The sequence below is a fragment of the Rana temporaria genome, chromosome 1 (genome assembly GCF_905171775.1).
Source record: "Rana temporaria chromosome 1, aRanTem1.1, whole genome shotgun sequence".
In the NCBI taxonomy this organism is placed as follows: domain Eukaryota; kingdom Metazoa; phylum Chordata; class Amphibia; order Anura; family Ranidae; genus Rana; species Rana temporaria.
In genome coordinates this window covers 459,874,763-460,018,941 of record NC_053489.1, presented here as the reverse complement: position 1 = coordinate 460,018,941, position 144,179 = coordinate 459,874,763, and the positions used below count along the sequence as shown (strand labels likewise).

The window sequence follows — 144,179 nt, the reverse complement described above, 5'->3', positions numbered from 1 at the left end:
TCCATACACATGCATGTTGTTATGGTGTAAACCTGATAAGTGTGTACCCACGCTACTGTGGTATCCAAAGTGACTGTGCCTAATACATGGACTGCTGCTAGGATAAAGGTGTGATTACCCCTTTAAACTGTTTATATGCAATTTCCATAGCTGTCCTTACAAAACATGCAATTACTATATCAACAATCCTTATAAATAGGAAAACATATGCAAATGTGATATTTGATATAGTCCAAACGTAAATATATCATGTCCTGGAAACAAAGTGCAAATAGTGCCCTCTGAAGACGCCCTGTGAGAGAGGCGAAACACCTTATGTGGGAACTTCCGGTAATGTTATGTCCTGTCTTTGGAACGCACGCTGCTGTGCTGGTTCCAAACCGGAATTACATGCCTTTTAACACAGCTTGATTGTGAGTGTAAATTTTATATATGCTTTTATCTTTCCTTAAAAAAAATGGAACTACACTATGGAGAGCTTTTAATTCCTCTTTAAACGAGAACACCATCTCAACCTGCCATTTCATCGAGAGGAGCCAGAGAAACAGCAAAACCAATAGGCACAATTTAGCCTTAAAGTTGGTGAGTGAGCATAGATTTATCACTGATAACATTCGTTTAACCACAAATATTTTACAAGATGCCAACCTCAATTCTAGGAAATTATTCATGTTAAGTCTAGATATAAATAAGGCCTTTGACTGTGTTTCTTGGAACTATGTCTCTCTTTTACTACAACGTTTCGGCTTCAAAGGGGAATTTCTTAATGTGTTTAGAGCCCTTTATTCCAACCCCTGCACTAGAATTAGGATTCCCGGGTGCAATTCCGAATTCTTCCAGCTTGGTAGAGGTACAAGACAGGGGTGTCCACTTTCCCCTTTAATCTTTGCCCTGGCAATTGAGCCATTAGCTGTTGCAATATTGAGTCACCCTTTGATTTCTGGTTACACCAAGGCAGGTTCGGAATATAAACTCTGTATGTATGCAGACGATGTGCTGCTTTTCTTGACCAACCCTGAAGTAACACTGCCGAACCTTCTGGAGACCCTCTCTATTTTTGCGGGCATCTCAGGTCTTACAGTTAACGTTTCCAAGTCATTGGCCCTCCCGGTGGGTTTCTTCCAGGCGGAATTGACTCCTATTAAACAATCGTTCCCTTTCTCTTGGGCCGGTCCTGCCCTCCCCTACCTCGGAATAAAGCTCTGGAGATTATAGTGAATTGTTCAACCTTAACTATCCCCCTCTGATTACCTCCCTTAAAAAATTGCTGAAATCCTGGTCCCTTTATAATATCTCCTTTATGGGTAAAATTACGGCTGTCAAAATGACCATCCTCCCCAAGCTATTATACCTATTCCGTGCCCTTCCCTCTCCGGTCCCTAAAATATTTATCCTTAAGTTTCAATCCTGTATCAACAGATTTATCTGGGGTGACAAACCGGCTAGGTTCTCAAGGGAGGTTCTTTATAGATCTGGTAAACTCGGGGGTTTGGGAGTCCCACAGCTGTGGCTTTACTATTTGGCAGGTAGGTTCTCCCAGCAAGCACAATGGTCCATTAGAAGACCTAGAGTCCCTTGGGTCAGGTTCGAACATGACTCTATCCATCCCTTATACTTACCGGGCCTTTTGTGGTTTTCGGGCCCGCGGCCTCCGGAGTTGGCGGATCGCAATCTTTTGGTGGCTCAGGGTTTTAATCTTTGGAGACGGTATTGCTCCTCTCTTTCTTTGGCCTCAGCTGCTCCCCCGGGATCTTCCTTTCTAGGGGACCGCAGACTGCCTTCTGCTTTTTTGAACCCTGAGTCATTTGATTGGTGGATTTCCTCCGGCCTGACAACTCTGGAGGATTTTCAACATAATGATGCATTCATCTCTTTTACTCACCTGCAAGCTACTAAGGGGGCCCCAGTTAGTGAGTTCTATAGGTTTATGCAGACTAGACACTTCTTTTTGACTCATTATTCGCTGACCCTCTCTCCCTCTTGCTCATCCTTTGAGTCGATTTGCAGGTCTGGTCCTAGACAGAGGGGTCTGATCTCCCTACTGTATAATGTTCTGTCCGGTGATCGTAACCGGGACAAATTGAAGTATATGACCAAATGGGAATCTGATTTGGGCTTGGAATATGAGCTGGAGGATTGGGAGAGGAACTGGCTGAATCTTTGTCAAAGTACAGTTTCACTATCATTTAGGGAGACAGCGCTTAAATTCTACACTCGCTGGTATTATACACCCCAACGCCTACACCAGATTTTCCCCCAGACATCACCAAATTGTTTCAGGGGTTGCCCTACCCTCGGCTCTTTTTTTCATATTTTTTGGGATTGTGGGCAGGTCTCCCAGGTCTGGAAGGGGGTCTTTGATCTCATAGACAAGTTGGGGGGTGGTCCGATAGTCTTGTCATATAGACATTGCCTGCTCTTTGAAAAGATCCCAGACATTCCTAGACCTTTTAGACGCCTGATATACACCTTCTGCATGGCAGTCCTTTGGGTGGTGGCTCTCAACTGGAAGTCCCCTGCTGTCCCCTTTTCTCAGGTTCTGTCCAGGATGGATCAGATTATGCTTTCTGAACGGATATTTCATAAATTACATGACTCAATGCCTATATTTGATGCTTAGTGGAACCCATGGTGGTTGTTTCGTATTCAATCCCAAGTTGCAAATGACCTGCCTTGATTTGTAATAACATTACTTGACAAATTTTCTTTTTTTTTGTTATGATTATTATTTATTTCTTCTGCTGTCACAGCTTATTAGGCTGTGTCTCTTTTATTCTCTCTTCTCTGTTCCTTTCCTTCTTTTCTTTACTTTTTAACCTTGTATATCCTGTTCTTTGGGTTTGCATTGCAATTCTCCTCCCAAATTATTTGCTTACATTGATACGGATAGTCTTACGAGCTTGTCCCACTGCATGGTATTGGATTTGTTTTATTTTATTTTTTTCCTTTCTTGTTGATGGTTCTACATGTCTCAGGCCCTGTTTGGTCAATTGGTGTTTATCGAATCTATATGCCATGCACTATTTTATGTACAAGTATGGGTAGTGCTTTGTTCTAGACGCAATGTAACCCTCTGTATTTTTCACTATTTTGCAAATAAAAATCTTGAAAGTAAAAAAAAAAAAAGTTGGTGAGTGAGGGCACTATTTGCACTTTGTTTCCAGGACATAGTGACCCAGATTCTCAAAGGACTTACGACAGCGTATCGCCACGTACGCCGTCGTAAGTCCGAATGAGAGCCATCGTATCTATGCACCTGATTCTTAGAATCAGTTACGCATAAATTTGGCTTAGATACGAGCGGCGTAAGTCTCTTACGCCGTCGTATCTTAGTTGCATATTTACGCTGGCCGCTAGGTGGCGCTTCTGTAGATTTCCGCGTCAAATATGCAAATTAGCTAGATACGCCGATTCACGAACGTACGTGCGCCCGGCATATCAAGATACGTCGTTTACGTAAGACATACGCCGGTGTAAAGTTACCCCTCATAAAGCAGGGGTAAGTCATGTTAGGTATGGACGTCGGAAACGTACGAACAGCGTCGTATTTTACGTCGTTTGCGTAAGTCGTCCGTGAATTGGGCTGGACGTAAGTTATGTTCACGTCGAAAGCATTGACTATTTGCGGCGTAATTTTGAGAATGCGCACTGGGATACGTTCACAGACGGCGCATGCGCCATTCGTTAAAAGCGTCAATCACGTCAGGTCACTATTCATTACCATAAAACACACCCACACCAGCCTACTTTGAATTACGCGGGCTTACGCCGGCACAGTTACACTACGCCGCCGTAACTTTGGGCGCAAGTTCTTTGTGAATACGGGACCTGCCTCACTAAGTTACGGCGGCGTAGTGTATCTGAGATATGCTACGCCCACCTATAGATAGGCGCGTCTACGAGAATCTGGGCCAGAATATTTAAGTTTGGACTATATGAAATATTACATTTGCATAAGTTTTATTATTTATAAGGATTGTTGATATATGAATTGCAGATTTTGTTAGGTGCAGCACTGGAAATTTGCACATATACATGGTACAGCCATTTACCGTATACACTTGAGTATAAGCCGACCGGAGTATAAGCAGAGGACCTAATTTTACCACAAAAAAACTGGGTAAACATATTGACTCGAGTATAAGCCGAGGGTGACAATGCAGCAGCTACTGTAAGCGGAAAAGAGGGTCTACAAAACCCATTTGCATGCCTCACTGTGCCCATTGCAACCTCACTGTGCCCTACCTCACTGTGTCCATTGCAGTCTCACTGTGCCATACCTCACTGTGCCCATTGCAGTCTCACTGTGCCATACCTCACTGTGCCCATTGCAGTCTCACTGTACCATACCTCACTGTGCCCATTGCAGTCTCACTGTGCCATACCTCACTGTGCCCATTGCAGTCTCACTGTGCCATACCTCTCTGTGCCCGAGTACCTGCAATCTTGACAGGCATCCATTTTTTAAAAGTCACGTCTTCCACTTGGTGTTTCGTTCCGTGATAGGCATTTAAGCCTGTGTTCCGCCTATCACAGAGGTTCGCTCATCCTCGGACTCAGTTTCCCAGCAGACACTGTGTTCAGTGTTCCGCCAATCACGGACATTCTTTCATCCTCGAACAAGAGGACGTCCGCGATTGGCGAAACACTGAACACAGTGTCTGCTGGGAAACCATTTCGAGGATGAGAGGACCTCCGTAATAGGCGGAACACAGTGTCAAATGCCTATCACGGAACGGAACACCAGGAGGAAGCCGCGACTTTTAAAAAAAGGGACGTCTGGCAAGAATTCAGGTACCGAGTATAAGCCGAGGGGGGTATTTTCAGCCCAAAAAAAAAGGACTGAAAAACTTGGCTTATACTCGAGTATATACGGTATTTCTATAAGCGGCTGGAAGTAGCATCTGTGAGTCTTTGGCAGAAAAATATGTCAGAATTTTAAATTGTATGGCTACTGTCACCAAGACAAAAGGTGGGGGGAAATCCAACATGTTGAGCTTTCACCAAATCAGAAAAAGAGGAAAAATCTTCCAATCAGGACAATTGTTCAGATGAGGCAATTTTCCCTTTTTTATGTCTCGTTCACCTGGGGTGATTACATGTTCTGTGCAGGGCCATGTTTTACCAGCATATGGATTCACAGGTGTAGGTCTTTTAAACAGTGCAACATTTTTAAATATCAAGCTGTTTTTGTAATCCTTATTTAAGCAGGATTAAAAACATTATTTGATTATCATTTGATTATTGCTGCATATGTATGCAAATACCTCCGTGTATAAATTTATTAGACAGACAGGAATAACTGTGATCTTTATTTCAAAATAACACCAGAGAATGTAAACACTGCACACAGCCACACAGTTGTACAGACACTAAGGGCCAGATTCACAGAAAACTCTGGCGTCGTAACGTATCGTGTTTACGTTACACCGCCGCAAGTTTTCAGCGCAAGTGCCTGATTCACCAAGCACTTGCGTGTAAACTTATGGCGGTGTATCGTAAAGACGTCCGGCACAAGCCCGCCTAATTCAAATGGGGCGTGTACCATTTAAATTAGGCGCGCTCCCGCGCCGGACGTACTGCGCATGCTCCGTTTTGAAATTCCCGCCGTGCTTTGCGCGAAGTGACGTAATTTTTTTGAACGGCGACGTGTGTAACGTACTTCCGTATTCCCGGACATCTTACTCCAAAAAAAAAATTTGAAATTCGACCCGGGAACGACGGCCATACTTTAACATGGCTCATCTAAAGTTAAGCCATGTTAAAGCAGCCGTAACTTTGCAACGGGAAAAAATTACTAGCGAGGACGTAACGAACGTGAAAACCGTCGTGGATCGCCGTAAAAGCTCATTTGCATACCCGACGCAGGAAAACGACGCGAACTCCACCCAGCGGCGGCCGAAGTATTGCAGCCTAAGATCCGAAGGCGTACGAAGCAGTACGCCTGTCGGATCTTAGCCAAAAGCCGTCGTATCTTGTTTGTGAATCACAAATTAAGATACGACGCGGCAAATTTGAAAATACGCCGGAGTATCAGTAGATAAGAGAATAGGTAGCAGGTAGCAAAGTTATTAATAGAAGAAAGATAAAAAAAAAAATGTAAATTGAGTTTTAAGTGCATATTTGAAATGTATTTTCTATAATAAAAAATATAGAAATTCTGATATCTTTTAAATAAACATCATATCATGAACATCATCTTGATTTTAAAAACATAAGATTGATCTCAAAGGAGATATTGCATTTGAATTTTTCTTCAATATAAGCTATTTTTCTTTCTGAGCATATATATATATATATATTTTTTTATGGTATAGGGAGGAATTTGTTTTATATGGGATTGGTTTGTTCAACAATGACATCATTTTCACTTTGCTGAGTGCTTGCTCACTTAGCTAAGGTGTAATATATTACATTTTTACTCACCTCAATTCTCCAATCGAGTGCAAGCAAAAGCATTGCTTTCCTTTTTTTTTCCTTGTCAAAAGATTTTATTAAATACACAGCAATTAACAGGTTTGTCAATTACACTTAGAAATAAAGATAATTAAGCTCTTTGGTATACAATGTTATGCAAACATTAGCAATTAAATAAAATATCTTTCAAGTGGTATGTATCTAAATACAACCTGAGGAGTTGGTGAGAAGTCATGTGACAATATAGTCAATCCTATAATACGTAGCTTTTTTGTCCCCTATGTCCACTTTCTACCATTGATTGCAGTGTTGCATGAATTTTTGGATGTTATACAGCTTTGGATTTTATCCTTTGTTCATTTTGTTTCAATAAATCGCCTATCAGAGTGCGTCAGTCCAGGAACATTTCTTTTTTCCACCAACAGTAATTACTTACTAATTAATTTTGAGGGTACAGGTCATATCCATTTAAAGAGTGAGCTGTAAAATTAAGGTAAGAGGGGAGAAAAAGTAGAAGAGAAGGAGGGTAGAAAGTTGGAGAAGTCCACAAGGTCGACTCAAGCACCAGTGCAAGAAATAGTTTGGTTGATTGAATGAACGAATGAATGAAACAGCTACCATGGTAGGAGGACCGATTCATAAAAGGTTGGCGGTAGGTAATATTTTATCCATGGGTACCATATCTTTTCAAATTTGGGGATTTGGTCTTGTTCGATAGCCATCATTTTGGCATGGGACATGGTGGCATTCATTCTATGCTTCGCCTCAGCTAACACCAATACAGGGGAATTCCATGCCTTTGCCATTGTTTGTTTTGGAGAACTTTCCTTCTTTTTTTTCTTTTTTAATTGCCTTATATATGCATGTACGTATATATAAAGTGAGATTATCTTCACCACATTGGCAGAACTATCACAATAGCAGCTTACCCGGCTGCTTTGGAGCCCAGGACAAAGGGTAGCCCAGTCAGAACCTGTACACGTAAGCTACCCATTCGGTCCAGTACACCAGGCCACCCAAAGCAACAGACATCTGTTAGTTTGGAACCCTCAACTCTCCAGCTGCAGTCTGTCATCTATGATCACCATGCTGGCACAGAACGTTTTTAACAAATTAATTCTTATGTGCCTCTGTGAATGAGATCAATCAAAAAAAAAGTGTATATCCAGGGCACTCCAAGCATTTGAATCCTGACAGATAAAGTCTGTGTTGGAGAAGGTAGCAAATCTTCACACACTTTAGGCATCACATAGGGAGACAAGCAATCTCTAATGGAAACAGAAAAACAAACAAGGCGCCTCTAAGTGCAGAAGTATAAAACTTTCAATATCCCCTAGAGGGTTAAAAACACTTACAAGATAGTGGATGAAACAGGCATGTAGCAGGTAAGTGCGTCCAGGAGATGTTCCAGTGGCAGGGCAGTCCCAGTCTGTGATGGTAAAGTCTACCCATCACATGCCAAATCAATCTGAGGTTTACCCTATCCCAGCCAGTTCCCTGTGTAATGACAATATGACTCATGATGATCATGTCTGCTTAGCTCTTTTAGAAGACCTTTATTGTCATAATACTGAACCTGACTATGAGCATTCTGCCAGGGCCTCTTTGTTTGATAGTTCAGTGAATGACCAAATACAGTATACCCAGCATCTTATGACCTCACCACCAATTCAGAATACTAAATTCAGACCTGTCTCCGTCTTTTACCTCACGAAGTCTAAAGGTCTTTCTGTTTAATGAGATTCCATCAGCCTCTCTCAAATAATAAGAAGCGCCTATGATATGACAGAGGCAGAACACTATCATACACAGCCCTGCATAGGAATTAAAAGTGTAAGACTTCTGGCATAGTAATAGCAGCTGACAGCTTGGAGATGGTAATAAATGGGTTCTACACTGATAGGGGTCTGCATTGGGCAGCCTGGTGTAGAGGGAGTGCTGACTGGGCCCTGGTTAACACCTGAGCAATCTGAAGTGCTTTCCTAGAAGGGCTTGTAGGAAGGTCTGTTTTCTCCACAGCAGGTGGTGCTCACGGCAGATGAAGTCAGGAGCAAGAAGGTGCCTCTATGGTTTCCTGGGTCACTGGGGGCACTATCCCATCAAGCAGCCATCTTTGCTCAGGCAGAGACTATTTTAGGCCTGGCTTCCAGGCTTGGCATGCGTTCTGCAAGTGGACAGGTTAGGGACAGGTACCCTGTCTGTTAGGGTAGCTCAAAGGGAAAGGTTCTTCTGGAATCTGCTCTTGTCACGCTACTGGATCAGTGAGTGTGCTCGGCTGGGTGGCTTTCCCAATGGGTTTGTTGTGAACTATTAATGCATTACTTCAATACAAGTTTCCCATACAACTGCCTGTGTGAGTTACCACGCTGCACCCCACCTACAAGCTTCAATGCGCAACATGAGGCTTCCCATTATATTCTATGGTAACTGAGCAATGTGTCACTTGATGCTTATCTCTTAAAAAGGTACATGAGCTTCTTTGGGTCAGAGTCATACATTTTTGGTCCTCATAGGCTTTAGTGGGTGTGCCTGAAAAATGACTGAAAATGCACGTTTTGAGTGATTTCTTGCCTCTCCTAGAAACTAGCTGTCCATTAGCTACAACAAATTGTTCAAGCTTGTAAACACCTGTACAAAAAAAGCTACAAAAATGTTTGAAAAAGAAGCACAAGCTCAGTTCTGAACCTAAATTGACTTGAAGCTCTGAGTGAGAAAAGCAGGTGCATCTACAGTAAAGTGGGTCAGTACAGTGTGCTTATCCTCGGGCTTGTGATGTATCCATACATACATTGTAGTGTCCCCCTCTGTGTGTGCTTTATAAAAAGAATTACTGTAAATACCTAATTTCACTGCCAAGATTGCGATCACATGACTGACTGGCCAGCTTTCTCCTTTTCTCCTCTGAGGCCCCGTACACACGACCGAGGAACTCGACGTGCCAAACACATCGAGTTCCTCGTCGAGTTCAGTGTGGAAGCCGCCGAGGAACTCAGTGGGCCGACTTTTCCCATTGACTAACGAGAAAATAGAGAACATGTTCTCTTTTCGGCCCGACGAGTTCCTCGTCGGCTTCCTCGCTGAAAAGTGTACACACGACCGAGTTTTTCTCGCCAGAATCCAGCTCCGACCGAATTTCTGGCTGAATTCTGCCGAGAAACTCGGTCGTGTGTACGGGGCCTGAGAGATGCAGCGGGCAGGGCTGAGATTCCTCTGCTGATGTCAGTCTGGAGGGTAGGAGGAAGGTAGGAGAGAGCTGGCTGGTCATGTGATCACAATCTTAAATTAGGTATTTACAGCATTTATATTTTTAAATCATTCACAGAGTGGGTCACTGCAATAGGAGGCAGTGCTGATGGTGTATTGTAATGGCTCTGGTGAACGGGAGTGAACCACAACTGTTGATAGCAAGGATTTATGTGAGATTTCAGTATTGGACCCCAGGCGTCACTCCACACAAACAGGAGTTTGGGGGTTCTCTACATCATCTCTCTCTCACAAAAAGAAAGGCGTTGAGCTACTAAGGATGGACGCATTACAACATGCGACCAGAGCTTAGCGTTTAAAATTATAGTATACACTTTAAAGATTCCAATGCACCTCTATATGATGCAAGTGATTATCAGTACGGGAACCCAGGTGTCACTCCTCGCAACAGGCGTCTTGGGGTTCTCTACATCATATCACATAAGCATATAGAGATGTATTAGGCCACTAAGGGAGTTGGTATGAAAAACCATCAACCCTTAGCATAGAAAAATTAGAGCGAACATGTTCAACAAGTTAGGGCAAGGCCCATAAGCAATTTAAACTTATGTTGAGCACTTAGTAAATAGGAGTTGTTAAGACAACTAATAGATGCATATGACAGGCAATATAGCTCGTAGTAAATAGGAGTTGTAGAGACAACTAATAGTTGCATATGACAGGCAATATAGCTCATAGTAAATAGGTGTTGTAGAGACAACTAATAGTTGCATATGAGAGGCAATATAGCTAGTAGTAAATGGGAGTTGTAGAGACAACTAATAGTTGCATATGACAGGCAATATAGCTCAGGTAACAATACTTGCATATGAGATGCAAATATAGTTCAGGTAATTTGTGAGTAGATGTCCCTTTAAGATATTCCTTAGCAAACAGTCATAGGCACAACAGTCTATCCCAAGTGGTATGTTAATAGCCACAAGCCATAATAAATATCAGCAATTGTTTTAGGTGGAAAGTTTGCAGCAGATGTTTCTATAGAACTACAAGCTCCCATCATGCTCCGGTAGGTACCCACGTGGTGGGTGCACGTGGGTAGGCACCCACCACGTGGGTACCTCCCGGAGCATGATGGGACGGTGATGCCTATATAAATGGGATGCAAGGCGCGCTTCCATCATTGCAGTGAGAAGAGGCGACGTGTCAACATCGGAAGAAGGGAGAAGAAGAACATGACGTCACAGAAGACCGCGCTGGCTGCCTGCTAGTAATTGAGCTAACACACGAAGATAGCAGGCAGTAGACATGTGCACAGCAAAAATTTTCGTTTATTTCTGTTTCGTTTCTGTTCGTTTATCGTGATTCGTAACGAGTCGTAATTTCGTAAGACGTTAGTTATCGTATTCGTACTCTTTAGTATTTTCGTAACACTCTTTTTTCCGTTTCCGTTTTTTTTTGTTAGTTTATTTTTCGTTGAATCGAGATTCGTATTTTCGTTATGTTTTGTATTCTGCTTCGTTCGTATTTTTTGAATGAATTTATTTGTTTATTCGTTTTTACGTTGGTATATTTTTCGTTTTTTTAGATTCGTATTTACATTATATTTACCATCGTGCCGCATTCGTATTTTCGTAGGAAATAGATCTTCGTTGTTTTATCATCATTCGTATTTTCGTGTCTTGTTTCATTCGATTGTAAAAACGTGCTTTAGTAGATCTTAGTGCATTCGTAATTCAGTTAAAATACATTTTACGTTGATTCAACACACTACTCATTGTAATTTTGTAAATCTAACTTGGCTGCGATAGACTACTTGACGGTCTTACTGATACTGACTGATTATTACTTTCGTAAGATTGTTTGAGTAAATTTGTAATCGGGCCTTAATTCGTTATTTTACGCAATGTGTCAGAATTGCTCCGCTAACGCTGCTAATGTGTGTTGTAAATCATTCGTACTTTCGTAAGTACATCGCAGCAAATCTTAACCATTCGAAAATGTCATACTTTACTTTCGTTTTCGATGCGCGGCTTATAGCCTCCGCCCCTGGACTCCATTTTGAGACGGTGTATGAGTGCGTGGTTTGGCGAGGGAGGAACAGAGAGCAGGGCAGAGGTGGGCTTGTCGAATTTCGACTTGTTTTTGTGTGGTGGTTTCACTGGTTTGCTATCTTTTGGGCAATTAAAATCATGTATAGGAGTGAGAATGGACATGTGAGTGTTGAGACTGAGAGTGAGAATGTTGGTGTTAGTCAGTGTGTTGATGTGAGACTTGTTGGTGTGACTGAGAGTGAAGTGGAGGAGAGGTGTGGAGCAGATGAGATGAGTGTGGTGGAGGAGAGGCATGGAGGGGAGAAGAGGCATGGAGGGAAGAGGAGGCGTGGAGGGGAAGAGAGGAGTGGAGTGGAGGACAGGTGTGGAGGAGAGGAGAGGAGTAGAGTCGAGGAGAGGCATGGAGGGGAGAGTAGGCATGGAGGGAAGAGGAGGCATGGAGAGAAGAGGAGGCATGGAGAGAAGAGGAGGCATGGAGGGGAAGAGAGGAGTGGCGTGGAGGAGAGTAGTGGAGTGGAGGAGAGGAGCGTAGTGGAGGAAAGGCGTGGAGGAGAGAGGAGGCGTGAAAGGGAGGAGAGGAGGGTAGTGGAGGAAAGGCGTGGAGGAGAGAAGAGGCGTGAAAGGGAGGAGAGGAGGGTAGTGGAGGAAAGGCATGGAGGGGAGAGGAGGCGGGGAGGGGAGGATTGGTGTGGAGTGAAGCCGAGGCATGGAAGGGAATGTGGAGGTGTAGTGGAGCGGGAGCATGGCAAAGAAAGGAGACATGTGGCCCCTCCTATGTCAGATAGTGCGGACTCAGATGTGCAGCAGAACAAGCGAACCAAGAGACAGAAATCAAGGGGACCCATATATACCAAAGAGGAGAATGCTGCATTGGTTGCTGCAGTATCAAAAGAAAAAGTGACACTCTTCTGCCAATCCGTGCCAGCATCTGAGAAGTCAGCAGCCTGGGAACGAGTCCGGGACTCCGTGAATGCGGTCTCCAAGTTTCACAGGCCCACCAATGGCGTCAGACACAGGTAATTAATATTAAAATATTCTTTCACTCTTGTGTAAAAAATACACAGTTTTGTAGTCAATAACAAAAAAGTAACAGTTCAACGTAACCAAAAAATTTATTTGTCACAGCCACATGCTGAACAGTATACATATAACCATCACAATGTGAAAAGAAATGTGGTTTTCAAAAAACATTAATCTAAGTATTTGTTTTTTTATTAATGTAATTGTAATGTTTATGTACATTTGCAGGTTCTATGATTGTCGGGCAACGGTTACAAAGAAGATGCAGAGGCTTCGACTAGGACAAAACCGAGGAAAGCCTATCAAGTTGCGAGAGTGGGAGGCGGAGCTAAGAGATGTCCTTCTGGCAGAGGATGTCCCTGGATTCAGCAGCAGGGGTCAAAATCATAGAGCTGGTGGTGAGGAAAATTAAATATATCATTATAATTTATATATATTGCAGTTATAATATATTTGTAAAGCTATCTTATTGTTTATGATGACTACACATGTATGACTTTTATTTTTATTTTTTTACATTCATGTTTTCCAGATCAAGAAACATCATCCTTGGAAGGATCAGCTCCAACTCCAAGTACATCCTATCAACAACATTCTGGTGGTGAGTACCCAACACAAAGGATATCTAATGAACTGCTATTTACTACTTGGACCAAGTCACTGTGCCATGCAGACCGTCACAGTTGAGACAATTAGGTGCCGTTTCTGTCTCCCTGGCTACTCAGCTTTCACTATCACAGTCGAGAGCAGAAGGCTCGTTATGCACAGTGAGCCGAAAAAATAGCAATGCAAAATAGTGGGCAGCAATAGAGCAGCTGAAGAGAACTTTTTAAAATTAACCAGCAGGTGATTGGTTGGTTGCTATGCGGCCCTAACAAACAACATTATGCTGGATAACTTCAGCAACTTCTGCTCCACCCACTATAGTATTTATTGTGTCTACGGTTCTGTGTGCCCAAGCAAGGTAGCAAGGTCAGAGCTGTGGATGCTGAATTGTGACGGGGGCAGAGCTGCGTGGGGCTGTTAGGTGAAGGTGGGTCAAGTTGCAGGGTGGGACAGAGAACACAGCTGTTCACATGTGCTGTGAAGGTGGGTGAAATTTACCACTGTGAAGGGGGTTCAGATCAGAACATAATTGTGAAGGGGAAACTGTCATGTGAAGGTTCTGATCAGGTTCTGAAGGTTCTGAAGGTTACATCAGCTTCTGAGGAAGCTGATGTAAGAAATGTGATTTTTAAATCAAAAGGTGGGTATAGTAGTAGTATGTATGCACCCTTCCAAATTCAAACTTGCCTGCTTTCATTTTGTGACTAGATTTTGAGGGATGCCGAGAAAGGGGTGAGAGCTCCGCCAACAGCATAGTTTGAAAGGGAGTCCTTCTCTCATCGATCACAGGGGGGGAAGAGAGAGGAGAACACATCGATAACAGCTTTGATTTGACATTGCCGTGTTCCCCGCCGCTTGCTGCCACATACATCCCCTCCTCCGGGACTTTTATCCTGTCCAATCCCAGGACGGGCGATCTGTAAATTAAAGTTTCCTGGCCATGGGGCAGGGCTGTTTAGTAGCGGGAAAACATCAATTGAAATGAAAGCGTTTATCGCTCTTTACCTGCAGCACATGTCGGCTGCATGTTGGGCACAGGGTGCATTGGTGGGCACAGGCTACATAGGTGGGCACAGGCAGGCTTCATTGGTGGTTTTGGATAAAGTTGGTGTTAATATTTTTTTTTAATATTTTATTCTGCATAAAACAATTTTGTGTCATTTAATGAGATAATTTATGAGGGCGTGTTTAGGGGTTGAATTAGGGGTGGGGCAAGCTAAGGGTTGGGTGTGGCAACTAACTGTTGGCTAGTAACCCTTGAGGCCTGGCTAGTAGCTAATTTAGCCCTGGTACTATGTATATGGGGGTTGTAGTAAATGATATGTAGATACTTGATAGCATATTTTACATATATTTTGTTAATCTTAAAAATTGCCAGAAATGTAACATCTGTTTTAACACATCAGCAACTTCTGATTATATTTTACATTTCCTCAGTCCATTTTTGGTTGAATATTTGATTTCATAGTAGAAAATATTGTAGTTATACGACATATCTCAGGCAAAAATTGTAAATACAGCTGTTGACTTTTTCATGAACATTACCTTGACTCTTCACTCTTTCTTCCGTCTTTAACAGAAAGCTGCATTCAAGACCCTCCAGCATCGGCTTCTGGCAGGACCATTGCTCCTCCTCAGGGTAAGTGCATGATCTGGGAAGAAACAGGACACAGCACTAACTCCATTATCATCATGTACCCTATTTACACATAGGCATTTTCATGTAATACACCTAAAAGTTCAATTTAAAAATTCGTACAAAAATGACACCTCATACCTTTAGAACGTGAAAGTGAAAGGGACACTGTGATTTGAAGGGGGATTGATATATCAAGGAGGACTGCGCAAACTGTGGAAATAAATGAGAGTGGCTGTGATGTCAGAGATTCATTCCTATCACAAAGATTTTTTGCTGAACTCCACCGTGTTGAAATTTTTTTTCTGCCTTTGGTTCTTTTAATGATTTTGAATTTAGTAGCCCTTATTGAAAGGTGTTCAACAGCTCTTTTGCGCTTTTTTTTTAAACTACCGTTAAGCCTATAATATCTATACATAATATCTCTATAACCTGTATGGTTTAGAAGATATTCGCCCTGCAAACCTAGCACGGCACACTAAATTACTTACAAGGTTATTAGCTCATAATGAGCTAGTATGCTGTGCATACTAGCTCATTATGCCTTTGCTTTACAGGTATTTTTTTATCTTTTAGTGGGTATAAAAGCGCTACAAAGGTTTTTGCAGTAGGATATCAAAAATACTACGATAATAAATTTAGAAGACATATGCCCTTTTTACCTGCAACCTACTGGGACCCTTTAAGAACTTTATCTTCAACATTATCTTCACTCTTTCTTCCGTCTTTAACAGAAAGCTGCATTCAAGACCCTCCAGCATCGGCTTCTGGCAGGACCATTGCTCCTCCTCAGGGTAAGTGCATGATCTGGGAAGAAACAGGACACAGCACTAACTCCATTATCATCATGTACCCTATTTACACATAGGCATTTTCATGTAATACACCTAAAAGTTCAATTTAAAAATTCGTACAAAAATGACACCTCATACCTTTAGAACGTGACTGTGAAAGGGACACTGTGATTTGAAGGGGGATTGATATATCAAGGAGGACTGCGCAAACTGTGGAAATAAATGAGAGTGGCTGTGATGTCAGAGATTCATTCCTATCACAAAGATTTTTTGCTGAACTCCACCGTGTTGAAATTTTTTTTCTGCCTTTGGTTCTTTTAATGATTTTGAATTTAGTAGCCCTTATTGAAAGGTGTTCAACAGCTCTTTTGCGCTTTTTTTTTAAACTACCGTTAAGCCTATAATATCTATACATAATATCTCTATAACCTGTATGGTTTAGAAGATATTCGCCCTGCAAACCTAGCACGGCACACTAAATTACTTACAAGGTTATTAGCTCATAATGAGCTAGTATGCTGTGCATACTAGCTCATTATGCCTTTGCTTTACAGGTATTTTTTTATCTTTTAGTGGGTATAAAAGCGCTACAAAGGTTTTTGCAGTAGGATATCAAAAATACTACGATAATAAATTTAGAAGACATATGCCCTTTTTACCTGCAACCTACTGGGACCCTTTAAGAACTTTATCTTCAACATTATCTTCACTCTTTCTTCCGTCTTTAACAGAAAGCTTTTCAGGAGTTAAATGTGCGTGTCATATGCTGATAAATATGTTATCTAATAAAGAAAAAAGATTTTCTGTTTAAGGCATTTTCTGTTTCTGCAATTTTTATATTGTATTTATTTACTTCTATAAAGGTTATTTTATTAAATAACCTTTTAAATTTTTTTAACTTTAGGATATAAATGCAATGTGTAGATTTACCTAAATAAGTTTAAATTGATTTTTTGTTTTCTCTCAATCATTAATACAACTTATCCCCCCTCCCCAACTCAATCTTTCATTTGCTCCATTATTCAATATTACTACTACATAAAAGTCTAATCTGAATAAATTCATTACTATGAACGCTTTCATCATTCATCAAACTTTGCCTATCTTATCTATTTCAGATCAGCAATACCACCCTGAGAGGAGAGTACAGTGCAGCCCGCACTCTCCTGTTCTTCTTTTGGAGAGGCTGGAGATTCAGCCAGAGATTACCCCTATCATTCCCCAGACTCCTGATTTCTCCCCCGGCCCAGAGGAGGAGCACAGAGGACAAGGTTCATTCATTCAGCCACCCCATGCCCTGATGCCACCTACTGCTGTACCGCCTTTCCCAACTGTGCAGGAGATCATTCTGAGGGAGCTTATAGAATTAAGGTGTGACAACCGAAAACTACAACGAAAGGTCAAAAGGCTTACCCGGCTTACCCATCAGTTGAGCAGGCAGCAAACTGAGAGTTTTGAAATAATTTTGGCCCGGGCAAGCCAACAACACAATTAGGCATTGGACAGAGTATATTTTGTTTACTTGAAGATATTTCCAGACACATTGCTCCAATGCCTGGGAGCTACGATGAACATATAACCAACAAAGACGTTTTGAAAAATGAAGGCTAGACCTTCCTCTGCCCATCTCATCGCAAATTATTATGCAGAATCGATCTTTTTACTGTTCCTTGATTTTGGTAGAAACGTTTTCTTATGCTGCCAAGTTACACCTACCCAGCATGTGTGTTTGTAATTTCTATGAAAATATTTTTTTTTTTGTGAATATAAAACTATTTTTGGTCTAATATTATTATTATTATTATTATTTATTTATATACATCATCACATTATCTGCTAAATTATTATGTATTCATTTCCCACACACAATAGTATTTTATTCCGAACTTCAAACTCTAAGGGCCAGATTCACAGAGTAGATACGACGGCGTATCTGCTGATTCGCCGTTGTATCTGTTGTTCTATCTATGCTATAGATAGCCATAAGATCCGACAGCTGTAATTGTTTTACACTGTCGGATCTTAAGATGCAATACCGCGGCCGCCGCTGGGGGGGAGTTTGCGTCGTAAACCAGCGCCGGGTATGCAAATTAGGAGTTACGGCGATCGACGGCGGTTTTTCGCGTTACATAGTTACATAGTTACATAGTTAGTCAGGTTGAAAAAAGACACAAGTCCATCCAGTTCAACCACAAAAAATAAAAAAACAAAAATAAAAAACACAGTAAAATCCTATACACCCAACTCCATTCCCACAGTTTCACGTCGCAAAGTTAGTCTTTTTTTTTTGGTGCCCTAACTTTAGTCAGCAAGCGTATTGCTGTCTAAAAGTATGGCCGTCGTTCCCGAGTTGAAATTTTAAAAATAACGTCGTTTGCGTAAGCCGTCCAGTAATACGGAATTACGCTACGCGCGTCGCCGTTCGAAAAAATTACGTCACGGCGCGCAATGCACGACGGGAGTTCGGAAACGGAGCATGCGCGGTAGGTCCGGCGCGGGAGCGCGCCTAATTTAAATGGCACACGCCCATTTAAATTGTCCCGCCTTGCGCCGGAGGCCGCCGGCGTAGGTTTGCATCGCAAGTGCAAGTACTTGCGATGAAAAATTGCGGCGGTGTAACGTATCTATGATACGTTACGCCGCCGCTCTTCTATGTGAATCTGGCCCACACAGTCTACCTTAAACTATTCATTTATATTTTAATGTTTCCCCACTGTTAGTGGACACTGGACAGTAAAACAACACAGGAAGCAGGGGGGGGGGGATACTAACAGCAGTGGGAGTGTGGATACTGGAATAAGATAGCCAGGGTGAAAAATTATAGACCGAGGGGCTAGGGAGGTAGCGGAGGACAATATAAGTAGACATTAGGGAAAAACATGTATCCCACTATCACATCTTGTAAAGACACGTGGAGGCATTTTGCAATTTTGTATCTTCAAATGGTATGCAGCAGAGCTGAGTTAGGCAGAGAATGTACCCGATCGGCAGGGATGGACTGGGACAAAAATTTGGCCCTGGACTTCATCCAGACTGGCCCACTTTGACAGGACAACTCCCGCAACCCCCCCACCCCTGGCCACCCAAGCCCCCTCTCCCCCTTCACTAGCCCCTAGCCGTTCTACTTTATTAGGCAGTACCACTGGGGAAGCTAGACATTATTTCACCCGGGGCAAAGAATCAGTTTGGTGCCCCCCCCCTTATGGGACAAGATTAGGCAGAAGTGAGAAACTCCCAGGCCATAGCTGTTAAATCAGCTGTCCGTCCCCTCCCCCATGCTCCTCTGTCGTCCCCCCTTGCTCCTCTGGTCCTCCCTCTGCTTCTTTGTTCCCCCCCAGGTGAGCGCTGTGGGTAGGGAGAGACAGAGGAGCTGAGGGGGGCGGCGGTCTGCTGTCACTGAAGCCGGCCCACTGAGCCATCGGTCCACCGGGAAACTCCCTGTAGTCCCAATGGCCAGTCCATCCCTGCCGATCGGTAAACTAATGAGAAAATATCTGCTTTCGCTGCAATGGAATTTTAATCACTATTCCAAAAGATAATACAGTTCCCAGTCTCCCTGTTCTTACCTTGCATGGAGCTGAGCAGCATTCAGATCCCTGGTGGTCAGAATGGAATCAAAATACCAGGGCCAAGATAAAGCATGAGTTTAGATTTGTAGCTCTGGGAAGTGTGGAGGTGATACACTGACAATGGCATAGAAGAAATTATTTCGATGTCAAAAAACCTAAAATAAGTAACACAACTGTATTCCATATATACATCAAAATAACATTTTTGCACATTATGCATTCCATGACACACACCAATATACTTACTCACACCCACTTAAAATATACATATACACAGTGACACACACTGACCCATAAAGACGACACACACTTTAACTGACAGACACACTGGCCAATAAATGAAGTGCCTTGTAAACAAAGCCAGACTGACCCAGACACTTAATCACAGAAAAACACAGACATACTCACATTGACCCTTAAACACACAGACTAACCCCATACTCACTCACACACAATGACAAATAAATGTGATTTATTTAAAAAAAAAAGTCATACAAGTATATCATTATAACATCCTAAGTGGGGTTTACTCTTAGTCTTAATACTTACTATGAAGTGCTGAAAAAACCTCATGTGTTTTTCTATTTGCTTCCTCCTCATCCACATCCAGGTCCAATGTTAGGCATGCATGTGAGACATGACGTCAGTAAATTGCAACTGCAAAAAAAGAGAGAGGGATATAAATTAGAAGAAATAATTAATGGAATGATGGAAGGTGAGTAGGGGAAAATTGATAAGCCACTCACGTGTTTAAGGGTGCCACAGGCAACATACTTAACCAGGATTAAATCCATAGTGTGGTGAGATGTCTTCCAAACGTGAACTGTAATATTTCTTCTTTGAGGGCAGGTGGCAGCAGTCTGCACTGCAGCAAGAGCACAGTAGGAGGAGAGCCCCAGTGTTTGTGGGAGTATTGCGAGCCGTGGAATTGTGGAGTAGGTTTCTTTATGGAATGGTAGCTTTTTTTTTTTGTGGCTTAATTTCAGAGCCAAGGAGTCAAAACATTACTCCAAAAACGAATGAAAAATAAACAAACTAACCCCAGCTTGGGTTGATAACATTCTTGCAAACGGTGGTAGTAGATATTGGATTTGTGAATGTAAACAAAAACTATTATTATTTATTAATTATTATTATTATTATTATTATTATTATTATTATTATTATTATTACCCTTATGCATAGATCTACTTCAATTCAAACGTTTGCAAGTTGTAAGATGTGATGGGAAATAATAAAATCAACAAAAACAAACATAGTGCATGTCAGGATTCAAAATAGATATATCAACAGAAATGAATAAATATATAGTACTTTTAGCTACCTGGAAGACTATATTAATGCTTACCTGTATGTAGGTGCTTGAAATACCTCCATTCATGGTTTAGGGGATAATTTAGAACGATCGTGCATTTTCTTAAGGTGGTCATGCCAGGACTGGCAGACCTGCGTGCATAGCATAGAAGCTGATTATGTAATACTCACCTGCGATCAAAGCCCCCGCTGCAGTGGCCGACACATCATCGGGCAGCAGCATGTAGGCCCGGAGTTACTTCCGGGTTTTGCGCTGTGATTGCCCAGAGACGCTAAACCTGCACGTTTAACAGCGGGATTACATGTCGCCAGCCGTTGTGTCGGCCACCGCAGCGAGGTTTTCGCCGATCAGTGGTATTACATAATGAGCTAGTATGCTATGCATACTAGCTCATTATGATATAGTATGCAGGTATTTGCCTTTGTCTTGCACGTATTTTATTTTTGTATTTTATTTAAAGTGGGCTTGCAACCACATTATTAAATATTTGTATTTCAAAAGCTAAAATCTCAAAGTTAGAGATTGAGAGCCTAACAAGCTAGGATCACCCTTACAGTATAAACTCTTTTTTCATGTTTACAACCTCTGAATTATTTGGGGGGGGGCCTGGGGTCAGGAAATTATAAAAAAAAATAGTAAATAAAATGTTGAGGTAATCAATGTTGCCCACCCAACAAAAAATAAATCTTTGAATTATATAGACTGTGGCTGATCACAGCTTCTCATGCTTGCTGTATCTACATTGTGATTGATACTTTATCGTATATTGTATTCATGTAACATTACTTTTGGTACATACAGTATATCATGACATGCACTATATTTGGTTTTGTTGTATTTATTTTTTGGCATCGCCATCTATACTTGGAACAGGTAAATTATTAACAATATCTTTATCGATTTGATAAACATAAGAACTTAAGAAGTAGTATAATTAGAATTATTCTGTTGTAAAGCTTAGTTCTGGGTAGCCCAGCTTTGGAAGATTGACTTTCAGAAATGCCATCTGCTCCATCAGCTGTGGGGCCAGCTGGGACCTCTGTGGGCACAGAATATTTCCTGTGATAGAAAATACACGCTCACTTTGCACAGAGGTCGGGGGGCAAGAAAGTAGCTCTTGTGCCACCACAGAAAGAGCAGGCCAAATACCCCTTTTCTCATCCCAATACTCTAATGGATCTGTAGTGGAGGCCAAATGGGGTTCAGACAAGTATAATTTAACATGATCTGACACAATGCTTCTTTTCATGGTGGGCATTTTTGTGGGTCCAACTAAAGTATGTAATGCCAAACTCCAAACGTCAGGTCTTCTAGTGGAATGCTCAGCAGTGGTTGTACTAATAACAGTAGGTGATGGTGGCACAATGTCACTATCAGGCTCCTCCTGATCTTCTTCCTCTTCACCCTCTGCCGGCCTAAACAATTTTCGGTGACTGTCAAAAACCCTCTGAATTAATAGATCCCTATAGGTGGTAAGGGAACTCTGAATTATTGCCATTTTTCCTTTAATGCGTGGATCGCACATAGAGGCAAGCATTAGCTCAGGGCATGCCTCTATGAGCTCGTTCATCCTTCTATTCAATTGTCCCCTCAGTCTCTTTATAATTGCAGCTACATCTTGAACTATGCCGCCAGGCAAGGGCTCGCTTTTGTTTAGAAAGCCATCCATCTTAGTGATAAGATAGATGTAGAGAGGGATTACTTGAGCCAGACTTGCATTCTCTAGGCTCAATTTTTCTGTTACATCTCGGAAGTGGCTAAGCACAGCCACCACCTGACTAATTATTTTCCACTCCTCCCTGCTTATTGGCCTTGCTACACCAATAACATGTTCATTTGACATGGCGTGTATTGGCTTTTGCTGTTCCATGATACGTTCGAGCATCTCCAAAGTGGAGTTCCAACGGGTGGCTACATCTACCTTCAAGCGGTGCTGTGGAACGCAAGCCTTACTCTGCTCAAGTCTGAGTATGTGACTGTCTTTCACACTACGATGAAAATGGGCTGCTATTTTTCTACAACTGTCTAAGATAGCAGACAATTTTGATGTTTCACTTTCATCGTCCAAAGCAGACTTCACAACGAGATGCAGGGCGTGTGCAGAGCAACGAATGCCAACAAATCTGCCATCTCGCACTGCCTTGAGCATGTTTGCTGCAGCATCAGTGACTATAAAGCCCATCTTTGCCCGTGTGCCTGACTCCTCCCCAAGCCACTGCGCCACCATTTTCTGAAGTGCACGTAAAATATTTACAGCAGTGTGCTGGTCGTCCATGACTTCAGCATGCAACAAGAATGTGCGTTGCCCATGCTCAGGAGGTTCTGCTGCCTTAGCACCTGTGCTTCTCATTCCTGCTTTTGGTTTGTTTGGTTGTGACTCCTTGGGCTGCCACCAGTGAGCCGTCAATGACAAAAAGGCATGTTGCCCACTGGGAGCGCTCCACAAGTCTGTAGTAAAATGGACAGACTGGCCAGCTGCTCTGCCCAGCTCCTCTTTCAGTAATCCAACACAGGAATTATATAAAGAGGGTACAATTTTCCTACTAAAGGTAGTACGGCAGGGGAGAACATAGTGAGGTGCAACCACCTTCATGAGGTTTTTAAATGTATGTCCTTCAACTATATTAAAGGGTGCTCCCCCAACTGCTATAAGTTCCCCTATCAGACGGGTGATTTTAAGGGACTGTTGACGAGACATACCCCTTGATTGGAAACTGGGAAATTGTTGCAGCGTGGGCTGCTGTAAAGGAATGGGGCGACATGTGTCAACTACACAAGAAGTCCCTTCATCTTCCTGCCCCTTGTTGAGCCTTTTGGGGTTAATGGCAGCAGTAGTGTTGCTGCTTCCTCTCTTTTTACTAGGTGGAGCTGCAACTCCACTTTCTTCTCTCAGCAGCACCGGTGTATGGTGTGCACGGAAATGGTAATTCATCCCGGCATTGGTTAAATGGGCTATGTCTCTCCCACGGCTCACTTCCCTGCCACATAATTTGCATTTCACCATGCGCCCGTCACCAACAGTAACAAAATGTTCCCATATTTTTGATCTGCGGTTCCCAGTGGCCGGTGAGGATTGTTTTACAATTGCCTCTGGCTGATGGGTATGTGCAGCTTCCGTGTCTTTGGAGGAATTTGGTGGACTAACAATGGTGGCAGTTGCACTACTTGGATATGAAAGACATTTAGGCAAAACAACTAAGCCTGAAGAGGTTTGTAATGGTGCAGGCAATTTTTTTTTTGAAGGTGAGGAGTCGGGAAATAACAGAGGGGACTCAGGGGCAGAGGAGTAAGGACTCATAGATATAATATCCTCATGAATTTGGTTTACAAGTTGTGCATTATCCTCTATATTAAAATCTAAATCAATTCCTTCAAGGTCAAGGCCTTCAAGGGTCAGACTCTCAGGTAATTCTACTTTAGCAGCATCCTGTTCTGCCAGGTGCCTACTTGGATTAGGATTAGATACTGAACTATGAGAATGAAAAAAGATGCTGCTATTATCTGTTTCCAATATATTGTGTGCTGTTTTTACATCTGGAGGCTGAGCAATTTGCTCCTCCTCAAGCTGTAAAATTTCAAGTTTTGGCTGCCTAAAATTATGGACACTAGCAACAACCTTTGCAGGAACTGCCCGTGACCGGCATGTCTTGTAAAAAACATCTGGGGTTACAGTTGGCCTATATTCAGAAGTTGTTGTTGCTGTGTCACACTCAACTTTTTCCTCTGTTGCTTTCCTCATGGTGAGAATGTGAGAATAAGTGGGAAAAGTACAAAAATTTTTTATATTAGAAATATTATTATTGTGTTTTTTTTCAGAAAAAAATACAAATGATAATGTATTCTGAAAAATAAAGGTATTGAGGACGGAGTATGATTGTTGATTTATCAGGCCTTACACAATTGGTCAGGATTAAAATGCAACAAAGCTCTACTAATCAACTTCTACCACCACCATTTATATCTTAGTAGAGTACTGGCTGCTGCCTGGGCTGGCCTAGTACTAGACTATAATGGCACTGGTGGCTATGCTAAAGTAAAAAAAATATATAGGCAAGATAATAAAACACAGTCCTACACTGTCTCACAAAAGGGGAAAAAATAACTGCAGAAAATATGAGAAAAAATTAATAGTAATCAGTGAGCACTGCATAATAAGTATAAATGTATAATTTCTAAGTGTCACCAATGAGTGAGTCACTGAGTCACAAATCCAACACCACACACACCCTGTCTAGAATGCAGTCTGACGTAGGAGAAAACTAAAATATGTCAGAGATATTTACAATTACAAATCTAGGAATGAGAATCTAGAGTATGCTTAAGAAGTTCTCTATAACAACTACAAATTAGCTCTAAGATCCACAAAACCGGTGCAACCTACCCAAAGACACCCTATCTGGACTCTGGATGGAATGAAATGCAGTCTAGCCTAGAAAAAGACACAAGGTCAAGGAGCCACTAGATAATGAGAAAGAAGCTCATTGGGGGAAGGAACAAACCTCTTCAGGGGAAGGGACAGGGCTTAGTGGCTATTGGTCAATGTCCAGAAGTATTTTAGGAGAAACGAAACTGAAATTACCTTATTTATTAAAATTCGTTGTTTTCATTTACGTTTTACGAAGATTCGTAAGTTATTTTTCGTTAGATTCGATTTTCGTATTTTATTCTTTGTTCGGCATTTTAGTTGTTTTCATTTCGTTATTCGACTATTAGTAATAGTAAGTTTGCATTTTCGTTTATTTTTTCGTAATTATGATTTTATGGGGGGTGTTCGGTGTTTTCGTTAATTCTGTGTTTTCGTTCATTTTTTCTTTCGTTGTTTCTGCTTTTTTACATTTAACAGTTTCGTATATTCGTTGTTTTCCATATTCGTTAACTAGGGAAATATCGTTATTCGTTATAATTTTAGCTAAGCCGTTCGTTCATTCGTTGGTTACCGAATCAACGAAAATAACGAAAAATAACGGAAAACGTATTCGTAACTTAAAAAACTGCACATGTCTAGCAGGCAGCCAGCGCTGAAGAAGAAGGCACCGGACAGCTGCAGAAGAACCGGGGTGCGCCGAGTCAACAGCGGAGAGCGGCAACGATAGAAGAAGACCCCCGGAGAGCGGAGAAGACCCCCCCCGGAGAGCGGAAGAAGAAACCCCCCCCGGAGAGCGGAGAAGACCCCCGGAGAGTGGAAGAAGAAGCCCCCCTGGTATTAGAGCTAATAAAGAAGACAGGGGGGCCTCCGGAGCAGACTAATAAATTATTTTAAAAACCCTTGTGTTGTGTGTTTAATAACTTTAACTTTTTGCCTCCAGGTGAATGGGTAGGGGTACGATGTACCCCATATCCATTCACTTAGGGTGGGGGGCCGGTATTTGGGGGCCCCCTTATTTGAGGGGACTCCCAGATTCCGATAAGCCCCCGCCCGCAGACCCCGACAACCAACGGCAAGGGTTGTCGGGAAGAGGTCCTGTCCTCATCAACATGGGGACAGGGTGCTCTGGGGTGGGGGGGCCCGCAGTGCGCCCCCCTGCCCCAGAGCACCCAACCCCCCCATGTTGAGGGCATGCGGCCTGGCACGGCTCAGGAGGGGGGGGCGCTCGCTCGTCCCCACTCCCATTCCTGACTGGCCGGGTAGCGTGCTTTGGATACGGGTCTGGTATGGATTGTAGGGGGACCCCCTACGTCGATTTTTCGGCGTAGGGGGGGTCTCCTTACAACCCATACCAGACCTAAGGGCCTGGTATGCTCCTGGGGGGGGGGAACCCATGCCGGTTTTTTCTTTGAAAATTGGCATGGAGTTCTCCCTCTCAGGAATGCATGCCGAGCGACGCTGTAAATTTTTTTTATAATTATTTGTTTTCCCGGCGCGTATATTTTTTTTCACCCGTCGCAATACACAAAGCCCGGCGTAAATTACGTTCGCGCGCTGCACGTCGGGAAAATTACGTCACACGCATGCGCAGTACGGCCGGCGCGGGAGCGCGCCTCATTTAAATTTTAAACGCCCCCCGGAGAGGAGGACCGCCTTGCGACGGAGGCACTTAAGTTACACGGCGTGTAATTTCTAGGTAAGTGCTTTGTGGATCAGGCACTTAGGTAGAAATTTTAAGTCAGTGTAACTTAACTGCTGAAAGTTAAGTTAGGCAGCTTTTTTGAGAATTTGGCCCAATGCCTTTATAGGCAGGTAACAGCTGTAGTGCATCAGCACTGAATTCAAGAAAACCGCAGATTCAAGGCGCACTTCCACATTCCAAGGATAGGTGGAGCTAGGCACCACATCCTAAATAATTAGAAGCAAATAGAAATGTGAAGGGAGGGACTTTAAATGTGCCAATAAACTGGAAATGATTTAATTTAATACAACAAATGTAAAAAGATAAAACAATCACAATTTAAATGAAAAAAGAGCATAATGATGAGAGTATAACTACTGTACGCAAACAGTCTCGACATGTTTCGCTAGATTATATAGCTTCTTCAGGAGTGAAACCAAGATTGCAGCCATCTATGCCTTGCAACCCACTCTATACAGAAGGATGTCAGCTGTCCTTGGCTCTGGAGGTTCTCATTAGACTAAAGGATGCCTGGGACCTGGCTACATACACACATACTGTACAGGTATACAGTATAATTATTTATTTATTTTTGTTTACATGTGTGTCCTCATTTTTAGCTTAACATTTTTATCAGTAAATCATAGTGCTAGAAATGATTTCCAGAATGAAAACAAAATACTGTATGTCATACAAAGTAACTAGAACTCAGTTTTCTTTTATAGGCTGACTCCATGTTGTTGACTATGTTACATGTTAAACTCATATGTAACATGGTGCCACTCAGACACCCCCAAACCGACCCCCAAAATGCCTCACCCTCCTTTGACGGTTTCATCTCCCCAGCAGCAGCTGTGGCTTTTGAATCTTTCCCAGCTGTGCAGGTGGTGCTCATCATCCATTCACAGACTTCTGTGGATGAAAAACGTCATGTTTAGTCTGCCACCATGGAAGACAGACTTGTGGGGCCAGATCCACAAAAACCTGGCGTAACTTAAAAAATCCCATTTAAGTTACACTGCCTTAAAATTTCTACCTAAGTGCCCGATCCACAAAGCACTTATCTAGAAATTTCAGGCTGTGTAACTAAAATTCCGCCGGCGCAAGGCGTTCCTATTCAAATGGGGCGAGTCTGGGTCTGGTATGGATTGTAGGGGGACCCCTACGTCGATTTTTCGGCGTAGGGGGGTCTCCTTACAACCCATACCAGACCTAAGGGCCTGGTATGCTCCTGGGGGGGAACCCATGCCGGTTTTGTTTTTACAAATTGCCGTGGAGTTCTCCCTCGGGAATGCATACCAAATGCCGTCGCTGGAATGGGCTTTTACATGGTGTGACTAGTTTACACTTTGTAACACCAGCCCTAGTTTTACACTTGCAAACTAAAACTTACGGCGAAAAAACGAAGCTGGAAAGCTTTGTGGATCGCCTTAAGTGCTAATTTGCATACTAGAAACGGCATTTCGACTCGAAATGCCCCCAGCGGCGGATGCGGTACTGCATCCTAAGATTCGGCAGTGTAATTCAATTACACATGCCGGATCTTCTGCCTAACTTTGGAAAACTGCTTCTGTGGATCAGTTCCAAAGTTAGGACAAGGGATACGATGGAGTAACAGCAGTTACTCCGCCGTATCTCTTTTGAGGATCTGGCCCGTAGTTCCCAATGGAACATAAGTGCAGTGAATATTGGTGGAAGAGTCTGCAGGAGCCTGTGCATTGTACCCATGATCCACTGATCACTGTTGGAGTGAATTGCAAATTTATTTGCAGAAAAAGAAAATGTCCTTTTTTTGTTTGCTGCAAATACACATGAATTTATTTTTCCTTACAAAAGGTGGACTTTGCCTTTAAAACAACATTTATAGCTCATAATAATAATTAAGATTAACTATAACTACTGTAAGATAACATAATTATTTTATTACCGTTGATGTTGCCATATTACATGTTTTTTTATTTCATGTCATTTAAAATATTATTATTTCAGCATAAATTTTCTTTTAGTCTAACTATCATATATATAGCTGAAAATGTGTTGGATTGGAGATTATATATTTTTAATATCATGTTTATTGAAGGTTCTACAAACCACTATTGATTTATTTTTTCAGCGTTTGCGCGTTTTCACCAGTTGCTTTTGGTTGTAATTGATTATGTCTCATTTAATAAACATCATTGTAACTGTAGGTCAATCATTTATTCAGCGTGAAGACATCAGAAAAGGTCATATGCTATATATAGACTTTTTAAATACATTAAATTGATGCTCGGAGTAGTGCATGCAGATATTATGTGACTGTATCATTGAATGTTTGTGATCTAAAAGTGTGTTTTGCTAAGGGCAATGGGGTAAATTATAATTTATTTGGTTAGTTGGCAGCCTGAGTACCATCAACATCTGGGACAAAGGCAGACAATGAAAACAAAATTTCTCTAGATAGAAGTGCATCATGAATGTCAGCTTTACAGACTCACCCGTTTTTGAAGATGTAGACAAATTGTTTCTTGAAAACTGTTGTTAGTGACTTAATTCTGATAATACAGTAAAACTACAGTTTGTGGGCTTCATTCTGTAAGGTGATCTCATAGTCTCCAATCAGATTAAAGTTTCTGATCCCTCAGTTTCCTTTTTAACTAGGTACCACTGGAAACATAATTATTTAAAAAAAATAAGAACACACCAACAACATACCAAATGAAATTACAGTTAGGTACCACTGGACTAGGTGCCACTGGAACTAGGTACCACAGGACTAGGTACCACTGGAACTAGGTACCACTGGAACTAAGTATCAATGGGCTAGGTTCCACTGGAACTAGGTACCACTGGAAACATAACCATTTGAAAAAAATGGAAGAACTTTTGCCAACACAACACACCAAATGAAATTACAGTTAGGTACCACTGGAACTAGGTACCACTGGAACTAGGTACCACTGGAACTAGGTACCACTGGAACTAAGTATTAATGGACTAGGTACCACTGGAACTAGGTACCACTGGAACTAGGTACCACTGGAACTAGGTACCACTGGAAAAATAACCATTTGAAAAAAAATGGAAGAACTTTTGCCAACACAACACACCAAATGAAATTACATCTTCAAGTCTTCAGTGTTTTTTTTTATTAAGGAAATAAATACCAGGGATCTAAAGAGGCTAAATATTAATATGCTCACAGGTATTGCTATGCTGGCGCAGTAAGCTTTCGGTTTATGATTAAGAATATTCACATTTTTGAAAGGTTTAATAGAAAATATACTTTTACTAAATACACAGGTAGTAAAGGTGGCCCCTACAAGTAAAATATCAGTTTATTCTAGCAGTGAGACTAGAAAGTCTGTGATTTGTTGCTGTATGGCCGGTTTCTTTAGCTCGCCACACTGGACCCAGTTGTCAAGTCTCTGGTGTGAGGCCGAATTGCTAAGAGGGCGCCCCTTGCGGCTAAGTGCACCGCACCCCTGGGAATGAGACAGGGAGTGCGGGGCCCAAAGGTGCACGGATTGCCAGTACTGCTGCTGACTAGGTAGATGCAGGCAAGGTAGCTGGGGTGTGCTGGAAGAGCGGACTCAGTAGTCGTGCAGGAAAGGGTTCAAGTGCAGTGCCATAAGTAAACCAAGAACGAAGTCTGGAGCCAGGCCAAGGGTCATACACAAGAATCAGTACAAAGGAATTTACAAGAACAAGCCAGGTCATACACAGGAGCAGAACATATAGAGTAGTCAGCCAAGCCAGGGTCAGATGTGAGGAGATAAGCAGAGTCACAGGTTCAGACGTAAGCCAAGGGTCAAGCCAGAGATTCAGGATACACAGGATACAGGAGACACAGGAAACCGATGACAATCCAGCAATTTGGGTCAGACAGTGGCAGCCTTTTATAGGCCAGCAGGGGGATCCACCTGTCACATGATGTGCCTCTGGCGGCCATTTCTTCTACTGGCAAGATTGCCAGTACTTCCACGGCCATTTCCCTGACACAGCTTTTGGCCATTTCTTCTACTGGCAAGATTGCCAGTACTTCCACTTGGGTGACTTGGGTGATAGGTGAAATGATGGAAGAAAAGTTCCTGATAAATCGTCTATAGAAATTTGCAAAGCCTACAAATCTCTGTACCCCCTTCTTGTCTGATGGAGTCGGCCAATCCAGGATCGCTTGTACCTTTTGCGGGTCCATAGCTACTTCTCCAGTGGATATGATCAGCCCAAGAAACTGTATCGATTCTTTTTCGAAATCACACTTTTCCGCTTTTACGTAAAGTCTATATTTTCTTAGTGTGAGTAACACTGCCTTCACATGTGTCCGATGGAGTTCCAGAGTAGCCGAGAATATGAGAATGTCATCCAAGTAGATGATGACGAAGCAATCCAGATATTCCCGGAAAATATCAATAACGAAGTGTTGGAATGTTGCTGGGGCATTACAGAGACCAAAAGGCATCACAAGATATTCAAAATGTCCGAACCGCGTTCTAAAAGCCATCTTCCACTTGTCACCCTCACGGATACAAACAAGGTTGTAGGCCCCCCGTAGATCAAGTTTGGTGAATATTTTAGCGGTGCGGAATCTCTGAAAGAGCTCGGGGAGGAGTGGAAGAGGATAGCGGTTCTTAATGGTAATCCTATTAAGGTCCCTGTAATCAACACATGGTCTCAAAGCCTTATTTTTTTTTTCTACAAAGAAAATGCCGGCACCGGCTGGAGAGGAGGAAGGACGGATGAACCCCTTTGTCAAGTTGTCATCTACGTATTGTCGTAGAGTTCCTAATTCTGTCTCAGAGAAAGGGAAGATACGTCTGAACAGGATTTCGGCCCCAGGGAGCAATTCTATAGAACAGTCGTATGACCGATGTGGGGGTAGGGTATCCGCTTTTCTCTTATCAAAGACGTCCAAGAACTCTTGATAGGCTGGTGGTATTTTCTGGTTATTGGCAGATGTGGGCTGGACTGTCAGGCAGCTGGTGATACTTCCGGATTCAGGGACCAAGCAGTGCTGCTGGCAATAGGGCGAGGTAAACAAAACTTCCTTGGTACTCCAGAGGATCTGAGGGTTGTGTGCTTGGAGCCAGGGGATCCCCAAGATGACTGGAAACATAGGTGAACGCAAAGCGTCAAAGCAAAGAAATTCCCGATGGCCATCAGGAGTAGTGACAAGAAGAGGAGCAGTCTCTAGGGCAGTGGTCTCAAAGTACCGGCCCGCGGGCCATTTGCGGCCCGCGGACCAGTTATAAATGACCCGCAGGCAGGGTGGAAGTGAGGGGAGCAAAAAAAATTTTTTTTAGAGCTGGCGCCATCTGGTGGTGAGCCGTTGATATTACAAGTTATTACCACCAGATGTGAGCTGGCGCCATCTGGTGGTGGCCGTTGGTATTACAAGTTAAGCATTACAAGTTAAACAGCAATTCTAATGTCATTTTACACTATTTTCACTGCCATATTCTTCCCTCTAATTAGAACCCCCAAACAATATATACATTTTTTATCTTAACACCCTAGAGAATAAAATAGCGATCGCTGCAATACTTTCTGTTACGCCGTATTTGCGCAGCGGTCTTATAAGCGCACTTTTTTGGGAAAAAATTACACTTTTTTTAATTAAGACAACAGTAAAGTTATCCCCATTTTTTTTAATATTATGAAAGATAATGTTATGCTGAGTAAATTCATACCCAACATGTCACGCTTCAAAATTGTGTCCGCTTGTGGAATGCCGACAAACTTTTTTACCCTTTAAAATCTTCATAGGCGACGTTTAAAAAAATCTACAGGTTGCATGTTTTAAGTTACAGGGGAGCTAGAACTATTGCTCTCACTCTACCAATCGCGGCGATACCTCACATGTGTGGTTTGAACACCGTTTACATATGCGGGCGCTGCTCACGTATGTGTTCGCTTCTGCGCGCAAGCTCGTCGGGACGGGGTGCGTTTTCTGGCTCCTAACTTTTTTAGCTGGCTCCTAGATTCCAAGCAAATTTGTCAAACCCTGGCTGACACCAGTGCTGGTGGTAATAATGCGCTCGCTGACACCAGTGCTGGGGGTTAATAATGTGTTCGCTGACACCAGTACTGTTGTTTTTGAAGTTTGAAAGTTTGCATGCGGCCTCCCATGGCATATGAAAACTTGTCTTGTGGCCCTCAGGTAATTTGAGTTTGAGACCCCTGCTCTAGGGTAACAGGACTGGAACTAGCCATTGTGCCATCTGCCCGGCGAATCTCCAGCCCCCGTTTCTTGTGAAGAAGGGGCAAGTCAAGGTTCTTTGCTAGGTTTAAGTCCACAAAGCAGCTACATGCCCCAGAGTCGATTATGGCACGGAGCTGCACTTCCTCTTTCCCTAACTGCAGCGTAATAGGAAGAACAATATGGGAAGAAGAAGTTACAGAAACCTGAAAGTACACAGGGGTGTAAGACAATGGCTTCTTGGGCCTTATGGGGCAGTTGCATAGGAGGTGACCGTTTCCTCCACAATAGAGGCAAAGGTTGGCTTGGCGGCGACAACGTCTCTCGTCAGGGGTCAGTGCCGATCGTACCAGGCCTACTTGCGGAGGTGCAGAAGGAATAAGAACTTCAGACCTGGGGGTCCGAGACCGTTCAGACTGTCGCTCCCGCAGGCGTCGGTCAAGCTGAATGGCCAATTGAATGAGGCCCTCAAGAGTAGTGGGGATTAGGGATGAGCTTTGTATTCGAGTCGAACCCATGTTCGACTCGAACATCGTATGTTCGATCGTTCGTCGAATTACGAACGTTTTGGGCCGTTCGCGCCATATTCGAGTTACGTTTCACAGACCATAATTCACTGCGGCATCGCTGGCTGATGATTGACCAAGCATGCACTATGACCCGCATGCTTGGCCAATCAAAGCTTGCAAAAAACGGAGAGCCATAATTGGCCAAAGCCAGGGTGGCTTTGGCCAATTATGGCTCAGGGGGTTTAGTACACGCCCCACACTATAAAAGGCCGCCTGCAGGTTGGCCTTGTGTAGTGTGATGCAGTGGTTAAGAAAGGACAGAGAGAGTGTAATGTGTTGCAGGTAGATAGAGCAGGCAGGCAGGCTAGTCAGTTAATGTTACAGTGTGTAGAGGATATATATAGATCCCAGGTGTTGTACATATATTTATACACTGTATAGTTTAGCTAGATCAGTTCTTCCTAATTTACTGGCAGGCAGGTGTTTGTGCTAGCTGCAGTATTCTTACATGGTTTATTGCCTGTGTCCTCTGTAGTTTGCACCTAAAGCTACTTGGTGTGTACTGGCCGTGTGCTCTGTAGTTTGCACCTAAAGCTACTTGGTGTGTACTGGCCGTGTGCTCTGTAGTTTGCATCTAAAGCTACGTGGTGTGTGTACTGTCTGTGTCTGTGCTATTTTTCTTGATGATTTTCATCCATATTGCAGGGACCAGACATTACATTAAAACCGCAAGCAGTTTTAAATTACTTTTTTCTTATAGTAATCTCATTTTGTGCAGGGACAGTTCTAAACACATGCCACTTCACAGGCACCCAGCAGGTACAATATTTAAAGGAATTTTTCATTATTTTTTTTATTTTATTTAAGCACCATTAAAATCACTGCTCCTGAAAAAAAAAGTCAGTTTTTAAAACTTTTTTTCCATTGATACATATTCCCTGGGGCAAGACACGGGTTCTCAAAGACGTTTTCACAGGCATACTATAGACACCCAGCAGGTACAATATTTAAAGGAATTTTTCATTTTTTTTTTATTTAAGCATCATTAAAATCACTGCTCCTGAAAAAACTACCGTTTTTAAAACTTTTTTTCCATTGATACATGTTCCCTGGGGCAAGACCCGGGTTCTCAAAGACGTTTTACGACAATAACTTGCATATTATGCCCCGTACACACGATCACTTTTTGTCGTGAAAAAAAATCAAATTTTTCATCATGAAAAAAAACGACATTTTTCCAAAAACACCATCGTTTTTGAAAAATTATGAACAAAGCGACGGCACTCTAAAGGGTAGGTTCTATTCGCCTTGAGGCTGCTTTTTGTCTGTTACAGCGTGATGAATGTGCTTACTCCATTATGAATGGTAGTTTTACCTCCCGTCTCATAACTTGCTTCTGGGCATGTGTGGGTTTTGCCCACACACGATCATTTTTTATGACACAAAAAATTACATTTTAAAAAATGACATAAAAAATGTAAGCATGTTCTAATTTTTTTTTGGTTGTTTTTCAGAAGACAAAAAACAATGTTTTGCCCACACACGATCATTTTAAATGACATTTTTAAAAATGTCATTTTATTTAATCACAAAAAGTGATCGTGTTTACAGGGCATTATGTACAGACGGTCGTTTTTTGTGATGAAATAAAACTTAAATTTTTAAAAACGACGTTGCCTACACACCATCGTTTTTTCAAAAAGCTCTAGCAAAGCGCGGTTACGTTTAGCACTCTTTTCCATTGAAGCTCGCTTCATACCTTGCTTCTGAGCATGCGCGGGTTTAAAAACGTTGTTTTAAACGTCGTTTTGAAAAACAACACAAAAAATTGAATTTATTTTTTTGTCGTTTTTCAGAAGACATAAAACAACGTTTTCCCCACACACGGTCATTTTAAATTACGTTTTTAAAAACAAAGTTTTTTTTCATCACATAAAGCGACCGTGTGTACGCGGCATTAGGCTTTAAAATGAGCACTTTTGAATTCGAACGTTCGAGTCCCATAGACTTCAATGGGGTTCTAAATGTTCGCGCGAACGTTCGGTCTGTTCGAAGGATCTGGTGCAAACCGAATGGGGGGGTGTTCGGCTCATTCCTAGTGGGGATACCGACTCTGGCTAATTCATCCTTGAGGGACTCAGAAAGACCCAGATGGAACTGGTGATTTAGAGTCGCTTGATTCCAGTCAGTGTTTGCAGACCATCGACAGAAGTCCACGGTATAGTCCTCCACTGGCCCAATCCCCTGTTGTAGCGAGTGCAGATTGGCCTCGGCAGTGGCCGTTCGCTGGGGGTCTTCGTAGAGCAGTGACATGGCTGAGAAGAAGGAGTCCTTCGTGCTAATAACCAGGCTTTTCTGTTCCCATAGGTTGTGGGCCCAGGTCTGGGGGTCACCGGACAACAGAGAAATGAGGAACCCGACCTTAACAGTCTCTAGAGCAAAAGTCCAGGGTTGCAAAGCCAGGTGTAGTAAACAGGCATTTTTGAAGGACCTGAACTTCCTTCAATCTCCAAAAAATCGTTCAGGGATTGGGACTCAGGGTTCTGGAGGAGGAGCCACCATCGTCAGGGTCGCTGGGGTTGGTCCTTGGACGGATGCTGGGGAGAAGGTAGAAGATGGTGCTGGTTCCATAGGAGCAGGCTTGCTCTGTCATGTGTTGGAAACAACCTTCAAGCTGAAGATGTGCTTCCTGCAGTTTCTGGACTTCATGGGCTAAAGCTGCTGCTTGTTGGCACAGAGCCTCTAATGGGGACGCACCTCTGCCGACCTCAGACATGGCTGGATTGTACTGTCAAGTCTCTGGTGTGAGGTCGGATTGCTGAGAAGGCGCCCCTTGCGGCTAAGTGCACCGCACCCCTGGGAATGAGACAGGGAGTGCGGGGCCCAAAGGTGCACGGATTGCCAGTACTGCTGCTGACTAGGTAGATGCAGGCAAGATAGCTGGGGTGTGTTGGAAGAGCGGACTCAGTAGCCGTGCAGGGAAGGGTTCAGGTGCGGTACCGTAGGTAAACCAAGAACGAAGTCTGGAGCCAGGCCAAGGGTCATACACAGGAATCAGTCCAAAGGAATTTTACAAGAACAAGGAGCACAGGAATTTACAAGAACACAGGAGCAGAAGATATAGAGTAGTCAGCCAATCCGGGGTCAGATGCGAGGAGATAAGCAGAGTCACAGGTTCAGACGTAAGCCAAGAGTCAAGCCAGAGATTCAGGATACACAGGATACAGGAGACACAAGAGACACATGAAACTGATGACAATCCAGCAATTTGGGTCAGACAGTGGCAGCATTTTATAGGCCAGCAGGGGGATCCACCTGTCACATCATGTGTCTCTGGCGGCCATTTCTTCTACTGGCAAGATTGCCAGTACTTTCACAGCCATTTCCCTGACACAGCCTTCGACCATTTCTTCTACTGGCAAGATTGCCAGTACTTCCACGGCCATTTCCCTGACACCAGTGTTCAGTTTCTGAGTGGCTGGGACTTGTAGCCGGAGGCTACGCATGAGCTGGAGGAGTCTCTTGAGTGACCAGTAGGCCAAAGACGGGGCTAAGGGAGCTTCTGTCAATGGTTTAGTTTGCCTGTTGTATACAGGGGCTCAGGGTTTCTGCTACCACTGTCATTGTGAGAGACATCACCTGGAGTCCCAGGACACGACTACAGACTTGCTGCTGGGAGACGAGGGAGACACAAATGCGCTACTGTGACTGTTGCGGAGAATCACCTGCTGCTACATGTTAAGCCTTTTACACAGATTATTGGACAAATTTCCATCAGTTTTTTGTTGGATGCTAGTCTCAAACCAAAAGTGAAGGGTACTCACCATCAGAAATTTTTCTGACAGCAGAATTCAACGCCAGAAGTGACGTAATGTGTTGAATTGTTTTGTATGTGTTTTTTCATATCTGAGCATGCCTAGTCTTGCTCTTCAGATTTTTTTTGGGCAGAAAACCATACTAATGAAAAGAAAATCAGATTTTTCAATATTCAAGCCTGCACATCCAGTTTTTGTCTGACGAAAATTTGCAATTGGCTGTCAAAAGCAGCATACTAACGATCAGAAATTCGGCAAATCGTTAGATTGACAAAATTTAACTTCAGTTTTTCTGACTGTGTGTATGGGCCTTTACTTTCACACCCAGCCCTTCTAAACAACGAACATTGGAGGCTGAAAGCAGATCAGGGTTCAGAGTATGTTGTCAGCTGCTGTTCAGGTATTCAGCTGTTCCAGTTTTCTGCTGTTCCAGTGTCGTGCTGCCATGTGAGACAAAGAGTGCCACAGATTCTTTGTGCAACTTGGAGAAGTTGGCCCAAGGCATGATGAGCTGCCTTTCACCTGACTCCATTCAGGAGGGTATAGTCATCATACATAGACACATTCTCAACAATGGGGTAGACTGATATACCAGTGACCGTCAAAGAGGACAGGAGGAGAATTACAAGTGGCTCTATGGGCAGTGCAAATAGGGCTGGGGAGAGGGAGCAACCTTGCTTGGAGCACCAGTGGAGCAGGAAAGGTGGCAGAGAGAAGGCCATTCGTCCGAACCCTAGCAGTTGGGTCAGAGTATAGCATCCAAAGCCATGATATAAAGGTTGGACCCAGGCCAAATCTTTGAAGTACATTCCACAAGTAGTCCCACTCCACTGAGTCAAAGGCTTTTTCGGCATCCAACGATTCTATCACCTGCTCTCCCCCCTCCCCAGCCAACCGATCGATCACCGCAAACAGCCTCCTCAGATTAATATCGGTACCTTTGCCTGGCAAGAAGCCTGTCTGATCCCCATGTATCAAGGAAAGTATCACTGCATTGAGACGATTAGCAAGCACTTTAGTCAGACTAAAATTGGATTTTTAAAGTTAAATAAAAGGGTACCTACATCCTAGATTAGCCATTTCCTGTCTGCCGGCCGTCATATGTCGTCCTTGACTTTGAGTGGGGATATCTGAATGAGGCATCATTAAGATATCATCTTTTAGAGCCGGCAATTCCCTACACCATAAGAACAATCATAGCGGCTGTTTAGCCGCTTGATCGTTCTTACGGGTGGTGAGAGGGGACGACCCTACCTCCCACTGCCCTCCGGGTGCTTCAACTGACTTGTCCCTGCCATCGGCGAGTCGGAAAAAGGATCCGTCAGCCCTGGATGTTGATCATAGAGAATTCTGGTGAGCCAGATGGACACGTGTCTCTATGATCGTTCGAGGACGATGTTATGACGTCACGCCTGGCCTCTGCATTTGAAAAAAAACGGCACCACCTTGGCTGGGAAGCTGAGATCGTTTTTTTTTGTTTTTTTTCTTGGTGACCCCATATCTCACTGTAAAGAGGACCTGTCATGCTTATTCCTACTACAATGGATGTGTACATTCCTTGTAATAAGAATAAAAGTGATTAAAAAAGTGTCAAACTAGAAAAAAAAAAGTAAAATTAACAATAAAAAAAAAAGTAAAGTGCCCCTGTCCCTTTATGCTCGCATGCAGAAGCGAACGCATACGTAACATATGTAAACGGTGTTCAAATCACACATGTGAGGTATCGCAGCGAACATTAGAGCAAGAGCAATAATTCTAGCCTTAGACCTCCTCTGTAACTCAAAACATTTAACCAGTAGACATATTTAAAACGTTGCCTATGGGGATTTTTAAGTGCCGAAGTTTGGCACCATTCCACGAACGAGCGTGTGCAATTTTGAAGCATAACATGTTAGGTATCTATTTACTCAGCGTAACATCATCTTTTACATTATGCAAAAAAATCGGGCTACCTTTACTTTTTCTTTTTAAAGCATGAAACTTTTGAAAGCATTAGATAAAAACGTCCACCATCTTATTCGCTGCTAAAAAAAAAAACACGGGGGTTCTATGTAATCTTCTAGCAAAAAAAATATGATTTTTACATGTAGGAGAGAAATGTCAGAATTGGCCTGGGTGGCAAGTGGTTACAGTTTAACAACTTTTTTAAATTTGGAGCTTTCATTTAACCTCTTCAATACTGGGCATTTCACCCCCTTCCTGCCCAAGCCCATTTTCAGCTTTCAGTTCTGTTGCGCTATCAAACGAGGGGGAAGGGGGGCAGAAGGATTTTTCCTAGTACATGCAAAAATACATGCAAAAAGCCCCCCCCCTCCCCCTCATTTGTTCTTTGGTTTAGAATATATTAATCTAACATGTTATCTATTATAAAATATTTTAATGATTGGGTTTCAATCATTCAGTCATTGGGGATCAATCACTGAAGATATTTTACTTGGAGTTTTTTTTTGTCAATAACAAAAATCTACGGAATACAGCATATTGTTATAGGAAAGGAATCTTTTTCGGGCCTCTTATTTGGGGCTCACTGTGAGCATTCCATAACACACGCCTCATTGTCTCATGGGTAAGAAGATATGCATTTTTACCTCCAGGGGGCAGCGTGAACTAAGCAGCCATATGTGGGTGGATAGCATCAAAATTCACAGAGAAGCTCCAACTGCTTTGTGACAAGGACACGCAAACGTGCAGCAGCTGCAACAAGTTCTCAAGACTTTGGACTGCTGAGGTAATGTTAAAATGATTGTCACATACTTTTCTGAATATATGAAATGATTGGCTGCTTAGATTAGATAGTAAGTCTAAATGAAGTTCTGATGTATATCCGCAAATGTTAAATATTTGCTTAAAAATTATCAAGTTTTTTTTTTTTTTTTTTTTTTAAGAAAAATTATCAAGTTGATACCAAACCAAAAAGTCACAACTGTAAGCCGTATATTGGCTGGTGCATTTTTCTAACAAATGTCACCGGTGTATTATTAACACCTTAAATTCAGTAACTGTTTAATGATTACAGTTATGCCCAGCATACATCTTACAATCTATGTACATTCTCCTTTTAGATCTACCAACAGGTATGTAGTGCAAGGGCCTGTCTGATTGGATACAGATTGGATAGCTTAGGTAGTTCCTTATATTACATTGTTTTGGCAAAGTTGATTGCAACGTGTATGGTGAGCCTTAGATATGTTTTTTTTTTTATATAGCCTGTATATAATTTATATTGCCTTTGTGTATGTTTGGGCCAATATTAGATTTTAGAAAAGCTTCAAGTAAAGGCCACACAAGAGGTTTCCTCATTGGCAAATGTGTTATTTGCAGCCCATTGAAAGTAATAACATCAGCCAAGACCCTAATCTCAAGCTATTAAGTGATTGAAAGTGTGTAATGAAGTGCACATGTTTAGGAAACTGTCAGCAGTTTTCATTGGTGTGGTGCATTGCACCATAAACTGCTGTACAACGAATGTGATAAGACCATCTCTGATGCTGTTCTGTTATAAACCGTTTTAACCGCTTAAGGACCGAGCCTCTTTTTCAGATGTGTTGTTTACAAGTTAAAAACAAGTTTTTTTGCTAGAAAATTACTTACTGTAGAACCCCCAAACATTATAAAAAAACAATTCTAACACCCTAGAGAATAAAATGGCAGTCATTGCAATACTTTATGTCACACCGTATTTGCGCAGCGGTCTTACAAGCGCACTTTTTTTTTGAAAAAAATACACATTTTTTAATTAAAGGTGTTGTAAAGGAAAAAATGTTTTTTCCTAAATAGCTTCCTTTACCTTAGTGCAGTCCTCCTTCACTTACCTCATCCTTCGATTTTGCTTTTAAATGTCCTTATTTCTTCTGAGAAATCCTCACTTCCTGTTCTTCTGTCTGTAACTGCACACCGTAATGCAAGGCTTTCTCCCTGGTGTGGAGAAAGCCTCTTGAGGGGGCGAGCAGGAGTGTCAGGATGCCCACTAACACACAGCTTCTTTCTCTATCTGCAAAGTAGAGAGCGTCCTGACTTGCCTGCTCGCCCCCTCCTCCCTCAAGAGGCTTTCTCCACACCAAGGAGAAAGCCTTGCATTACGGTGTGTAGTTACAGACAGAAGAACAGGAAGTGAGGATTTCTCAGAAGAAATAAGGACATTTAAAAGCAAAATGCAAGGTTGAGGTAAGTGAAGGAGGATTGCACTAAGGTAAAGGAAGCTATTTAGGGGAAAAAAATCCTTTACAACCCCTTAAAACAATAAGACAACAGTAAAGTTAGCCCAAATTTTTTTTGTTTATCATGAAAATAAAGTTACGCTGAGTAAATTGATACCCAACATGTCACGCTTCAAAATTGCGCCCACTCGTGGAATGGCGATACACTTTTACCCTTAAAAATCTCCATAGGCGAGGTTTAAAAAATTCTACAGGTTGCATGTTTTGAGTTACAGAGGAGGTCTGGGCCTAGAATTATTGTTCTCTCTCTAACGATCGTGGCGATTTGCACTCATCGAAGGCCCCCTACTGCCTTTTAGCGTTCGAGTGCAGAGTTTTTTTTTCCAGGTTTGGTGGTGTAGCGGGGGATGTGATCGACAATGGATCTACATCGGGGGATATTATTTTTGATTAAAGGGGGGGGCAGGATCTGGGAACGCCCTTCCAGGTTCTGATAAGTCCTCCACCTGCAGACCCCCACAACCACAGCCCAGGGTTGTGGGGAAGAGGCCCCTTTTCTCATCTACATGGGGGATAAGGTGCTTTGGGGTGGAGGGGCAGAGCCCCCCTGCCCCAAAGCACCCCCCATGCAGCCTGGTATGGTTCAGGACAGGGGGGGGGCACTCGCTCATCCCCCTTCTTTCCTGACTTCCCGGGCTGCATGCTTTGATAAGGGCCTGGTAGGAATTTGGGTGAGACCCCACACCGTTTTTTTTTTCCACATTTTTTTAAGCAGGTAATTCTTTTTTTTTTTTACATTCAGCTGTTAGCAGGGGACCCCGCTGACAGCTGATGACTAATCAATTGTTAAGAACACGGCAGCTGGCTTCCTGACCCGTTCCTTAGCAACCAGCTATATACAGTGTTTTTAAAGAAAAAAATATGAAAAATGCATACAAAAACGCATCAAAAATGCGGGTTTAAAAATGCAAAACGCACTGCATAGCATGTCTGAAACCGCATAGATGTTAACCTGCATGCTGGGGGAGGGTATTTATGAGGCAGAATCCATTTTCCTGGGTCTTCTCCTTGTGTGGCGCCCACCTTTAGGGTAGCCACTCCACATCGCCCCGGCAAATGGCCTTCCTGGTCGGGGTGCGCGTGCAACTCAGAGATCCTGGCTCCAGGACCACTTTGGCCCGGAGCAATTGATCTGCCGCTTGGGGACTCAGTAGTCGACTGGGTCCCACCTAAGAAGGTCCTGGGCTATCCGTCCTGTTGGAGGAAGCTGTACGTTGGAGAGTCTGCCTGAGGAGTAGCAAGAGAGGCTGGTGTTCCGATAGGGGCCTGACCATCCATCGTGGACCAGGGGAACCGGACACTGAGAGGCTGGATGTTGGCCGCCTGTCAGTCGGTACCCTAATTCAAAACTACCTAAAGGAGATCCAGGTGTTAAGTCCACTAAGGAGGATTGTCTCCGCTGTTTCAACCATAGGAAAGGGTCTGTGGCAGAGACTTATTTTCCCAAGTTCTGAGTGGCATTTTGGCTGCCAGGCTTGTGAGAGAGGCCTGTCCAGGTGCACTATACCCACTCAGGCTGGAGTGGTAAAAAATAAAGTATTGTTGGAAGCAGTTTCCCTATTGTTCACACCTGAATCTGCTATCTCCACTTTCGCTAAACCTCTATTCTTCACCAAGTTTTATTGTTTTTACCCGGCTGGGTAATAAAGAGCACAGAAAAAGACATTCCGTTACTACAACTTTCACCGAATACCCTAGACAGCAGAGGAACACGAGGTAACATGCCACCCAAAACAAACCAGCAGCTCCTCCGGGGGTAGTGGTACATATATTTTTAGGGAACCATTATTTTTTGGTTGGCATGCATTGGAAATGCGTTTGGAAACTCACCCCAGTGCATCTGGTGTAATGGAACCCCTAAAGAAAATATTTGATGTAATCACAGTTCCAGGGCAGAATAAAACAATACTGAATTATTTTTTTTAACTTATACGGCTGTTGCTTCGTAGCCAGCAGTGAGATACCATTCTTTTTCAAGTACAGTAAAACCTTAGATTGATAGTAACTTGGTTTGAGAGCGTTTTGCAAGACCAGGACATTTTTTTTTTTTTATAAATTTGGACTTGATATACAAGCGATGTCTTAATATACAAGTAGCTTCATGTCACAACTGAGTATAAAAAAGAAGAGAGGCGCCTCTTAGTGTAGCAATATGGTTACATTTAATGAAGGTAAAACATTTAGCAACTCACATGGTTGATGATTAAAATGGGCACATCTAATTAGGCATCCTGGGTAAAGCTGTCCACATAGACTGTCCTCCTCACCGCCATCAACATCATCCCTTCCGCGCTGCACTCCACGAGCGCCTGAAGCCTCACTTTCAGATCGCTCTACAGCAGGTTAGTCTTCCCGGTCACGATTGCAGACTGACAGCGGTGGTAGCTGGCGGTGCGGGGGAAGGTCTATGTGGACAGCTTTTCCCCCAGATGCCTGCATACTTAGATGTGCCTCCTTTAACTGCTTGCCAACCAGCCAGTGTCATTATACTGTCATTATACTGCGGCAGGTCGGCACAATCCCGCAAACCATTATAGCTGCAAATAGGATAGCAGGCGCCCACGATCGCGGGCACAAGAGGCAGAACAGGGATGTGTGTGTGTGTGTGTGTGCGCAAACACGCACATCCCAGTTCTGTGAGGAGAGGAGAGATCGATCATGAGTTTCTATGAACCATGATCTCTCATTTCCTATAGTCAGTCCCATCCCCCACTGTTAGAACACACACTAGGGAACACAGTTAAGTCCTTCATAGTGTTAACCCCTTCTCTGCCAGTGACATTTACACAGTAATCAGTGCATTTTTATAGCACTAATCGCTGTATAAATGCCAATGGTCCCAAAAATGTGTCAAAAGTGTCCGATATGTCCACCATAATGTCATAGTCCTGATAAAAATTGCTGATCACCTCCAATACTAGTAAAAAAAGAAAAAAGAAAAAAATTCCATAAATCTATCTCCTATTTTGTAGACGCTATAACTTTTGCGCAAACCAATCAATATACGCTTTTTGCATTTTTTTTTTTTATTACCAAAAATATGTAGAATAATAAATATCAGCCTAAACTGAGGAAAAATTTCACTTTAAAAAAAAAAATGGGGCTATTTATTACAGCAAAAAGTACAAAATATTGTGTTTATTTTTTTTTTTTCAAAATTTACGCTCTATTTATGTTTATAGTGCAAAAAATAAAAACTGCAGAGATGATCAAAGACCACCAAAAGAAAGCTTTTTTTGTGGGGGGGGGGACGTCTATTTTGTTTGGGTACAGTGTCGCACAACTGCGCAATTGTCAGTTAAAGCGACGCAGTGCTGTATCGCAAAAAAAATACCCGGTCATTGAGCAGTCAATTCTTCCGGGGCTGAAGTGGTTAATCATCAACCATGTGAGTTGCTAAATGTTGTACCTTCATTAAATGTAACCATATTGCTACACTTAAGGCCCGTACACACGGTCTGACTTTTTGCCAACAAATTTCAAAATCTGCAAGTTTTCAAATTTGTCCGATTGTGTGTACGCTCCATCGGACCAACTTTTTCGGGTTTCATCGGACAAAAGTTCGGTCTGCAAATGGACAAACTTTTCGGCAACAAAACGTTTTGTACAACTTTTGTACAAAGTGCAAATACGCATGCTCAGAACCAATGTTAAAATCAACCAACAATAGCAGAAATTAACCAAAGGGTGGCGGTAAAGAGCAGAAAAGAGCAGAAAAACCATGTGATGTTGGGAAAGTTTTAGAAAAGTTTGCAGAAAAGTCAGAGCGTGTGTATGCTATGGGTGTGACTGGACAACTTCCTTCGGACAAAAATCCAAGGGAAAGTTTGTTTGATGTCCGACCGTGTGTGTACGAGGCTTTAGAGGTGCCTCTCTTTTATACTCTGTAGCTCCTGCTGGATTTTGCTTCTAATCCCCTTGTGGAGGCTTCCATTTGTGGATGGACATTTCATGATTACACAACCTATCACATTTCTAGAATCTTTTTATATGGACTATAAACTGAAGGACTTAGGCCCCTTTCACACTGCCGGACCATTCAGGTCCGCCTGTCAGTTTTTTTTTGGCGGACCTGAACGGCCGATCCATGCTTGTCTATGGAGCGTCGGATGTCAGCGGTGACATGTCCGCTAACATCCGATCCAATCCGATCCACTAAAATCAGACGGATGGCGGTACGTCGCAATCCGTCCTGGCGAATCGGATCGGGTGAAATCTGTTGAAAACGGGCATGCTGTCTGTTTTCGTCCGATCTCTCCATACGGGGAAATTTGCTTTGATAAATGAGTGCTTTGGATTACAAGCATGTTTCCAGAACGAATTATGCTTGCAATCCAAGGTTCTACTGTATATCTAAACCCAAGAAAAAATAAATATATATATTGCTATTCATTAGTAATTGGATGTGGTGGTTGCATTAGTTTTCCTTTTCTTTTTCTTTTTTTCTGTCCAATGGTGACAATGCTCACTTACTGTACAGTGTTTATTGAAAAGCAGTGTTTCATACACGTTAAATCAATATGGCAGAAAACTATAGCGAGCCAAGAACCTATAACACAGCATATCATTTAATAAGGATAGGCCCTCACCTCGTTTATTATGAAATGGTAACTAATCTGGGCACTGACAGGCTCAGAAGAAATGTGTTTGTAAATGAGTGAACTTCTATGCATTTGTGTTATTTTCTTGGTGACAGAGACCCTTTGAGAACACTATACATAGACTCCAGGTATTATATATGCTCAGTTCATTTGGTTTTTCTGCATGACTTGGGATCATTCAGGGGCTTTGACAAATAGAATGTTTGCTGCTATAGATGACTTGTAGTAAACTTTCAAACATATGACCTCTCTGATCAATGCTACATTGTGCCTAACAGTCCTGTGGGGATTTCACACTTCCTGTGCAGACTCCTAGTACACAAAGATACAAAGATCCCTTCAATGCTGCAGCAGCAATAGTAATGTATATAACAAGCATTACATTGTAAGTTTTCTCCATAAGGTTAGCCTGGTTGTAGTTTTATAAATGCCCCTATGGGGTTTAATTTACTAAAGCTGAAGAGTGCAAAATCTGGTGCAGCGCTGCATAGAAACCAATCAGCTTCCAAGTTTTATTGCCAAAGCTTTATTGAACAAGCTGAAGTAAGAAGCTGATTGGCCACCATGCACAGCTGCAGCATATTTTTCCCTCTGCAGTTTTAGTAAATCAACCCCATTATGTCTGCTGCAAACAATGTAGGGCTAGATTCAGGTAAGGGCGCGCATTGTTACGGCGGCGCAGCGTAGCGTATTTACGCTACGCCGCCGTAAGTCAGAGAGGCAAGTGCTGTATTCACAAAGTACTTGCCTCCTAAGTTACAGTGGTGTAGTGTAAATGGGGCCGGCGTAAGCGCGCGTAATTCAAATGAGGATGAGGGGGCGTGTTTTATGCTAATTCTTGGTGACCCGACGTGATTGACGTTTTTCCCGAACGGCGCATCCGCCATCCGTGGAATTTCCAGTGTGCATTGCTGCAAAGTACGCCGCAAGGACGTAATTGGTTTTGACGTGAACGTAAATTAAGTCCAGCCCTATGCGAGAATGACTTACGCAAACGACGTAAAAAATAAAAAATTTGACGCGGGAACGACGTCCATACTTAACATTGCATACGCCTCATAATAGCAGGAGCAACCTTACGCCGAAAAAGCCTAACGTAAACGACGTAAAAAAATAGCGCCGGGCGTACGTAAATTTGTGAAGCAGCGTATCTAGGTTATTTTTCATATTCTACGCCGAAAACAACGGAAGCGCCACCTAGCAGCCAGCGTAAATATGCACCCTAAGATACGACGGCGTAAGAGACTTAGGCCAGTCGGATCTTAGGCTAATGTCGGCGTATCTTGCTTTCTGAATACAGAAAGAAGATACGCCGGCGCAGCTATGAATTTACGCAGCGTATCTATAGATCCGCCGGCGTAAATCAATGCTGAATCTAGCCCGTAGTGATTAAAGTGATACTAAACACACAGTTTAATCTGCATTATCCCTTCTTTTTGTGTACTGTATATGGGTGATGGCCTGTATTTCAATAATCAATATACAGCTGTTATGTGACCCAGCTCTTTCCCAGCCCATCTGCAGGGAAACGTCTGCGGGAGGAGCTTCTAGTCTAGGGTTGCCACCTGTTCAGGATTATTTCTTTAAGTTTCATACAAACTTAAATGCGTGCGCATGTATGACTGCATATGAAATCAACAATTGCACAGGTTACATATATTGCTGCATTTGTTGGAGTGACAGCAATAATTCTAAGGTCATTACTCGCAGCTAATTCTAAACTGATGACTTGTAAAGGCCTTTAAAGTGTTGCTTTTGGACAATTTTTTTTTGTGCCATTTCACTGGCTTGTGCAATTTTAAGACTTGACATGTTAGGCATCTATTCATTCAATGCAATCTCATCAAAACCTTGGTAATATATTGTGTTTGTGTGGCATAAAATGAACTTTTTATTTTTACTAAAATATGCTGTAATATTTCCTATTGCTTTCGCAATAGGAAATATCTTACATTCCTACTAAGAAATAACAATGAAAACGATTTCCTGGAATCATTGTTGTGCTTATATATCCTTGATGTAGGGTTGACATGAGTAGGAATCCAGTAACCCCCCCCCCCCCCCCCCCCAGTGAACTGAAAGCTTGTTCTTCTTTGCCAGCAACAGTCTACTGTTATGTTATCTACTTGGAAGTTGACATGCCTTCTTGCTCAGCTTGTGAATCATGACAAATCATAAATTAAGCCGGCCATACATGGATCAAAATTTGGCTGGTTCAGCAGGGACTGGCTGAATTTTGATCCATGTATGGCAGGGGTAACCAACCTTTTGAAGAGCGAGGGCCACTTAAGCAACTTGTTAACCAGTCGTGGGCAACAATGAGCAGAGCGGGCAGGTGACAGGTCACGGCTACTCTATAGGCCCTCCGATCCACCCTGATGGAAGAGGACGAATTCCCTTCTGTTTTTCAGATTGGTGGTAGGGGGGCGTAAACGGATACCTGTCGCTCTATAGAGATGAATTGAGGGTCCCATTTGATTGGAGGTAATCGTTTGAAAAGGGCCTAAGACTGCTTTCACACTGATGTGCTGTGGTTTACCCACACAGCGGGCGCAGCGTAGTGCACCTGTGTCTATCCTGCGGGTTAACTGAAATCTGCCATAGACTCCGCCTGTGACCAAAGCCAGCACTGTAGAGGAAGCACTGGCTTATGGGGCTCTGCTCCGCAACCACTTTCTTCCTCTACGACTAGCTTTATTCACAACACAGATGCTCTGGGATGGTGGGTCTGCAACCTGCAACCCGCCATTCCAGATCAGGAGGTCGCGGGCCACATCAGAGGGCTCCGCAGGCCACATGTGGCCCCCAGGCCGCTGGTTGGCCAACCCTGATGTATGGGAACCCTGGTTGTACACAAGTCAATCTATTGAGATACAGCTGTGGGCTGAACGGAAAAAAAGAACCTAACAGATCCCTAATTTCACATCAATCAATGTAGATCAAGAAATCTCTGCCAGAAAACAAAAATGAAAAATGTATATTCTGAGCATAGGAGCTACCGCTAGTTGACCACCCCACACTAATAATGCTGGGCATACATGTTCTTTTTTTAACTGCAGATGAAGAGCAGCACCCTGCTGCTGTCAGAATAAACAAATCAGTGCTGCAGCTGATTGGGGTCCCTGCAAATCAAGCAGCAATAGTTAACAATAACACACAGTAACTAGAAAATGCATTTCCTACAGAAAATGCGTGGGAATGCTGAATAGCTGAATTGCTAAGCCTACACCAAAGCCATTCACCATAGCCACTACACTATCTTTAGGACATACAAGCAGTGTTTCTTCAGTACTTATAAAGCCTCTCTTTGATCATTAATGGGGTTGTAAAGGTAAAACAATGTTTCCCTAAATAGCTTCCTTTACCTTAGTGCAGTCCTCCTTCACTTACCTCATCCTTTGATTTTGCTTTTAAATGTCCTTATTTCTTCTGAGAAATCCTCACTTCCTGTTCTTCTGTCCGTAACTACACACAGTAATGCAAGGCTTTTTCCCTGGTGTGGAGAAAGCCTCTTGAGGGGGGAGGGGGCGAGCAGGATGCCTAATAACACACAGCTCCTTTCTCTATCTGCAAAGTAGAGAGTGTCCTGACTTGTCTGCTCTCCCCCTCCCCCCTCAAGAGGTTTTCTCCACACCAGGTAAGTGAAGGAGGACTGCACTGAGGTAAAGGAAGCTATTTAGGGGGAAAAAATTACCTTTACAACCCTTTTAATCCCCACACCTAATGAGTGAGAGAACCCTTCAAACAAACCTTAATAAATCTACAACAGTACATGCTATCAAAACAGCGTCTTCACCGTTAGAAACACACAGCCTTTGTGAAGGTATGTTGATAAACTTAGAAATGTGGGCATGTCAGTAATTTTAAAAATAAGTTCTCTGTGCGCTTCACTAAGAAATCGGAACAATTTTTTACATGACAGTCAATGAAAGAAAGTGTGGAACTCTTGTCATTTGGAAGCTCAAACAGCCAAAAGTAAAAGGCGTATCACAGAACTGAGCACATTGCCTCAAAACAGACAAAAATACCTACGTTTTGATGTATAAATCGTGTATGACAAGTAGATCTTCTTGGCGTGAGAGCAATTTGTTCCCTCTATATACCCTGTGGGTGGATACAGGAAAGGAAAATTATGCTAAGTAATACAAATTTCCTTTTTCCAGCTAACCTCGGGGAGTGATTTATTTAATAAATTCTTCTTTTTCAGGAATAAATCATGACAACATACAAGCTCACCTATTTCACTTTCAGAGGAAAGGCAGAGCTCATTCGCTACCTCTTTGCCTATATGAATACAGAGTATGAAGACTGCAAAATTGATATGAAAGACTGGTCTGAACACAAGTCTTGTAAGTGGCAAGATATCATATTGGTTTTCAACAGATTATTGTGCTGAGCTAAACCTCATCCTTCATCCTTTTCAAAAGATAAAAATAAAATGTGGCATTAATAGTTATTTATAGGAGAATAATTTATAAGAGGATATGTATAGTGAATGGGAGGAGTTTGTACCTGTTCTTAATCATGATGATTTATGTGATTTTATTACATACAGTTTTTATACGCATTTTCCTCGAGCTGTAGAAGGAACAAAATGGATTTGCTGCCTTTTTACTTAGTGAAAGTGCCTTTTTCTTATTGAAAACCAAATTGCAAATGTGTTTACACAGTTATATTAAAAATTCATTATGGTATGCACCAGGTATAGTAGTTTTGGTCACGATAGTTAATGGACCTAAAATACAATGTCCAGCAACAGAGTTATTGTCCACTTTCTTTGTTTGTCCAAGGTGCCAAGCATCTAACTGGTGTCCAGGGGCGAACTGACCATTTGGGCACTCAGGCACTGCCTGAGGGCCCCATGCCACTAGGGGGGCCCATCAGGGCTGCCAGCCTCAGTAAGACTAGGGACAGTATGTAAAAATGTTGTGTTTTTTTTTTTTACATCTGTCCCTTACCGACATCCTTTTGGTCTAAAAATCCCAAGATTATAGCTGCCCCCGCCTCTCCAGTACCTTTTCATTGTGTGTATGTATACTGTGTGGCCCCAAATCCTATTGCCTGGGGGCCCCCATAATATCCTATTGCCTGGGGGCCCCCATAATCTCCTATTTCCTGGGGGCCCCCATAATCTCCTATTTCCTGGGGGCCCCCATAATCTCCTATTGCCTGGGTCCCCCATAATATCCTATTGCCTGGGGGCCCCCATTAACTCCTATTGACTGGGGGACCGCATGAGTTGTCAGTCCACCCCTGCTGGTGTCACAATTATTAACTGGCTACAGCATACAGTAATAACCATATTTGTATTTAAATCATGTTACAACTTTGCTATTTTAAAATGTAACAAAAAAAATCACTTTGGATAGGTTATAACCGTGTGTGTGTGTATGCCATCTGTGTCCCATAGGGGATATTTCCCTTCACTTCCTGTCCCATAGTCAAAACAGGAAGTATGAGGAAATCCGTCCAAAGTGAGGGAATCCTGGTGTGCCATTAAGGTCACAAGAACTAACCTCCTCATTGGAAGATTTCCCCTCTATTACTGTTCTGATGTTAACCCAAAATTGGGATTTTCTATCACTTTCATTGATAACGATAAACAGGACAAATAGAGAGATTCAATCTCCCCAATAGAGGCACAGACAGCAATAAAAACTGACAGGTGTTCTAATTCCTCTCACGCTATCCAAAACTAAATAAAAAAGGAATTGCCTTTAGTTACACTTCACTTTAACCTCTTAACGACCAGCCGTCTGTGGCAGGTTGACTGTCCTGGGCGAATCGCCGTTCCTGTACGTCAGCCGCTTTAACCACTTAATCACCGCCCCATAGCCGAATTACGGCTACAAGGTGGTTCCTTAACTCTGGGAGGACGTCCTCCCAGAATCACGCTCCCGCGCGCCCCCTGGGGCATGCACACGGGAGTGTCCGTGACCGCCGGGTCCATCACGGATCACGGAAATTGCCGCTGATTATGGCCGTTTACCACATGAGTGCTCTGTCCAATGACGGAGCAATCACATGTAAACAAACCGGCGTCATTTGATGACGCCGGTTCCTCCCTCCTCTCTCTGTACCGATCGGTACAGTGTGAGAGGAGAGAGCGGGTGTCAGCAGTGCTATGGGCTGGATCTGTGACTATTGCAGTCACAAATTCAGCCATTCCTGCTCAGCCATCCCTGCAATACCCTGTGCAATACTCTGCAATACCCCTGCGCAATACTCTGCAATACCCCCTGCGCAGTACTCTGCAATACCCCCTGCCCAGTACTCTGCAATACCCCCTGCCCAGTACTCTGCAATATCCCCGCACAATACTCTGCAATACCCCCTGCGCAATACTCTGCAATACCCCCTGCGCAATACTCTGCAATACCCCCTGCGCAATACTCTGCAATACCCCCTGCGCAATACTCTGCAATACCCCCTGCGCAGTACTCTGCAATACCCCCTGCGCAGTACTCTGCAATACCGCCGCACAATACTCTGCAATACCCCCTGCGCAATACTCTGCAATACCCCCACACAATACTCTGCAATACCCCCGCACAATACTCTGCAATACCCCCGCACAATTTTCAGATATTGGCACCATAGCTTGTGGACGCTATAACTTTCACAAAGACCAAATATTATTCACCAATTTGTACTTATGTTTACCAAAGATATGTAGCAGTATACATTTTGGCCAAAATTTATAAAGAAAAATTACAAATTTGCAAAATTTTAAAGAAACAAAGAAAAATTATTTTTTTTACAGAATTTTCAGTCTTTTTTCTTTTATAGCGCAAAAAATAAAAAATCCAACGGTGATTAAATACCACCAAAAGAAAGCTCTCTTTGTGGGAAAAAAAGGACAAAAATGTCATTTGGGTACAGTGTTGTATGACTGAGTAATTGTCATTCAAAATGTGAGAGCACCCAAAGCTGAAAATTGGTCTGGTTATTAAGGGGGTTTAAGTGCCCAGTGGTTAAGAGCTGATGTGCGTGGCTGGCGGTCGCAATGCCCGCTGGCCACCTATGATCACTCCTGACAGACAGAATAGAGATCTGTCAATTTAAACAGACAGATCTCCGTTCTGTCAGGGGAGGAGAGACAGATATGCTGCCCCTAAAGATTAGGAACAGTGATCGGTCTCCTCCTCCAGGCAGTCCCATCCCCCCACAGTTAGAACACACATGATCGCCCCCTAGTGTTAACCCCTCCCCTGCCAGTGACATTTATACAGTAATCAGTGGCTATTTTTAGCTCTGATCGCTATATAAATGTCAATGGTCCCAAAAAGTGTCAAAAGTGTCCAATCTGTCCGCCGCAATGTTGCAGTCCAGCTAAAAAATTGATGATCGCCGCCATTAATAGTATTAAAAAAAATTGATAATAAAGATGCCATAAATCTATCCCCTATTTTGTAGATGCTATAACTTTTGCACAAACCAATCAATAGACGGTTATTGCGATTTTATTTTATTTATTTATTTATTTATTTATTTGAAGACATTTTGTTTTTATTTTTTTGGGATATTTATTATAGTAAAAAATATATATATAAAAAAAACCTGCATAGGTGATCAAACGCCACCAAAAGAAAGCTCTATTTGTGTGAAAAATGGACGTCAATTTAGTTTGGAAAAATCGTTGCGCGACCGCGCAATTCTCAGTTAAAATGACACAGTGCCGTATCGCAAAAAATGGCCTGGTCATTAAGGGAGCAAATCATTTTATTTAGGACCAGATTTACATCCCTGGACCCTTTAGGCACAAAAAATCTGGAGCCTTAATTCACAACCATGCCGTGCCCGTTGTGCTGCTTACATTTTTTATTTTATTTTTTTGCTCACTCACTATTCCATAGTGTACATTTTAATTTGAGCAGTGTCACAATAGTTTAAATAGCTTTAGAAAAAAAAAACAGCAAAGTCGTTCCCATAGGCACAAGCCTGCTATGCCTACTGTAAAATGTGATCCTGTTTGAATCCAACCATTGGCATAGAAAAAGAAGGGAAGTGTTATTTTTTTATTACTTATCTATGCTTTTTTTTTCTCCAACAGCTTATCCATTTGGAAAACTCCCGGTTTTAGAAATTGATGGGGTTGTTCATTATCAGAGCCTTGCTATAGGCAGATACTTGGCCAGAAAAGCAGGTAAAATGGTTGTCATATGATAAATAATTGAATCAGTTAACATAAATATTAAAAATGTATATAGTGGGTGTCTTTTATACTGTGTGTGTGATACCTATAAAAAAAGTATAGAGGCCACCATTGTTGACCCATCATTCTAAAATGACTAGTTCCTGGGCTGACATTCTGGTCCAAAGGCTTCAATACTTTCAGAGCTCAAGAAATGTATTTGGATTAAAGTCTCTTAGCCAGATTCAGGTATAGTTACGCCGGTGTATCAGTAGATACACCGGCGTAACTCTGAATCCGCGCCGTCCTACATTTAAGCGTATGCTCAAACTGAGATACGCTTAAATGTTGCTAAGATACGAGCGGCGTAAGTCTTCCTACGCCGCCGTATCTTAGCTGTCAATTTACGCTGGCCGCTAGGGGCGTGTACGCTGATTTACGCCTAGAATATGTAAATCAGCAAAATACACCTGTAAATTACATACGCTACGCCCGCACTTTAAGCCGCCGTACGTGAATCTGGCCATTTGACTTCTGGTTTATGCAGATCTGAAGAAGTTAAACCTGATGTTCTGCACTGCATATATTTATAACTGTTGTGGTCTTTTTATTTTCCTTTCTGTTTATCATCAGGTCTGACAGGGAAGACGGAGCTGGATGACCTTCATCTTGATGCCATATTGGACACCATTGATGATTTTGTGTCACAATTGCCCTGGTACATGGAAGAAAAAGTAGGGTACTTTTATTGTACTATAATATGATTTTTTTATATGCAGTATATTCCAATGCTTTCGGATCCAACTGTTTATGTGATTTTCCTGCAAAATAAATAGTGCTTGTTTTTGTATTTTTATTGAGGGGATAAAAGTTGGATAGGGAATAGGGATATTATGGGATTCCCATTTAACTTTAAAGAACTCCTTAGGGACAACTCTCCTAATTTTTTTATATATATATATATATATATATATATATATATATATATATATATATATATATATATATATATATATATATATATATATATATTCTATATTACACACTCCTTAGCTAGCTTCCTCTAGCACACGTGCTTGCAGAATCCCAGCCGGCACACTGATAGTTGATCTGGCAAAAAAGCAACAGTCAGATCTTGTAGCAAAAGCCCTTTACAGGCAGGGACCTTGGGACCCTTTGGTTGTGTAGCAAAAATACAGTGTCCAGCTTACATCCCTGTAGCTACTGATCCCAGCACCACCTCTTCAGGCACTGCCAGCTCGCTGGCTGTAGCTGACCCTTTCGCTAACCCACCTGGTTGCTTCTCCACAGTTGTCCCTGACTGCACAATCACCAACCACTCTGCGGACCCTGGAGATCTCCTGGATGTGCTGACTCTCTCCCACTGTCCTCACACCTGCTCCTGTGCATCCAGGACAGGACTCCTCCATGTGTTGTAAGGGGATCCCTTCAGCACCTAAGCCCCAGGCCCAAGGTCACCCCACAGACTAGGGGGTACCCTCAAGGACCACCAATTGGCCTCCTCAGCACTCCATCTCCAGCTTCCACCCAATTGCCCCCTGCTGGCATGACTCAGAGTATTTAAGAGGTGTCCTCCCCCTGCCAGCCCATTTAATGGGGATTGGATGGGGCCCTCCTCAATACTCCAGGCAGCTCCTCCTAACCTCCCTTCTATTCTTCTGGAAGCTCCAAGGATCCAGTAAGTAGGGGGAGGTACCAAATCTCTATGCCACACTCCACAGCAATGGGCAAATAAATCCAAAAAGTGCAGATGCAAAACAATTGTCTCTTAATTGCAGTGATATCCAATATAGTGCAGGTGTTTTTATCTAGTGCAGGGGTCTCCAAACTGCGGCCTGGGGGCCGGATGCAGCCCTTTGCTTGCTTTTATCCGGCCCTTGGGGCACTAATCCTCCCACTGATACAAGGCACTAATCTACTATCGAACACCAATAATGGAGCACCATTTCTCCCACTGACACTAATAATAGGGCACTATTCCTCCTTATGATACCAATGATTGGGCACTATTCCTCTAACCTAATACCAAATGTGGTAATGTTTACTCCTACTGATGCCGCTGGCCACGATCTGGCCCTCCTGAAGTCTGAACGATCGTAAACTGGCCCTTTGTTTAGAAAGTTTGAAGACCCCTGAGCTAGTGCTACGTGCCAAACGTTTCCCCCAGCCTCTCACCTTAAGAGGCTAAGTAATAAGCTTTTGTATTCCTCATAAAAAAACGATCCCTGCTCACTTTCTCTTTGTGGTCACACCTCCTGGTTAAATGCTCAGACAGACACATACAGGAAAGAGAGGATACTCCATAGTGTAGTATTTAGCACAAAAACAAACTTTTATTAATGGTCAAACACTCACATTTAAGCAGAGGTAATTCAGCATATACTGACAGTACTGTGTGCAGGAAGACTTCCGGGTTCGGCTGCACCCGGAAGAGATGTCACCACGGCTCTCTGTCCTCACGCGTATAGTGACTGTCCACGTCACTTTTTCAAAAGGATCTGAGAGGGGATATGATTTCAATTTACAAATGCCATACTGGTGACCCCACAATAGGGATAAACTTTTTTGCAGAAGGGAGTTTAACAAGACACGTGGCCACTCGGTAAAATTAGAAGAAAAGAGGTTTACCCTTAAAGCACGTAGAGGGTTCTTTACTGTAAGAGTGGCAAGGATGTGGAATTCCCTTCCACAGGCGGTGGTCTCAGTGGGGGGCATCGATTTAAAAAAAAAAAACTATTAGATAAGCACCTGAACGACCACAACATGCAGGGATAAACAATGTAATACTGACATATAATCACACACATAGGTTGGACTTGTGTCTTTTTTCAACCTCACCTACTATGTAATTACTATGTAACTTGACCAATGAGGTGGGCGGGGGCCATTTGGCAACTTCCTAGATAAAGCGAGATATACATACTTTTAGAAAATTCTTAAAAAAAGCTAGAACTGCTATATTTTGAAATAGTAAATGATTCGTTGTACATATTTGTGACATTAACGTGTAAATGTAATCAGACCGATTTGTTTATTTAGATGAAAGAATATGTGGATAAAAATAGTCCTGCAATCCTGTCTGGCTTAGAGAAGGAATTGGGGGAAAATAATTGGTTTGCTGGCGATTATGTAAGTATACTGTTGGACTGTGGTCTCACAGGCCTCAGGCTTGGAGATATATATATGTGTGTGTGTGTGTGTGTGTGTGTGTGTGTGTATTTATATATATATATATATATATATATATATATATATATATATATATATATATATATATATAATCTCCTCAGTACACATCCATGCACCAAAAGAAAAATACCCGACTCATTGTTTCCCCAACTTTATGCCATACATATTTTTTCTATTAAAATGAATGGGAGTATCCCCAAAATATACACAACATATGTATGGGTCCAACATTGACATGCATTACAACATGCACACACAGGTTTAAACCTTGCCTCAACTAGAGAGAAATGCCATTAACTTCATAAAAAAGTATGCAATACACATACATTTTGGGGTAGATCCACAAAGAAAGTACGCCGGCGTATCTATTGATACGCCGGCGTAATTTCAAAATTCCCGCGTCGTATCTTTGTTTTGAATCCTCAAAACAAGATACGACGGCATCTGGGTTAGATCCGACAGGCGTACGCCTTCGGATCTTACATGCAATTTTTCGACGTCCGCTAGGTGGTGTTGCCGTCGTAATCCGCGTCGAGTATGCAAATTAGCTATTTCCGACGATCCACGAACGTACGAGCGGCCGTCGCATTTTTTTACGTTGTTTCCGTTCGGCTTTTTCCGGCGTATAGTTAAAGCTGCTATCTGGTGGCGTACTCAATGTTAAGTATGGCCGTCGTTCCCGCGTATAACTTTGAAAATTTTACGTTGTTTGCGTAAGTCGTATGTGAATGGGGCTGGACACCATTTACGTACACGTTGAAAACAATGATGTCCTTGCGACGTCTTTTGGAGCAATGCACCCTGGGAGTTGCGCAGTTCGTTCGGCGCGGCCAATTTGAATTCCGCGCCCTTACGCCACGAGAGATGCACTACGCCGCCGTAACTTACGGCGCAAATTCGTTGAGGATTCAAACCAAGTCAAAGTAAGTTACAGCGGCGTAGCGTATCTGACATCTGCGCCGGGCGCAGCGTATGCATGTGGATCTGCCCCTTTTTGTGCAAGTTATGCAGCATTCTAGCTATAGCATCTTTTTAACAAGGTCACGTGATTTGGACATTTATATAATTGCCACTGTTTTCACCTCAAAATTGAATAGATGGAGAAAGCGGCTCTATATTTCTGGGGAAGATTACTCAATATTTTATTGATTTGTTACAGCAAAGTTTTTTTTTTGTTGTTGTTGTTGTTTCTGAAAACAGATTTATATTGCAATTTAAAATGTTGTTTTGCTTCCAAACCCATCATGAGAAAATGTGTTTTAAGAATTGCTACTAAGAGCACAAACAAGACCATATTTTTACATTGAATTTCCGTGACAGCGTGGCGATTGCTGTGTTGTTGAGCCTTGACTTATCGGGACAAGCAACTAAATTGTATCAACATAGGTCTCCAGAGCGAAGAATTATCACAAAGGAGGTTCATTCTTATAAAAACCCATGTATTACTCCTAGGAAAAACATTACTTTTTTAGTATAGTAAAAAGTTACATGCTTGAAACAGAAGAAGATATAATTATGTGCAGGCCTCGGGCCAAAGATATCCTCTGTACAAAGAATGGTTTGTTTACCAAAGGAACAATGAGTAACAAATCTTTAAAAATCTGTGTAGGCTGCATTTACTGAAATGCTGGCAATATAGGAGAAGATAATGCTTATTAATAATGTCTTAAAGGGGCTGTAAAGGGAAAAGTTTTTTCACCTTAATGCATTCTATGCATTAAGGTGAAAAAACTTCCGAGTATACCGTCGCCCTATTATACTTACCTGACCCCTCGAAAGTCCCGCGCTCGGCCACGACATCCTCATCGCCGCTCAGCCTGGCCGTTGATTGGCTAGAGCGGATGGATTGAAAGTAGCGCAGCCATTGGCTGGCGCTGCTGTCAATCACATCCAATGACGCGGCGCGCCGAGGGGCGGGGCCCAGTGATACAGTGAGCACCCCTGCAAGGACTCCACACTATGCGAGGGAGCTCGTATGAATGTGTGGAGTTCTTGCGGGGAGGACCAGAGACAGCTGCCGAGGGACCCCAGAAGACGTGGATCGGGGCCACTCTGTGCAAAACGAACTGCACAGTGAAGGTAAGTATTACATGTTTGTTATTTAAAAAAAATTCCTTTACAACACCTTTAATGTATAGTGAGTTTTATTTTTTTTAATATATATATATATATATATTTTCTATTTATTTTTCTTCCTTTTTTATTTTTTTATTAAGATTACTTGCCCTCTGGAAGGTTCCCTTAATGACCAGACGATTTTTTGCGATATGGCACTATGTTACTTTAACCGCTTGCTGACCGCCCACTGCAGTTTCGCTGAGGCAGGTTGGCTCGGCTGCGCAAAATCACGTAATGTAAAATAACCGCTCGCACCTGGTTCTGATGCAAGTGCCCGGCAGGCACGATCACTGCCGGGCACCCACGATCGCTCGTGACAGAGAAAGAACCGGGAGCTGTGTGTAACACACAGCTCCCGGTTCTTTCAGGGGGAGAAATGACTGTTCGCATGTTCATACGATGTATGAACAGCGATCTGTCATTTCCCCTAGTCAGTCCCATCCCCCCTTCAGTTAGAACACACTTTAGGGAACATAACCCCTTGATCGCCCCCTAGTGTTAACCCCTTCACTGCCAGTGACATTTTTACAGTAATCCATGCATTTTTATAGCACTGATCGCTATAAAAATGCCAATTGTCCCAAAAATGTGTCAAAAGTGTCCGATGTGTCCGCCATAAGGTTGCAGTACCGAAAAAAAATCGCTGATCACCGCCATTACTAGTAGAAATAAATTTTAAAAATGCCATAAAACTATCCCCTATTTTGTAGACGCTATAACTTTTGTGCAAACCAATCAATAAACGCCTATTTTTTTACGAAAAATATGTAGAAGAATACATATCAGCCTAAACTGAGGAAAAAAAAAAATTTTTATATATTTTTGGGGGAAATTTATTATAGCAAAAAGTTTAAAATATTATTTTTTTTTTCAAAATTGTCGCTCTATTTTTGTTTATACCGCAAAAAAAATTAAAACCGCACAGGTGATCAAATACCACAAAAAGAAAGCTCTATTTCCGGGGAAAAATAGACGTCAATTTTGTTTGGGAACCACGACGCATGACCGCGCAAATGTCACTTAAAGCGACGCAGTGCTGAATCGCAAAAAGTGGCCCGGTCATTGACCAGCAAAAAGGTCCAGGGCTGAAGTGGTTAACTGACAACGCTGTATCCAAATAAAATGTATATCCTTTTTTGCCCACAAATGGTGCTTTCTTTTGGATGTATTTGTTCACCCCTACTGTTTTTATTTTTTGCGCTATAAACAAAAAGGGGCGGTCCATTTTGAAAATAAATAAATGTCTTACTTTCTGCTAATAAAATATATCGAATAAAAAAGTGGAAAAAAAGTTCTTCATCATTTTGGCCAATATGTATTCTACTACAGGTTCTTGGTAAAAAAAAATCTCAATGAGGGCATGTAACCTGGTATATTTCAGGAGGTAGTGGGATGCTCCCTTCCTTCATTCTGGCCTGCCGGGCTGCATGCTCGGATAAGGTTCTGGTATGGATTTTGGGGGTTTCCCCTTAAAATCCATACCAGACTAAAGGGCATGGTATGAATTAATTTTGGAGGGCACCCCGCACTTTTTTTTCTCTTATGTCAGCTCTTTTGGAAAGAGTGGGTATGTGATTCCGCGCAAGGAAATATTCAAGGCAGCGGAAAAGATATAATTGCTAAGCAAAAAAAGGAGAGAAAGTGCTGCCTCTACAAAATACTACCACCTAGGTGGAGTATAGATAGTTTAAGAGAAAGGGGAATGTAGACTTTGGGGCTGTTCCTCTAAGCGACTGTACCGGTGGTAATAAGTGCTAAAAACTAATGTGACAAGTGATATGAACCACTAATGATAAGTATAAATAAAGTTAATTTGAAATTGGCTTTAAAGTGGTGTTGTGTGTTGCTCTTTTGTTAACATTCTGCTGTCAGCGGGGTATTCCCTGCTGACAGCAGGCATGACTCATCATTGTTAGGATGCCAGTGGGTGCAGGCTTCTTAACAACTGATGACTCGCACCTACTGCTGACAGCAGGAATGAATTACTGGTTGTTAAGATGCTGGTGGGTGCCAGTTCCTTAGCAACCAATGACTCATCCCTGCTAGATGACAGCAAGGATGAGTCCCAGGAGTAACAGGTATTAAAATAAGTAAAGATGCATTAACACTTATAAGAAAAAAAGGAAGCATGGTGCTGCACAGCACCTTAAGATGATTGCTCTTCCTTTTTGACTTTCTCTGATGACATGGTTTACTGTGCACACCAGGTACAGTATTTTGGGTATGGAGAAAACATCTGTAGCCTCCCTGCTCCCAACAATGCAGTTCTCCATGTCATAGCAGCCAATTGCCAGACTCGAATACTGTTATGTGGGTGGCAGGCCCGTGGGAACACGACAGGCAAACCAAACAACTGCTTGGGGCCCCGAGCTGGCCAGGGGCCCCATCACAGCGGGCCCTTGCAGCACCGCTGCTTTCTCCTGCAGTTCGGTCGGCCGGGTACCATAACCGCGCGGTACAGGAGATTCAGTTTCCTGTTCCCAGCCAGACTGACAGGAAGTGCACACACTGAGTGTTACTTCACTTTCCCCGGCCCGGGAACAGCAAACTGAATCTCCTGCCGCGCGGACGCTAACATGTGCCGGCGTGTGGAATTCAGTCTTGTGAGGCTCTGCGGAGGATAGAGGTAGAGTGTCTTGTGCGGGGGTATGGCGGTATCCTGGATGGTGGGGAGAGGAGTGCTGCCCATACACGTGTATGCAGGCTAGGCTAGAGATTGTAAGAAATCCTAACAAATGAAGTAATGTTTTCAGCAGCAACCCCCCCCCCAGGCCTTAACTTAATAAAATTCAGTAAGCCTGTCCCCCCCCCCCGCTTCTCAACCTCAAAAAAGTCACACATTTTTTCTTCTATGCTTGGGGCCCCCAAATTCCTTTAAACGGCCCTGGTGGGAGGAGGAACTGGCTTAACTGGGTACAAGTTTTACAAGAAAGTTGACATTTGTATTAAAATTTTGCCAGCTTCACCTGTGGTAAGGGAGTTAAAAATAAGAGCTGGCATTTTACAAAGCTTGCTTTGCAATGCCATGCTTAGTTAGCTAGATTTTTCCCTATAGGATCACTTTAACCTTAAAGAATATTCAGATGTGTTATAGGGAGCTTACCCAACTGAAACCGGTCTGCTGACATAAAAGGTTTTAATCTTTCATAGTCTTTGAACTGTAAATATTGTACAGAACATTCCCAAAGCAGGTTGGGCAGTACTGTTTACTGCTGAATTCCCAGGGAGTGGATCCTAAAACCTCACTAGTTGGGGAAATGTCCCTGCTATTGTGTTATTTGAATCAGGTACGAGTTTTAAAAGTCAGAAACTGGACTCACAGCTATCATTTTTTGTGACATTCTGGTTGACACTGCAGTTGTTTCATTCTCACATTCTCAGTGACTTGTATGGGTTTAGATCAGGGCATTCCTTGTAACTGTTAATCTAAATTCTAGGTTAAGTAAGCATGTCTGTTTTACGCAATTTTTTTTCCAGGTTCTGATTATTTGTGTATCACCTTTATGACCTTTATTTTGTTGAAGGAGCACCTTTTTCCCTCAGTCTGCTTCACCGACTGCTCAATAATGAATTCAGTTTTGCCTTCTAACATCTGCTTAGTCATTATCAATGGAAAAGTTTCTTGGGAAAATTCAAACATTGTATAGTTATAGGTTGAGGACCATGCTTGCCGTTTCTCTCTAGGAATCCATGACAAACTATGCAATGGGTATTATCTCAGTGCCAATACTGCTGTGTATATGACGTTCATCACTTCAGCCCTGAAAGGTTTACCCCCTTCATGACTAGGCCATTTTTTGCAATACGGCACTGCGTTACTTCACCTGACAATTACGTAGTCATGCAATGTTGTATACAAATAAAATGGATGTCCCTTTTCCCCACAAATAGAGCTTTCTTTTGGTGGTATTTGATCACCTTCCACGGTTCTTGTTTTTTGCGCTATAAACAAAAAATAAAAAACGACAATTATGAAGAAAAAAAACAATATTGTTTACTTTCTGCTATAAAACGCATGCAATAAAAAAAAAATTTAAAACGAATTTCTGCATCATTGTAGGCCAATATGTCATCTGCTACATATTTTTGGTAAAAAAAACAATAAGCGTATATTGATTGGTTTGCGCAAAGGTTAGAGCATCTACATACTATGATATATATTTTTATAGCATTTAAATTCTTTATTTGTTTTACTAGTAATTATGGTGATCAGCGACTTTTAGCGTAACTGCAACATTGTGGTGGAAAATCGAACATTAAATGACACTTTTGGCGACCTGTAACACTAATACAGTGATCAGTGCTAAAAAAATATGCACTGTCCCTGTACTAATGACACTGGTAGGGAAGGGGTTAACATCAGGGGCGATCAACGGGTTAAATGTGTACCTAGGTAGGGCTTTCTAACTGTGTGGGGGATGCTTTTAACTGTGGTAAGACAGAGATCTGTGTTCCTGCTTAGCAGAAACACAAGATCTCTATCTTCCACTGTCAGAAAATGGCGATACGCCATGTTTACATAGGCAGACTGCCATTTTGCCTCTCTCGGGAATGATAGGGCGAGTCCTGGCGGACATGGGGTACCCTGGACCCACTGATTGGCTCATGCTGTGTCCAATAACAGTGGGAGCTGGTCAGCGTGCGTATGCACCAGACTCGGAAGAGCTAAATCACGTACAGGTACTTGATTTCATGCAGGAGAGCGGCCGCCCCACAGTGCATGTGGGACGGTTGGCAAGTGTTTATGCTTGCCTAAAGTAACTGTTTAAAATACCCCTATGATTAAGCCCCGGGAAGGGGGCGAAACATGTCAGGGGGCATGGCCCGAGGAGCATTTATACTAGGATCGGCTAAGGCGATAGGTGGTTTCAATTTAAAATGTTTTTAAATAGTATTAATATTCCTTGTAAATAATTAAAAATAATATAGATCTGTTTTCTCCACAGGTAACATGGGCTGACTTTTTCTGGGATGTCTGCAGTGATAGTGTTATCTTGTATGCACCTGACTTGTTAAAAGATTACCCAAAGCTGATGGCTCTTAAAGAAAAAGTAAAAGAAGTCCCAGCAATTGCAGAATGGATAAAGAAACGCCCACAGGAACGCACAGAAATAAGCTTGTTACAAAAATGATCCTTATAAAATTCACAGAAATTGTATATTTAAAAGCTGAAAGTGTTTAATCAAGTTTTTTATTTTCATGTACAGTAGATTAACATCCAACAGATGATTAAAAATACATTACACATAGTGGTTCTGTACCTTATTTTTTATTATGGATTTTAAAAAAAAGCAGTAAAATGTGTTGTATAAAGAGTTAAAGTGGTTGTATTCCTCAATAGTATGTGCTAGCCTCTATCCAAAGCACATAGTGTGATTTCTTTCTGTTCTCTCCTTTTATAGCTATTTGCATGAGTCCCCCCTGACACACTATGCCAGCACCACAGAATCCGGGGGGGGGGGGGGAGATTCCCCCTATCTTCTGTAGATAAGAAATGCTGTGTAAAATGTGTGCTTTGGGAGGCTGTGGAGAGCTGCAGATAAACAGGTACAACTTATGTAGGAGGACTTGATTACTCTTTGTGTATCACCTGAGGCTAGTCACTTCATTGGGTAAATCTAAGGGTTTACAACCTCTATAGGGTAAAAAATGCCTCATACATTTGTAAATGCCCCGTCCGCAACACTTTTATTCACAGCCACCAGCTGCGGGTCCCATGTTGCTTCCCCCCCCCCCCCCAACATATGGGTTGCTGAGGGCAGGGTGTGTGACAGACCAGTGCAGTTGTTTTTCCTCTTGCTGGGAGGAGGGAGCAAGGGTAGCTTACTGTCACTGTGTATGTCTATGAAAGCACACATCTATGAATGCACACAACTCAGCTCAGATACTGGCTGGGCATGAGCACACACAGGTGTGGCCTTAGCATTTGGCCAGCTACAACCCCAATTCCAAATAAGTTGGGACACTGTGTAAAATATGTATAAAAACAGAAAGCAGGGATTTGCAAATCTCATAAACCCAATTTATATTCACAATAGAAAATAGAAAACATATCAAATGTTTAAACTGAAAAAGTTTAAATTTAGGAGTCAAAAAATGATTTGAAATTGATGATAGCAACACGTCGCAAAAAAGTTGGGACATGGTAACAAAAAGCTGGCAAAGTAAGTGGTGCTAACAAGGAAGAATGGGAAAAACATTTTGCAAATAATTTTGGTTAATTGGCAACAGGCCAGAAATATCACTGAGTATAAAAAGGGCATCTTAGAGATTCAGAGTTTCTCAGCAGTAAAGATGGCCACAGGTTCACCAATATGTGAAAAGCTGAGTCTAAAAATTGTCAAATTCAGAATAATGTTACTCAATGTCAAATTGAAAAGACTTTAATTATATCATCATCTAACTTACATAATATCAAAAGATTCTGAGAATCTGGAGAAATCTCTATGAGCAAGGGACAAGGAAGAAACGCAATATTGGATGACCGTGATCTTTTGGCCCTGGCACTGCATTAAAACAGGAAAGATTCTGTGATGGATACCACTGCATGGGATAAGGAATACTTCCAAAAACATTGTCTGTGAACACAGGTAAAGCTCTATCGTGTTGCCCACCCACTAATGGATCGACTTTACTGCTGGGACGCATTCCTGTTCTTCTTTTCTCCCCCCCGGACCCATGTCCCTTACAGCTTGTTGCATTGAGCCAGCTGATGCCTTGCATTTGGAGAGCTGCTCGGACTGCTGCTTGACCCCCCCAGATAGTATCCGGGGGGGGGGGTTGAGTTTGTCTCTTGCACGGGACCCCCTTTTGCAGCCAGCATGCTGAAATGTTTGGGATGGATACCCTCCTCAGTTCCAGGGGGTTGGGTGGGGGGTGGGAAATGTTGCCACAACGGGGCCAGTTTTTTTCAGTTAGGGCGTGTGGTTGTCCCCCTGACAACGTCATCTGTAATGAAACCAGTAGGGCTGAGCCCAACACCTGCTATTCCACATGTGTCAGGGAACGGTGGCCATCTTTGTTGCTGGAATCCCATACCACCGTGTTCAGAGATAGGGATGAGCCAAACACCCCCCAGTTCAGTTCGAACCAGAACCTGTGAACGGACCGAAAGTTTGCGTGAACTTTAGAACCCCATTAAAGTCTATGGGACTCGAACGTTCAAAATCAAAAGTGCTAATTTTAAAGGCTAATATGCAAGTTATTGTCCTAAAAAGGGTCTGGGGACCCGGGTCCTGCCCCAGGGGACATGTATCAATGCAAAAAAAAGTTTTAAAAATGGCAGTTTTTTCGGAAGCAGTGATTTTAATGATGCTTAAAGTGAAAAAAAGTGAAATATTACTTTAAATATCGTACGTGCTGGGTGGCTATAGTATGCCTGTGAAGTGGCACGTTTTTCCCGTGTTTAGAACTGTCCCTGCACAAAATGACATTTCTAAAGGGAAAAAAAGTCATTTAAAACTGCTTGCGGCTTTAATGTAATGTCAGGTCCCTGCAATATGGATGAAAATCATTGAGAAAAAATGGCATGCCCCCCCCCCCCCAGGTCATTACCAGCCCCATTGGGTCTTGTATGGATATTAAAAAAAGGAAAGGCGCGGGGCCCCCAGGCCCTATATACTCTGAACAGCAGTATACAGGCGGTGCAAACAAGACAGGGACTGTAGGTTTGTTGTTAAGTAGAATCTGTTTTATAATTTTGAACTGGTACATTTTTAAAGTGTAGCTCCAGCCAAAAAATCTATTTTTAAGCTTTCTGCAAAACATAGGGAAGGGTTATCACCCCTGTAACATTTGTTTTGCTGTCTGTGCACCTGTTCAGAAGATTTAACCTCACTTTCTGTCCCAATGAAAATTTTGTGTTAATCAGGGGCAGAAAAATTGGGCCTTATGCCGCGTACAGACGGTCGTTTTTTGTGATGAAAAAAAACGACGTTTTAAAAAACGTAATTTAAAATGATCGTGTGTGGGCAAAACGTCGTTTTATGTCTTAAAAAAAACGACCAAAAAAAATTCGAACATGCTCGAATTTTTTGTGTCGTTTTTCAAAACGTCGTTTTTGTTTCACAGAAATTGACCGTGTGTAGCAAAAACGACGTTTAAAACGACGTTTTTAAACCCGCGCATGCCCAGAAGCTAGTTATGAAGCGAGCTTCAATGGAAAAAAGTGGTGAAACGTAACCTCGCTTTGCTAGAGCATTGTGAAAAAACGATGGTGTGTAGGCAACATCGTTTTTGAAAATGATGTTTCAAAAACGTCGTTTTATTTCATGATTTAAAACTTCGTTTTTTTTCATCACAAAAAAAGACCGTCTGTATGCGACATTAGCCACTGGTGCCGGTGCCCAGAACCAAAAATGTTCTTACAAGCTATCAGCATGATCATTGAGGAGGAAGAGGATAGTCACTCAGCATAATAGGATAGTCTATCGGCATCAGCATAGGCAGTCTTGAAGGCATCTGACATTTAAAAAAAAAAATATTTGGTTACATCAGCATCAGGTACTTGGTAGCTGGTGGTGATCCAAGACTGATTAATTTTTATGAAGGTCAGTTGATCGACCGAGTTGGTGGACAGGCGCACCCTATGATTGGTTACAAAGCCTCCAGCAGCACTGAATGTGCGTTCCGAAAGAACGCAGGATGCAGGACAGGCCAGTAGCTCAATTGCATACTGTGCAAGCTCTGGCCAGTGATCCATCCTCAAGACCCAGTAACCCAGAGGATTTTCGGTGGGAAAGGTGTCCAAGTCTGATCTTGCCCCTAGGTATTCCTGCACCATGTAAAACAGACGCTGGCGATGGTTGCTGGAACCGATCATACCTTGGGGCTGCGGACTAAAAAATTGTCTGAACGCATCGTTCAGATGGCCACCTTCTCCACTGCTCCTTCTTTGACTGACCAAAGCCTCAGCAACACGTTGTCCAGGACCAGGATTTTGTAACCTTCCAGTCTCTGGGAATGTGTTGCACAGACCTTTCTGCAAGGCCTCCCGAAGATGTTTCATCCTTTGCTCCTTCTGCGATGGCAAGATAAGGTCCGCAACCTTACCCTTGTAACTTGGATCAAGGAGGGTTTCCAGCCAGTAATGATCCCTCTCCTTTATACCACAAATACGAGGATCCTTCCACAGGCTTTGCAGGATCAGGGCGGCCATGCAGTGTAGGTTTGCTGAGGCATTCAGTCCGGAGTCCTCTGGGTCACTCATGACGACATGATCCGCAGCCACCTCCTCCCAGCCCTGTACAAGTCCATGGGTTTCTTGGGACTGTAATTGATCCCTTGAAGACTGCTGCTGATGCTGAGTGCTAGGCTCCACCTACATGCTGACACAATCCTCCTCTTCTTGTGTGAAAGGAGGGCAAGCAGGAACACTGGATAAAGGGAGCCTTGAGAGGTAAGGAAGTCCTCCTCTTCCTCCCTCTGTTCTGTCTCAAGTGCCCTGTCCATTATTCCATGCAGTGTGTGCTCCAACAGGTGGATAAGAGGAACAGTGTCACTGATGCATGCACTCTCACTGCTCACCATCCTCGTGGCCTCCTCAAATGGTGACAGGACAGTGCATGCATCCCTGATCATGGCCCACTGGCGTGGGGAAAAAACCAAGCTCCCCTGACCCTGTCCTGGTGCCATTTTGGCACAGATACTCATTGATGGCCCTCTGCTGCATGTGCAGCCGCTGCAGCATGGCCAACGTAGAGTTCCACCTGGTGGGCATGTCACAGATTAGGCAGTTCTTGGGCAGGTTGTATTCCTTTTGGAGGTCAGCCAGCCGAGCACTGGCATTATAGGACCGGCGGAAATGCACACAGAGTTTTTTGGCCTGCTTCAGGACATCCTGTAAGTCCGGGTACCTGCCCAAGAACCCCTGCACCACCAAGTTATAGCTAAACAGGGCACATGGGTCAGTTGTCCCTGTCGGAGGACGGAGAGGAGGTTGGTGCCATTCCTGGCTTAAGCTGGCATGGCGTCAACCACCTCTGAGCCTGCCCCTGCAGAGCTGACAAAACCTCTGCCCCAGTGTGGCTCCAGTCCCCCAAGCACACCAGCTCAAGCACGGCATGGCATCTTTTTGCCTGCGTACTTGCGTAGCCCCTTGAACGCCTACAGAGCACCGCTGGTTCCAAGGACAAATCGGCACAGGAAGAGGCCATGGAGGAGGAAGAGGAGGGGGTGGAGGAGAGAGGTGTGTCACAATCACCAGTAGTAGCATTTTGGAGGCGTGGTGGCGGAACAACCTCCAACACTACTGTACCTTTTCCTGCATCCTTTCCAGCTGCCAGCAGAGTCACCCAATGTGCCGTGAAAGATAGGCAACGTCCCTGTCCATGCCTGCTGGACCATGAGTCAGCTGTAATATGCACCTTACCGCTGACCATCCTGTCCAGCAAGGCATGGACATTGCCTTTCACATGGCGGTAGAGAGCCGGAATTGCCTTCTGTGAGAAAAAGTGGCGTTTGGGAACCTGCCACTGAGGTACTGCACATTACACAAACTCACAGAAGGGGGCAGAGTCTACCAACTGAAAATGCAGCAGTTGAAGTGCTAGCAATTTAGCCAAGCTAGCATTCAACCACTGGGCATGTGGATGGCTGGGAGCGAACTTCTTTAGTTGCTGCAGCAGCTGGGGCAGGGAAATTTGCCTGGTACAATCTGACATTGGTGTACCAATAGCAGATTCCCCGCAAGTACCTGGCTGTGACACACCTAATTCTACACCTTCATTCCTCTCAGTGCAGGTTTCAGAGAGGACTGAAGGTATAGAGGGGTTGGAGATCTTAGCTGATGAGGAGCAAGGAGAGGTCCGCTTTGTTCTTTGGTGTGGGTCTTTTAGGTACACTTGCCAACGAACTGCATGGCAGGTCGACATATGTCTGGTCAAGCATATGGTGCCCAAGTGGGTGATGTTTTGGCCACGCAAATTACGCTTGCGACATATGTTGCAAATAGCAGCGGTGCGATCTGATGCACTTGTCTCAAAAAAGGCCAACACCAAACAACTTTTGGAATATCGCAGAGAGACAGCAGCGCCCTGTACATGCGGAGCTCTGCGGTGTGATGCAGTCATGTGCTGCCCTTAAGCTGGCCCTTGGAGGGCATCCTGCCTCATTGGAGATGTGCCTCCTCCTCCTCCTCCTCTCTCCTATCAGGCACCCACGTGGAGTCAGGGACCTCATCATCCACTCCCTCCTCATCACTGGAGCAAACCTGGCAGTATGCTGCAGCTGGGGGAACATGACTGCCAGATTGCTGTCCTTCTTGGGCACCCCCTCTCTCTGGGCTCACATTACTGCCTTCTTCTAGCTGGGTACCATCATCGGAGCCTTCAAAACGCTGCGCATCCTCCTGCAGCATGTACCCAACACTGTGGTCAAACAGTTTGGGGGACTCCTCAGGAGGACATGGTGGGGCTAGGGAAGGCGTGACTGATGCCATTGAGCAGAGGGAAGAGGCCGCGTTGGCAGCTGCTTTGCCAGACAAAGTACCCTGAGCTTGCGTGAGAGAAGATGAGGACGGCTTGGTCATCCACTCTACCAAGTCTTCGGCATGTTGCGGCTCAACACAGCCAGCTGCCGAAAAAAAGGACAAGCGTGTCCCACGGCCATGTGCTGATGAGGATGCAATAGCGCCTGCCCCAGTGTGAAAGGGGTCTAAATGCTGTGTGCAGTCATAAAAGGTATATGATCTGCATTAACACACCTGTATGCTGTCTCTGAGATTCTGCTATGATTTAATCACCTGTGCAGGTTGTCGTCTTTCCGTGCAGTTTCACACTGTGGATGTTTCACTGCCCCCCCCCCTTGTGGCCAGCCCTTGTATAGCAGGTTGAGAAAGTCTGCTTAACCCTTTCCTTCTCCTTGCTGACCTGGGTACTCTCTGTGTGAGCTATGCTAAGCCCAGGTATTTGGGAAAAGGGGATGGTGTTTTCCAAATAGAATCCCTGGTGAGGCACGTGGTGCAAAAATTCCTTAAAGCAGGGGTCAGCAACCCTTTTCCACTTAAGGGTCGGATTCAAATGTACGCGAATGCCTGGAGGGCCACATTCACCTGCTAATAAATTAAGATGAATCAAAAATAGACAAATGGATTCAGTCAGCGCAAAACCACAATGTAGATCCTTTAAGCAGCTGAACACTTATGGCCAATATATTGCAATCCTTAGATAGACATAAAATACAAAATAGTGCAGTGCTAAAAATAGGGAAAATTACCAGCTGCTATAAAACACATAAAGAGTCCTAGTTTATAAAATTTGAAAGCCAAAGATGATGCAAACGAAGGCACCAAAAGATATAATACTGATCAGAGTGCTCAAAACGATTGTCAACCACGCCCCATGAGCGTCCGTGACGTTTTGGCAATGCACGCTGTAGGGGCGGGTTTTCACATACTAGTTAAGCAAGGTGGAATATAAAGGAACGTGCCTCATCTAGGATGATTGTGGCATGGATTGTCTAGGCCATCCAATGGGCTCATAAAGCCAAGGGCTTGGCTCCTTTTGGAGGTAGTGTCTGCTCACTCGACCAGGAGTGGTCTACACCTTGAAAAGCTTCACAGCGTGTGGTTTCTCAAAATAGTCTGTAGGGCGGCCTTGTGGTCCTCAATCAATACGTTTATGGCTCATTATTGTGTAGAGTCTGGTTCCTTATCCTCTGTTTATTGTGGCTTGCAGGTCCTGTCTGTCGACGGTACAAATAAAGTCTTTGGGTTAACATTGCCTGCCAGTTGGGTGTATGGCGAGTTAGTTCCCATATGTATGCTGACATGTAGTCAGTCAGGAAAACTGAAAATTTCCTATCGGATACTTACCGTAATTTTCCATTCCTGATGGACTCCATGGCAGCAGGAATTCCCCGCCAGTGTCTTGAGGAGGCTCCTTATGGAATGCGGCCTCTGGCTCAGAGCAAAGATTTATGGGAGTGGGGTCCTAAAGGGGAGGAGTGGAGACGGGGGTTAACCTATATGTATGCTGCCATGGAGTTCATCAGGAAAGAAAAATTACGGTAAGTATTTGATAGGAAATGTTCAGTTTTTGTTCAAAAAGTAACTCCTTTCATGAAAAGAACAGGTATGTAACAAATTATTTTTCTGCCACAAGAGGTCTTCCTTCTGGGTTGAACGACAGACAAAATTATTCAAGTCACCTGCTCCGAGACTAGGCTGTTGCGGAGTCACCCACAGCCTGTGACTACACAGTGAAAGAGAAGCAAGACAGATGGTCTCATCTCTCTGTCGCTCTGCTATTTCCTCTTATCAGCAGGCTATTGTTAGCACAAACACTGTCTCCTTGTATTGCTGCTTCTTCTCATACTCAAGAGATTTTCTATACAAAGGCTGATACCAGATCAAATCAAGGTATTTACATTGCTTGCATCTATTGATGTATTAACAGGGGAATATCTACCAAGAGGCAAACAAGGCATTTGCCTTGGTCAGAACTTTTCAGGGGGGCGGCGCCGTCCCCAGGCAGAAGGAACACACGTGGGTGTGAGAAGTCTTCAGAGCAGGGCAGCTCAGTTGTTCCTGACTGTTTTTTCCTGAAGCTCCACCAGCTTCCCTGGGCTGGACCACTCTCACAGCCAAGCTCCATCTCCCCTGAGGAGGGCCGACTCTACTGCAGTCTTATCATCTACACTCCACTGGGTTACTCCAAGCTCCCTCCATCCAACTGGCTGATTTTTCCACTGTGTGAGCAAGGGGGAGGTGGGGTCTACCGGCTCCCTGGTGTCTTTCCAATTCCAATGTAGAGACCGACGGGCATGCTGGGGATTTGTCCTACACCTGTGAGGCTGCACCTCCTCTTGGCAGTTCAACCAGCCCTACAATCCGAGTCCCATTCCACCTCCTTTGCCAAGAGGTGAGCGAGAGGTCCATCCATTCAGGTCTGTCCTACCACACATTGTTCAGCTGGCTGTTTGCACTGCGATTTCTATTGTTTCTTATACACGCTACTGTAAATTTATTTGTTTTTATCCAGTTTAAAAAATGTATTTGGACATCTGCTATTCAATAAATGCTTTGTACAGCACACATTATCTTTTAAATCAATTGGTACAGATCCCATTAGCACTGAGCTAAAACCCTGCCCTCACAGCAAGTGCTCAGCATCTACAGATGATATAATAATAATTATTATTATACACAACAGTTTACGCAGCGCTTTACAATGTATGGGGGGACAGCACAATTACAGTACATATATCTGATATCTGATCTCATCTGACCGTCTATGGGCTTGTTCACACATAGGTGTGCCCAATCAATCAATGTGACTTTCTTATGCCATTGGGACACCACAGGATCTTTTGGGTCATTAGGACAAGGTTTTCCACTGCACTGTATGCATGTTTGTTTGTATCCATTAACAGTGTAATCTCCTAGGACTGCTGCAGGATACGTTCTCTTGCACCCTCAGCCCAGTAGGTCTGGCATTGTGGCGCTGATCCTATTTCTCCACTTTTTCTTTACCACACCCGGGTGACACCCACCAGAGGGGTGACCCCCAGGGGTGGCTGCGATCTGACCACCCCTCCCTATCTCACCCCCTCTCTCTTCCTTCACCCCCCTCTCTCACACTCTATCTCTCACTCACTCTCCACCTCTGAAGAGGTGGTGTTCTAATACTTAAATAGGAAGCGGTGAAGCCTAAAGAGGAAGGGATAGAGTTTACAGATGAAGGGGTGGATTTTAAACAAAAAGGGGTGGAACAAATTTATATTGTGGGGATGCACTCATAATACACCAGTGTGTATTAGTGAATACAAAATTTAAATACGCTGTGTATTGTTTAATTGCCTGGAGTTTAACTTTACCCAATAAACCATAAAAATGTACTGTATGTAGAGGTTTTCTGTATTTTTTTGACAATTCACAATTCACAATTACTATGGACACAAGCTGACACATATTGGCTAATGAAGAGATGGTGATAAATGGGATTCATACATGCAGAGAATTATTAACAGAACATCTGTCAGGCAGTCTATAAGAGATACTAAACATAACAATTAGACATGTGCAATTCGTTTAGTTTCTAATTCGGTTTTTTAACGAAAATTCGTAAATTCGCTAATTCCGAATTTTCGTATTAACAAATTTTTTATTTCCGAATTTTCGGACTTCCGAAAATTTTGAATTTCTGAATTTACGGACTTCTGAAAATTCAAATTCACGAATTTTCGTATTTCTGAATTTTTCAATTTCCAAATTTTCGGACTTCTGAAATTCCGAATTTTTTAATTTCCGAATTTCCCAAAAAATAAAAATAAAATAACAAACGAAAAAAACGATTTTGTTGCAGTGCACATGTCTAATAACAATTGCAGCACTACACCCGCAGGAGCCACTGGTTATATTGGGTCCTCGGTTCTTACCTTGAACTCTACAAAGACCGTTGTACCTCTGATGCACATCAATAAACAAAGACTGATCGCTTTTGGTTCGTACCATAAAGGGGTTGTAAAAGTAAAAAAATGTTTTCCTAAATAGCTTCCTTTACCTTAGTGCAGTCCTCTTTCACTTACCTCATGCTCCGATTTTGCTTTTAAGTATCCTTATTTCTTCTGAGAAATGCTCACTTCATGTTCTTTTCTCTGTAACTACACACCGTAATGTGAGGCTTTCTCCCTGGTGTGGAGTGCCGTGCTCGACCCCCTCCCTGAAATACAGGAGAGTCAGTGTAAAGATTTAGCATGAAGGATAGGCAGACAGCATGAGCTTAAACATGAGCTTGGTCTTTATTCAGTAGCCTCCATCTTAGAACTAACCACAGCTCCCCGCTCCCCAGATCACATGACCAAAACTGTTAAATGTTTTAACATGATAAGGAACTGGGTATAACAATTGAACTTGAATTATAACATAAAGCATACACATCATTACATCTTCCCTCTCAAGTATGAAGCATTTAATATGAGACAAAGTCCCTCCATATCTGGTTTAATAGCTCGACCATAGCGAGAGAAAGTAACCGCTGGCTCATCATCCGTAGGATTGGTGTCCAGTTGAGAGTCACTCCCAGCGTTATCACATGCTGGTACGTTTATGCTGTCCTCGGTATCCTCAGTAGACTCAATATCCATGTTTAGGACTTCTGTGCCATCATGGGCTTGTTCTTTATCTCCATTGTCACGCGGTTCCTCTAATGATGTATCTGCAGCAGTGTCTGGACGAAGATGACGCCTGTTTCGTCTCAGTTTCTGTCCATACTTGGTCTCAATTATATATGATTTTGGTGAATTGGCTTCTTTGACAATTCAAGCAGGTTCCCATGTATTCCCAGTTACTCTGTGTCGCACAGCTTGCCCAGCAGAAAGTGGACGAAGGGATTTTGTAGATTTATTAAAATACAGTTTTTGCCTTTTCATGTTTATGATCCTCTAAACTCTTACTCGATCCTGTGGAATAGACAGAGGCTGCAATTTCTGTGGTGCAATAGGTACTGTGTGTCAGGTCACCGTGGCCAGGTGACAAGTGCACCCTGTTTGGGTCAGAGATGCACCACAGGGAAGTGAACCCTATAGCCGACTACTGCTAGCAGAGAGGAAGCGTAACCCAAGATCACCCAGGGCACGAAGTCTAAGACCCAGTTTTGTATTCACCAGAGCCTCTGATGGTGAGAATGGCCTTGGCTGCAACTGGATCCAGGTCGCGGCCCCCGAGATTCCCTAGGTCACACTCCGCAGGGAGAGAGGGGAAGCAGCCAGCAGGACAAACAGTGGTGATGGGTAGGCCGAGGTCAAGGCAACAGGCAGACAAGGATAACCGTGGGACAGGCAAATGGTCAGGGGCACAGGCAAACAGCAGAAGTCAGGAACAAGCCAAAAACGGTACACGGAAAGATGATCGTAGCACACTGCAAACAGGAACTTAGCAAACTACACTGTTGAACAGCACTGCAGACCTGTAGAGCAATGGTTAATATAGACTTCCTGGGATGGCCTGGGTGGGGCCATACAGGAAGAGGAAGTGATAAAAAGGGAACCAGAACAGGGTCAGGCCTCTAATGAGCAGATGGAAACACAGGTAAGCTGCCAGGCTATTGCATATCCATGACACTGTGGTCCTCAGTGTTCTACCCATTAGCAGCTGTGCAGGTGAGCATAAACCTTCAATAGGTGTTGCACGATAGTTTAACAGTCCTAGGTACACATCCTGCCCTAATGATTGCGCTTTCAGTATTTAGCATGAAGGATAGGCAGACAGCATGAGCTTGAACATGAGCTTGGCCTTTATTCAGTAGCCTTCATCTTAGAACTAACCACAGCTCCCCGCTCCAGATCACATGACCAAAACTGTTAACTGTTTCCTAACATGATAAGGAACTGGGTATACCAATTGAACTTGAATTATACATCAGACAGGAGGCTCATATCTTATGCATTATCTTTCTTTAATAATGCCCATAGCAGAAATACAGTAAACATTTATTGTAACTTAAAAAATTCAAAGAACTACCCTTCCCAGCAGTCCCTGGGCCAGTGTAGCCCCTCCCAGACCGTAGCCTATATAAGGGACTGTCTGAGGTAACCTATTCCTCTTTCTTTCTGCTCATAGCCAGAACTCAGATAAGTACATTACTCTATGTTTATCATTTTTATGTAGGCTTGCTTGTTATTTGGTTATTGGCAGCCTTTTTTTAATTTGTGTAGATCCTAATGTCACATCGTCTTTCCACAGGGTGCTGGGGATCCCCCCCCCCTCCCACCCCGGCTTTTATTACAGCTACGGAGGTTTTTCCCTCCTCCGCTATTCCCTTCAACTTCCACCTGTATCTGTATATACCCTCTGATCCCCTCAGACCTTCATCTGTGTGTTGTTCTATCAACCTTTTGTCTTATGAAGCACAACTGATATTTCTAAAAATGATAAACGTTTAGTTTTTGCTGTATGTTTTTCCCACTTTGCTATCTGTGCCACCCGTTTTGTAGAGAACGCGGTTTCCTCTGATGTGTACATCTTACAGTCATTGGGCTTCTTTATTTGTTTATTTTACAATATACCACTGCTTTGCTTCTTTTGTTTCCCCCCGGTGCGCTCTGCTCGTTTTCTGACTGGAGGTAGGACGGTGCCATTTTAACATCTCGGCGCCTTTTTTCCTACCTCCCTTCTTCTCCTCAGAGCGTCTTATCTCTGAGGGGGGCGTGGCGGTGAGGATCTCCCTGCACCAATCGCGCTATTGTCGCGAATCGACGGCGCCATTGCTGCGGACCTGTCCTGGGGACCCCATCCTCCGTGTGCTAGGCCGTCTCTCCCCATCGCCGCCACGCCAGGGTGCGGGCGGCTGTATGGTTGGAACTCTGTGTAGATCTCACTGATCTATGCGAATCACGTTAGGCCGTAGTCTCGCGAGACTACGGCCCCGAGCCTCACGTCTAGCTCCCCTTGTGGTGGGGAATATCTCCCCTCATCTAACTTCTGTCACTCACACCTAGCTGGTGGGGAATTCCTCCCCTCCCCTGCTTCTGTCACTCCTTCACCTTCAGTCACATTAAACATCAGTTCTTGTTCTGGGAATTTATTCCCCTGTAGTCTATTCTACATACAATGAATATATTAATACATGTAAATAAATAATAAATTTAAATAATTATACGAATGAATAAATTATTGACTTATTAAATAAATATAAATAAATCAATGAACATAAATGTCTATAAATAAATAATTTATACAATCTATATGATTGAATAAATAAATAAATATATAAATATATATATAATAAACACATTTTAAATATAAACTATTAAACTATACTTTATATATAATTGAATAAATAAATACATATATATATATATATATATATATATATATATATATATATATATATATATATATATATATATATATATATATATATATATATATATATAAGTAAACAAATTATAACAATAATTGAATGAATTATAGAAATTACTATACAAGTTATAGTACATAACTTCCGTATCTTCCTGTGCTGCACGGCCGTGCTGTCCGCAGACAGCTGACTCCTCTCCTGTGGCTGGCGACAGATCCTTTACTCCCTACTGGTGCCACTGAAGTGGTGGACGCAGCCCTGGAAGGCCCTACCTACCTCAGTGCTGCACTGGTTCCTGAGCTGGTCGGTAGGTCCGTCCAGACTACCAGGGCATCGGTTGTTCCAACCCACATGCACCCCTATGTCCGGATCTCCTGGCAAGGATATAACGCCCCTGAGTAGGGCATGGCGTCCCGTATGCGCCGTCACATTAATGTGGCCTCCGTCTCCCCGGCAGGGGAAGTAATTAACATGCCCCAGGCAGTACCCTCCCAGGACTGCCGACCCATTGACTCCCCGGCAGGGGAAGTACATAACATGCCCCAGGCAGTACCTTCCCAGGACTGCCGACCCACGGACTCCCCGGCAGGGGAAGTAAATAACATGCCCCAGGCAGTACCCTCCCGGGCCTGCCGACCCACTGCCTTCCCAGACTCCAATTGACCCCCGAGCCTCGGGGAGATGCACATGCAGAGGCAGCGATCCGCTAGACGGACTGAGCCAGACTCCTTGTGGACTCTTCCAGAGTCGTCCGCGGAGTACGAGGCGGCTAACACCTTTGAGTCTGAGGATGAAAATGATGATGATAATGATGATGATAATGATGATGATTATGTGAGCAGTGGGCACATGGCGCTCCATGACGACGCCAACCCTAGGTCCCAGGGTAAAACCTTATTGGACTCTTGTGGGGTACCATTTTTCGATCAGGAGGTGATTGGCCACCCACACTCCGGTGACTGGGCACCTCTACCTGAGGTGATCCAATAGATCGAATGCTGGACCCGGAGATCGATCGGTACGCTAACCGGACAAGTTGAGGGTGGAATACTCACCCTTCCATTATCAAATACGGTGGTGCTCACTCCAGAGGTGGATCCCATAATCATTCAGTATTCCAGGAAGGGAATAGAGAGGGCCTTTGGGACCTCACAGTACTGGGTCTTAGATCTCTGGACCTATCACCTAACCCTACGCCTTAGTGAGCAGGCTACCGCCTCTGTAAGCCGGTTGACCTAGCACAATGGGATCACGCTAATTGATGATATCTTTAAGACGGTAGGACAAATGGAGTTATATTACCAGGCGTATACCTGGTTCACCATCCCATTCGGTTTTTCAAACCTAAACACCGTCCTAATGGACAACAGGTTGCTAGACCTTGGACCAAACAGCCGATAGTAGAGATGGACCCGCTCTCTTTGAACTTCCTCAACAACATCTTCCCGATCAGGAAGAAGAAAGGCGGTTTTTCGTCCGGTGGGAGCTTGAGAAATCTCACCAACTTACTGCCCTGTGGAACAAGGGTGAGGTTGAACATCTACTTGAACGACCTACTTCTAATGGCTGGTTCCCCTCGCCTAGCGAGCGAACACGCCTCCGGGATGGTCGGATCGCTTCGCGATCTGGGACTCCTCATAGATCACGAACACCTATTATCTCCCCATTTCAGGAGATAGAGTTTTTGGGGTTCTTGGTGGACACCAACCGAGCGATCCTTCGGCTACCCATACCCAATTAGCCGCCATCCGCAAAGACATCAGTATCATGCTGGGCAGCAGCGGGTGTCCTTACGCGGACTGACTCGCTTAGTCGGCCTGTTCCCGGTGTCAATCCAGGCCACTCTCCAGCCCCTCTTCACTGTCGAACCCTCCAGAGACTCGAGACTCAACATCTTCGCTAGGGGCTTCGCTATACAAACTAAGTGAAGCCATGGTGGACCTACGGTAGTGGTTACGTCATGCCGTCAAACGGAACGGCGAGACATTTTCAACTCCTCACCGGATTTCGTCATAGGGTCGGATACCAGCCGCCTCGGCTGGGGTGCTCGGTGCAGTCCCTCGTCCTCCGGTAGGACGTGGTCCGCAGAGAACCCTCGGCTGCACATCAACACGTACACCCCTGATGGCCTTTTTTGCCATCGGAAGTCTGTTGCCACGCACGTCCATCTGCTGTGTGCTATTGCGTTCGCACAACGTACCCGCAGTCCGGTACGTCGATCGCTTGGTGGGCCCCTGATCCAGAATCCTAGCGGAACTAGTAAGACTTCGGGCACTTCTGCCTGGACTGCAACATCGTCCCGATTAGCGGGATATGCCACAGACTATCCCTATAGGGTGGCAGATTGGATTCTCGTTACCTGACCGATTCCAACGATTGGCGACCACACCGGTCAGGGTCCCTGATCCTCGCTCACTTCGCGGATCCTTCTCTATGGACCTGTTCGTTCCCCCGTATCAACCACCAGTTTCCGCGCTCTTACAACCGGAGGCCGGATCCGGAGGCGCACCATGTGGACGCCCTCCACCAAACGTGGTCACAGGGGACACATTACGCGTTCCCCTGTTCCCGGTGACCCTCAGGGTCCTCCTTCACTTAGCAAGCCGGAGGGCATCAGTCGTGCGGTTCACTCCGTGGTGGCCGACGCAGCCATGGTTTCCCCTCCTTCTGAGGATGACGGTGGAACTCCCCAGGTTGTTTCCTCATTCCCCCCACCTCCTCGCTGGTCCGAACGGGGATCTGCACCCTCTACTCACGAAGCACATCCTATCTCTCCTCACATGGTTAGTATCGGGGTTCCGGTCGCAGACTACGACCTTTCGGGAACAGCTAGGGATTCCCTGCCTTGTACTGGGCCCCGGGACTAGATCGGCATCTCGATCTACCTGGGGACTCTGGGTTACTTGGTGTGATCAACGACGGGTCGACCCCGTTCAAGCGCCAGGGTCGGTAATAGCCAATTATCTGGCGGACTCTTTGGATCCGTTGGTGTGTCAATTTTGAAGGCGTTAAGTTTAAAATCGCCCAATGTACCAGCACACTTGGGATTTTTCCAAGGTCATGATCATGTTCTCGGGCTGGGGGACGTTGACACTCTGTTTTGAGGTTACTGTCTTTCGAGCTTACTGTCTTCTTGTGTCTGATTTCCATCATCGTGGGTCAGACGTCAAGGCTTTGGACATATCCAGGCGTCATTCCTCGCCTCAGTGACTCAAGTCTTTTTCCGTCGTGCGTTGGACCAGACGGTACTTCGATCGGTTTTCTACCCGTTCTTCCCCGCACATCCACAACTGTATGTGGTCCGCTGTCTACAGACTTATATGTCCTTGACAGCCTCGCTGCGATCGTCGCAAGTCTTTCAACTCCTCGTTTCCTACGTTAATCCTCTCTTCCCGGTTTCCTCTGTGACTTACTATAGCGGCGGACTGTTGTCAGCGACCGTTTTTCCGCCAATCCCGCTTTGAACAGGAGGTACACATATCTATGTCAGTGTTGTGGATTATTTTGATTGTTATTGGTCATTTGCATTGTTATAGCTTTGAACTTGCATAAGATATGAGCCTCCTGTCTGATGTATAATTCGAGATTTTCCTAGCTTGTGACGGAAAATATTAATTATATGAAGACAGGAGGCGAGTATCTTCCCTCCCAACCCAACCCTGTCACGAGGTTGTCTCTCTCTCGTTCTAGACTGATGAACCACGCACCCTGCAAGTCGGAGGCTGGTACGCCCCGGGAGTTCGTTTTCACTATCCCCGTTGGGATTGCTGTCCGTTTCGATCCATGGGTTTAGTTCACCGCAGATGGAGGTTCCTACTGCGTTCCAGATCCGGAGTCGGGATGCCGTTGACTGAATCCGTTGGTCCATGTTCCTGAGGACAACTGACCGGTCGGCTCCGAATGGTTTGGGTTTCCTATAGTCCCTGTTGGGATGAAGTTGGTCCGGATGAAGTTGGTCCGTGTTGGCCTTGTCCTTTCGTTTCCTCCAGATTCGGATGTTGTGTTCCGGTCGGAAGGTTCCCGGCAGCCGCGGAGATGTCTAATTGGACTTTCGGTTCCTGTTTACACTAATTCGCATGAAGAAAGAGGAATAGGTTACCTCAGACAGTCCCTTATATAGGCTACGGTCTGGGAGGGGCTACACTGGCCCAGGGACTGCTGGGAAGGGTAGTTCTTTGAATTTTTTAAGTTACAATAAATGTTTACTGTATTTCTGCTATGGGCATTATTAAAGAAAGATAATGCATAAGATACTCGCCTCCTGTCTTCATATAATTAATATTTTCCGTCACAAGCTAGGAAAATCTCGAATTATAACATAAAGCATACACATCATTACAGTCAGGACGCTCTCTAAGGCCGGGTACTAACGAGCAAACATGTACGATGAAACCGGTCCGTCGGACCGTTTTCACCGTACATGCCTGCCAGAGGGCTTCTGTACGATGGTTGTACTAACCATCGTACAGAAGTCCGCGCGTAAACATTACGCAGGGCGTGTCCATGTCGTCGCCGCGATCATGACGCGGCGATGACGCGGAGACGTGGGCGGGCCTGCCATTTAAAGGCTTCCACGCATGCGTCGAAGTCATTCGACGCATGCGAGGGACAGCGGGCGCTCGGACATGTACGGTAGGTCTGTACTGACGACCGTACATGACCAAGCGGGCAGGATTCCAGCGGACGGTTTTAAAACACGTCCAGGAATATTTGTCTGCTGGGAAAAGGCCCGGCGGGCAAATGTTTGCTGGAATTCGGCCCGCTCGCGCCTACACACGACCGAACATGTATGCTGAAACTGGTCCGCGGACCAGTTTCAGCATACATGTTTGGTCGTGTGTACGGGGCCTAACACACAGCTCCTTTCTCTATCTGCAACGTAGAGAGCATCCTGACTCTCCTGTAGTCCAAGGGAGAGGTCGAGCACGACACTCCACACCAGGGAGAAAGCCTTGCATTACTGTGTGGAGTTACAGACAGAAGAACAGGAAGTGAGGATTTCTCAGAAGAAATAAGGACATTTAAAAGCAAAATCGAAGGATGAGGTAAGTGAAGGAGGACTGCACTAAGGTAAAGGAAGCTATTTAGGAAAAACATTTTTTACCTTTACAACCCCTTTAAGGTCACCCTGAAATGAGACTCGAGATTTTGGTGTGGAAGCACAAAATATATGGAGAAATGTAATATTCAAAAAATACAATATAGTAGTTATTCTCTTTAAACTCTGGTAAGGTGAGCATAAACTATAGCTTTCCCCACTAAAAATAAACAGCCTAAGGCCCCATACACACGAGAGGATTTATCCGCGGATACGGTCCAGCGGACCGTATCCGCAGATAAATCCTCTCGAGAATTTGCGCGGATTTCCATGCGATGGAGTGTACTCACCATCGAATCGAAATCCGCGCCGAAATCCTCTGGCGATGACGTGTCGCGCCGTCGCCGCGATTATGACGCGGCGACGTGCGCGACGCTGTCATATAAGGAATTACACGCATGCGTCGAATCATTACGACGCATGCGGGGGATCCCTTCGGACGGATGGATCCGGTGAGTCTGTACAGACCAGCGGATCCATCCGTTGGGATGGATTCCAGCGGATAGATTTGATAGCATGTCATCAAATATTTATCCGCTGGAAATCCATCCCAGGGGATAAATATCCGCGGAAACAGATCCGCTGGAGTGTACACACCATAGGATCTATCCGCTGAAACCCATTCCCTGGGATTTTTCAGCGGATGGATTCTATCGTGTGTATGGGGCCTAAGACAGTAAAATTGGTATCAAGAGAATAATGGTTAAGTTACCTAGAGTCACTTGTGGTGAGTAAGCTAGGCCTAAGCTTGAATTCAATTATAGAAAGGTAATAATAAATTCTTAGCTATGCATTATAAGAGGTACTCTAGCACAGTCCTTAAATTAAGTCTGCTTCCAGCTGTTGGAGCTCTTGAAGACGTGGGCGCGCTAGAGGGAATAGTTTCAACAACAAACAAACATTTCCTAACAGCACTGAGTGGAGAAGTCCCCAGAAGGGGTTAATAACCAGATGTTCAGAGTTACAATTCTGAGCAGCACGACTGTTACAGAACATCAAGGGATAGATGGTGGTCTCTTCAAGAGGAATAGTGCAGTATGGTTTTCAACAGATTTCACTATAGAGTCGGTCAATATGTCACACAGAGTTAAAGGGTGACTAAAGGAAACATTTTTTTTTGCTGAAATGACTGTTTACAGGGTATAGAGACATAAAAGTTAACGGATTCCTTTTAAAAATGATTACAAATAGATAAAAATCAATCCTATAATGTGCCTGCAGGTTAGTTTCACTTTTAAACTGGTTTCATGTTCCTGTGAACTAGAGAGACACACCGAACAAAAACAAACAAATCCAGGGCAGTGTTTTGTTTTTAAAATGAATCTGATTGGTTCTATTACGTTTTAGACACACAGTAATGACAGCTTAGACCACCGTGAAAAGCTTCCAGTACTGTGGTTATAAGGAAACATACAACCAGGAAGTGTGGAGATCACAGCAGAATTACAGCTACTTCAAAGCAAAAACGAACAATAGGGACATGAAACCAGTACTGCAGTAAGGTAAAGGAAGCTATTTAGCTAAAAAAAAAAAAATTCCTTTAGTGATCCTTTAATATTCAACTCACCAACGGACCAGTAATTGTAGTAGCAGGTCTCATTCAATGGTGAATGGGGGCCCCCTTTAAGAACGATCTCAGGTGTACTTCTGTAGTACTCAGACAGCAGTACCTGTATGAAGCAGCAGGGACCTCTAGCTAGACTCAGTGGCATCACAACAGAAATCAGCAGGTTTGAATCGCTAGCGGCTACAGTACTAGGCCTAAGTGTGGTCCCCATCTCCAGACCGTGGAACGGACACAGATTTGACAGATTGCAGCAGCTTTACCAGTTCTCCGGTCGTGACAATGAAGTCGGGATCTGCCCACATGTCTGGACCGGCACCTGGTTTAGGTTCTCTGAGCCGGCCGCTCCGATACCCTCTACAGCTCAGCGCTTCAACAGTAATATGCCAAAATAAAAGTCCTAAAGCAGGGGTGCCCAACCTTTTGAAGAACGGGGGCCACTTAAACGACTTGCTAATCGGTCGCGGGCCACAATGAGCGAAGCGGGTGGATGGCAGCCCACTCTACTCAAACTCGCAGGTAATAGAAGTCTATGGCTCAGTGCAGGTAATCAATTTAAAAGCAACCCAGTAACCACTGCAGAACAGATATGCCCAGAAATGTACCTTTAATAACAGTATTTTATTCTATTGTATTTCATCCCAGAGCAGGAGGTCGCGGGCCACATCAGAGGGCTCCGCGGGCCACATCAGAGGGCTCCGCGGGCCACATGTGGCCCCCGGGCCATTGGTTGGGCACCCCTGTCCTAAAGTGACCCCTTCATTGGGTGTTTGCTTGCAACTGCAACTTCTGAAAACGTTGTGCCTACACCACTAATAACACCCCTGAAGCATCTCTGAGTACACAATTTAGGATGCTATTTTAAAAAGACATTCTGTGCTCATGGGAATAAGAGAAAGACAACACTCTAAATTTTCCAAATGTTCATTCTGGCAAACATATCTGTTTTGATTTTTTTTATGACCCATCCAAACAAGCTAATGCATCCAAACTTAGTTAAAGCGGAGTTCCACCCAAAAGTGGAACTTCCGCTTAATTCACTCCTCACCCCCTTACATGCCACATTTGGCATGTTATTTTTTTGGGGGGGGGGGAGTTGGGGCTTCAGGAGGAGTGGAACTTCCTGTCCCACTTCCTCCTTCTGCCCAGGGACCGCTATGGCGATATGTCATATCGCCTTTTGGTGGCCCCTCCCTGTAGGCGATCGCCTGGGACACATGACAGGTCCCAGGCAATTGCCTGTCCAATCAGGTAGCGCAGCACCGCTCGTGTATGCGCAGTGAGTGCCCGGCCGCAAAGCCGAAAGTTGTCACAGCCGGGTGCCCACAGTTCGGATGGAGGCGCCGGCGGAGCGGGGAGGAGAGGAGCGGAGCTCCGTGCAGCGTGGCGCTGGACAGTGGAGCAGGTAAGTGTATGTTTATTAAAAGCCAGCAGCTATGCTTTTTGTACAGTAGCTGCTGACTTTTAATAAACATGAAAAAAGGCTGGAACTCCGCTTTAATATTTCCAGTACAGATAACACAAAAAAATCTGGCAAAGATTTTCATGTGTTAGAATAACCCATTCAAAGTCCAGACCTAAATCCAACTGAGAATCTGTGGCAAGACTTGAAAACTGCTGTTCACAGACGCCCTTCATCCAACATGACAGAGCTTATGCTAGTTTGCAAAGAAGAATAGGCAAAAATGTCACTGTCTAGATGGGCAAAGCTGGTAGAGACATCCCCAAAAAGACTTGCAGCTGTAATCGCAGCGAAAGGTGGTTCTACAAATGCTCTACAAATGCACGCCACACGTTTCACATATTTATTTGTAAAAGATTTTGAAAACCATTTATCATGTTCCTTCCACTTCACAATTACGTGCCACTTTGTGTTGGTCTATCACATAAAATACATTTATGTTTTTGGTTGTAACATGACAAAATGTGAAAAATGTCAAGGGATGTGAATTTTTTCAAGGCACTGTATTAGTGCTAGTGATTGCAGAATGCCACTTGTCTTGTCTTGTTAAGAGCTTTGGTCCTACTTCTCCTTTAAAAAAAAAAAAAAAATTTTGATGTTAAAGTGGAGGTTCACCCAAAAAATAAATGTTTAACATTAGATTGAGGCTAGTTTTTTTAAAATCAATGCCGTACTTACCGTTTTCGAGATAGATGTTCTCCCGCCGCTTCCGGGTATGGGCTGCGGGACTGGGCGTTCCTATTTGATTGACAGCCTTCTGACTGTCGCATACAGCGCGTCACGAGTTTCCGAAATTAGCCGAACGTCGGTGCGCAGGCGCCGTATAGAGCCGCACCGACGTTCGGCTTCTTTCGGCAACTGGTGACGCACTGTATGCGACCGTCGAAAGGCTGTCAATCAAATAGGAACGCCCAGTCCCCCAGACCATACCCGGAAGCGGCGGGAGAACATCTATCTCGAAAACGGTAAGTACGGCATTGATTTTTAAAAAAATACCCGTTTCTGCTCCCCTTAATTAGCCTCAATCTAATGTTAAAAAAAAAATTTCGGGTGAACTCCCGCTTTAACATTTTTTTTACTCAGCTTTCTTTATAGGAAAAATATAATGTAGCAATGTACATAACAGGCATTTAAAACTATGTAAAAGTTATCCACCAGGGGGCGATATTGAATGAATATAATCAGAACCCTGTCTGTCTTTTTTTTTTCCTGGTTAGGTTCAAAGGTTTAAAGCTACTTTTGTTTAAGAGGCAGATCACAGTGCAGCTCATTAGATCAGAAGACTCTGGACTGCTAAGGTAATACGGAAAACACACTATCTGAGCTTAAGCTATGAAAGGATAGGAATTTCATTACAGCTTCTTTTTACAAATGTACATGTGTGTATAAAAGGAACAATATATAAACTCTATTCTAAAACAAAAGAGCTAGCAGCTAGTGCATAGAGAAGAGGAAGGTAGAACATTAACAATAGATATTAGCTTGAACTTTCTAGGTTAGGCTAAATATAGGAAAGTGTCTGTATTGTTATTTGGCGCTCTGTGCAAATATCTTCAGTGTAATGTTTATGCAGTGTAGGCTGAATATAATACTTGTATTATTATTTTTATGTTTTGTTTTATAGAGTATTTTAAAAGCGTAAGAAGTCATTATGCCAGCCAAAGATGGTTTGAATGTCAGCCGGTTCAGCAGGGACAATATTCAAACCATCTATGGACAGTCTGATTGTACCCAAGTCCATCCATTGATCAACTTAGGCACAAGCAGCATGTTGGGTTTTCGGGATGCAGTTATTATCAATGGCTATAACCAGTAGCAATAATCACTGTTCTCCCGACAGGGACGGCTCAGCATGACCACCACACCAACCCTACCGGGAGAACACAATAGCTCCGCGGGAGGGATTTCCTCATCAACACTAAGGCCCCGTACACACGACCGAGTTTCTCGGCAGAATTCAGCCAGAAACTCGGTCGGAGCTGGATTCTGCCGAGAAACTCGGTCGTGTGTACACTTTTCAGCGAGGAAGCCGACGAGGAACTCGTCGGGACGAAAAGAGAACATGTTCTCTATTTCCTCGTTGTTCAATGAGGAAAGTCGGCCCGCCGAGATCTCGGCGGCTTCCACACTGAACTTGACGAGGAACTCGATGTGTTTGGCACGTCGAGTTCCTTGGACGTGTGTACGAGGCCTGACTGTGTTGGTGGGGGAATCGATTTTCTTTCCTGCAAACACGTATCATCTATGGTCTGCCTAATACAGACAATACAAAAGTCGAATGCATTTCCATTGACGCATATATAGAGATATACTGCAAACCCATACAAACCACTAACAAGATTAAATAGTGAGAAGGGCAGCCACAAGACTAAAATCGACAGCAGGGTTTCTCAACTGGGTGTTCAGAAGATGGATGTGTCAAAGAAAGCCATTTGTACAGGAGAAGGTAATGACGAGGCTGGCAATGGGAATATGAAGGTAGCTAGCAGTGCAGTGACAACAGTGACTTCCTCCCAGGAGGCGGCCCAAGGGAAGGACAACAACGAGGAATTGGCTGCCTTTATCATACATTATTATTATATATACCAATATATAATGCTCAACCTAGAACTATGGCAGCTGTGGTGCAGGTCAGTGCTCCTTTTAAGTGGGTAAGGAGTTTGAAACTAGTATATAATAGAAAGGCAGAGCTCTGCGCCATTTTATGTCTAATGCACAGCCCTACCTATCACTCTCAGAACAGGGTTTAAAGGGTAGATAAGAGAGCAGAATGGCATTAATAATGGTAGTGTGAGGATTTCTTTATGGTGGGTTACTGGACAACAAGTCAACAGAATTACTCCTATTGTGATGATGATAAGAGTAAAAATAAAAACACTACTTAGTTATAAGACAAACAATAATAGGAGTAGCCGTTTTACTTGTTGCCTAGTAATCCACAATAGAAAAATCATCACACTACCATTAATAATGTCATACTGAATGAGAAGGAAACTGTGCCCTGCTCTCATGTAATGTACCCTGCTCCCATGTAATGTACCCTGCTCCTATGTAATGGGCCTTGATCTCATGTAATGTACCCTGCTCCCATATAATGGGCAATGGTCTTATGTAATGTACTCTGCTCCCATGTAATGTGCCCTGCTCCCATGTAATGGGCATTGATCTCATGTAATGTACCCTGCTCCCATGTAATGGGCCTTGATCTTATGTAATGTGTCCTGCTCCCATGTAATGTGTTCTGTTCTCATCTAATGTGCCCTGCTCCTACTTAATGTGCCCTTCTCCCATATAATTTGCCCTGTTGTCATGTAATGTGCCCTGCTGTCATGTAGTGTGCCCCACTGTCATGTAATGTGTCCTTCTCCCATGTAATGTGCCCTGCTGTCATGTAATGTGCCCTTCTCCCATGTAATGTGCCCTGCTCTCATCTAATGTGCCCTTGTCCCATGTAATGTGCCCTGTTGTCATGTAATGTGCCCTTCTCCCATGTAATGTGCCCTGCTCTCATCTAATGTGCCCTTGTCCCATGTAATGTGCCCTGTTGTCATGTAATGTGCCCTTCTCCCTTGTAATGTGCCCTGCTGTCATGTTAAGTGCCCCGCTGTCATGTAATGTGTCCTTCTCCCATGTAATGTGCCCTACTGTCATGTAATGTGCCCTGCTGTCATGTAATGTGTCCTTCTCCCATGTAATGTGCCCTACTGTCATGTAATGTGCCCTGCTGTCATGTAATGTGCCCTTCTCCCATGTAATGTACCCTGCTCCCATATAATGGGCATTGATCTTATGTAATGTATCCTGCTCCCATGTAATGTGTTCTGTTCTCATCTAATGTGCCCTGCTCTCATCTAATGTGCCCTGCTCCTACTTAATGTGCCCTTCTCCCATATAATGTGCCCTGTTGTCATGTAATGTGCCCCACTGTCATGTAATGTGTCCTTCTCCCATGTAATGTGCCCTGCTGTCATGTAATGTGCCCTTTTCCCATGTAATGTGCTCTGCTCTCATCTAATGTGCCCTTCTCCCATGTAATGTGCCCTGCTGTCATGTTAAGTGCCCCGCTGTCATGTAATGTGTCCCTCTCCCATGTAATGTGCCCTTCTCCCATGTAATGTGCCCTGTTGTCATGTAATGCGCCCTTCTCCCATGTAATGTGCCCTGCTGTCATGTAATGTGCCCTTCTCCCATGTAATGTGCCCTGCTGTCATGTAATGTGCCCTTCTCCCATGTAATGTGCCCTGCTGTCATGTAATGTGCTCTGCTCACATGTAATGAGTCCTGTTGTCATGTAGTGTTCCCTGATCCCATGTAATGTTATGTAATGTTCCCTGTTGTCATGTAATGTGACCTGCTCTTCTGTAATGTGCTCTGTTCCCATGTTATGTGCCCTGCTCTCATATACTGTATTGTGCCCTGATGTGCTCTGCTCCCATGTAATGTGCCCTGATCTGCTCTTTTCCCAAGTAATGGGCCCTGCTCCCATGTAAGGTTCAATGCTCGAAAGATCAAAAGTTATCGATTGCATTAAGTTTCCACCATGTAATCTCTTGATCTGATCAACCCAAATATGTTTTGATTCATGACCAAAGCATCTCAGTGCTGCCGATTGATCCATTGATTGATCAGTAGGGGAGTTGTAGCTATTTGATTATTTGCTGATTCGATCATTTGATCGCATCACAAATCAGTCAGATAATAATGTTGAAGCATGAATGGCCATCATTAGAGTAGAATGTGTAGGTCTAAGTAGAATATCTCAGGTCTGGTTATCTACCCATGCTATATTTTACAGATATTTTGCTACATTACACACCATTAAAACTGTAGAGTACATATCTTTTTTTATGAAGGTTTTTTCCTCATAATACTATTATTACGACATTATGACAGTTTGTCAAAATGGAATGTCATTAATAAGAGTTACCTTTACAAAGACAGGGGGCGCTAATGAGAAAAATATAAAATAATTAGTGAAACCAAATAGACAAAAAATCACAAAAATTCACAATAAGTGCAATATATAGCAACTATCCACATAGGGATACAATTGAATATGTGCAAAAATGCAATACGTGCATAAACTTGAAGCAGTACAAAAAAAGAGTATCAAAGTGTCCATAAAACTTGAAATAAAGTGTTCAAAGGATCCTTGTAATCCGCACTGTGCATGCAATAGAACAAAGAGAGGGTTTCCACCTTCACCGATAAAACACCCAGATCGTGCTAAATAAGGATGGCTCCTTACCACAGATTATTGACCTTTCTCGCTAGATAAAAGGTCAGAAAAACTTGTTGTCACCATGGACAAAATGAAAACACCAATTGGCTGCTCCTCTATCGGGGGGGGGGGTGTTTGTGCTGATCCATTATCAGCGCAGCACCCCCCGAGGATGCCCACACTGGACCACCAGGGATGCCCATCACCAGGTATGCCACACTGGACCACCAGGGATGCCCATCACCAGGTATGCCACACTAGACCACCAGGGATGCCAATCAGTGTCCCTAATGGATGAAAATCAGTGCCCACAATGGATGCTAATCAGTGCCCACAATGGGCATCACTGATTGGCAGGCATTATTGTTTGGCACTGATTGGCAACCATCAGTACAATACATTACAGTACATCAGTGCCAACTATTAGTGCCCATCTGTGCCACCTATCAGTACAGATCCATGTCCACCCATGCCACCTATCAGTGCCCATCCGTGTTGCCTATCAGTGCCCATCCGTGCCACCTATCCGCGCCATCCGTGCCGCCTATCAGTGCCCATCCATGCCGCCTATCAGTGCTGCATATCAGTGCCCATCATCAGTGCCCATCAATGCCACCTCATCAGTGTCACCTCATTGGTGCCACCTCATCGGTGCCCATCAGTGCCGCCTTATCAGTGGCCGTCAGTGGAGCCCCATCAGTGCCCATCCGTGAAGGAGAAAACTTACTTATTTACAAAGTTTTGTAACTGAAACACACAAAAAAATACATTTCAAAATTTTCGGTATTTTTTTTTTTTTATCAGAAAAAAAAATCCCAGAGGTGATCAAATACCACCAAAAGAAAGCTCTATTTGTGGGAACAAAATGATACAAATTTAGTTTGGGTACAGTGTAGCATGACCGCGCAATTCAAAGTGCAACAGCGCTGAAAGCTGAAAATTGGTCTGGGCAGTAAGGTGTATAAGTGCCTGGTATGGAAGTGGTTAAACATAGGGTATTTTTTAGGTACTAGGTTTAGCTTGTGGATTGTCCAAGTAGGAGAAAGTTTAGGTTTTAAGGACACTTTTTAGGTTACTTGGGACAGTAGAACATTGAGACTTTTATTTGCTTGTGCCAAGCTTACAGCATTCCTCCCGGTAAAACCAAGATGGAATTTTCAATGTTAGTATTATTTTCTTTCATCTGGAAAGGTTGTATAAGTTATGGATCCTAAAATGTAACAATGTATTTTAGCTGGCGTCTAATTTCTCAGCAACAAGTACAGTAGAGAGCTTGGGCACTACCACCCACCTTCCTTGTAAAATGGACATGAGATATTTTATCTATATAAAAATGGAGACATTTCAGAGGCGGAATTCTGGCTCCGACATTCTCTGTTGTTCAGTCTTCCCTTTACACAAGTGAATTGTTGTTACTGTGCATTTAATATATGACGGGTTTCCCACAAAACATACAATGTATAATTAAAGTAGTAAAGTTTGCATATGCAGTGTTTATTTTCCAACACTCCTAGAACATTGTATATGCAAAAACATATTTCTTTTCAGCATTCACATGTGTGAGCATGTGATCAAATAAGCCATTGCTATATTTAAATGATAGAGATACGCCTAGTAGGTATCCTAGGTTATTTATACTGTTTTTATATTATTTATTTTCTTTCCAAATAATAGAAAGATAACCATCACAGCTCAAGGGAACAGAGGTCTACCCTACAAGTACAAGTGTTTCCATCAAAGTACAAAACGGTTGCCTAATGCCACGTACACACGATCAGAATTTCCGATGGGAAAAGTCAGACGTAATTTTTTCATTGGATATTTCCGACCGTGTGTATGCCCCATCTGACTTTTTCCATCGGAAATTCCGACGGACTTAGGAGAACATGTTCCCTTTTTTCCGACAGAAAAAATTTCCATCGTAAATTCCGTTCGTCTGTATGGAATTCCGATGGAGAAAAAAAACACGCATGATCGGAAACAATTTGACGCTTGCTCGGAAGCATTGAACTTAATTTTTCTAGGCTTGTCGTAGTGTTGTACGTCACCGCATTTTTGACGGTCTGAATTCGGTGTGTCCGTGTGTATGCAAGACAGCTTGAGTGGAATTCCATCGGAAAACCCTTCGGAATTTATTCCGACGGAAAAAAATGGGTTGGAAGCTGAAACATTATAGCTAGGAATTATCTATTCTGATAGCAATCACAATCATGTCTTTATGTTCCTCAACGATAAACTGAAGTTTTCTAGAGGTGCCATCAAGAACAGTATGATCGTTTAGAACTTGGAGAAGCAGCAGTGTCATCTAGAGCAGTGGTTCTCAACCCTGTCCTCAAGTACCCCCAACAGGACATGTTTTGGGAATTTCTCTTAGATAAAATAGCTGTCCAAAATACCAAGTCATTGACTCTGATTAAAAGCACCTGTGCAAGATAAAGGAAAACCTGCAAACATGGCCTGTTGGGGGTACTTGAGGACAGAGTTAAGAACCACTGATCTAGATTTCTAATACCTTTGTGTATTAGGCCCCTTTCACATGAGCGCTCCGATCAGGGTTGCCTGTCAGTTTTTCAGGTGGACCTGATCGGTGCCATCATTCACCACTATGCAGGGCTATCTTAATGCAAGGGCACTCCTAGGCACTGCCCAGGGGCCCCAGGTACACGGGGGGCCCCACAGTAATCTTGCATTACATCATACTTGCCAACTGTCCCAGATTTGCTGGGACTGTCATGCTTTTTACTAAACTGTCCCGATAGGGTCTTGTCCCAGGAAGTGTCCCAGAACCAATATATTGTGCATTCCCAAAGCGGCATACCAGGGTTACTTAATCCTAGGAATATTTGATGTCTTGGTTTGGAGTTGTACCTACCTCGCAAGACGGAATAACTTTGTCTTCAGTAATGGATGTTTCTGATGCTGCAATCACATTTATACATTCTAATTGTTGTGTATGATCACAAAAAAGAAATAAAGAATACAAAAAAAAGTGTCTGTAAAGACCAAAGTTTTTTTTTTTACCTCAATGCATTCTTTGTATTATGGTAAAAAAAAACTTTTAGAGCCGGTTCACACAGGGGCTACCTGGGATCGGACTTGAAGTTGCCCCAAGTCGCGTGGTTGAGAAAATCAATGGAAGTGAATGGAGCCGTCTTAATACACACTACTGAAGTCGCTCCGACTTCAGAAAAGGTTCCTGTACTACTTCAATCCGACTTGTAGGCAACTTGTACCCATTGATTTCAATGGAAGTCGCCTCAGAAGTCAGATCACTGTCTTAACTGAAGCAACAATACAGGAAGATAACATACATTTCTCAGGCAAACCCCTCCCTCCCCCTTCCCTCCCACAGAGCTGATTGTTGATTGGATTTGATTGGCCACTGGAAAGCCTCCTGTGCTGGAGGAGACTTGAAGTTGCCTTGTACTGTCCTGGAGGCGACTTGAAGTTGCCTTGTAAGTTGTCTGATGATTCATACTCAAGTCGTGTCCAAGTTGCCTCCCAAAGTCGTGCTGGAAGTCGTGTTGCCCCTGTGTGAACCGGCTCTTAGGTGCAGCTCCCCCCTTCATCCCCCCTAAATATCCAACCTCAACCCAGTGCTGTGCCCAAGAGCATCTGTTCTCTCTCTTTCTCTCTCTCCCTCCTCACCAAACTCAGTGAGAGTACTCCAAAAGTCCAGAGGGAGGTCCGTAGTGGACACCCCAGTGGCAGAGGAGAGTTGACCATCGGGCACCAAAAAATCACACAGGCGAACCGTAGCCAGCCGCTTGAAATGGGCATTCTGAAGACCAGGTGTGAATTCTGGATTTCCCAGGACCGGTACCATCGGAGAGGGAAGTAGGGAGACCGAGGAGTGCCTGAAGGCATCTCTGACTATCGATAACGTGCTGCCTAATGTGGGGTGTTCAGCAAGGTCCCTCAACAAAGGGGTATTGATCCAGGGCCAGCTTTTGGCTGTGGCATCGGAGTCCTCAATTTCCATGGCCACCCAGTGCTTTGCTTCTGCATGGCAGTGCCAGTCCACCAACCTGTTGAGGTGAGCCACTCTATAATAGGATTTCAGATCCGGAAGGCCAACCCACCCCTTTTGCTTTGCAAGATGGAGAAGTTGAAGCCTGATGCGTGGCTTACGGTAGGACCAGATGAAGTTGCGGAACATGGATTCGCAGCTTGCTAGGGGGGGTACTCAAGGGCAGGAGGAGCCAGGAGCGCCGACGGAGGACCCCAGAAGAGGAAGATTGAGGATGCTCTGAACAAAACCATTAATGTCACTTGAACTCCAGGCAAACAGCTAAATACACATTTAAAACACATACATATATTATAGCAGGCTTACCTGCCAAATGTATTTCATTGCTGTGCCCCCAGTCCTAAATGAATACCTGCCACCAGGCTGTAATTGGACAATGAAAGAGCATCAGAATACTAATAAGTGATCCCTCTGCTCCCTCTGTATCTCTCTCTTTTTTTTATCCGTGTATTTCTGTCAGCACATGTGCTTGTAGTACAACCTTTTATTCGCCAGGGTCGGTCAGTGTTGCCAACCGTCCGTATTTTTACGGACAGTTCGTAAAAATGGGCACCTTTTTCCCCCGTTCGTAAATGTCTGTGGTTGCGGGAATGTGCCAGTAAAAATAGCCGAGATCGGTTCGGCTTGGAACTGCGCATGGAGATAGGGGGCAGGGGGTAATTGGAGGCAGGGGGTGATGGTGGCTGCGGTGGCACCGCAGAGGGGGCAATGGAGGCAGGGGGAGATTGGAGACAGGGGGTGATTGGAGGCACTGCAGAGGGGGATGGTGGCACCGCAGAGGGTGGGGGATGGAGACAGGGTTTGTTGGTGGCACCGCAGAGGGAGATGGAGGCAGGGGGAGATTGGAGGCAGAGGGAGATTTTGGCACCGCAGAGGGGGGTGAAGGCAGGGGGTGTTGGTGGCAGAGGGCTAAATAATTTGCCCTTATTATATCAAAAATAACATTTTTTTTTTAACCTTAAATCACATTGCTATTTGCCTAGCGTACTTGTTTGTAGCCTAAGGGCCAGATTCTCAGAGCAAGTACGCCAGCGTATCTACTAATACACCGGCGTACTTTCAAATTTGCCGCGTCGTATCTTTAGTTTGAATCATCAAACCAAGATAAGACGGCTTCTGGCTTTGATCCGACAGGCGTACGGCTTCGTATGCCTTCGGATCGTAGGGGCATAACTTCGGCGCCCGCTGGGTGGAGTTCGCGTCGTTTTCCGCATCGGGTATGCAAATTAGCTTTTTCCGTCGATCCACGAAGGTACGCGCGGCCGTCGCATTCTCTTACGTCGTCGCTAGTTGGCTTTTCCCGGCGTATAGTTAAAGCTGCTGCTATTATGTGGCGTATAGATAGACTTGCCATGTTAAAGTATGGCCGTCGTTCCCGCGTCGAATTTTTATTTTTTTTGCGTAAGTCGTCCGTGAATAGGAAAGGACGTAACTCACGTCGAAGTTCAAAAAATTACGTCATTTCGCACAAAGCACGGCAGGAAATTTCAAAACGGAGCATGCGCAGTTCAATCGGCGCGGGGACGCGCTTCATTTAAATGAATCACGCCCCCTACCCTCCCAATTTGAAATACGCGCCGAGAGATACACTACGTCGCTGTAACTTACGGCGCAAAATCTTTCTGGATTCGAAAATGCGCCAGGTAAGATACGGCGGCGTAGCGTATCTCTTATAAGCTGCGCCAGGGCAATTCTATGTGAATCTGGCCCTAAATACTGAAATTTGCACCTAAAAATGTAATTTAGTAACTTTTGTGAAATGCCAGTAAAAACGTGGATGTGGCAGTAAATTTCGGGTGTCGTGCCAGTAAATTTCAATCTGGTAGGTTGGCAACACAGAAAATATATGATATGGGCGTTTTCACAAATCCTCAGGACCTAAATGTACATTTCAATAAGTTTGCAAAAAAATTTAAGAATATCTCTGGTATCTACAGTATTTTTACAGACACACACACTAGTCCTCAGTTCTGATCAATGGGAACACATGATAGCCGAAGAAGCATAGACAGGTGTGTGTAGGAATTGGTGGGGTGCTGGGGTTAGGTATAGGGTAAATATTCACGGGTAAAGTATAGTTATCCCTTAAAGCGGATGTTCCACCCCAGAAAAATATTAAAAGCCAGCAAGCTACAAATACTGCAGCTGCTGACTTTTACTGTAATATAAGGACACTTACCTGTCCTGGAGTCCAGCGCCGTCCGCAGCAGAGGACGAGCGATCGCTCGTCACCCTGCTGCTCCCCCCTCCATCCACGCTGAGGGAACCAGGAAGTGAAGCGCTGCGGCTTCACTGCCCGGTTCCCTGCGGCGCATGCGCGAGTCGCGCCGCGCCCGCCGATTGGCTCCCGCTGTGTGCTGGGAGCCGAGTGTTCCCAGCACACAACAGGGGGGCGACGGGATGTGACAAAATGCCCGTCTTTTGCCCGTGAATGCCGGGCCGGAAGTGGGTGCAAATACCTGTCTTTAGACAGGTATCTGCACCCCCCCCTCCTGAAAGGTGTCAAATGTGACACCGGAGGGGGGAGGGTTCCGATCAGCGGGAGTTCCACTTTAGAGTGGAGAACCGCTTTAATACTAAAAGTAATGGGCAGCCTATTTGAATCTAGCCAAATAAATCCACTTTTGTCAGCAATGTTCTGCATCATTGTGATTTCCAGCTTTATTACAGTATAAAGTTCAAACTATTTAGGTTCTGATTTTAATCTCAACAAGGTTACACAGGGATCAGTAGCATGGAGCACATGTTTGTTTTGGCAAGTAAATGTTACTGGGGCAAAGGTGGAATGTATTTCTTGCCACGTAAGGTAAGTCTTTTTTTCAGATACTGTATGTGCTACAAAACGTACTTTAAAAAACCGCAGCCATGTGTATCCTAGTGTGTCATTTAAGGTTATTCAAATTACACTTTCCATTACAATCTAGTCCTATTATATATACTTTTTACTATATGTATATTTGCTGATTAACCACTTAAGGACCGGAAAGGATTTACCCCTTAATGACCAGGCCATTTTTTGCGAGCAGCACTGCATTGCTTTAACTGACAATTGCGCAGTCGTTTGACGCTGTACAGAAACAAAATGTGTCCTTTTCTTCCCACAAATAGAGCTTTCTTTTGGTGGTATTATATCACCTCTGGGTTTTTTTTTTTTTTTTTTTGCGCTATAAACAAAAAAAGATTGATCATTTAAAAAAAAAAAGCAATATTTTTAACCTTTTGCTATGACAAATATCCCCCAAAAATATATATAAAAAACAAAATTTTTCCTCAGTTTAGGCGGATATATTCTTCTACATATTTTTATTTAATTTTTTTACTAGTAATGGTGGTGATCTGCGATTTTTAGCGGGACTGCGACGTTGCAGCAGACAGATCGGACACCTAACTGACATTTTTAACATATTTTTGGGAACCAGTGACATTAATCAGAGATAAAAATATGCACTGTTATTGTACTAATGACACTGGCAGGTAAGGGGTGAACATCAGGGGCGATCAAGGGGTTAAATGTGTTCTCTGCAGGTGTTTTCTATGAGGGATGGGCTGCCTGGGGAAACACACAGGCCCGGATTCAGAGAGAATTTACGCCGGCGTATCCATAGATACGCCGCGTAAATTCAAATCTGCGCCGGCGCATCTACTTTCTGTATTCAGAAAGCTAGATACACCGACATTAGCCTAAGATACAAATGGCATAAGTCTCTGACGCTGGCCGCTAGGGGCGCTTCCGTTGTTGTCGGCGTAGAATATGCTAATTACCTAGATACGCCGATTCACAAACGTACGTACGCCCGGCGCAATTTATTTACGTCGTTTACGTTAGGCTTTTTCGGCGTAAGGTTGTTCCTGCTATTAGGAGGCGCAGCCAATGTTAAGTATGGACGTCGTTATCGCTTCGAAATTTGAATTTTTTACGTCGTTTGGGTAAGTCGTTCGCGAATAGGGCTGGATGTAATTTACGTTCACGTCGAAACCAATACGTCGTTGCGCCTTACTTGGAAGCAATGCACACTGGGATATGTACACGGACGGCGCATGCATGTACACGTCAGGTCATCATTCCACATTTGAATTACACGCGCTTACACCGGCCCCATTTACGCTACGCCGCCGCAACTTACGGAGCAAGTGCTTTGTGAATCCACTTGCTCCTGTAAGTTACGCAGGCGTAGCGTAAAGACGATACGCTGCGCCGCCGTAAGAGGAAGCGCAGCTACGTGAATCTACCCCACAGATTCCTGCATAGCAGAAAGACAGGATCTGTGTGATCTCCCCTGTCAGAATGGAAATCTGCCTTGTTTACACAGGCAGCTCCCCGTTCTGTCACTGCAGGGAATGATCGCGGGTAGACATGGAATCTGCCCCACCCACTGATTGGCCCACCTGCTGGCCAGTGGTTAAATATATTGAAAAAAGCAAATAAAGAAATTGAGATACTCCCAATAGCAACACGTATAAAGGGATGCAGACCTTGCCACTTTCTACATTAGTGTGCTGCAGGTGCACAGCTGATTAATAATTATGAAACCACTCCCATTAGACCCACTCAGGACAGGGGCACAGAGGAACAAACAGGGATTTCTTCAGAATAACAAAAGGTAGGAATCTGCAATGAAGGTTGTTAAAACCATTGCAATGTACATAAATCACCCAGATGGTAATGTTTTTTTTTCTCAACAAAAGTGGAGTTACGCTTTAATAAAATAATACAATACACACATCACTATACTTTCCCTTTGTATTGCCAACATCATAGTAAGTGTAGCTATTAATTTTAATTGTGTGGTAGTGTATGTGAATTTAGTATAGGTAGTATGTATTATTAGTAATGTACAGTTTCGATCTATGTTAATGTAACTGAAAGATGGGAATGATGTACAGAAAAAGCTACTGAATTGAAATGAGAGGAAATGGTGAAATTCCTTTTCAGCAACGTAGGGAGATTGTGAAAAGGGAAACATTTTAACATTGCGGTGTCAGTTTTGTAACACAGAGCGCCAATACTGATTTCCTTTGCAAAATGCTAGTTGCTTGAGTGTAATGCCGCGTACACACGATCATTTTTCAGCATGAAAAAAAAAAAAACGTTGTTTTTCAGCATGTCCAAAAAACAATGTTTTCCCAACTTCATCATTAAAACGACATTGCCTACACACCATCGTTTTTTAAAAATGATCTAGCAAAGCGCGGTGACGTACAACACGTACAACGGCACTATAAAGGGGAAGTTCCATTCGCCTTTGGTCTGCTTTAGCTGATTCCATGTTAGTAAAAGACGATTTGCACTTCTTTGTCTGTTACAGCGTGATGAATGTGCTTACTCCATTATGAATGGTAGTTTTACCAGAACGAGCGCTCCCGTCTCATAACTTGCTTCTGAGCATGCAAGGGTTTTTAACATTGTTTTAGCCCACACACAATCATTTTTTACAACCCAAAAAACAACATCGTTTAAAACGACGTTTAAAAATGCAGCATGTTCGAATTTTTTTTTTTTGTCGTTTTTCAGAACCTGAAAAATGATGTGTAGCCCACACACGATCATTTAAAATTACGTTTTTGAAAAAACTATCTTTTTTCATGCCGAAAAATGATCGTGTGTACGCGATGTTTGCATGCTGAGCATAAAATCCTCAGAGCTAAACTGGGCCGAGAGAGCTTCAGGTGGCAATACATATAAATTGCTGTACACGGGCGTGTAAATTCTGCTCATTTCTGAATCAGTGTCTCGTCCTCTGGCTTCAAAAAACAGCAGATAAGAACATCTGTGATGCTACTACAACTCCTACTGTAGCTGTTCTAGGTCAGTGAGTAAGTGTTAGGATCTTTATGATAGCCAGGCAACAGACATTAAAATAAGGTCAGTAACGGCAGCTCATGCAATGTTCCATTGATAGGTTCCCATTGAGGCTCACTTACACTTAGGCATTCTGTTGCAGTGTGTTAATGTGCGTTATGGCCTTGGCTTAATGTGCATTGTGTTAAGGCAGCCCATATATTAGGAAAGGACTGACTTTTTTAGCACTATTGCAGACATGTAGAGAAATAGGGGGGTCTGCATTTGTTTATTCACTAGCTATCTTCAAAATGTTCTTCTGCTAACTTCCACCAACTTTACACCAATAGACACCCTCTACAAGGATAAATGGTAATGCATTTAGAAAATTGCAACTTAGCCAGCTGAAAGGCGCAAAAGTGCAAGGGTCCATACCTTTTCATTCTTGTGTGTTTTCAGACTGTATGCACAGCATGCGTTAACGTACGTTAAACGTAAAAGACAGACTAAGACACAGGGTCGGAGTTTCCGACAACAAATGTTCGACCGTGTGTATGCTCCATCAGATATTTGCTGTCGGAATTTCCAACAACAAATGTTTGAGAGCTGGTTCTCAATTTTTCCGACAACAATAGTTCTTGTCTTAAATTCCGATCGCCCGTAGCCTATTCCGACGCCCAAAAATCCTACGCATGCTTGGAATCAATTTGACGCATGTTCGGAACCATTTAACTTAATTTTTCTCGGCTCGTCGTTCATGTTGTACGTGACTTCGTTCTTGATGTTCGGAATTTCCGACAACATTTGTGTGAATGCAAGACAAGTTTGAGAGAACAACCCGTCGGAAAAAAATCCACTGTTTTGATGTCAGAATGTCCGATCGTGTGTACGCGGCATTAGACCCTTTTCACACTGGGGCTGCAGCTGCGTTAGCGCTAAAGAGCCGCTTATTATAGTGCTGCTTTAGTGCTGTTTAAGTAGCGCTTTTTGGCCGCTAGCAGGTGCTTTTAACCCCACAAAAGGGGTTAAAAACACCCGTGTTGCGGCGCTTCTGAAGCACTTTTCAGGCGCTTTGGATGCCCTGCCCATTCATTTCAATGGGCAGGGGCGCTTTGGGAGCACTAAATACAGCGCTCCCAAACCGCCCCAAAGATGCTACTTGCAGGACTTTTCCTAATGTCCCGCAAGCGCACCACCCCAGCGTGAAAAGCTACACCGAAATGAATAGGGAGGCGGTTTTCAGGCGCTATTTAGAGGCTATTTCTAGCGCTTAAGCGCCTGAAAAACGCCTCAGTGTGAAAGGGGGGTCTTAACAAGAGCATTACTGTATTTATTACAACAGTTTGTTTCAACTCTTAATGTAGCTCAAATTTTGGACGCTGGCTGGTTACTATTGACAAAACAAAACTATTCTTGTTAACTTCTTTATTCATACATGTGACCCATGACCTAGTACCTGTGACATTTTTATCACATCAGCACTGGCTTAACAAATAGGAAAAATGAAATTTGTTAAATCTTATCTTGCTTGGTGTCACCTACGCAATGAGTATCAGGACTAAACCCTAGATAAAGTTCTCTTTTTGTGTGCTTAAGGGTCAGATTCATTGCAATGTGATTGCATGGCATCTGACACGGATTTGCATCATAAAAGAGTAGGAAAGAACTACAATGTTCTTTCACTGTGCTTTTAAATCACAGACATCATCGCATGGCATTAGAAAGGGTGTCACTGAACCTCAATACTCAGCAGCAAATCCTTTATGGACAAGGGAACAACACTGTAATATACTTGCACTACAATTTTTACATTCTATGTTCTATAAAACCTGATTTTACATGGAACTTTGGCTTTCAGTAGAAGAATATTCTGCCACTGTTTTTTGTTGAACCTGTAGCGCTATCCCATAGGAGCCGCTGGTAATTGCGACTATTTCCACCCCCCTCACAACATGCACAGCCAGGCACTTAGCATTTTCAGCATTCTTCCACTGGCTCAAGAATCAGGCTAGGGGTTTCTTTTTAGGATTTTTATTGAACAAGAACTTAGATAGGGATCGGGAGCATGGGATACCCTGAACTGTAGAACTTGAGGACTGCTAGGCTTTTGGCAGCTCTGTACAAAATGCTGTCTGTATTCCACAACCTTAGGTTGCACTTTACTGTCTCTTTGCTGAACTTATTCAACTCATGGCTGCACTTAGCACAGTTAAGCAATATGGCAAGCTCCTGGCTGTCCTACACAGAACCTGGCTGCACTGGGCATAGTTGGCTGTATGAGTACGTGATTAGTGTCAGCAGCTGCTCTTACAATTATTATTGATTAGCTATTAGCACTAGTAGGTAGCTCGCAAGATCTTTTATACTGTTAAATATAATCCCAAATATTGATTATTTGTGTAATGAAACAAAGTCCACACATAAAAGAAAAAACAAAGTCCACACATAAAAGAAAAAACAAAGTCCACACATAAAAGAAAAAACAAAGTCCACACATAAAAAAAAAAAAAAGTCCACTCATAAAAGAAAAATCAAAGTACACACATAAGAAATTCCTAAAGATGTGATGTGAAGAAAAAAACAAAGTCCTTAAAGATTTGAAGAAAAAGTGCTTGTGCCAAAACAACCCTCTTATGCCTTGTACACACGACCGGTTTTCCCATCGGAAGAAATCCCTGAGTGCCTGGCTGTGCATGTTGTGAGGGGGGTTTTTCTGACGGAATTCCGCTCAAGCTGTCTTGCATACACATGGTCACACCAAATTCCAACAGTCAAGAACGTGGTGACGTACAACCCTACGACGAGCCGGGAAAAATTAAGTTTAATGTTTGATTCTGGGCATGCATGGTTTTTAGTCCGTCGGAATTGCATCCAGACGAACGGAAATTCCGATAGAAATTTCTTTCATCTGAAAAATTGAGAACATGTTCTCTATCTAATTCCGTCGGAATTTCAGATGGAAAAAGTCATATGGGGCATACACACGGACGGAATATCCGATGAAAAGCTTCTGTCTGACTTTTTCCGTCGGAAATTCTGCTCGTGTCTACAAGGCATTAGTAGTATTCCACCTTGTGCTCATGTGATATCATCCGCACTCACCAGATTCCAATGACCCCCTTACTCTACAGCAAAAGGAGTCAATAGTGCTTTGTGGTCACTATTATACCTATCTGAATCTCTGTCCTCCAACGGTCTCTGTCCTGGATGTTATACCCTACCCTCCTACTATAGGTTCTTGTCCTTATCCTCTTTGTTCAATGGGCGGGAGTGATTTTATAAAATAAGAAAGGAGAGGATTCCTCTCATAGTGAAAAAATTATTAAAAAATATAAATAATTAGGATTAAAAATTACTACAAAACTCATATGATGTAAAGCATCGGTCTGCTGTGTTTTGAGCAAGATGGATGCCATCTAGTCCCTGGCATGCGTTCCACCTACAGACCGGAAGTGGAGCACCGGAAGTTCCACTTGGCGCATTTCATCATCAAAACGTGATCTCCTGTTCCCTATTTGATGGACACATATGAAAATATCAAGGGTTTAGTATACTACTGAACAGGGGCAGACTTGGCAACTCATGGGGCCCCCGGCAATAGGAGATTATGGGGTCCCCGGGCAATAGGAGATTATGGGACCCCCGGGCAATAGATTATGGGGCCACACAGTATACACACACATACAGTATATATACACAGTATACACACACAGACACACAGTATACATACACACAGAATACTTACACTGAAAAGGTACTGGAGAGGCAGGGCAGCTATAATCTTGGGATTTTTTTTAAAAACACAGATTTTTACATGCTGTCCCTGGTTTTACTGAGGCTGGCAACCCTAATGGGGCCTCCTAATGGCATGGGGCCCTCGTGCAGTGCCCGAGTGCCCAAATGGTCAGTCCGCCCCTGCTACTGAATATTGCTATAGCTGTAACTATCACTAAACAAGTCACGTAGGCTGCTGTGACAGCTATTGATGGCATCAGTTTGAGAAGCTTTTGAGACCATTCAGAATTCAAAGGCAGGGGAATTTGATCTGCAGTTGACCATCTTCCAACCTGCTTTGACCTGCCTAATGCAGGGTTTTCATTAATATAGGCTTATATGGTAATACAACCCCCCACACGCCAAAAGTAAACAAAACAAAACTTGTCTGTTTTGGAAAATATACTAGGAGTATTTTATACTTACTTGCAGGTACTTTAGAGGTTGAGGTGTAATAGTTTACTTCCTCTTAAAATTCATATGTAAGAAGATCTGTGCAAATTATGCTCTATTGCACTTTATGTGTATTGATGTGTTGCCCACTTCTCTTTTTATTAAAGTTGAGTTTTCTGCTCTGTACATCAAACAAAATGGCTCTTTTTGCATATCTATAATTGGAAACACGAATTCTCAGCTATTACCAGATCAGATGTAGCAAGTGCTGACACCTTTATATTATACCACCCAATATTTTTCTTAAATCAACACCCTGCATTTAGTAAGATTTGCATACATGCTTATGGAAAACTTGAAAAACTGATACTTTTATTGATGTTGACATCTCTTTGCTTATTGCCAGTGCTTCTTATATGTATTTTTATGTTCTTTTGTGTTGTAGCCATTTCAAAAGTAAACCATGCCAAACTACAAGCTGACCTATTTCAATTTCAAAGGGAGAGGAGAGATTTTACGCTACATATTTGCTTACAAAAATACTCCATATGAAGATAACAGAATTGAATATAGTGAATGGCCTGCCCACAAAGCTTGTAAGTATGGATCTATTGCAGAGACTGTGTTGTATCATGCATTCATTTTTATAATGTATATGTATAATGGAAGTAGCAGTAACTTGGAATAGACTACTAAAAACACTGTACTGCTTTTTTTAAATATATATATATATATACTTGCTTTACATTGTTTACTTTTAGATTGATAGGTATAAGGTCTGGGCTCCTATACTGTATATGCACTGATGTCTGCGGCAAAATGGTGTATCGGGTTCCATTTACCTGATGTTCTGGTTGAGGGAATGCAACTTCTGGCTGAGTAAAGCATTCATTCTGGTTACAAACTGAAGACACTTTTGGTCTCTGCCTCCACATGCACCATCTTTTGATGCTGGTAGCACAGCTATGACTTGTGAAAATTATGCTACACCACTCTGATAAAGTCCAATACATGGATAAAATGTGTGAGGCTCAACAAATGGTTTCTCTGTGGAGACTCAGTCAAGACGCCTGTCTTGGGGATGTACTGCCATTAGATGAGGACCACAAGGTGACAGCAATTTAGGGGCAGATCCACATAGATCGGCGCTTCTCTCCGCCGGGTGTAGCGTATCTAAGATACACTACAGCGCCGTAATTTTTTTTTTTTAATCCTCAAAGAATTCGCACCATACATTACGGCGGCGTAGTGTATCTTTGGCGGCGTAAGGGCGCGGAATTCAAATGGCTGTGATGGGGGCGTGTTTTATGTAAATACGTTGTGACCCGACGTAAACAACATTTTTTTTTAACGGTGCATGCGCCGTCCGTGGGGGTATCCCAGTGCGCATGCTCGAAATTAAACTGGAACAAGCCAATGCTTCCTACGGTGACGTCATTCTACGCAAATCCCTATTCGCGAAACGACTTACGCAAACAACATAAAAAAACTCAAAATTTGACGTGGGAACAACGGCCATACTTAACATTGAGTACGCCTCATAATAGCAGGGGTAACTATACGCCGGAAAAAGCCGTACGCAAACGACGTAAAAAAATGCCCCGGCCGGACGTACGTTCGTGGATCGCCGTAAGTAGCTAATTTGCATACTCGACACGGAATTCAACGGAAACGCCACCTAGCGGCAGGCGGAAAAAATGCACCTAAGATCCGACGGCGTACTAAGACGTACGCCTGTCAGATCGATCCCAGATGCCGTCGGCCCGTCGTATCTTGTTTTGTAGATACAAAACAAAGATACGACGCGGGAACTTTAAAATTACGCCGGCGTATCAATAGATACGCCGGCGTAATTCTTTTGTGGATCTGCCCCTTAGTATTCACCTGACCTGTGCATTTCTTAAGGAAATATTCCTCTATCTAGACTAGATGGCTGTACCATTTGACTTCCATTTACACTAGCTGGTGTTTATCACCAGTGGTTTAAGTTTATCTACTTGACTAATACACAGCAAGTCTTCCTCTGTGTTTATACATCCTATCATTATCACAATTATAAAGGATTTTGGCTATATGATTTTGTCGAATGATGTGTATTAGGAACTCATTTGTCCCTACAATGTGTGCAAAGTACTGCCTGCTCTGCCAAGAATTCCTTTTATTGTCACCACATTGCAGCCAGCAAAGCCATCAGACTGCATTAGATATTAGGTTTGTTTTCCACCGGGACAATGGGATTTTGCAAGAGTCATGTATACTAACTAATGGTTGGTAACATTGCTTCCTCCATTTGTCCATCACAATGATATGAATAGGTCAACTGGGAAGTCACGGCATCCTGTTACGTGACAATAGCAAGTTGTGTTCCAAATTATGGATATCCAATTTTGCATATTATCCTGCTATCCAAGTGAATATATGGGATATTGGGCACATTGGTATACATTTGTAATCCAAAATAAATTAAACACTTCTATTGTAACAACAAGTATAATCAACAATATTACATTAGTTATGGGCCCCTGTGTATTGAATTTTTGAGAGGACTACACTATCTGTTAAAAAAACAAATCTGGATTTTTTTTTTTGTGTGCATTTTCTGGGACAGGTGTTAGTGATATGTTGAGGTTTTTTTTACGGTATCATTACACTGGATGATCATGCAACATTTCGGAGCCACGCAGGACCCCTTCGTCAGACATGAGAAGATCATATGCCTGACAAAGGCTCTGAAACATTGCACTACACCATTTTGTGATGTGATCTTTCTTGAATAAAAACTGTTTGGACAAAATGGATGATCCTTGGTGTGCTGGCGAATATCTACTTATAGCTTTAGTGCCACGTCACACAAGAATCGCAGAGCACATTCCTGTGTGATTCCCGTGCAATTCAGTGTGATGTGATTTTCAGCCTATTCAATTAGAATAGGCTGGAAATTTACTGGATTACACCAAAAATAGGATTTTTGTGCTCACCGTAAAATCCTTTATGGGCGGACACAGCAGCAATCTTGACAAAGTGGATATTAGCCTTCATTCAGGAGTGACTAGGCAGAAAACTTGTTAGAAATTGTTAATCACATCACACACTGTACAGTACCACCCAATGGGCGGTCCCTCTGGGTATAACCCTCTCCCTGCATCTCGCAGCTCAGTTCATCAAAAAGCAGTACAAATTTAAAAAGGAGGGGTGGGTGCTGTGTCCGTCCATGAATTCAGAGAAAACGATTTTACAGTGAGCACAAAATACTATTTTCTCTTTCGTTCATAGACGGACACAACAGCAATCTTGACAAAGTGGGATATCCCAAAGCAGTGTCAAAAAACGAGGGGTAGGAACAGCATTAAAACAAACTTCACCCCAAAACAAAACAGAGCTCCTCAACAGAGGAGTTGCAACTCTAAACAGCCACCTGCAAAACCTTGCGATCGAAAGAAGCATCCGAAGATGCACTCACATCAACCTTGTAAAATTTAGTGAAAGTGTGAACAGACGACCAAGTCGCCGCCTTACACACCTGGGAAACAGACGATTGATGTCGGAAAGCCCAAGAGGCACCTATTGCCCTGATCAAATGCGCCGTGACAGGAAAGGGGGGCGCCCGACCCTTTATGGCATAAGCCTGAACCACCATCTGTCGGATCCACCTCGAGATGGTGGCCAACGAGAGCGCCAGGCCCTTCTTTGGACCAGCCACCGAAACAAACAGCGAGTCTGACCTCCTGAACGGAGCCGTAGCAGATAAGTATACTCTCAGAGCTCGGGCAACGTCCAAGGAATGCAACTTCGCCTCTTTATAATGCGACGGACGAGGACACAATGATGGAAGTACAATGTCCTCATGGAGATGGAAGGCTGAAACGACCTTAGGCAGAAAAGAAGGCTGCGGACACAGCACCACCTCATCCTTGTTGAAGACCAGATAGGGAGCCTTGCATGACAAGGCTGCCAGCTCAGAAACCCATCTAACTGATGTACCAGCCACCAAAAAGACCACTTTCTGAGAAAGTGTCAACAAGGGAATTTCCCTAATGTTTTCAAATGGTGGTTTCTTAAGCACCGAGAGGACCAGATTCAAGTCTCACGGAGGTAGTGGAGGGCGGAACGGGGGGCCCACAGGCCGAACTCCCTGCACAAATGTTCTCACTATTCAGTGAGCCGCCAGGGGTCGTTGAAAAAAGACAGGCAGGGCAGATATCTGCCCCTTAACCATACTTAAGGCCAGCTTCTGGTCCACCCCACGCTGTAAAAACAGCAGGACCCTGGAAACCAAATAGGTACGCGGATGCCACCCCATTTCCTCACACATGGATATGTAGGCCTTCCAAGTGCGATGGTAAATCTTCCTAGAGGACAACTTCCGAGCACTCCTCAAGGTAGAGATCACTGAATCTGACAGGCCCCAGTCTCTTAGCACCTGGCTCTCAATAGCCATGCCGTTAAAGCCAGTGACTGTAAAGCAGAATGGCGTATGGGACCTTGTGACAGCAGGTCCTTTCGTAGCGATAGACGCCAAGGGGCATCTGCTACCAGACACACTAGGTCAGCGTACCAAGGACACAGAGACCAATCCGGAGCAATTAGGATCATTGGAATCCCCTCTGCCTCTACTCTACAAAGCAGGCCACAAACCTCAATACCTTCCGATTGAGTCGAGAAGCTAGGAGATCTACGTCCAGCTCGCACCATCTTTGGCAAAGGAGCTGAAACATATCCGGGTGTAGAGACCATTCTCCTTGGTCCAGCATCTGGCGACTCAGGTTGTCCACCTGCCAGTTTTCTACGCCCGGAATGTATACATCCGACAGAGCCGGTAAGCTCCTTTCTGCCCACCTTAGGATGTGAGCGACCTCCGATGCTGCAGCCAAGCTTCTTGTTCCTCCCTGATGGTTGACATACGCCACCGCTGTGGCGTTGTCTGACTGGATCCTGACTGGACGCCCATGTAGCCTCTGAGACCACGTGAGGCACAGCCTGATTGCCCAGAGTTCCAGGACATTGATCGGCAGGTGGGATTCCTGGGCCGACTTTACTTCCCAGACTCCCCCCAACCGGTAAGGCTGGTGTCCGTCGTGACCACCATCCAGTGAAAAGGAAGGAACGACTTCCCGGACTGGAGTGCCGGTGATGTCAGCCACCAAACCAGGGAGGTCCTGAATAGGTGGTTCACCCGGATTTGACAATCCAGGGACGATGGGCACTTGTCCCATCTTGACAGAATTTCCTTCTGCAACACTCGAGTGTGAAATTAAGCATACGGTACCGCCTCGATGGAGGCTACCATGAGACCCAGGAACGGCATGCAAAAGCGGAGTGACGACCATCTTTGGGATGTCAACTGCCGCACCACAGCCCGAAACATTCGCCTCTGAAGAGTCCAGAATCAACCCCAGATATTCTAGGTATTGAGTCGGCACCAATACTGACTTCTGAGTGTTCAGCATTTAGAGTGTTATTAGGATTACACTGACACCCGCAGCAGATCGCACACCTGGTGCCTTTTAAATGCAGTGTAAGAAACATGCACAGAAAGCAAGTTTCCTGCACCACAGTCTAGTGTGAATAGGTCCTGAAGGAAAGTTGTGTTAATCAGCAAATACAAGTATTTACAATAATTTAAGGCAAGCAACATAATGCAAAAAGCCTGAGCCTGAATTGAACACGAGTCAAAAAAGATGCAAAATGATTTCATACATAAAAAGGAATCATCTCAAAAAGAATGAAAATGCTAATTCCTCTGTCATTTTAATGCCACTAACCCAAAACAACTATAGATAAAGTATTTAGAATTCTGATTCTGTGGTTCTATCGTAAGAAGCATTAAGGCTACAGGATTTTCAGAAAGAGGCAAGCAGTGGTAGTGTATTTCTCAGATCTCAAGTGTACTTTGACTGAAACAATTACTTATTTGGTATTTATTTAGGAAAATGCTCCAAAAATAATAGAAAGCAAAGGACTCAACTATAGTTTCTGTGGGCCGGATTCAGATACCTGAGCGTATCTTTATACCGGCATAACGTATCTCTGATACGTTACGCCGCTGTAACTTTGGGCGCAAGTTCTGTATTCAGAAAGAACCTGCACCCTTATTTACGGCGGCGTAACGTATGTGTTGCGGCGTAAGGCCGCGTAATTCAAATGGGGATGTTGGGGGCGTGTTGTATTTAAATTTGACTTGACCCTGCGTTGTTTACGTTTTTTTTTAACGGCGCATGCGCCGTCCGTAAAATATCCCAGTGTGCATTGCGCTAAAGTACGCCGCAAGGACGTATTGGAATCGACGTGAACGTAAATGACGTCCAGCCCTATTCGCAAACAACTTACGCAAACGATGTAAAATTTTCAAAATCCGATGCGGGAATGACGGCCATACTTAACATAGGATACGCCGCACATACCCCTCATGTAGCAGGGGTAACTTTACGCCGGAAAAAGCCTACCGCAAACGTCGTAAAAAAAAAGCGCCGGGCGGTCGTTCATTTCTGAATCGGCGTAAATACTAATTTGCATATTCCTTGCGTAAACTTACGGAAGCGCCACCTAGCGGCCAGCCAGAAAATGCAGCCTAAGATACGACGGTGTAAGACACTTACACCTGTCGGATCTTAGGGACATCTATGCGTAACTGATTCTCTGAATCAGGTGCATAGATATGACCTCCCGCACTCAGAGATATGACGGCGTATCAGGAGATACACCGTCGGATCTCTTTTCTGAATCCGGCCCTGTATATTTAGCAAAATGATTTTTGTAATTCACTTAAAATCTATTTAGGGGCAAAGGATTTAGAGGCAATACTTTATACTGTCATATACTGGAGGATTAGGACATTGGCAGCAACAGGGACGGCTCTGGTATAACATCTTTCACACCCAGCTCGCCTCCATTTGTAGAGAAGCAGTTTTGTGAATAGGATCTAAAAAAAACACAGAAGGGTGGGACCTTAATGTACCTCAAGAAATTTATTTTACGTTAAATACAAAAATTCTATATCTTATTTTTTTAAGAAACAGGATTTAGAGACAACGGGTTCATCTAAAAGCAGTCCATTTGAGGGGTGGGCAGCAGTAAAAAAGCACTAACAGGCCCACATAACAAAAAAATAAACAAAGGGCTGCCTGCAGCTCAAATAGCTGCCTGAGGCTTCAATCACACTAGTTAACGCAAGTGAATCTACATGCAGCTCTGTGCCGTGCGATTTCAGCCCTATTAATTTTGAATAGGCTGAAATCGCACCACACCAAAAGTAGTGCATACACTACTTTTTGAAACAGACAGCAACCGCATTGCATGGTACTTTTTTAACAATGCAATCCGGGGCGGGCAAACGTACTGCGTTTGTGACCTGCGTTTGGGGTGTCACTAACTTTGCACTGACCCCCACAGCAGATCGCAAGGGCAGTGTGAATGGAATCCTGTGCAGGAAGTGGCTTCCCCGCACTGCATTTTAGTGTGAACGGGCCCTGAAAGACTTTATACCCAAAGCGAACATCAGATGAGGCCAGAATGTCCACCTGGTAAAACGTAGAAAACTTGCAAAATGAAGACCAAATGGCAGCAAATCTGAAAAACAGTTGTCTGATGCCAAAAAGCTCAAGAAACACTTGCAGATCTAGCAGTGTGAGCTTTGATATAGGCTAGATCCTGATCCTTAAGAGCATAAGCCTGGGAAATGATCTGTCTGAGCTACTGAGAAATGGCATAATGGGAAACCAGTTTCCTTTTATGGGGAACATCAAGGACAAAGAACATAGAGTTAATCTTTCTAATGAAAGCAGAGGCTGCAAGGTAAAACCACACAACACACCAGACTTTACTGCTGCTGAACAAAGAGACAAGAAAACAGTGTCCTGATTGTGGTGAAAGGTCAAAACTACCTTAGGAAGGGAAAAGGCTCTTGTACAGAACACAGCCTTATCTTTGTGTAAGACAGAAAAGATTCTCTACTAGACTCAGACACACGCCTCAGGCCTCGTACACACGACAGAGTTTCTCGGCAGAATTCACCGAGAAACTCGGTCAAAACCCGGATTCTGACGAGAAACTCTGTCGTCTGTACAGTTTTGGCTCAATGGAGCCGCCGAGGAACTCGACGAGAAAATAGAGAACATGTTCTCTATTTTCTCGTTGTCCTCGTTGTTCTATAGGAGAAGGCGGCCCGCCGAGCTCCTCGGCGGCTTCATCCCAAAACTCGACGAGGAACTCGACGTGCCAAGCACGTCGAGTTCCTCTGTCGTGTGTACGGGGCCTCACAAAGATGATTGACAAGGAAAACAACCTTGTGAGTAAGGGTGGTAAGGGGAACTACCCTGAAGGCAGTTTGTGAAGTGCTGACAGAATCAAATCTCATGGTGTTACAGGTCGTTAGTGTTTTTTTGGACAGGATAGCAAGGCCCAAAATTTGCCCCTGAAATAGTACTCTAGGACAAATGTTGATCTAGGTTGATTGTAAAAAGGTAAGGATTTGTCCCACAGAGTATTTCCTGAGGTGAAAGCTTCATTCCCCACACCTTAGCAGCATGCCTTCCATCCTGTGTCATGGTAGACCTTGTGTGATGTAGACTTTCTTGGGCCAGATTCAGATACAATGGCGTATCTTTAGTTGGGCGTAGCGTATCCTATTTACGCTGCGCCGCCGCAAATTAGACAGGCAAGTGCAGTATTCACAAAGCACTTGCTCCGTAAGTTGCGGCGGCGTAGTGTAAATGGGCCGGCGTAAGCCTGCGTAATTCAAAGTAGGCTGGTAGGGGGCGTGTTGTATGGAAATCAATCGTGACATCATGTAAATGACGCACCTAACGAACGGCGCATGCGCGCGCATGCTCAGCATCACGTCGAATTTTCTCCGTAAATTATGGCGGCTCAATGCTTAGTCGCCGTGAACGTAACCTACGCCCATCCCCATTCACGTACGACTTACGCAAACGACGTAAAATACGACGCTGTTCCGACGTCCATACCTTAACATGACTTACCCCTGCTTTATGAGGGGTAAAGTTACGCCGGTCGTACGCCTTACGTAAACAGCGTATTTTAATACGCCGGGCGCAAGTACGTTCGTGAATCGGCGTATCTAGCTCATTTGCATATTCGACGAAAAATATATGGAAGCGCCCCTAGCAGCCAGCGTAAATATGCACCCCAAGATACGACGGCATAGGAGACTTACACCGCTCGTATCTTCGCAACAGTGAGGCGTATCTGATTCTATGAATCAGTCGCAAAGATACGACGGCGCACATTCGGATTTTCGACGGCGTACGTGGAGATACGCCGTCGTAAGTCCTTTGTGAATCTGGCCCCTTGTTTTTAACAATGTGGGTATTATTGAATCAGAGGGGTCCCTGTTTCTTAAAACCTGTGCTTCAACAGTCATGCTGTTAAAGCTGCCAACTGTGAAGAAAGGTGCTAAATCGGTCCTTGGGATGAAAGATTCAGTAGATTCCACTGGGTGTCTGCTAGCAGCTCACCCAGGTCAGAATACCATATCCCCTTGGACTAGTTTGAATGCCTTCCATCTCAATCTTGCGAAGTAGATGAGGAAAGGCAAAGATCATGTTATACTGATCCCGTGGAGCCACCAGAGGATCTCTGCACCTGAAGAAAAAAACCTGTCCAGTTTGTTGTTGAACCTGGAGGCCAGGTCCCGAAACACCTTTGGGTATATGGACCATTCATCTGGGTCCAGGCACTGCCGGGTAGGTTAGTCTGCTTGTCAATTGTCTATGGCTGGTATATGAACAGCTGATGAGGCAGGAACATGAACATTTCTACCCCTCTTGTCTGGGCAGACTTCTGGTTCCTATTTGATGGTTGATGTACACCACTGCCATAGCATTGTCTGACTGAATCCAGATCAAATGACCTTCCAGTCAGGGGGTCCAGTATTGCAGGCACAGCCAAACTGCCCAAAATTCCAAAAATGTTGACTGGGAGATAAGATTCCTACATTGTCCAAGACCCCTGCATCAATAAGATATCTAAAATTCCTCCCAAGGCTTTCAGGCTGTCATTTCCTAGGACACTAGCAAAAAAGTGAGACATACTGGGAGTGGCATGAATTATACCAGACTGGTAACTGTTGTTGCCAGTGTCCAAATCCTCCTGCAGGTGGCAGTATAACTCAGTTGTCCCCAAATCCTGCATCCATTAATTAATCTATATATATAAAACTCAACGTGTGTATGTATGTATGTATGTTCCAGCATCACGTCCAAACGGCTAAAGATATTAACATGAAACTTGGCACACATGTTACTTATATGTCAGCAACAAACATAGGATAGGTGGTTTAACCCTTACCCACCCCCATTTGCCATGGTCGGGGTTTTTCTTTAAAGTCCCATTCAACTCTATGGGAAATACATGTTACTTCATAACTTCCAAACGGCTGTACATATTTCGATAACACTTGGTCACATGTTACTTATATGTCCACTTAAACTATAGGATAGTTAATTTATCCCTTAACTACCCCCATTTGTGAGGGTCGGGGTTTTTCTTTAAAGTCCCATGCAAATCAATGGGCAATGTATGTTCCCACATAACTTCTGTACGCCTGGAGATATTTCAATAATACCTGGTACACATATTACTTATATGCCAAATAAAAATATATGACAGTTAAATTAACCCTTACCTACACCCTTATGTAAAAGATGGGTATATTTATATTACTATGATTTTCCTCCCCAAAAGGTTAAGGAAGACCGGGCAATGCCGGGTATTCAGCTAGTGAATGAATAAAAGAATATATGCAATTGTTTGTTAGATTTTGATTTAGATTAATGATATTTGCTATCAGCCATTAAAACAAGAGATTGTTTTTTTGCTATATATTAATGGATTTCACATTAGCAACATTTGAAGTTTGTTCTCAACCATGACTACAGTCCCATTTTTTTTGGAACAAAAACTGAGAGTTGTTTAAAGTGTATGTTTACAGTCTGGGCAGTATTTCAAATATTTTAAAATTCAACAAAATATACATCAAAGCGATGGCATCCTTTCAAGGTTAGTAACTGTTCAGGGACAGCATTCCCTTGAGAAGATGTGTAATGCATTTTAGCACATTTGTATAAAAAAGGTGTTGGCTTTAATCCAATCGATAATTTCACATTCACTTCATAAGCAAAGAAAGAACTTTTCAGAAGTAAAGTCATTTAGCAGCAACCTATAGCAGTCAGTTAGGATATTACCTTACATTTAGAGCATTCAGAAACAACTGAATGGTGGCCACAGATAGCGGCGGTCTGCATATTGCTCTGTTAGCATTAATCTGTAACTCTGCCTCAGTTGCTTAACTATATTTCATCATGGTTACATAGATTAAAGTAATCAAAGGGTATAAAGTTCATGCTTGGGACAGCATGACGTGGTAGTAAATGGCTTCTCAAATGTCATGCTTGCAAAACAACAAAACTATTAGAACTAGAGCCTTACATTGTAATTTTTCCAATGCAATTCAGGAGATCAATTAAGAAATTACCTTGTTTAATGAGTATTTTGCTCCAGCTTTTTTAAAGCAGACCCCCAATCATAAATTCTAATTTCGCAAGTAAATTTTAAAGCCCTGTTTATGGAAGGTTTGCTGGAGCCGGGTTACATTCCAAGCTAGATAAGTTCATAGAAACCTAACTACAGCCAAAACTTTTTTTTTATTCCACATATATTAAGGAAGAGTAGAAGCTCTGTCAGGTTTGTATTGCGCTCTGTGGCCAATCCCCCCCCCCCCCATTGATAGAAAGAGTAAGAACTCTGTCAAGTTTATATTGCACTCTGTGACCCCCCATTGATAGAGTAGAAGCTCTGTCAGGTTTGTATTGCGCTCTGTGACGCCCCTATTGATAGAGAGAGTAAGGTTGCGTACACGCGACCGGTCCAAACCGATGAAAACGGACTGAAGTTCAGTTCCATCGGTCCAAACCGACCGTGTGTATGGCCCATCGGTCTGTTGTCCTTCGGACAAAAATGAGAGAACTTGCTTTAAAATCGAACCGATGGACGGCTGACCATCGGTCAAAACCGATGGTTAGTACACAAAAGCATCGGTTCAAAACCCGCGCATGCTCAGAATCAAGTCGACGCATGCTTGGAAGCATTGAACTTCGTTTTTTTCAGCACGTCGTGTGTTTTACGTCACCGCGTTCTGACCTGGTCGGTTTTTGAACTGATGGTGTGTACACACATCAGACCATCAGTCTGCTTCAGCGGTGAACTGATGAAAACGGTCCGTTGGACCATTCTCATCGGATGGACCGGTTGTGTGTACGCAGCCTAAGAGCTCTGTCAGGTTTATATTGCGCTCTGCGACCCCCCCATTGATAGAATGGTAGGCGCTCTGTCAGGTTTGTATTGCGCTCTGTGACCCCCCCTCCCCCCATTGATAGAGTAGAAGCTCTGTCAGGTTTGTATAGCGCTCTGTGACCCCCCCATTGATAGGATAGAGAGGCACCATACGTAAAGTTTACAAAGTGACAATGTCATACAGAGCAAAAGTAATCTAAAATTCCCTTAGGTTGGGAAAACCGTTAAGACTCAGGAAGGAGCCACTAGCTGACCTCATTAACACACACCCTGCACCTGCCTTGCGGGAAATCGCCCCCACCCACCTCTGCAGGTGCATGGTTTTCCAATGCAATCAGCAATCACCGTTTTTACTAAACACACAGCTGTAAAAAAAAAAAAAATCCACCTTACCTCCATATTGCATAGATCATTCATTTGGCTGAGTGTGCTGATTGTCCATCTGATTGTACAATCCCCTTCAGATATACCATTAACTATGTGGTGAAAGAGCCTGATTGGTATAGATGGTGTGTTCTCCTATTATATAGGTTTGGTAAACCTAAATTGTATAATATATAGCCACCTTTATACACCTAAAATGAAATAGTTGCACTTTTGGTGCCATTAAAGGGGTTGTAAAGGTAATTTATTTCCCCCCTAAATGGCTTCCTTTATCTTAGTGCAGTCCTCCTTCACTTACCTCATCCTTCGATTTTGCTTTTAAATGTCCTTATTTCTTCTGAGAAATCCTCACTTCCTGTTCTTCTGTCTGTAACTCCACATAGTAATGCAAGGCTTTCTCCCTGGTGTGGAGTGTCGTGCTTACCTCGTCCCTTGAGGGGGGAGGGGCGAGCAGTAGAGTCAGGACGCTCTCTACGTTGCAGATAGAGAAAGGAGCTGTGTGTGTTAGTGGAAGGAAGCTTTTTAGGGGAAAAAATGTACCTTTACAACCCCTTTAATTGTTAACTGCATCCAAAATGCAAAAGCAAGCAAACTATTTTCATATGAAAACTGGCGACAAGCGCCAAGTGTAGCACAGCCCATTAAAATCAATAAGCTGCTCTATGTGTGTTGCAGGAAAAATGAGCACAAAAAACGTATGGTCCCACTATGCTGGGTGTGAATGGGGCCTGAAAGTGAAATTGGTGTGTTTACACAACAACAATGAGGCTCCATTCACATCTACATGTTTCTGAACGCATTGGCAAACTGCACAGAAAACACGTCTATTGCCATGCATTTTATAAACATGCAAACTGTAAATGCGCATCGTGCTTGCATCATCATGTTAATTGCAACCCAAGCGCGAGTAACAGGCATGCATTTGATATGCAACGAACGCCCCGAAAAAAGTGTGATAAAAATGCACCACTCACCGTTCAAAAAAGTTCTGGAGCTTATAAATATATAAATCTTGCGAGCTACTCTAGAGCAACCTGAGACTGCAATGAACATCAGGTATAAAGTAACCTGAGTTTACAACCTAGTGTCAGGTGTGGTATAACAAAGTTCAAATTCACGGCTGCTAAGCATTGATCACAATCCCATAATCTGTAAAAACATATATACAAAAAAATAAAAAATAAATAATGCAGTATGTGGGATCCTGCTGAGCCAGTTTCACTTAGAGCTCAGGAGTGGTTCAACTGCTTATGTGGACCAAACTTAAGTGTGCCGTCACACTGTTGGAGTTGAGCGCATTCACACGAGGGGGGGGGGGGCACGTGTGTAAAGTCACCCTCTTCTGATCAGGATTATCATCACGAGTCACTTTTTGGACAGTAATACGTATAATACCCCAATTTACACTTTTGTCTCTGTGGATTGATGAAAATTGGGAGGGCACTCGATATTAAGGAGTAAGGGCCAATTCACACCAGATGCAGTTCCGTACAGTTTTGTGCGCATTTTTTCTGCACTAAAAATGCATGCACAGTGTTTTCCGTGTATTCCAATGGCTCTTGTTGGCTGACCGGAAACTGATTGCATGGTGTGAACTAGAGCCAACAAGAGCCATTGGAATACATGGAAAACACTGTACATGCATTTTCTGCAGAAAAAAAGGACACAGAACTGAACGGAACGGCGTCTGGTTAGAACTGGCCCTAATACTAAATTTCTTTACTGTGAGCTTGCTTGTTACACAAAAAAAAAAAAAAAAGTTCATAGGGTTTGCAGCGTAAGTGCCTGATTCACAAAGCACTTACCTGTAAACTTGCGGCGGTGTAACGTAAATGCGCTCGGCGCAAGCCCGCCCAATTCAAATGGGGCGGGCACCATTTAAATTAGGCGCGTTGCCGCGCCGAGCGTACTGCGCATGCTCCGTAGGGTAAATTACCCGACGTGCATTGCGCTAAATGACGTCGCAAGGACGTCATTGGTTTCGGCGTTAACATAAATGGCGTCCAGCGCCATTCACGGGCGACTTACGCAAACGACGTGATGTTTTAAATTTCGACGCGTGAACACCTAGGGCTCGGCCCTAATTTTACGACGCGTATTTAGACGGAAACGACGGAAAGTTAGAGCGACGGGTAACGCGGACGTTCGGGGATCGCCGTAACTAGTCATTTACATATTCTACGCCGACCGCAATGGCCTCGCCACCTAGCGGCCGGCATAGAATTGCATCCTAAGATCCGACAGTGTAAGTCAATCACACCTGTCGGATCTTAGGGCTAGCTATGCGTAACTGATTCTATGAATCAGCCGAATAGTTAGGACGGCGGATCACAGAGATACGACGGCGTATCAGGAGATACGCCGTCGTATCTCTTTTGTGAATCTGGCCCATAGTTTTAAGCAATATTGATTTTCATTGTATATGGCACTATCTATACATTTGTAAGGTAAAGTTCTGGAGATTCTTTGGGGCAATTGTTGTATGTAAGGCATCCCAATCAAATGAATATACTACCCTATGCATGATGAGCGAAAGCACTCCAAAATGTCCAAAAAGAAAACACATGCAGAAATGTGAGCTCCTGCTACCTGGAGATGTGAACAGAACCTGACAACTGATGGCTGGGGCAGAAAACAACATTAGAAAACACTTCTATTTATTATGAAAAGTGAAATTCTACCCAAAAAGTTGAACTTGGCCTTTAAAGTGGTTGTAAACCTGGTTACACCACTTTTACTACTGTAAATGTAAGCCTATAATAAGGCTTACCTGTAGGTACTGGAATTATCTCCTAAAACTGCACGGGTTTAGGATATATTTACCCTATAGGCTTATGCCGCCGTCATCGGCGCATGGGCACTGAAGAAAGGGCACGACCGTGCCCTTTCTAAAGGGCCCGTGCTGTGACCAGCGGCTCCCGCGTGCATGCACAGGTGTGACGTCACGCAACTCTGGCCAGTCACAGAGCCGGAGTCCAAGGCCCATGTGAAACTTACCTTAACCACTTCAGCCCCGGAAGGATTTGCCCCCTTCCCGACCAGGCCATTTTTTGTGATACAGCACTGCCTTGCTTTAACTGACAATTGTGCAGTCGTTCTTATGTCCCCACAAATAGAGCTTTCTTTTGGTGGTATTTGATCATCTATGGAGTTTTTATTTTTTGCGCTATAAACAAAAAAAGAGCAACAATTTTGAAAAAAACACAATATTTTGTGTAGCGCCTGTGTACCTTCAGTCCAGGTGCTATTTTACATTTAGAGGGGGATGAGAGAGTTAGTTAAAGCAGAAGTAAACCCATCCATAAAACAGTTTCATTTCCAGCACGTGCTGGAAATGTAACACTCCCATTGGTTGTGCTCTCAACCAAACTGTCAAACCATCCAATGGCTGGTGTCATAACTGATCACATGTGCAACATCATGGCAGTTGTAGATTAAACAAAGGCAAAGATGGCAGCTTCCTTGGCTGAAAACGATAGAGGGGTTTACTTACACTTTAACTCTCATCCAGCTAATTCTTGTAAATTAGGCCTCTACTCAGGCTGGGCTTTACTGTCAGTTCATTCTGTGTTCCAGCGGTGCTTTTCCACCTTGGGGCGACAGGTGGCAGCAGTGGAGTTCAGTCAGGAGTGCCTCTTGCCAGCAGCCAATCAGGAGGGGTTTTCCCTCGCGGGGCATGCTGGGGGAGGGTACTTCTTGGTGTTTGTCTTCTGGTGTTTGTTCCGGGTGCGGCACCCACCTTCAGGGTGTGCGCACATCACGGGCCCCGGCGATATGGCCTACCAGGCCGGGGCACACATGCTACGCGCTGTTCTTAGTTCTGGGACCATGTTGGCCCGGAGCAACTGAAGCTATGGCAGGACCCCAGTGATCTACTGGATTCCCCAACTTTGAGAGAGGATCCAAAGCGAGTTGTGCTGTTTGGTGGGGAGTCAGTCTGAGGAGAGCCCGGAGGCAGGCGATCCAACAGGGCCTGGACAATCCCCCAGGGATCAAGGTGACCATACATTGGGAGTTTGTCTGTTGGCAACCTGTCAGTCGGTGACCAGTTGAGGGAAAACTACCTGAGGGAGATTCAGGCACTAATTTCACTGAGGAAGATCTACTTCATAATCCTACGTTCGGGGGAAGGGCCTGTGGCAGAGGTTCTTTCCTGATGTTCATTTGCACCAGGTCTGTGGCAGAGACTTGTTCTTCTTCCCAGTGCTCCGAGTGATACCCTGGCTGCCAGGTCGGTGTGAGAGGCCTGTCCAGGTACACTATACCCCCTCGGCTGAGGGGCGACGAAAGTAAAAGTACCGTTAGAAGCAGGATTGCTTCTTTATTGTTCAAGCCTGAATCTGCAATTCTCCTTTTTTACCCATCTTCTCCTATCTACCTCAAGTTTACTGTTTTGCCGTGTTGGGTGAAATAAAGCTACCAAAAAGACACCTGCTGCTTGGACATTCCATCATTGCTCTCATCACCATCATTACCCCTAGATGCTCACAGAGGTAACATGCCATCCCTATTCTAACCAGCAGCTCCTGCGGGGGTGAGCGCTACATGTGTATAATAATAAATATCCATTTTTTTTTTAAACAAACAAATTTCTTCATCAGTTTATACCGATATGTATTCTATTGGTATAAAGATGAGGGATGGACAGCTGCACTCCAAACCAAACGGGTTGTCTTTATTCAAATCAACAGCAAGAACACAGCAGATCACAGCAATAGGAACAGGAGAATACCGACGTTTCGCACTGGCTTCAGTGCTTATTCATGGCCATGAATAAGCACTGAAGCCAGTGCGAAACGTCGGTTTGGTTTGGAGTGCGGCTGTCCATCCCTCATCTTTATACCAATATTTGCCTTAGTGCATTGCCTGCACCCTTGGAGTCCTATATTTGTGAAACGACCCTACAATAGACCTACCTTGAGCGGTGATCTTCTCTCCGATATGTATTCTACATATGTTTGGTTAAAAAAATCGCAATAAGTGTATATTGATTGGTTTGTGCAAAATTGTCGTGTCTATAAAATAGGGGATAGATTTATGGCATTTTTATTATTATTTTATTTCTAGTAATGGCGGTGATCTGCCATTTTTATCAGGACTGAGGCATTGCGGCGGACAAATCGGACACTTTTTTGGGACCAGTGACATTTATACAGCGATCGGTGCTATAAATAGCAACTGATTACTGTATAAATGTCACTGGTAGGGAAGGGGTTAAGTCTAGGGGGCGATCAAAGAGTTAAATGTGTTCCCACTGTGGGGGGAATGTGGCTGACTAGAGGAGGAGAGAGATCGTTGTTCCTACTCGGTAGGAGCACACGATCTCTCTCCTCTCCCCTGACAAAACCAGTATTTCATCCCGCATCGGCTCCGGGTACACGCTGCGGGCGCGCCTGCTACAGCATCTTAAAGAGCCGACATATAGCCACGTCAGCTCGCGCAGCAGTGCCAACCTGCTGCAGTTATAACTGCGGTGGCTGGTTAGGAAGGGGTTAAAATAAAGCCCTCCAGCAGCTTCCATCTTCACCCCCCTTCTTCCTTTGGGGTTCGCAGGCTACGGTCCTTTGGACGATCCGCAAAGATGTCACTCCCATGCATGCATGCACGCAGGTGTCTCTATTCATGGCATAGGGCTCATACGCTACAAAGGAAGGCATACCCATGCCATTCCTTCAGAGCGCATGCGTCGGTGACGTCACTAGGGGCTTCACAGGTATATAATCTCCTAAACAGTGCACATTTCGAAAATAATTTAAAGGTAAGCCTTTTTAGAGCCAATAAATTAATACCCCAAAAGCTTGTCTACAAAATGTAACTGTAAATGCAAATGAAAAGTCACAAACAGTTCTCAGCTTTGCTGTTGCAAGAGCACACTAATACAGCTACAATCACCTCAAGTCAACCCTGGATAAATATGCGCTATGATCCATCAAAATGTTGGGGAAGTTCACCTGGGAAGATACTCACTGGACAGTGTGCAATGACTTCCAATGGATTTTATATTATGATTTCTTCACAGTTTTTTTTGTTTTTTTTTTGCAGCTTACCCATTTGGAAAGCTCCCAGTTCTAGAGATTGATGGAGTCGTCTATAATCAGAGCCTTGCTATTAGCAGATACTTGGCCAAACAAGCAGGTAAGGTCATTTATTATAGCAACATACTGTTGCAAATTGCCATAGTTAAATGCTTAATTTTTAAAAGGTAAAGGTTTTTACCTTCATGGAAAATAGCAAAAAAAAAAAAAACACGAGACCTTACTATCATCTTAAATCTTGCTGCAGTTTAAAAGTAGCTTTCAAATAATGGAGAGATGTGATACATCACTTAAATCACTAGTGGCACTGTGTGAAGAAATGGAAAAGTGACAAGTGCAGCGCAGAGATTTCTGTAACAACTTTGTTTAAGCATTAAAGCAGACAAGTAGAGAAAATGTCTCCCTAATGGTGGGGGGAGGATGTGTAAGAACTAGGATGTTTGAAGCAGATTAATAATTTCAAGGTCAAGGATGTGACATATTTAAAGAGGTTTTCCACATTATGTAAAGAGCTGACCCAGAAAAATAAATACCCACTCTGCGCTAGATGGAGATATATATATATATATATATATATATATGTGTGTGTGTGTATATATTGATTATATATAGCAGCGATTTTGGCTGTTGGTGTTTTACATATTTTTATACTTATCATTTAGTTTGTTTCGTTTAGTTCATTAGTAGGGGATTGAGATATATATATATATATATATATATATATGTGTGTGTGTATATTGATTTTATATATACATTGATATATATATATATATATATATATATATATATATATATATATATATATATATATAAAACTCAACGTGTGTGTGTGTGTGTGTGTGTGTGTGTGTGTGTGTGTGTGTGTGTGTGTGTGTATGTATGTATGTTCCAGCATCACGTCCAAACAGCTAAAGATATTAACATGAAACTTGGCACACGTTACTTATATGTCAGCAACAAACATAGGATAGGTGGTTTAACCCTTACCCACCCCCATTTGCCATGGTCGGGGTTTTCCTTTAAAGTCCCATTCAACTCTATGGGAAATACATGTTACTTCATAACTTCCAAACGGCTGTAGATATTTCGATAACACTTGGTCACATGTTACTTATATGTCCACTTAAACTAGAGGATAGTTAATTTATCCCTTAACTACCCCCATTTGTGAGGGTCGGGTTTTTGTTTAAAGTCCCATGCAAATCAATGGGAAATGTATGTTCCCACATAACTTCTGTACGCCTGGAGATATTTCAATAATACCTGGTACACATATTACTTATATGCCAAATAAAAATATATGACAGTTAAATTAACCCTTACCTACACCCTTATATAAAAGATGGGTATATTTATATTACTATGATTTTCCTCCCCAAAAGGTTAAGATAGGAAGACCGGGCAACGCCGGGTATATATATATCAATCTCCTACTAATGAACTAAACTAAACAAACTAAAGGATATGTATGTATATATATATATATATATATATATATATATATATATATATATATATATATACATACACACAGTACACATGTACTGTGTGTGTGTATATATTGATTTTATATATATATATATATATATATATATATATATATATATATATATATATTGAACTAAACAAAACAAACTAAATAAGTATAAAATATGTAAAACACCAACAGCCAAAATCGCTGCTGCACTTAACACCAAAAAGTATCAAATAAATGCCTCATACAGTCTATAATGCCTCATAGAGTGCAGTGATATATACCCGACAATAAAAACATTTATATTATACTGTATATTACTGTGCTGTATTATATGAGGCATTATAGACTTCATTTTTTTTATAAAGAGCTAACCCATTTCCTAAATTCTGCACATTGCTTTATGTTGTTAGCTCCCAATCTCCTTTTTCCCTTTCTGCCTTTGTCTATGTTTTGCATTTTTCAGATTTCACCTGCAGTTTAGCTAAGCTTGCTATACTTGTTAGGTTCCTTGCAACCTACAGAGTGTATGTTTTCCTGTATAGACAGGTGGTATGTGTCAGCTCCGGAAACAAGTCAGAGGGACAAGCCGCAATTGTGTCTGTGTGCAAACAAAGCTAGGGCACTCATCTGACACGCCCGTGTACTTGACTGTCATTCCACAACTGTTTTCAATAGTTTATGTGGACAGGAACCATAAAGTGGAAAAGCTCTTTTTAAGTTTATGTTGTTCTATGTGCTGACAGTGAGAGTTCTCTGCCCACGTACCGTAATTGCAAGTGATACATTACAGCATTACAGAGACCCTGTCATCCCATTTGGTAGGGTCCACTAATTAAATATACTACTCGTGCTTCTTGGAGTAGTAGATAAATCATAAAAGTAACACACAGTAAACCCATTGTCTTAAAGTATAAGTTCATCTTTGGGAACATGTTACACGTTCCACCTGTTTTTAGGTTGGAACATGTAACGTGTTCTCAATGCTACAGCCACTGTGTGATACCCTCCCTGTGACAGCAGTAGGGAGAGAAGTTCCCTGTACTAGCTGTCACTTTTTAAAATCAGCTTGGCCGCATCATTAATTCACACAGCTCTGTGTGTGTGAATGAACTACAACTACTTTACCGCTGTCAGCTTGCCCTTATGGGACGTACGGGCACACAGATACTTTGACAGATTTGGAGGAGACCTGCATTGCATCAGAGATCGGCTGATCGCTGGTACAATGTTTTACAGGCTCCCAAAAAAATTATAATAATAAATACTAATTTTTTTATCAGCAAAAAAATTAGCGATGATTTTTTTTTTTTTTCCTGAAAAGTGAACTTATCCTTTAATTGTAGGTCAGCAGCTTTGACTTCCAGGCTTTGGAGATTTTACTCATATAGAATACATTTAGTACAGCACAATCATCAGTAAAGTTGTAATACAACATACAGGTCCATCTTTAACACAGGGCAAAAGGAGCATCTGCCCCGGGCCCAGTCATTGTTGTGGGGCCCAAAGCAGCAGCCCTTTGAGCCCACACTGTCCACAAATAGTTGATAAGTCGATTCGGGAGGGCCCAAGAAAATGTTTGCCCAGGGTCCAATCAATATTTAAGATGGTCTAGATAACATAGTGCTCTCTGTAAAAAAACGATTTTATTATAATAAAGCGGTTCACTTACACAAAAGGCACTTAAAGCCATGCCAGCTCAAAATTGCACAATGTAAAAGTCCCCGGCTTACCGCTGTCTGGTTAGGAATGGTCTTTGGAGATTTTACTGGCTCAGGAGTAATGCTGGTCATACACTACTTGGTTTTCAGGCATAAACAGTACATTTGATATTTGACATGACAAATATCACACTGCATCCAGGGTGGGAAGGGGAACATCTACTTACAGTAGAGTCTGCGGGTAAGGCTCCCATGACAGATCCTCCTCTCCACCAAAGTGGGGGTGGTGGAACAGGGTAACACTATGACACAGACTCCACCTTCTGGTCATATATATCACCTCGAGGTGTTTAACTTGCTGGCTGCCCTGGTCCCGGATGGGGCTCTCGCAGCCAACCCAGTGCTTATCAAAAGGTCTGCTTGCGCTTGTTGGCCTGACTGGGGTGACTACTGGATCTAGATCAGGGGTGCCCAACCAGTGGCCCGGGGGCCACATGTGGCCCGCGAAGCCCTCTGATGTGGCCCGCGACCTCCTGCCCTGGGATGGCTGGTTTGCAAGCCCAGATTGTCGACCTGCCATCCAAGAGCATCAGTGTTGTAAATGAAGCCAGCAGTAGAGGAAGCAAGCAGCTTTTCAGAAAGTGCACCACGCCTGCAGAATATATTAGATGTCTATGACAAAGTGCAGTTAACCGGCGGGAAAACCATACACTTCGCCACAAGACCATCAGTGTAAAAGCAGCCTTAAGCTCCTTTTACATGATCGGTCTGACCCAATCGGACCCTCCATTCACCTCTATGGAGCTGCAGATCTAAATAGACTTTTGTCCGTTTACACCCGCCTACCTCCAATCCAATCTGCTAAAAAAAAACAAGTGGATCTGCCCCCTTCTATCTGATTGGATCGGAGGGGCCATAGAGTAGATTGGGCTGTGTCTGTGTCTGCTTTGCATATGCAGACTGGACACAGACCTGTCATCTGCTCACTCCGCTCATTGTGGCCCGAGACTGGTTACCAAGTCGCTTAAGTGGCTCTCGGCCTTCAAAAGGTTGGGCACCACTGATCTAGATTATCCACCCTGGCTGTTAATTGAAGATCTCCGCAGGAAAAAAAACTGACAAAAGTTAGAGAAAAACAAAAAAAGGCTTATGCCGTGTACACACGATGGGAAAATCCGATGTGAGCTTTTGGTTGGAAATTCCGACCGTGGTAGGAATTTCCGACAGTAAAAATTTGAGAGCTGGTTCGCAATTTTTCCGACAAGAAAAGGTCTGTATGCAATTCCGACACACCAAAAAAACATGCATGCTCGGAACCAAACAGAAGAACCGCACATCCTTTTGAACTTCATTTTTCTCGGCTCGTCGTACGTGTTGTAAGTCACCGCGTTCTTGACGTTCGGAATTTCAGACAACATTTGTGACCGTGTGTATGCAACACAAGTTTAAGACACAATTCAGAAAAAAGTCCACAGAAATTTCAGATCGTGTGTACGTGGAATTATGGAACTATAGGTCCCAACAGGGAACCAGGTCTTAACTTCTGAACACTAGGCAGAATAACTGGCTTTGAACCATATATCCCCTAGATACATAAGAATAGAATAGAGATGATAGTTTAAATGTTTATCTGTTTGGAAAGCGCTGTCATCCCTTATATATAGGGGATATATGGTTCATGGTCTATGGTGATTTGTAGTTCATGAATTTTACAAATAAGGTTTCTTGTTTCTATTTTACAGGTCTCACAGGAAAATCAGCGATGGATGACCTTAACATTGATATCATAATTGCTAATTTGGATGACTTGGTGACATTATTTCCTTGGGAAGGTGAAAAACAGGTATGGTATTTACTCTATGTTCTTTGGAAAAGTTTAAAACTACAGACCAAAATTATTATTATTTTTTACTATATTTCTTAGGAATAGGGACTGCATAATGACAGGAACTGAAGCCAGGTGCACAATTCTACCCTCTTGAGCTTTATAGACCCTTTTGTTTGTTCCACTAGGAAGTGTGTTTCAGCACCTGGCTTCTGAATTCTTTTTGCATGCACGTGTGTGGGTGTGTCCATACAGCCACTGTGTCCCAATTTACTAATATAGGCTGTCGGTAGTAGCTCCAGGTGTGTAAGCAAATGCCTCATTCATGTTGTATGTGTAAATGAGGCCTTAAAGGGGTTGTAAAGGTAAAAATAAAATCCCCAAATAGCTTCCTTTACCTTAGTGCAGTCCTCCTTCACTTACCTCATCCTTCCATTTTGCTTTTAAATGTCCTTATTTCTTCTGAGAAATCCTCACTTCCTGTTCTTCTGTCTGTAACTCCACACCGTAATGCGAGGCTTTCTTCCTGGTGTGGAGAAAGCCTCTTGAGGGGGGTGGGGGCGAGCAGGAGTGTCAGGATGCCCACTAACACACAGCTCCTTTCTATATCTGCAAAGTAGAGAGTGTCCCGACTTGCCTGCTCGCCGCCTCCCCCCTCAAGAGGCTTTCTCCACACCAGGGAGAAAGCCTTGCATTACTGTGTTTAGTTACAGACAGAAGAACAGGAAGTGAGGATTTCTCAGAAGAAATAATAGGATTTTTTGTACTCACCGTAAAATCCTTTTCTCTGAAGTCCATGGACGGACACAGCTCCTTAAATCTTGACAAGTGGGTTATGTTCCCTGTTTACAGGAGAGGACTAGGCAGAAACATGTTAAATAGTTAAATACATGTTACATTAACAGAGTTGAACAGCCCCGCCCAGGGGGCGGTCCCTCCAGACATAACCCTCCTCACTGCAGCATGCAGCCTCAGTTCGTAACAAGCAGTACAAACCTAAAAAGGAGGGGTGGGAGCTGTGTCCGTCCATGGACTTCAGAGAAAAGGATTTTACGGTGAGTACAAAAAATCCTATTTTCTCTTATCGTCCATGGACGGACACAGCTCCTTAAATCTTGACAAGTGGGACGTCCCCAAGCAGTGTCAAAAAACGAGGGGTGGGAAATATATCAGTAAAAACTATTTTTAACTTCACCCCAAAACAAGCAGAGCTCCTCAACGGAGGAGGTGCAACTTTAAACAGCCGCCGGCAAAAACTAGCGGCTGAAAAAAACATCATAAGATGCACTCACAGCAACCATGTAAATTCTGGAAAAAGCGTGAATAGACGAGCAAATCGCTGCCTCGCACACCTGTGAGACCGACGCATGATGTCGGGAAAAAAAAAAAAACCCAGGAAGCACCAATTGCCCTGGTCGAAAGTGCCGTGACCGGAAAGGGGGGCCCGCCCCTTAGGAGCATAGGCCTGTATGACGGCCTGCCTGATCCACCGAGAAATGGTGGTCGATGAGACCGCGAGGCCCTTTTGTGGACCAGACACCGACACAAAAGAGTCAGAAGCTCCGAAATGGAGCTGTAGTAGGCTGGTATACCCGCAAAGCGCGTACCACGCCTAAAGTATGAAAGGCCGAAACCTCCTTCGGAAGAAGGGAAGGTCGCGGGCGCACCATCACCTAATCCTTATGGGGGATCAAGCATGGCGGCTTGCAAGACAAGACCGCCAACTCAGAAACCCCTCTAACAGAGGTAAAGGGACCACCTTCTGAGATAGTGTCAAGAGAAAATCTCTCTGATGTTTCCAAAATGAAGGTTCCTGAAGAACCGAGAGCACCAGAGTCAAAACTCATGGGGGAAGAGATGGGCCAAGAGGGGAAAGTATATGGCAAACCCCTTGCACACAAAAAAAGGGGACCCACCAGGGCCCACCAACGGGCCGCAAAAAGGCCACTAAAAGAACACAGCCAAGGCTGAAATCTGCCCCCAATTGGTGCTTTAAGCAATTTTTAGATCCAATCCAAGCTTTAAAAACAGCAGGACCCTGGACACCGAGAGTACGCCCGTGGACGTCACTCCATCCCTTCGCACCAAGAGAGGTGCGACGGTAGATCCTCCGGAAGAAGACTACGGTGCCCTGTTGAGATGACCGAGTCAGACAGACCCTGGTCACCTAAAGTCTGGCTTCCAATAACCATGTTGAGCAAGTCAGTGACTGTACAACAGGAAGAAGTATGGGACCTTGAGACAGGAACCTCCTGCCCTGGCAATCGCCAGGGTGCCTCCGCTACCAGGCGCCCGATATCAGCATACCAAGGACGCCGAGGTCAATCTGGAGCGATTAGAATCATCGGGATCTCCTCAGCATCCACTCTGTGGAGCGGCCGAGGAAGCAACTACCATGGAGGAATGGCAAAAAAAAATCACCGATACAGACAACACAGGGCCACCGGCGCGACTGACGCGTCTGTACAAGATCACTAGACCTGGCCACTAACTTTGACACCCTTGCGGCGGAGACAAGCTGCCAGGAGATCCATGCCATGTGAGGCTCACCTCCTGCAAGGGAGCCGAAACACCCCAAGCACAAAGACCAGTCGCCCTGGTCCAGCATCTGGCGACTCCAGTAGTCCGCCTGCCGGCATACCTGATGGTAGACTGAAGCCACGGCCGTGGCGTTGTCCGGCTGAAACCAGATCGGTCGACCACAAGGAGAAGCATAGCCTGATCGCCTAAAATAGTAGGACAATGAACAGTAGACAGCACCTGGTATTCCCAGGTGGTCTCCCACCAGGCACTAGCCAGGCCCGACCCTGGGTAGCTACCGAGACCAGACACATTCAAGGAGGTGTGGTCATAGGTCCACGCAAGTCCAGCGACTCAGGGCCGACTGGACCCCCCAGTTTTGTGAACCTCCAGGTTCACAACCCGTGAGCTGGCATCCGTCGTAAACACCGACCACTGGAAGGAAGGAACAACTTCCCGGACCGAAGAGTCGGGAATCTCTGTCACCAACTCAGAGAGACTCTGACTAGGTGGCGCACAGGAATCTAATGATTTCAGAGACAAGAGATTTTTACCACCTGGACAGTAGTTCCCCTGGAAAACCAGGGTGTGGAACTGGGCATACAGTACCACCTTGAAGGAGGCTACCCACAGACCCCGAACCAGCAGGCGCCCGGAGAGAAGACCGATTGCGTGATGCCAATACCTTCACCGCAGACTGAAGAGTCTGCAATTTCTCCAGGGGAAGGACCTTTGCCACTGAGGAGTCTGGATCAACACTAGATACTCCAACGCCGAGTCGGAACCTAGCATGCCCATGATTTGAACCCTGGGTCGCACACATGGAGGGCAGGCTTGCTGCCACTGAGCTACACTTTCTGGCCTAAACGTTTAACATCCACCCGAATCTTCGGAGGGTCTGAATAGAAATAACCCATCCACTAGGTCGGAGACAGAAGCTGCTCTCAGAAGAAAGTCGTCCAAGTAGCCAATGAGGCAAAGCCTCGCTGTCCCAACAAAATTCAAATAAGTGCGAGCTCCTAGCTGAAAACCCATGGTGCTGACGCCAGATCAAAAGGGAGGGCCACAGGCTGACAGAGACCCTTCTCTCATCACGAAGCACAGAAAAAAACACTGTGACATGTGCAAAACGGGACATGCATGTATGCGTCCCTGATGTCCAAGGACGTCAGGACATCCCCCGGATAAAGCGCAGCTACCACCGAACAAATGGATTCCATGCGGAACTACCCGACGTTCACAAAGGTATTTAGGGCCTGAGGCCCATAGAAAACCCCAAAACTCTCGTCCTGCAGGAAAGGTAAAATTACCTCGCAGCTTAGCAAATCCCACACTGCCCAAGGCAGACCGACGGGCCGGGAGAGGAAGACACAAGGACAGAACTTTGTTCTGTGGATAGGAGGAAACCCTATCTAGTACTCCGAAGAGACCACCTCGCAGACCCACTAGTCGGAGAGCAGGGAGGTTTCACTGAATTGTGAACCTGCAAGCCGCCCCTCCCACCTAGAGACAGGGAGGGAAGGCTATATACATTGGCAGGATTTGGGTGCCGGCGTGATCGGCTTATGCACCCAGGGACAGATTAGTCCCCCAGCTGGGCCTTTGACGGCCTGGGAGGGTTGCCCCTAAATAATACACACACATAGTGTGTATGTATATTATGTAGGTGTATGCACACATGTCTTTGGAGGAAACCGGAGTACCCGGAGGAAACCCACGCAGACACAGGGAGCGACAATGCAAGCTCCAGGCAGATTGGCGTCAGTGTGCGGATTCGAACCAATGACTCTTTTGCTGCCAAGTAATGGAGTTAAGCACTACACCACCGTGTGCATAAAACCATTCTGAAACAGACACCCTGGATAACAAGGGCGCAGCATTCAATGAAGCATCACAGACCTATATGAGGCCCTGGACCAGCTGGTCCGCTAGGCTAATAACCTCAGGAGAGAGTGGGTGCTCCTCCACTGTCTGGTGCAAAATGCTCACTCTGAGTTGTATACAGCACTAGGGGTCAGGACTACTCCAGGATGGCCGCCGAGCGTTCAGAACGCGGCCACAGGAAAATGGCCGGCACAATGTAAGCTGCGCCATAGCGCGGCTACGACAAAATGGGCGCCAATGGGAGTTTTCAATGTAATTGAAAAACCTCCCAAAAAATGGAATAAAACAAAATTTCTCCTCAGGGCGCTGGGCCCAAAGGGAGTCATACGTCCTTCTCCTTTGCTAGGCAGAACGAAACTGAGGCTGCATGCTGCAGTGAGGAGGGTTATGTCTGGAGGGACCGCCCCCTGGGCGGGGCTGTTCAACTCTGTTAATGTAACATGTATTTAACTATTTAACATGTTTCTGCCTAGTCCTCTCCTGTAAACAGGGAACATAACCCACTTGTCAAGATTTAAGGAGCTGTGTCCGTCCATGGACGATAAGAGAAAAGGACATTTAAAAGCAAAATCGAAGGATGAGGTAAGTGAAGGAGGACTGCACTAAGGTAAAGGAAGCTATTTAGGGAAAAAATGTTTTACCTTTACAACCGCTTTAAACACTAAACTTTTTTTGTATAACTTGCAAAACTCAATAACATTATAAAAACTAAAATAATGGAAATGTAGCAGTGCAAAAAAGCTGAAATGTATGTTACCATTTTGTCATTTTAAAGCATAATGAGCTAGTATGACTAGCATACTAGCTCATTATGCATTACTTACCTTAGATCGAAGGCTCCGAAGCCGTCCTCATATCCGGAAGGTTACTTCCGGGTATCGCCACTCCGGCGCTGTGATTGGCCGGAGCGGCGATTATGTCACTCCGCGCATGCGCGTGGGAGCCCATTGAGAAAACCGTTGTCTACGGTGCGCATGCCCTGTAGACAGCAGTGTATTCTTTTTGGCAAATATCTCCTAAACCATGTAGGTTTAGGAGATATTGCCAACACCTACAGGTAAACCTTAATCTAGGCTTACCTGTAGGTGCAACTTGGCAGAGAGGGTTTACAACAGGGATTTGCAATTAGCGGACCTCCAGCTGTTGCCAAACTACAAGTCCCATGAGGCATAGCGAGACTCTGACAGCATCAAGCAGAGGCATGATGGGACTTGTAGTTTGGCAACAGCTGGAGGTCCGCTAATTGCATATCCCTGGTTCACAACCACTTGAATCATGATCCACACGATCAAGGGTGTATTTTCCCTTAATATTTATATATTAATATTAGTTATTTTATTTATTGAAAAAGTTTTTGTTTTTTTGACAAATACATACAACATAGAAAAAAAAACCCCCACCAAAATACAGAAAAAAAACACATTCACAAAACAAAAATGCCAAACTAAACCTAACTTTACATATTTAAAACATAACACGTTCTGATCTATCCAATGTCATTGGTCCATTTGCTTTCAAATTCCCAAGCTTGTAGTGTATTTTCCCCAATTTGGTACCCAAACCCATTTTGCCCAAATCTTTTAAAATTTGTTTAAAACTCCCCAATGCGAATAACTCAATTGTTCTATCTTCAAATTGAAATGGACTGTTGATATCCATTCCAAAACTGTCAGTGAATGTAGCAAAATCCACTTTTGTGCACTTAGCAGAACATAGTTCTGCTAAGTGCTGTCTAAATATTTGTTTACTCTGGGGTGTTCTTATACATCTTACTGATAGCAGATGCACCTTCACATACACCTAGAAGTGTTGAGTGGTCCGTGGCGCAGACGGCAGACTAGTTTATTATTATTGTTCTGCTTTAAGCCCCAATATCAGATTAACTTGGTTTCTGTAATAGTTTTCCATCTTTCCAATCTTAGCGCTTGGAAGATATGTAATTATGAACAAGCAACAAAAAAAAGGGAAAGTGCATACTTTAACTAAACCAACATTTCTCATAGCGGAAACCTGTCATAAGAGAAAAGTTAGCTGACCTATTATACTTCTGTAAATGCTGGTTATGTCGCTGTCAATCTGATGCAGTGGCTTCAATATATCCGCGTTACAGACCTGGAACAAAAATAGCTTTTTGCGTTCCCCAGCAATAAATGTCTACAAAAACTTCCCACAACTACTGTACTTTTTAGAAGACCTGAGAAAGTATGGATGGTGCTTTTGGCAATGTCTTCTGAAAATGCTAGTTCCCCAAACTATCATGCAGATCCATTGCTTTGAGTTTCTGACTTGCTGATCTGGAACATTAGTCAGAAACAGCCAGCGAACTTAAAGGGGTTGTAAATGTAAAACATTTTTTCCTTAAATAGCTTCCTTTACCTTAGTGCAGTCCTCCTTCACTTACCTCATCCTTCCATTTTGCTTTTAAATGTCCTTATTTCTTCTGAGAAATCCTCACTTCCTGTTCTTCTGTAACTCCACACCGAAATGCGAGGCTTTCTCCCTGGTGTGGAGAAAGCCTTTTGAGGGGGCGAGCAGGCAAGTCAGGACGCTATCTACTTTGCAGATAGAGAAGGAACCTGTGTGTTAGTGGGCATCCTGACACTCCTGCTCGCCCCCTCAAGAGGCTTTCTCCACACCAGGGAGAAAGCCTTGCATTACTGTGTGGAGTTACAGACAGAAGAACAGGAAGTGAGGATTTCTCAGAAGAAATAAGGACATTTAAAAGCAAAATCGAAGGATGAGGTAAGTGAAGGAGGACTGCACTAAGGTAAAGGAATCTATTTAGGGAATTTTTTTTTTTTTTTTTACCTTTACAACCCCTATAACACTTAGTGCTTGAACCCAGGTACAGAATCAACCAGTTCCTGGTCAAGTCACAGACCAAGCTGATTCATGGAGCCCTATATCACCAGGGAGAAAAGGGGTTGTTGGCTGTACTCTTAACAATCCCAAAATACACTGTTTGAGGATTTCTTCAATTGTAGGTAAAGGAACATTTTAAAATGTTGCAATTGAAAGAAGCAAAAAAAACTTTACTCACATAACACCATTTTGTATCCTAGAAAGTAAATGAGTACATGGAAAAGAATTGTCATCCAGTCCTGTCTAGCTTGGAGAAAGCTTTGGGTGACAAGAAATGGTTTGCTGGAGACTACGTAAGTATTCTTTTCTCAAAATGGATAGTTGCATGGCAAAGGCAGTACAATCTTCGTTTCATGTGAAAATAAAGCTATAAAAAGTTTACCATGTCTTAAAAAGCCACAGAAACAACTTTATAAATGAGATGCGCACATGCAAAGGGTTTGGTAAAGTGTAACTTCACCTAAAGGGGTTTGTGTTTGCCTCCTCTCCACCTCCTCTTTAGGCCGCGTACACACGATTGGTCAAAACCGATGAAAACGGACTGAAGGACCTTTTCATCGGTCCAAACCGATCGTGTGTGGGCCCCATCGGTCAGTTAACCTTCGGTCCAAAAATTTAGAACTTGCGTTAAAATTTGACCGATGGACTGATAACCGATAGGTTAAAACCGATGGTTAGTATGCAAAAGCATTGGTTAAAAATCCATGCATGCTCAGAATCAAGTCGACGCATGCTTGGAAGCATTGAACTTCATTTTTTTCAGCACGTCGTTGTGTTTTACGTCACCGCGTTCTGACACGATCGTTTTTTTAACCAATGGTGTGTAGGCACATCAGACTATCAGTCAGCTTCATCGGTTAACCGATGAGAACGGTCCTTCAGACTGTTCTCATCGGATGGACTGATCGTGTGTACGTGGCCTTAGAGTTTGGCACAAATTTTTCTTTTGGAGGAGGGGAGCAGGTACCTGCTCCTACTTCTGGCCAAATCACCTAGGCAATCTGTGAGAGCATTCACCCTCCCCCCTCTATTTGCCTGCAGCCTTCTGACACATTACAGGTCCCAGAAGACTGTGGGACCATTCACAAAGCACAGCACGGCTGGCTTACTCAAGATGCTGGTGCTAGGGACCCGAAGCCTAGTGTAGAACAGGCTTGGGTGAGGACAGCACTGGACCCCTGGACAGATAGATGTCCTTATATTAAAAGTCAGCAGCTACAATATTTGTAGTTGCTGCCTTTCAATTTTTTGCGAGGAGTCTGAAGTTTCTCTTTAACCGTTTAAAGACCAGCTCACGCAGATATACGTCACCAGAATGGCACGGGTGGGCAAAGTGACATATATTTACGTCACTTTGAATTTCCCATTGCGCGGGCCCGCCCCTAGTGCAAGCTCTGTGACCGCGCCCATGGGACCCGCAAACTCTATGTCTGCCGGTGTCCCGAGATTGGGTCACAGAGCTGCAGAATGGGGGAGGCCAGTGTAAACAAGGCATCTCCCTGTTCTGCCTAGTGACACAGCACCGATTGTCTGCTCCCTAACATCAGGAGCAGAAATCAGTGATATGTCACTCGTAGCCATGCCCCATAACAGTTAAAATCACTCCCTAGGACACATTTTACCCCTTCCTAGCCCCTAGTGGTTAACCCCTTCACTGCCAGTCACATTTATACAGTAATCAGTGCAATTTTATAGCACTGATCGCTGTATAAATGGTCCCAGAATAGCGTCAAAAGTGTCCGACATAATGTCGCACTCACGATAAATATTGCTGATCGCTGCTATTACTAGTAAAAAACAAAATACTAATAAAAATGCCATAAAACTATCCCTTATTTTGTAGACGCTATAACTTTTGTGCAAACCAATCAATAAACGCTTATTGTGATTATTTTTTTTTTTTTAACAAAAATATGTAGAAGAATACGTATCGGCCCAAACTGAGGAAAAAAAATCTTTTTTTTATATGTTTTTTGGGGGATATTATAGCAAAAACGTAAAAAATATTGCTTTTTTTCCAAAATTGTCGCTATATTTTTGTTTATAGCGCAAAAAATTAAAACCGCTGAGGTTATATACCACATTTGCCGGCGTATAAGACGACCTTTTGGATGCAAAAAAATGCATCCAAAGTCGGGGGTCGTCTTATACGCCGGATCTGTCTCCGTCAGGCTGCGGACATCCATGTTTCAGGCTGCGGACATCCATGTTTCAGGCTGCGGACATCCATGATTTAAAAGCCGCGCCTCCTCCTCAGACTGTTCCGTGATAGGCGGAACACTCATTTTCCCAGCAGGGCCTCTGTTTAGTGTTTTGCCTATCACGGATGCCTTCTCATCCTCGGACGAGAGGACGTCCGTGATAGGCGGAACACTGAAAAGAGGCCCCACTGGGAAAATTAGTGTTCCGCCTATCACGGAACAGTCTGAGGAGGAGACGTGGCTTTTGAATCAGGACGTCAATCTTGTTTTGGAGCATGACCGTGCAATTGTCAGTTAAAGGGAAGGAGTGCCGAATCGCAAAAAGTGGCCCGGTCATTTGGCAGCCAATTGCTCCGGGGCTGAAGTGGTTAAATAAAATGTTTTAGGTTTCTTGAAGTATGAAAGCACTGCTGAGTTGCAGGTGCTACAGGGTGTCTGCAAAATCTGTCCTAAAAGTCTGTTTTTTACTATGTGCCCTGGAAGACACCTAGAAAGGTTTGCTGTGCCCTTGAACAAAAATGTCAGCCTTTAATGTTGATTGGCAGTATCAGCAGTTTCAGAGCACAATGTTTTTCCTCAACTGGCTCTAGTATGTGACAGTAGTAGGAAATGTGAATGGAAGAGGAATTTGAACTTACCTTCAGGTGACTAGACACTGGTAGGGATGAGTCGAACACCCCCCCCCGTTTGGTTCGCACCAGAACCTTCGAACGGACCGACCGTTCACGCGAACATTTAGAACCCCATTGACGTCTATGGGACTCAAACGTTCAAATTCAAAAGTGCTTATTTTAAAGCCTAATATGCAAGTTATTGTTGGAAAATGTCTTTGAGAACCCGGGTCTTGCCCCAGGGAACATGTATCAATGGAAAAAAAAAACGGTTGTTTTTTCTGGAGCAGCGATTTTAATGATGCTTAAAGTGAAAAAAAAATGAAAAATTCCTTTAAATATCGTACCTGTTGGGTGTCTATAGTATGCCTGTGAAGTGGCACATGTTTAGAACTGTCCCTGCACAAAATGAGATTACTATAAGAAAAAAGTAATTTAAAACTGCTTGCGGCTTTAATGTAATGTCTGGTCCCTGCAATATGGATGAAAATCATTGAGAAAAATAGCACAGACACAGACAGTACACACACCACATATCTTTAGGTGCATACTGCAGAGCTCACAGAGAGTACACCACGTGAAAGTACTTGCAGCAATATCCTGTCTGTAGTATTAATATGAGCAGATCCCTGACTCTAGAAATAAATATGAGAAACACCAGCTTTACGTTAGGTGCACAATGTGCAGAGGACACGGACAGTACACACACCACATAGCTTTAGTGCCCATTCACACCTAGGCGTATATACGCCTGTAGCGCGACGCCGCAGCAGCCCCTGATACGCTGGAGGGGTGAGTTTACATTGTCGGCTATGGAGATGGTTCACATCTCCACGCCGAACGCCGTACGCCTGCCGCCTGAAAACAAGTCCCGGACCTTTTTTTCAGGCGGCTTTCGGCCATAGCTGACAATGTTGTCACCCCTCCTGTGTATGTTACCGCAGCGTATTTTACCGCGTTTTGTCGCGGCAAATCGCGGGACAAAACGCCGCAATTTGTCGCGGCAAAATACGTCTAGGTGTGAATGCAGCCTTAGGTGCACAATGTGCAGAGGACACGGAAAGTACACACACCACGTAGCTTTAGGTGCACACTGCAGAGGACATGGACAGTACACACACCACGTAGCTTTAGGTGCACACTGCAGAGGACACAGACAGTACACCGCGTGAAAGTACTTGCAGCAATATCCTCTGCCTGTAGTATTAATATGAGAAGATCCCTGACTCTAGGAATAAACATGAGAAACACCAGCTTTACGTTAGGTGCACAATGTGCAGAGGACATGGACAGTACACACATTACATAGCTTTAGGTGCACAATGTGCAGAGGACACAGAATATACACACCACGTAGCTTTAGGTGCACACTGCAGAGGACACGGACAGTACACACACCACGTAGCTTTAGGTGCACACTGCAGAGGACACAGGCAGTACACACACCACGTAGCTTTAGGTGCACACTGCAGAGGACACAGGCAGTACACACCACGTAGCTTTAGGTGCACACTGCAGAGGACACAGGCAGTACACACACCACGTAGCTTTAGATGCACACTGCAGAGGACACAGGCAGTACACACACCACGTAGCTTTATTTGCACACTGCAGAAGACACAGGCAGTACACACCACATAGCTTTAGGTGCACACTGCAGAGGACACAGGCAGTACACCACGTGAGAATACTGCAGCTAGCACAATCACCTGCCTGCCAGTAAATTAGGATGAGATGAGCGGATCTAGCTAAACTATACAGTGTATAAATATATATACAACACCTGGGATGCATATATATCCTCTACACACTAACTTTAACTGACTAGCCTGCCTGCCTGCACTATCTACCTACAAAAAATGACACTCTCTCTCTTTGTCTTCTCTCTCTTAACCACCGCAATACACTACACAATGCTGACCTGCAGGCGGCCTTTTATAGTGTGGGGCGTGTACTAAACCCCCTGAGCCATAATTGGCCAAAGCCACCCTGGCTTTGGCCAATTCCGGTTCTCTGTTTTTTGCAAGCTGTGATTGGCCAAGCATGCGTGTCATAGTGCATGCTTGGCCAATCATCAGCCAGCAATGCACTGCGATGCCGCAGTGAATTATGGGCCGTGAAACGCCACACGAATTTGGCGTGAACGGCCCAAAACGTTCGTAATTCGACGAACGATCGAACATTCGATGTTCGACCCGAATACGAAGCTCATCCCTAGACACTGGCAAGCATTTGAGGATACACACCTTAGACGCCTCCCTTATAACCCCTTCCCTACTCCTTGAGTCCTTAGTTTTGTAGCAAGCAATGCAGGGTAACTAAGGAATGAAAGGGTGAGTGACCTGTGTCCTGTACTGTACCCCACGATATATATATATTGCTAGCAAGTAAAAATTCCACTTAATCGTACAGTACAGGACACAGGCTTGTTCATAGACCCTGAGATGTCCTCAAGAAATGAATAAGAAGGGAGGGCAACAAATAGGCAAACAGAACTGTGCCAACAGGCCCAACAACAGTAAGGATTAACAGACCTAGCCAGAGTGCTGCTGGAAAAACCTTGCGGCCAAAAACTGCATTTTCAGCTGACAGTGGGCTAAAGCCTGCTCTTGGCTGACGTCACTCAACCGGTTCAGGCTTGGAAAAAATCACAACTTTACAGTCCAGATCCAGCCAGGCGCCAGACGCTCCTGCCTCCTGCACAAGCCAGAGCTCCAGTGAATGCTGGAAGGCAGATCAGGGCCATCTTTTCCATTGGGCACGCTGGGCAGTTGCCCGGGGGCCCCGCTTGCCTGGGGGGCCCCGCCGGCTGCTCAGCAACTCCAGTAAAAAATTGTGGAGAGTGACGGGTTAGAACTGCCCATGCCCAGTTTGCGGAAATCACAGAGAAGATCCGATCCTCCACGAGTGCAGGGGGTTGCTGATGTAAGGGGGGAGTGAATGCAAAAATGTAAGGGGGCACTGATATAAAGGTTCCCCCTCCTATATTAGTGACCCCCCTTACCTTAGTGTATTTACTCTACGGAAGGTGGTCTCAGGTCACCAGAGTGCCCCCCACATCAGAGTTCCCCTTTACATCAGAGTCTGCAGGATTCCCCCTTACAATGCAAGGGGGAACTCAGTCTGCGGACCCTGATGTAAGTGGGAAAGAGAAAGCAGTGGACTCTGATATAAGGTGGTCTCTGGTCACCAGAGCCCCCCTCCACATCAGAGTTCCCTCCTTAGATCATGATCTGCAGCGTTCCCCTTTACATAAGAGTTCTCTTTCACTGTAAGGGGGAATCCTGCAGACTCTGATGTAAGAGGAAACTCTGTGCTGGCTGGGTTATAGTAACCTGACCTTCATGTCAATAAAGACATTTTTATTTTTTACTTTTGTTTAACTTAAACACATTGCTAATAGCACAAGCTACTGGATATGTTTATAGTTTAAATACTGACATTTGCATTGTTCGGCACTGAAAACTGTAATTTTAGGTACTTTTTTTGCACTGGCAGTAAAAGATGTGGTTCTGCCAGTAAATTTTATGATTTTTGTCAGTAAATTATCGTGCGTGATTGTGTAGACAGGGCCCCAGTGCACTGTATTGCCCGGGGGCCTATAATGCTCTTAAGATGACACTGAGGCAGATCAGAAAGCTGGTGACTGACAGTGAAAACTGAGAACTGAGCGATCAGCAGTCTTTGATTGCTCAATTCGTAGTCTTAGAAGTGGTGAAGCAGTATCGAATCGATGCTGCATCAACCTAGATAAGTAGGTTTCTTTTTTTTTTAAAACCATACTTCTCTTCAAAGGAATACAAGTGACTTGTTTCCTTTAGCACACAACAGAAAACAATAAAAAGGAAAGACATGGAAGCATCTCCAGCAATTTGCTTTAACAGAAGTACACTCTTTAGATGAACTTGTGATGGCACAAGTCTGAGATTGTACTAGTGGCAATAAACTAACTCCAATCTGACACTACCCTATGCATTTTTTCCCCATGTTCTTATCCTTTATGTATTAGAGTAAATTTGACTAAATCAAAATACTTTTTACTACCTACAGGTAACATGGGCTGACTTTTTCTGGGATAACTGTGTGGACATGTTTGATTACCAGCAACCTGGTTTTTCAAAAGCCTATCCTCATTTACTGGCTCTAAGAAAGAGAGTACAAGAAATCCCAGAGATTGCGGTGTGGATAAAGAAACGACCAGAGTCACAATTCTAAATTGTCTGTCATGTTGCGATTATTAAGAATTAAAAGATTCTGCTTGGTCTAAATAAAACTTGCAACTTCGGTGTCCAATTTGTGTAAAAGTGTTCTGAATGTACTGTGGATTAGTGTCTAAATGTGGTATTGATTTTGCATTGACAGAAAGGTCTCTAATAGGTAGATTCACACACATTGGCCTAACTTTAGGGCGGCTTAGCCTAGCCTGTTTAGGCTACACCGCCGTAAATTAGTTAGGCTAGTAGTGATTCACAATCTACTTACCTGCTAATCTACGGCGGCGTAGCCTAAAACGAGCGGGCGTAAGGGCGCCTAATTCAAATTTCTTGGAGGGGGCGTGTTGTATGGAAATAATGCTTGACCTCAATTTTTTTGACGTTTTTTGACACTGCGCATGCGCCGGGCGACTACATTTTCCCAGTGCGCATTGCGGCTAAGTAGGCCGTACGGGCCTATTGATTTTGACGCGGACGTAAACGACGTAACTCCCGATTCGCGGACGACTTACGCAAACGACGTAAAAAATTCGAACCTCGCGGCGGGAACGGCGGCCATACTTTAACATTGTTATTCCACCTCATAGGTGGAATAATTTTAGGCCGCCTAAGGCCTTACAGAAACGACGTTAATCGACTG

At 43.8% G+C, this 144,179-nt stretch overlaps 3 protein-coding genes and 1 long non-coding RNA gene across 7 annotated transcripts; 3 read left to right on the top strand and 1 right to left on the bottom strand.

The window, feature by feature from the left end:
* The first annotated feature begins 12,301 nt into the window (after window positions 1–12,301).
* On the top strand, window positions 12,302–17,515 carry LOC120916980. The gene is made up of 5 exons (XM_040327935.1): window positions 12,302–12,688; window positions 12,921–13,090; window positions 13,225–13,293; window positions 14,878–14,937; window positions 16,847–17,515. The coding sequence occupies exons 1-5, from the start codon at window positions 12,447–12,449 to the stop codon at window positions 17,221–17,223; spliced, it is 918 nt and encodes a 305-aa protein (XP_040183869.1). The 5' UTR covers window positions 12,302–12,446; the 3' UTR covers window positions 17,224–17,515.
* Window positions 12,760–20,426, bottom strand: LOC120916988. Of its 4 annotated transcripts, XR_005744153.1 has the most exons (7): window positions 20,044–20,426; window positions 19,847–19,954; window positions 19,295–19,452; window positions 16,388–16,510; window positions 15,867–15,938; window positions 14,844–14,950; window positions 12,760–13,084 (listed from the first exon to the last, which is right to left on the bottom strand). It is a non-coding gene; the product is annotated as an uncharacterized LOC120916988 (long non-coding RNA). The 4 variants fall into 4 exon arrangements; XR_005744152.1 differs by having other exon boundaries at window positions 19,847–20,425; XR_005744156.1 differs by lacking the exon at window positions 15,867–15,938 and having other exon boundaries at window positions 19,847–20,426.
* A 19,357-nt stretch (window positions 20,427–39,783) lies between these two features.
* LOC120916971 (hematopoietic prostaglandin D synthase-like) lies at window positions 39,784–64,690 on the top strand. The gene is made up of 6 exons (XM_040327923.1): window positions 39,784–39,889; window positions 50,187–50,328; window positions 54,033–54,125; window positions 54,747–54,847; window positions 57,174–57,263; window positions 64,388–64,690. Exons 2-6 carry the CDS (start codon window positions 50,196–50,198, stop codon window positions 64,571–64,573), a joined length of 603 nt encoding a protein of 200 aa, XP_040183857.1. The 5' UTR covers window positions 39,784–39,889; window positions 50,187–50,195; the 3' UTR covers window positions 64,574–64,690.
* A 22,867-nt stretch (window positions 64,691–87,557) lies between these two features.
* On the top strand, window positions 87,558–143,618 carry LOC120916966 (hematopoietic prostaglandin D synthase-like). The gene is made up of 6 exons (XM_040327909.1): window positions 87,558–87,660; window positions 106,005–106,155; window positions 124,295–124,387; window positions 129,165–129,265; window positions 136,714–136,806; window positions 143,376–143,618. The coding sequence occupies exons 2-6, from the start codon at window positions 106,023–106,025 to the stop codon at window positions 143,538–143,540; spliced, it is 585 nt and encodes a 194-aa protein (XP_040183843.1). The 5' UTR covers window positions 87,558–87,660; window positions 106,005–106,022; the 3' UTR covers window positions 143,541–143,618.
* Window positions 143,619–144,179: the final 561 nt, after the last annotated feature.

Excerpts from the sequence above, each read along its gene's own strand:
- LOC120916980 (XM_040327935.1), top strand. The coding sequence starts at position 12,447 with ATGTCAGATAGTGCGGACTCAGATGTGCAGCAGAACAAGCGAACCAAG. Across the intron at positions 12,689-12,920 it reads ACCAATGGCGTCAGACACAG|GTTCTATGATTGTCGGGCAA; the intron begins GTAATTAATATT and ends GTACATTTGCAG. Across the intron at positions 14,938-16,846 it reads GACCATTGCTCCTCCTCAGG|ATCAGCAATACCACCCTGAG; the intron begins GTAAGTGCATGA and ends TATCTATTTCAG.
- LOC120916966 (XM_040327909.1), top strand. The coding sequence starts at position 106,023 with ATGCCAAACTACAAGCTGACCTATTTCAATTTCAAAGGGAGAGGAGAG. Across the intron at positions 106,156-124,294 it reads ATGGCCTGCCCACAAAGCTT|CTTACCCATTTGGAAAGCTC; the intron begins GTAAGTATGGAT and ends TTTTTTTTGCAG. Across the intron at positions 136,807-143,375 it reads AATGGTTTGCTGGAGACTAC|GTAACATGGGCTGACTTTTT; the intron begins GTAAGTATTCTT and ends TACTACCTACAG.
- LOC120916971 (XM_040327923.1), top strand. The coding sequence starts at position 50,196 with ATGACAACATACAAGCTCACCTATTTCACTTTCAGAGGAAAGGCAGAG. Across the intron at positions 54,126-54,746 it reads ATACTTGGCCAGAAAAGCAG|GTCTGACAGGGAAGACGGAG; the intron begins GTAAAATGGTTG and ends GTTTATCATCAG. Across the intron at positions 57,264-64,387 it reads ATTGGTTTGCTGGCGATTAT|GTAACATGGGCTGACTTTTT; the intron begins GTAAGTATACTG and ends TTTTCTCCACAG.